This window comes from Hyperolius riggenbachi, chromosome 8, assembly GCF_040937935.1.
Source record: "Hyperolius riggenbachi isolate aHypRig1 chromosome 8, aHypRig1.pri, whole genome shotgun sequence".
In the NCBI taxonomy this organism is placed as follows: Eukaryota; Metazoa; Chordata; class Amphibia; order Anura; family Hyperoliidae; genus Hyperolius; species Hyperolius riggenbachi.
In genome coordinates this window covers 100090653-100212548 of record NC_090653.1, presented here as the reverse complement: position 1 = coordinate 100212548, position 121896 = coordinate 100090653, and the positions used below count along the sequence as shown (strand labels likewise).

The 121896-nt window shown below is 45.2% G+C and overlaps 1 protein-coding gene across 3 annotated transcripts; it reads right to left on the bottom strand.

Annotated features, from left to right (window-relative positions):
• Nucleotides 1-271: 271 nt before the first annotated feature.
• Nucleotides 272-109257, bottom strand: LOC137528279 (interleukin-13 receptor subunit alpha-1-like). 3 transcript variants are annotated; one of them, XM_068249573.1, is made up of 11 exons: nucleotides 109179-109257; nucleotides 70684-70829; nucleotides 65336-65480; nucleotides 50227-50347; nucleotides 38233-38286; nucleotides 37220-37404; nucleotides 33523-33668; nucleotides 23321-23471; nucleotides 22564-22660; nucleotides 17657-17720; nucleotides 272-682 (listed from the first exon to the last, which is right to left on the bottom strand). In XM_068249573.1, exons 2-11 carry the CDS (start codon nucleotides 70792-70794, stop codon nucleotides 578-580), a joined length of 1179 nt encoding a protein of 392 aa, XP_068105674.1. In that variant the 5' UTR covers nucleotides 70795-70829; nucleotides 109179-109257; the 3' UTR covers nucleotides 272-577. The 3 variants fall into 3 exon arrangements, with proteins under 3 accessions (XP_068105674.1, XP_068105671.1, XP_068105672.1); XM_068249570.1 differs by lacking the exon at nucleotides 109179-109257 and adding an exon at nucleotides 104058-104220; XM_068249571.1 differs by lacking the exon at nucleotides 109179-109257 and adding an exon at nucleotides 74206-74270.
• Between the last annotated feature and the right edge of the window lie 12639 nt (nucleotides 109258-121896).

Sequence of the window (121896 nt, the reverse complement as noted above, 5' to 3'; positions counted from 1 at the left end):
AGTCCTATAAAATGTAACCTAGTGTAGGGTTATCAGTGGTTTCGCCATTCTCTAGAATGGGGCGGGGGGCAAATTCCCTACCTGCCACTACAGTAATTACCTGGTGGTAACCCAGTTTTATGAGTCCTTTGTCTCATCCATTGGTGTTTGGAAAGATTACACCATATTGGCTCCAACCTTTGTCTCTTTCATTTTGAGGTCTACTCATTAGTCTTCTATTACACACATGGTTAGAGGTAGCCAAGCTCAGTTCACTGAGTACATGCAGACATTCATTATTATATTTACTACTGCAGCACCATCAGCTGTAATTTGAGCTCAGCAGGCTATGCCAGGATATTACTTAGCAGGAAATGCTCCCCTCTCTTCCATAGCTTGCCAGGAGCCATTATCCCTCATTAACAGCTGTATAAATAAAGCTTGGCGACATGTTCTTCACCTGAGTTCCAAGGGTTAAACGCTGTAGCAATAATTTGTCACAGGCTTGTGTTTAACATTCTTTTGTCACAAATTGTAAACCGAAGGACTGGAATAGAAATCCTCTTCAGATTTTCCACCTCAGTGGAAGAACTTTGGGCTAATCCACATGAGTGAGCGTTAGAGGTGTCTCAAGCAGAGATACTGGACATATCTCTTCCTTCTTGGGCTCGTTATATACCGTTCTTCCATTCTTTATCCACTGCTGTGAGGAGAAATAATTGTTTACAGTTACTGTTCTTTATTTCTTTATACAAGGGTATTTAGTTATATTGGACTGACTTAGCATTATTATGTTTATATTGAAGAAAAAATAAGAGATTAAGATGCATTTGTATGGTTTATTGTAAGAACTATTGAGTCCCACGCCGTCCTCTTGCAGTCTGCCGTTCAGCCGTGATCAGCCCCAGTACCTTGCTCAGTGACGTCAATCCGGGACTCCTGCGAATGCGCAGTAGGTCCGCACATGCGCAAAAGACCCAGACTGTACGCGACTCAGCAAGTTACCGGGGCTGATCGCGAATGAACGGCATACCGCAGGAGGACAGTGTGGGACTCATATGTTTATGGGGCGGGAGGAAGTCCAGATAAGTATCAATTCTTACTAACCCTTTTTTTTGGTACACTTCAATATGTTGGTGCTATATTAACCCAATAATGAATAATAATAATAATAATGATAACAATAATAATAATTGCAATGCACCTCCTATTGTTAAGACACTAAAGTTGGGTTCACGTTTTATCCAGGTGGTTTTGAAGTGTTACCGTGACTTAATGTGCATTTGTTTATGTGCAAACTAACACTGTTTTATAATGATGATTGAAAACAATGAGTTTTTTTCCACAAAAATTCTAGCACACTATCATTACCCTAATACCCAGACCTAGCCTAAAGGTAAATGTACACTTATCGATTTTTCCCATCGATATCTGGTCAGTTCGATCTGCTAGAAATCAATGCCAGGCAGTAGGAGGGTAAGGGTGTTAGTCATTAGGTGAGGGTGTTAGTAATAGGCACTAGGAGTGGAAGGTTAGTATTAGGCATTAGATGAGGGGGTTAGTAATAGGTACTAGGAGCGGAGGGTAAGTGTTAGGCATTTGGTGAGGGTGTTAGTAATAGGCACTAGGAGCGGAAGGTTAGTGTAAGCATTAGATGAGAGGGGTTAGTAATAGGCACTAGGAGCGGAGGGTAAGTGTTAGGTATTAGATAAGGGGGTTAGTAATAGGCACTAGGAGCTGAAGGTTAGTGTAAGCATTAGATGAGGGGGTTAGTAATAGGCACTAGGAGCGGAGGGTAAGTGTTAGGCATTAGATGAGGGGGTTAGTAATAGGCACTAGGAGCGGAGGCATTAGATGAGGGGTGTAACGATCGGTGTAACACAGAGAGAATCTGATTATCGGTGATCTGCAGTATCACCGAGAATGCAGACATATCCCTGATTATTGATGATCTGCAGTATCACTGATAATCAAATATATCTCTAACCTCTGGACACCTAAGTAATATGAGTGTTTGGTGCAACAGTAATACTTTGAGGAGAGCACCCGTGTAGAGGGTGCAAGGCAGTAGAGATACTGCCCAAAGAACAGGTTTTCTTCCAAAAGCCTGAGGCTACCCAAGGGGAGGAGGCTCAGGCTGAGACTGGGAAGGACCAGTGTGTGAGTGACACTAATGGTGGAGTGTCACTGACAGATCTGTGAACTATCTCTAAACAGAGGAGATAGTTCTCGAGGTCGGACAAGCCAGGTCGGCAATAGACAGACAGATTAGGTACAGAGGGAGGAGACAGACTCGGCATCCTAAGGCAAGCAAGGTTTTGGCAACGGAGTAACAGATATAGCGAAGTACCAAATCAGAAATCAGAAGAGAGGTCAGGAAAGCAGAAGGTCATAACAAATAATCAACAATGTCTAATCTATAGGTGTGAGCTCCTTGATCATCAACACCCTGGAACTAGACTGAAGTATAACAGGATGGTTAAGCTAATTCCTAGACTTGGGTGTGAGCTCCGTAGTCATCAACACCCTGGAACTAGTCTGAATAATAACACAGATAATACACAGTAATCCTAGTCTTGGGTGTGAGCTCCGTAGTCATCAACACCCTGGAACTAGTCTAAAGAATAACACGGATTCTGACAAACAGGTCTGAGTGCTACCACGTAGTGATCGCAACGGCAGACAACCAGAGAATGACCAGCACCCAGTATATATTGCAAGGCGTTCTCCAGCGCCTCCCCTAAGTGCTGGACCAATGGGAAGTGGTGGAATTGTCAGCTGACCGCCTTGGTCAGCTGACTCCCTTCTGGCTGTCATAAAGGTTCTGCCACTCCACGCGCGCGCGCATCCTTCTGAACCTGTGTGGACTATTAGTCCCAGCCACACCAGACGTGTTGCAAAGCACTCGCCGCGCTGGACGCGGAATCCGCCGCACCGCTATCACAGCATGCGGCAGTTTCTCCGCGTTCGGCCATACTACTAGATGTAGGCCTACGCGTGCAGACCGCCGCGTAGGACGCGGAATCAGCCGCCGTGTTCTGAGTACACGCGGCGGCTTTTCCGCGTTTTCTCACAGTACCCCCCCAGAGGAGTAGACTCCGGACAGCTCCTACCCGGTTTCTCAGGATGTAAGGCATGGAACTCTTTCTTTAATTCATCCGCATGCATGCGGCAATCAGGTACCCATGTTCTTTCCTCAATACCATAACCCTTCCAGTGCACTAAATACTGTACTGAGTTCTGTACAATACGTGAGTCTAAAATCTTCTCCACTTAATACTCAGGTTGGTCATCCACCATCACAGGGGGAGGAGGAGTACATGCACTGCTGGCTTAAGCAGGGGTACAAGGAACGATCTTACACCACGCATACTGGCAGGAAGATCAATGGCATAAGTAACATTGTTGATCTTCCTGGTTACTGGGAAAGGGCCCACAAATCTGGGTCCTAACTTGGGCGAAGGCTGTTTTAACATCAAATGACGAGTGGACACCCAGACCAAGTCTCCTGGCCGGAACTTCCACTCTATGGAACGTTTCTTGTCAGCTTGACCTTTCTGACTCTGAAAGGCCTTCTCTAGATTCTTTTTCACGATCACCCAAATGTTCTTAAATGACTTTTGCCAAGCCTCCAGGGCTGGAAACGGAGTGGAAGCTACTGGCAGTGGGGAGAACTTAGGCAACTTTCCAGTTAACACCTGAAATGGAGAGAATCCAAAGGAAGATCTTTTTAAATTATTGTGTGCAAATTCTGCAAACGGCAAGAACTTGACCCAATCATTCTGCGCATCCGCAACATAACACCTTAGAAACTGTTCCAGTGACTGATTAATTCTCTCGGTCTGACCATTGGTCTGTGGGTGGTAGCCCGACGAAAATGACAGTTCCATGCCCAATTGATGACAAAATGCCCTCCAAAATTTAGAAACAAATTGGACTCCCCGATCTGACACTATATTTTCCGGGATGCCATGTAGCCGAAAAATGTGCATGATAAAAAGATCGGCCAACTCCTGGGCCGAGGGGAGTCCTTTCAGGGGCACGAAATGGGCCATTTTACTGAATCTGTCGACTACCACCCAAATGACCGACATGCCTTCAGACCTCGGAAGCTCACCCACAAAATCCATGGACAAGTGGGTCCATGGTTCACTCGGGGTGGGCAAAGGCTGCAATGTTCCCACAGGTGCCAGACGGGAGGGTTTGCTTTTTGCACACACTGCACATTCTCTCACATACTCCTTGCAGACGGTTGCCAATGAAGGCCACCAAGCACACCTAGCAACAAGGTCCTGTGTTCAGGAGGCCCCAGGATGTCCAGCATTTTTGTGGGAGTGGAACATCTGCAATATCTGAGACGAAACGGCAATGGTACAAACATGACCCCTTCAGGTTTTCCCTCAGGAACATCCTGCTGGAAGGGACTTATAGTCTCCATCCAGTTCTTCCAGGTCTCTGTGGCTGCCAATACCACTTTCTGTGGGTTTCAGGGTCTGAGGGCTGTGCTGTCTCTGGCTCAAAGCATCTGGATAAAGCATCTGCTTTAATGTTTTTACTACCCGGAGTATACGTAATTACAAATCTGAATCTCGAGACAAACAGTGATCATCGAGCCTGACAAGGACTTAATCTCTTAGCCCCCTCAATGTGTTCCAAATTTTTGTGATCAGTATAAACTGTAATCGTATGTTCTGCTCCTTCTAGCCAATGACGCCATTCTTCAAAGGCCAATTTAATGGCTAGGAGCTCCCTGTTGCCTATATCGTAGTTTTTCTCTGCTGGTGAAAACCTACGAGAAAAATAGGCACACGGGTGTAATCTTCCCTGCAACCCAGAACGCTGAGACAGCACAGCCCCCACCCCGACCTCTGAGGCATCCACCTCTACGATGAAGGGATAGGATGTGTCGATGTGTCTCAAAATGGGTGCAGAACAAAACAGTTCTTTCAGAGTGGAGAAAGCAGCCAAAGCTTCGGGAGACCAGTGGTTGGTATCTGCCCCTTTCTTTGTGAGACTGGTGAGGGGTGCAATGACTGTGGAGTACCCCTTTATGAACCTTCTATAGTAATTAGCAAACCCTAAGAACCTCTGGAGGGCCTTTAATCCTACTGGCTGAGGCCACTCCAGGACAGCAGAGACTTTGGCAGGGTCCATAGAAAGGCCCAAGGTAGAAATTATGTACCCCAGAAAGGCGACAGATGTTACCTCAAAAATGCATTTCTCCAATTTAGCATAAAGCATGTTCTGTCTTAGCTTGTGCAGCACAAATCTGACATGAGCCCTGTGCTCTGAGAGGTTATCTGAGAAGATTAGTATATCATCCAGATATACCAGGACACATTTACCCAAAACCTCCCTGAACACCTCATTAATGAGTTCCTGAAAGATGGCCGGGGCGTTACACAACCCGAAGGGCATCACCAGGTACTCGTAGTGCCCATCGGGTGTGTTAAAGGCCGTCTTCCACTCATCGCCCTCTCTGATCCGTACCAGGTTGTATGCACCTCGCAAATCCAATTTTGAGAAAATCTTAGCATTGGTGATCTGAGTAAATAAATCGTCTATCAAAGGTAGAGGATATCGATCTTTTTACTGTGATTTTATTCAAACCCCGATAATCAATGCATGGCCGTAGGCCTCCGTCTTTTTTCTTTACAAAAAAGAAACCTGCTCCAGCAGGTGACCGGGAAGGGCGAATGAACCCTTTAGCTAAATTTTCACGGATGTACTCCTGCATGGTCAACTTTTCCGGCCCAGACAAATTGTAGAGATGACCTCTAGGGGGCATACAACCAGACCGGAGATCGATAGGACAATCGAAAGGGCGATGTGGAGGAAGTTTATCGGCTGATTTTGGACAAAACACGTCTGAAAATTCAGAATACTGATCCGGCACTCCCTCCATGTGAATCTTGGTCTGGCCCAAGGCTACCTTTGCTAAACAATGATGAAAGCAATGGGACGACCAGCTAGTTAGCTGACCAGTGGCCCAATTCCTCTGAGGGGAGTGAAGTTTTAACCAGGGCAAGCCAAGAATGATCGTGGAGGTTGTCATGTGTAACACAAAAAAATGCAAACTCTCTCTACAGTATGTAGCACCCCTATAGTGACTCCCACCTCTGGAGTCTGCGACAAAGGATTGTTAGTCTGCAGAGGAGAATCATCCACTGCCGTAACTTGAATAGGTGGTTTTACCGGGGTGAGCGGAATACCCAATCTTTTTGCAAATTCGTAATCCATAAAATCAGTTAGTCAGAGTCAGCAAAGGCTTCAGTGACTACAGATTTATCCTCCCATGAAATACTACAAGGAAGAAGCAATCGTTCATCATCTAGGGGTAAAAATTGTACGCCTGGGGTATTACCCCCAACTACTCCTAGGCAGTAGCATTTCCCGATTTCTTAGGGCAATTCTGTACTCTATGACCCCCCTCTGCACAATAAAGACATAGCTGCTCTGCTATTCTGCGTTTCCGCTCCACTTGAGACAACTTAGACCGACCAATCTGCATCGGTTCAGGTGGAGGCGAAACAAGAGGAGGTGGAGTCGAAACGGGAGGAGGTGGAGGCGAAGCAGGGGGCGCAGCGTGGGACACCATTCTCACATAGTTTCTACCCCGGGTCTGTCTCTGATAGCGCAGCCGGCGATCTATTCTGATGGCCGATGAAATGGCCTCATCGATGGACTTAGGTTCAGGCTGACTCAACATAAGATCAGAGACCTCATCTGACAACCCTGATAGGAAACAATCTAATAGGGCAAAAGTATCCCACCTGGCTGATACTGACCACCTCCTAAATTCAGCAGCATACTCCTCAACTAGACTCTTGCCTTGACGTAACAGTTTGAGCTTCCGCTCAGAAGTCGAGGCAATGTCTGGATCATCGTAAATTATAGCCATGGCTTTAAAAAATTCCTCCACAGAGGTCAGGGCTAAGTCTCCGGCGGGCAGACTGTACGCCCAGGTCTGGGAATCACCTGATAACAAAGTTTTGATAAATGTGACCCTTTGGGCCATAGTTCCTGAGGATCTAGGTCTCAACTCAAAGTATGATAACACTCTACTCCTAAAATTTCGGAAGTCAGATCTGTGACCAGAAAACTTTTCAGGTACAGGCATACATATGTCTGTGCTATGAGGAGATCGCACTTCATCCACAGCCGTCTGGAGGGTTTGTATAGACCCGGACAAAGCGTCAATTAACGCCCGGTGACTACCCAGCCCTTGGTTGATGTTATCCACCGAAGTGGTAAGTGTGCCCAGACGGCCGGTGAGTGCGTCCATTTGTATTTGGTCTGCCGTTCTGTAACGATCGGTGTAACACAGAGAGAATCTGATTATCGGTGATCTGCAGTATCACCGAGAATGCAGATATATACCTGATTATTGATGATCTGCAGTATCACCGATAATCAAATATATCTCTAACCTCTGGACACCTGAGTAATATGAGTGTTTGGTGCAACAGTAATACTTTGAGGAGAGCACCCGTATAGAGGGTGCAAGGCAGTAGATATACTGCCCAAAGAACAGGTTTCCTTCCAAAAGCCTGAGGCTCCCCAAGGGGAGGAGTCAGGCTGAGACTGGGAAGGACCAGAGTGTGAGTGACACTAATGGTGGAGTGTCACTGACAGATCTGTGAACTATCTCTAAACAGAGGAGATAGTTCTCGAGGTCGGACCAGCCAGGTCAGCAACAGACAGACAGATTAGGTACAGAGGGAGGAGACAGACTCGACATCCTAAGGCAAGCAAGGTTTTGGCAACGGAGTAACAGATATAGCGAAGTACCAAATCAGAAATCAGAAGAGAGGTCAGGAAAGCAGAAGGTCATAACAAATAATCAACAATGTCTAATCTATAGGTGTGAGCTCCTTGATCATCAACACCCTGGAACTAGACTGAAGTATAACAGGATGGTTAAGCTAATTCCTAGACTTGGGTGTGAGCTCCGTAGTCATCAACACCCTGGAACTAGTCTAAAGAATAACACGGATTCTGACAAACAGGTCTGAGTGCTACCACGTAGTGATCGCACGGCAGACAACCAGAGAATGACCAGCACCCAGTATATATAGCAAGGCGTTCTCCAGCGCCTTCCCTAAGTGCTGGACCAATGGGAAGTGGTGGAATTGTCAGCTGACCGGCTTGGTCAGCTGACTCCCTTCTGGCTGTCATAAAGGCTCTGCCTCTCCACGCACGCGTGCGTCCTTCTGAACCTGTGTGGACTATTAGTCCCAGCCACACCAGACATGTGTTGCAAAGCACTCGCCGCGCTGGACGCGGAATCCGCCGCACAGCTATCACAGCATGCGGCGGTTTCTCCGCGTTCGGCCATACTACTAGATGTAGGCCTACGCGTGCAGACCGCCGCGTAGGACACAGAATCAGCCGCCTTGTTCTGAGTATACGCGGCGGCTTTTCCGCGATTTCTCACGAGGGGGTTAGTAATAGGCACTAGGAGTGGAGGGTAAGTGTTAGGCATTAGATGAGGGGGTTAGTAATAGGCACTAGGAGCGGAGGGTTAGTGTTAGGCATTAGATGAGGGGGTTAGTAATAGGCACTAGGAGCGGAGGGTAAGTGTTAGGCATTAGATGAGGGGGTTAGTAATAGGCACTAGGAGCGGAGGGTTAGTGTTAGGCATTAGATGAGGGGGTTAGTAATAGGCACTAGGAGCGGAGGGTTAGTGTTAGGCATTAGATGAGGGAGTTAGTAATAGGCACTAGGAGCGGAGGGTAAGTGTTAGACATTAGGTGAGGGTGTTAGTAATAGGCACTAGGAGCGGAAGGTTAGTGTAAGCATTAGATAAGGGGTTAGTAACAGGCACTAGGAGCGGAGGGTAAGTGTTAGGCATTAGATGAGGGGGTTAGTAATAGGCACTAGGAGCGGAGGGTTAGTGTTAGGCATTAGATGAGGGGGTTAGTAATAGGCACTAGGAGCGGAGGGTAAGTGTTAGGCATTAGATGAGGGGGTTAGTAATAGGCACTAGGAGCGGAAGGTTAGTGTTAGGCATTAGATTAGAGGGTTAGTAATAGGCACTAGGAGCGAAGGGTTGGGGTTAGTAGTAGGCAGTCGGAGCGGAGGGTAAGTGTTAGGCATTAGATGAGGGGGTTAGTAATAGGCACTAGGAGCGGAGGGTTAGTGTTAGGCATTAGATGAGGGGGTTAGTAATAGGCACTAGGAGTGGAGGGTAAGTGCTAGGCAATAGGCATTAGATGAAGGGGTTAGTAATAGGCACTAGGAGCGGAAGGTAAGTGTTAGGCATTAGATGAGGGGGTTAGTAATAGGCACTAGGAGCGGAGGGTTAGTGTTAGGCATTAGATTAGAGGGTTAGTAATAGGCACTAGGAGCGGAGGGTTGGGGTTAGTAGTAGGCACTCGGAGCGGAGGGTAAGTGTTAGGCATTAGATGAGGGGGTTAGTAAAAGGCACTAGGAGCGGAAGGTTAGTGTAAGCATTAGATGAGGGGGTTAGTAATAGGCACTAGGAGCGGAAGGTTAGTGTTAGGCATTAGATTAGAGGGTTAGTAATAGGCACTAGGAGCGGAAGGTTAGTGTTAGGCATTAGATGAGGGGGTTAGTAATAGACATTAGGAGCGGAAGGTTAGTGTTGGGCATTAGTTGAGGGGGTGTAACGGTTGGGTGCTGCAACTCAGACGTCTGATTATAGGTGATCTGCAGTATCACCAACAATACAGACACTATACCTTATTATGTGGTGATCTGCAGAATCACCAATAATGCAAGTATAGATGGAAGAGATACTGACAGAGTTGTGTATTAGTGCAACCGTAACTTTAATAGTAGAGAGGAACTTTACCAGATGAGCTGGTAAAGTACTATCAGTACACTGACTGTATATACTAGCACAGACCTTTCCAAAGGGCTGGAATAGGTACAAACAGTGAGAGAATAGGAAAATACAGACTAGTTCTTCACCAGAGGGGCTGGCCAAGTACTAGTAGTGAAAGTGACTGTATAGACTTGATCAGACCTTTACAGAGGAGCTGGAAAGGTGCTATCAGTCACTAATGGAGCAATAAGAACTATCTCCCCAGAGAAGCTGGTGAGACAATAGTACCTCACCAGTGGCGAGGGCCCACTGGTGAGTAGAGAGGTCAGACAGGCTAGGTTCGGCAGAGAGATAAGTATCAGTACAGAATCGTGAGGCAGAAGAGTAATCAGTAATCAGGCAGAGTTCAGCAACTAATCAGATAGGCAAAAGTACAGAAGTGTTTAAGCAGGAAGCAAGGTCAGAGGTATAGCCAGAATCATACACAGGTAATCAAATACAATATAACATCAATCCTAGTCTTGGTGTGAAGTCCTTGGTTTTTAACACCTGGCACTAGTCTAAGGTCTGAGCGCTCACACAAAGTATTCACGACAGCAGACAGGGAACGAATGAAGACTGGAGGCTTAAGAAACGGAGGCACGTTTCCAGCCACTCCCACCATGGAATCTGCCAATCGGCGCGGCGAGAGTCATCAGTGACGCCAGTCGACCGGCAGGTCAGCTGACGCGCCTTCTGCCCGCATAAACGTCCTGTCCCCGCGCACGCCCGCGCGAGACAGAAACCCTATGTGCTGGAGACAACATTGTTCCCGGCATGCTAGATGCCAAGGGAACGGATAACGCTTGAGAGCCAGGGAGAGAGGCGGCTGCAGACCCCCCGTGCGAGTCAGCAGCCGCCAGATCCATGCTTGTTACAGGGGGTTAGTAATAGGCACTAGGAGCGGAGGGTTAGTGTTAGGCATTAGATGAGGAGGTTAGTAATAGGCAGTAGCACTAGGAGTGGAGGGTTAGTGTTAGGCATTAGATGATGGGGTTAGTATTAGGCACTAGAAGCGGAGGGTTAGTATGAGAATGGGAGCTGGATTAGTCTACAGTAAAATATCTGTAATGTAAATTACTTTTTTTTTTTGAAAGAATATTTTTTATTGAATTTTTTCACCGCTATTTTTACTATCGGCACCACCCGGCCCCCAGCTCACATGGTGGCACTGCTAAAAGTGCCCCTCTGAGAACCGCCAGAATAGCATCACATGTGTAGGCAGGCCATCTGGGATCTTTTTATAGATCTTTACCAGGAAGAGCATTTTTGAAGTAAAGGAAAAGTTGTAATAGTCCAAAACCTGTTGGTAAGAGGTCATTTATTATTAATATTATTATTATTTAGTATATATATATATATATATATATATATATATATATATATATATATATATATATATATATATATACATATATATATATATATATATATATATATATATATATATATATATATATATAGCACCAACATCTTCCACAACGCTGTACAGAGTATATAGACTTGTCACTAACTGTCCCTCAGAGGGGCTCACAATCTGATCCCTACCATAGTCCTATGTCTATGTATGTATTGTTCAGTGTATGAAATGTAGTCTAGGGCCAATTTAGGGGTAAGCCAGTTAACTTATCTGTATGATGTTTTTGGAATGTGGAAGGAAACCAGAGTGCCCGGAGGAAGCCCACACAGACACAGGGAGACATTAGAAACTCCTTGCAGATGTTTTCCTGGCTGGGGTTTGAACCAGGGACCCAGCGCTGCAAGACAAGAGCAGTAACCACTACACCACCATGTCATTTAAGTATCTTTAACCCAGGTCCATTTTACAGATGGATATTGTAAGGATTAGACAATACTGCTGGGTCTTTTTCCCCTTTCATGATTTACACTGGAAGACGGAATTGCTGCACTGGTATGTGGAGAGGAAATGTTTTGCCCCATGAAACAATAAGCAGTGCCAATATACTGATGCACTACAACTGAAAGGAGGAAGCCATAAAACAAGGTTGGTCTAGTCAGCTGCTCTGGGCCACAGCCAGGCAAGCATTCTTCCTAACAAGAAGTCGGATGACTTAGCTTGGACTGCAGCTGTCCTTTTTTATGTGTGTTTACATAACTTTTGCAATTAATGGCATTTGGTTTAATGAAAAGTTTACAAATACCAGTTCTGTATTCTTCTGTCAAGTGTTTAGAATAAACAGCTGTTCTTAGTCATGAAAACATTTAGGGCTTGATTCAGTAAACGGTGCTAACCCAGTTAGCACGCCTAAAGACTTTGGGCGTGATAACTAGGGTGCTAACTGGGTTAGCACCATTTACTAAATTCACATCGCGTACAAAGTCCCGCGCGCAAAACTTTGCACACGCACAGCGCAGTGCATGCGAAACGTCGCATCGACTTTAATGGCGCACTATGCAACGTTAAAGTCGCAACCAATGCGACCTTATAGGCGCATTGGGTGCGCCGTTTTCGTCGCACCGCGATGCGACGTTTCGCGCGCACCGCGCTGTGCTTTGCGCGTGGGACTTTGCGCGTGATGTGAATTTATCACTCCTAAACTAACTTTAGGCATGATATAGGACTTTCCACAGGCGTGCTAACACTTAGCACGGTTTACTGAATCAAGCCCTCAGTCTTCATTTCAATTAGTAGGCTAAAAAGTGTCATTCATTTTAAAAGGACACTTTGAAAAAAAAAACACTGATAATCAAAATATTCATGATTGTATCATGCTATTTATTTGGTCATTTGTAGATGGTCTTAAGGTGGCCATTCATGGGTCAATTTATTTACAGCATTTTTGATCACTTTGATCCAGTGTATCAGCTGCCCCAATATACTCAGCTGATAAACTTCCAATTGAATTCAAACAGGTTACCATATGATTATTGGACATGGCCGTACATGTCTATCAAGTGGGCAGGGGAAGATGCAGTGGAGATCGGTGGCTGCATAGAGTAGTACTGCATGATTGGTACAGTGCTAGTGGTTTGATCAATTCTAGATTACATTTCTGCTGAGATCTAATTCACAAGTGTTACATCAATTTTCCACCGGGAAGTGATGAATAGCTCACCAGATTTGGCAGCTGATTGCCTGTACATGGTTGCCTCATTTATACTTACCCGGGGCTTCCTCCAGTCCTATGAGGAGCTTGGTTTTCCTTGCTGTATTCTCCGACCGCTCCGTTCTCTCCTTATCCCCCGATAATCTCGACCAGTGACACTCTTCTGCGCATGTGTGGCCTGACAACCCCTACTGTGCAGGCGCAGAATGCTCCTGGCTGCGGGAGTGCAACAGGGGACGTGTGCTTGGCTAGCCTGTGCATGTTCAGAAGAGCTCAACTGGCCAGATTAGGGGTGGGGATAAGGAGAAACCGGAACAGATGGAAAGGACAGTGAGGGAGCCCACATACCTCATGGGGCTGGAGAAAGCCCCAGGTAAGTATAAATACACCCATTTAAAACATCTCAGTGCAGGGACATACAGTGGTTTGCAAAAGTATTCGGCCCCATTGAAGTTTTCCACATTTTGTCACATTACTGCCACAAACATGAATCAATTTTATTGGAATTCCACGTGAAAGACCAATACAAAGTGTAGTACACGTGAGAAGTGGAACGAAAATCATACATGATTCCAAACATTTTTTACAAATAAAAAAATGCAAAGTGGGGTGTGCGTAATTATTCAGCCCCCTTTGATCTAAGCGCAGTCAGTTACCCATAGACATTGCCTGATGAGTTCTAATGACTACGTAGAGTGCACTTGTGTGTAATCTAATGTCAGTACAAATACAGCTGCTCTGTGACGGCCTCAGAGGTTGTCTAAGAGAATATTGGGAGCAACAACACCATAAAGTCCAAAGAACACACCAGACAGGTCAGGGTTAAAGTTATTGAGAAATTTAAAGCAGGCTTAGGCTACAAAAAGATTTCCAAAGCCTTGAACATCTTACGGAGCACTGTTCAAGCGATCATTCAGAAATGGAAGGAGTATGGCACAACTGTAACCCTGCCAAGACAAGGCCATCCACCTAAACTCACAGGCCGAACAAGGAGAGCGCTGATCAGAAATGCAGTCAAGAGGCCCATGGTGACTCTGGACGAGCTGCAGAGATGTACAGCTCAGGTGGGGGAATCGGTCCATAGGACAACTATTTGTTGTGCACTGCACAAAGTTGGCCTTTATGGAAGAGTGGCAAGAAGAAAGCCATTGTTAACAGAAAAGCATCAGTGTTGCTTGCGAATTTTCGCCAAAGCCATTTTCGCATCGAAAATCCCATTTTCGATTTCGCCAAATTTTCGCGAAAATAAGTACTATTTTCGCTTCAAAGGGCGAAATTTCGCATTAATATTTTCGCATTAATTTTCGCCTAAAGTCCATTTTTTTCGCGTTGAATATCTAAGCCCCCTTAAAAGCTAGAATCACCAAATTTTCAGGGTATATTAAAGAGATATGTGGGTATAAGAGGAAAAAGAAATTTTTCAACAAGACCTTATAGTTTTTGAGAAAATCGATTTTAAAGTTTCAAAGGAAAAAAGTATACATTTAAATGCAGTAAATGACAGTTACTTAAAGGGATACTGTAGGGGGGTCGGGGTAAAATGAGTTGAAGTTACCCGGGGGTTCTAATGGTCCCCCACAGACATCCTGTGCCCACGCAGCCACTCCCCAATGCTCCGGCCCCGCCTCTGGTTCACTTCTGGAATTTCAGACTTTAAAGTCTGAAAACCACTGCGCCTGCGTTGCCGTGTCCTCACTCCCGCTGATGGTACCAGGAGCATACTGCGCAGGCCCAGTATGGTCTGTGCTTGCGCCGTGTGCTCCTGGTGACATCAGGGGAAGCGAGGACATGGCAACGCAGGCGCAGTGGTTTTCAGACTTTAAAGTCTGAAATTCCAGAAGTGATTCGGAGGCGGGGCCGGAGCATTGGGGAGTGGCTGCGCGGGCACAGGATGCCTGTGGGGGACCATTAGAAGCCCCAGGTAACTTCAACTCATTTTCCCCCGACCCCCCCCCCCCCCCCCTACAGTATCCCTTTAAGCAAACCTAGAGGTAGTGTAAAATTACTAATATCAAAAGAAAGGGCCAAGTGCCAAGTGCAAACTGCCAAGTGCAAAGGGCCAAGTGCAAAGGGCAAAGGGCCAAGTGCAAAGGACCAAGGGCCAAGTGCAAAGGGCCAAGTGCAAAGGGCCAAGTGCAAAGGGCCAAGTGCATAGGCAAAGGCCCAAGTGCAAAGGGCCAAGTGCAAAGGCCCAAGTGCAAAGGGCCAATTGCACGTGCAAAGGGCCAAGTGCAAAGGGCCAAGTGCAAAGGGCCAAGTGCAAAGGCAAAGGGCCAATTGCAAGTGCAAAGGGCCAAGTGCAAAGGCAAAGTGCAAAGGCAAAGGGCCAAGTGCAAAGGGCCAAGTGCAAGTGCAAAGGGCCAAGTGTCAAATGAAAAGGGCCAAGTGCAAAGGCAAAGGGCCAAGAGCCAAGGGCTCTTTGCACTTGGCCCTTTGCACTTGGCCCTTTTCATTTGACCCTTGGCCCTTTGCACTTGCACTTGGCCGTTTGCACTTTGCACTTGGCACTTGTTCTTGGCACTTGGCCCTTTGCACTTGGCATTTCGCCCTTTGCACTTTGCAGTTAGCACTTGGCACTTGCTCTTGGCACTTGACCCTTTGCACTTGGCACTCGGCCCTTTGCACTTGGCAGTTTGCACTTGGCACTTAGCCCATGGCACTTACACTTGGCCCTTTCTTTTGATATTAGTACATTTACACTACTGCTAGGTTTGCTACAGTAACTGTCATTTACTGCATTTAAATGTATACTTTTTTCCTTTGAAACTTTAAAGTCGATTTTCTCAAAAACTATAAGGTCTTTTTGAAAAATTTCTTTTTCCTCTTGTACCCACATATCTCCTTAATATACCCTGCAAATTGGTGATTCTAGCTTGTAAGGGGGCTTAGAAATTCAACGCGAAAAAAACGGACTTTAGGCGAAAATTAATGCGAAAATATTCGGCGAATTTTCGCCTTTCGAAACGAAAATAGTACTTATTTTCACGAAAATTCGGCGAAAAGAATATTTGCATTTTCGCTCATCACTGAAAAGCATAAGAAGTTCCATTTGCAGTTTGCCACAAGCCATGTGGGGGACACAGCAAACATGTGGAAGAAGGTGCTCTGGTCAGATGAGACCAAAATGGAACTTTTTGGCCAAAATGCAAAACGCTATGTGTGGCAGAAAACTAACACTGCACATCACTCTGAACACACCATCCCCACTGTCAAATATGGTGGTGACAGCATCATGCTCTGGGGGTGCTTCTCTTCAGCAGGGACAGGGAAGCTGGTCAGAGTTGATGGGAAGATGGATGGAGCCAAATACAGGGCAATCTTGGAAAAAAACCTCTTGGAGTCTGCAAAAGACTTGAGACTGGGGCGGAGGTTCACCTTCCAGCAAGACAACGACCCTAAACATAAAGCCAGGGCAACAATGAAATGGTTTAAAACAAAACATATCCATGTGTTAGAATGGCCCAGTCAAAGACCAGATCTAAATCCAATCAAAAATCTGTGGCAAGATCTAAAACTGCTGTTCACAAACGCTGTCCATCTAATCTGACTGAACTGGAGCTGTTTTGCAAAGAAGAATGGACAAGGATTTCAGTCTCTAGATGTACAAAGCTGGTAGAGACATACCATAAAAGACTGACAGCTGTAATTGCAACAAAAGGTGGTTTTACAAAGTATTGACTCAGGGGGGCTAAATAATTACGCACACCCTACTTTGCAGTTATTTATTTGTAGAAAATGTTTGGAATCATGTATGATTTTCGTTCCACTTCTCACGTGTGCACCACTTTGTGTTGGTCTTTCACATGGAATTCCAATAAAATTGATTCATGTTTGTGGCAGTAACGTGACAAAATGTGGAAAACTTCAAGGGGGCCTAATACTTTTGCAAGCCACTGTATATTAAAATGAGGCAGGAGGGGGTGAGCACAGAGCACTAGAGCACAGAGACTGCTGCCAGGTCCTTAGAGGGAAAAATCCATACATTTAAAGAGAGAAAGATAAGAGTGCAAGGTTAGATAAGAACAAATGCAGGGCTCAGGTCATTAACAGTAACTGACCGGCAATAAACTGACAGCTGGAGGCGAGAGGGAGAGTGAACTAGTAGAGCTGATATTCCCTGTTCATGAATGTGTGCATGAAAACTCACAAATCAGGATTTCTGCTCTCTACTGTACAACCCCTGGCACTTCACAGCAGCTTGTACGACCCACTTATACAGAGGATGGGAGCCTCATGTGATAGCAGATGCAGCAGAGTACTCTGTGACTTTCATCATGCCACACTCCCAGGAAGTGAGGGAGATGCAGGGAATGCTGGAATTCAGGTTACATACTATGTGCAGAGCAACTCAGGGTGGCAGCAGACCTGGAGAGATAATTTACTTTCACATGTGACATTTTATTACGGTGCTTGTTGTACGCAGGGAGAAAACCGCTATAAGAATACTATTATAATTATTATTTCTTTTTTCCAGAGTCCTGCCGCCCTTTTTCTCTTTCTGTCCAAGGCCATGCCTGTCTGGCCTTTCCAGAAATTCAGCTCTGACCACTCTTCACAACACCACATCTGTACAAACAAGCATCGATGTTCTCACTGCATGTGTTCATCAGTAACATAACAAATCTCAAATGATTTTTGCTCTTAAAAAACATATTTTTCAAAGAATGAGCCTACATGTTGTCTCATCAAGTGAGACTGATATGCAGACATTCTGTATAGTTGCTCTACTTTTTACTGTGTCATATGAGTTCTTTAGTAAAGTACAATGTTTTGAATTTACCTGCAAGTCTGTAGATATCACTCTTCCAGGGTCAGGAATTTTGGGGAAAATTAGAATCCTTAACCTGTAGAATATAAAAAGTAATTAACAAAGATGACATAAACCTCTGTACAGCTATTCTACCTGATCTGGATAACTCTGAGTACCCATGTAAAACCCCTAAAGGCCCTTTCACATGAGCAGTCAATAGGCACTGAAAAGACTGTCGAACTCTCACAACTGTTTGCTGCTCCTTTGAAACTGCTTGCTGCTGCCTGGTAACTGCTTGCTGCCCATCTGCCCACGTGAAAGTGCCATTTTTGGTGTAAGTAAAAAAAAATAGCCTTACATGAGATATCTTCCAAAAGTGACCATTAACGAAAGTATAATCTTACCACATCTATGTATTATGAGGGATTACCTAAAGCAGAGATGCCCAAACGTTTTCAGCTTGTGAGCTACTTAGAAAATTACAAAGTGAAAATGATCTACCAGATAGAATCTACATACAGATAGCAACCACAACTACAGCACATGTACAGTGGCTGTCCATCAGTAATTACAACAAGCTGCCAGTCAATTAGATGCAGATTATAGAGTCCTCCTTAGTAAGCCAAGTAGAAGAGTGCTTGACCAAATAGTCGCCATATCATGTTTACAATATCATGCTCAGCAGAGATGGTGGCTAGGGGGCCCCTTGACGCCCGCTTGGCCCCAGGCACCTACTTAGGTTGCCTGGTAGGAAAATCCTGCTCTGATACTCAGTGTTCGACAAATTAGTTATTAGCAGCAGCACATAATTCTTCTAAATGTATGGCTCCTCATCATGCAACATTTTAATCCATTATGCTGTGCAAAACTTCAGGACACCATATCGCACTAATCTCATCCAAGCCAAAGACACAGAGTACAATGCGTACCTCACTCAGGAGGGCGGCGTGGCATCTACCCAGATGTCTTTTGGGATCTACCTAATGGTGGCCCTTGACCTAAAGTATCCATTCAGACTTTATTTGCTCAGTGAAATGGCACTGCAGTACAACTTCTGTGAATCTACAGTATTCATTTCCCAGCGGCAGTTGAAACTTTACAACTTCCAGTGTAAAATAGAGAGGTAGGGTTAATCACCCAGGGTTAATAGAGAAGTAGGGTTAATCACCCAGGGTTAATAGAGAGGTAGGGTTAATCACCCAGGGTTAATAGAGAGGTAGGGTTAATCACCCAGGGTTAATAGAGAGGTAGGGTTAATCACCCAGGGTTAATAGCAAGGCAGGGCTAATCACCCAGGTCAGGTCACCAATCACTCATTAATGACAGAAACTCCGCCCCCCTCCATCTCTAATGGCCCATACTCACGGGCTACAAATGTCGCCGCAACACGCGGGGCGCGCGTGTTGCGGCGACAGGTCGCCCGTGAGTATGGGCCGTTGAACGGGCGCGCACCCCGAACTGTCGCCTGTCGCTGATGTCGCCAGGCGATTGAAAGTTTCAATCGCCTGGCGACAGTCGCCGCCGCAACTTCGCCGCAGCTGTCGCTAGTCCGCGTGAGTACGCGGACTAGCGACAGCAACCTCCATTGAGGTATGCAGAGCTTCCGGCGGGGGGAGGAGGAACGTCGGTGACAGCTTCCGTCGAGCCGCTGGTCCCTCTTCCGCGTGTGTACGCGGAGGGACCTGGCGAGGAGCTGTCGCCCGCACGCTCACGTGTGCTGGCGACCGGCCACTTTTGATGCCCGTGAGTATGGGCCATTAGATAGCAGTGACCATGTTGCCAAAACTCTTCTAAAGCTCTGTGGCCACTCCCATCTGCTTGCTTTGGCTGTCCCAAGCTTGGCAGCCACCAAATTAGGTTGCAGCTGCTGAGCTGAGGCAGACCATGGCAAGCAAGTAGGGGTGACCACACAGTTTCAGAAGACTTAAGGAAGAATAAAAACGCCACAGCGGCTTTGCTGAGGAGGGGGTGGAGTTTCTGTCATTAAAGGAAACCTGAGATGTTTAATAGTGTTGTATTTATACTTACCTGGGACTTCCTCCAGCCCCATGAGGAGCGTGGGCTCCCGGGCCGTCCTCCCAGGCTTCTCCATTCTCCCATTATCTTGTCCACTAATCTGGATGGTCGCGCTCTTCTGCGCACAGTCTCCTGGGCTGCGCATGCATAGAAGGGCATGACTGGCTATGACTGGCCAGATTACCAGTGGTGATAATGAGAGAACAGAGCGGCCAGAGAGGATGGTGAGGGAGCCCACAGACCACATGGGACTGGAGAAAGTATAAATACACCACTATTAAACATCTCAGGTACACTTTAATGAATTATGGGCCAGCAGGTAGGTCTAGGGTTAGGTTTAACCCTATCACCACCAATCTTTGCAGCAATAATAGAGAGCCTTAAGGTGCGTACACACATGCGACTATAGTCGTTTGAAATGATCGTTCCCCGATCCTTTCAAACGACGATCGTTTGAAAAAAAGCAGCCAACGACCATGAAGTCTAACGATGGATGAGCTAGATCGTTCAAAACGAATGATCTAGCTTGGCGGATTTTTCCCAACGACGATCGTTTGCAAAAGTAGTACATCGTTGGAAACGATCGTTCGTACTAGGCTTGACATGCGCATTTCACTATTTCTCCATGGAACTTTTCATTTTTATGCGCAGGCGCAATAGTTACTTTTACGTGATGTAATGTTCGTTCTAACTATCTGATCGTTACACACCTTTTAAAACTAACTTTACTTAGGTCGTTCTTTCATCAATTAAAAGTTTGTTCGTCGTTGACAACGAACGATCGTTGTCGCATGTGTGTACGTAGCTTAAAGCCTGGAGGGGGGCATGGCGGAGTGAGAAACATGCCTAAAGTCCCGGGGAAAAATCTGGATTTGACGCAAAGCAGCGTTTTAAGGGCAGAAATCACATTGAATGCTAAATTGCAGGCCTAAAGTGCTTTCAAACATCTTGCATGTGTATACATCAATCAGAGAGTGTAATTAGAGTTCTGCTTCACACTGACACACCAAACTCAATGTGTAACGCACCGCAAACAGCTGTTTGCGTAGTGACGGCCGTGCTGGACTGGTGCGCAACATGGCCAGAGTGCAGGCCGTGGCAGTTTTCCAGCCCATATGGTCGTCGGGCTGTGGTAGCTCAATGATAGAACAGTGACTGTCAAGCTGATCAAATTTGGTCTGTCCACAATGAAGCAACAACCTTCTTATCTTCTTGTATGTAGGTAGGCATAGGTAGGAGTCCCAGTATAGGTAGGTAGGTAGGCATAGGTTCCAGTATAGGAAGGGAGGCATAGGTAGGTGCCTCAGTGGTTAGCTAGGCATAGGTAGGAGACCCAGTATAGGTAGGTAGACATAGGTAGGAGTCCCAGTATAGGTAGGTAGGCATAGGTAGGTGCCTCAGTAGTTAGCTAGGCATAGGTAGGAGACCCAGTATAGGTAGGTAGGCATAGGTAGGAGTCCCAGTATAGGTAGGTAGGCATAGGTTGGTGCCTCAGTAGTTAGCTAGGCATAGGTAGGAGACCCAGTATAGGTAGGTAGGCATAGGTAAGTGTCCCAGTAGTTAGCTAGGCATAGGTAGGAGACCAAGTATAGGTAGGTAGGCATAGGTAGGCGTCCCAGTATAGGTAGGTAGGCATAGGTAGATGCCTCAGTAGTTAGCTAGGCATAGGTAGGAGACCCAGTATAGGTAGGTAGGCATAGGTAGGTGTCCCAGTAGTTAGCTAGGCAAAGGTAGGAGACCCAGTATAGGTAGGTAGGCATAGGTAGGTGTCCCAGTAGTTAGCTAGGCATAGGTAGGAGACCCAGTATAGGTAGGTAGGCATAAGTAGGAGTCCCAGTATAGGTAGGTAGGCATAGGTAGGTGTCCCAGTAGTTAGCTAGGCATAGGTAGGAGACCCAGTATAGGTAGGTAAGCATAGGTAGGAGTCCCAGTATAGGTAGGTAGGTGCCTCAGTAGTTAGCTAGGCATAGGTAGGAGACCTTGTATAGGTAGGTAGGTGCCTTAGTAGTTAGCTAGGCATAGGTAGGCATAGGTAGGTGTCCCAGTAGTTAGCTAGGCATAGGTAGGAGACCCAGTATAGGTAGGTAAGCATAGGTATGTGTCCCAGTAGTTAGCTAGGCATAGGTAGGAGTCGAAGTATAGGTAGGTCCCCTAGTATAGGTAGGTGTCCCCGTATAGGTAAGTAGGTGCCCCAGTAGTTAGATAGGCATAGGTAGGTGTCCCAGTATAGATAGTTAGGCAGGGCCTGGCTGGCACAGTAATAACAATTACCAAGGTCCAGCTGCAACAGATAGGGCTGTATAATGTCAGTGTCAGTGAGCAACACACACAAAAAAACACATCAGGAACACATTAGAGCTCTCAAAAGAGCTGTTGAGGGGTGCTATTTTAGCAATAACAATCATCCAGGAGCAAGCCAAGAGCCTAACTAATCTTTCCCTAGGAGAAAAAATCTGCAGCAGCTCTCCCTAGTCTGTCTATTTGCAGCAGGCACACGAGTGAGTGTCATGGCCAGCGAGCCTGCCTTATATAAGGGGGGGTGGGGCTCCAGGGCTTAGTGTAGCCTGAATGGCTACAATGTGCCTGCTGACTGTGATGCAGAGGGTCAAAGTTGACCCTCATAGTGCATTACGGGGCGAATCAAAATTCCGCAAAAGTTCGCATGGTCCAGGCAAACGCGAACCAACAAAGTTGACCCTCATAGTGCATTATGGGGCGAATCGAACTTCCGCAAAAGTTCGCATGGTCCAGGCGAACGCGAACCACCAAATGTCGCCTGGAACCAATCGCAGGCGACATCTCTAATCATTAGGAAGGGGATGGCCAACTGAAGTCATGCTAAGGTCCTTGAACACTAATATGTTATTATAATGGTAATACATATAGTAGTTTCTCATAGCATGCACAAGGTAATTTGTTACCTTCTCATGTAAATAAGCAAGATGACTGCCGACACAATTATTACTCCAGGGATTAATATAAGAAGCAAAACAGACAGAGTTCTCCCATTGTCTTCACCTACACAGAAAAAGAAAACAAAACAAAAAAACAAAAAAGCACATCAGCACTCAGCAATACTTGGGGAAAAAAAAAACTCTTGTCGGGTAGTTAAAGGACAACTGAAGTGAGAGGGATACCAGTTGCCTGCTGATCCTCAGCCTCTTATACTTTTAGCCATAGACCTTGATCAAGCATATGCAGATCAGGTGTTTCTGACATTCTGAATTTGACATGCTTAGCTGCATGCTTGTTTATGGTGCAATTCAGACACTACTGCAAGCAAATTGATCAACAGGGCTGCAAGGTAACTGGTATTGTTTAAAAGGGAATAAATGTGGCAGCCTCCATATTCTTCTCACTTCAGTTGTCCTTAACTAGTCAACAAGACATTTTGCAAGTTGTTTTCGTTTTTTTAAAAAATGCTTCCATTGACTTGCATTAAAATTGGGGTTAAAATTGTGGCAAAATTGCCACAATTGCAATTTTTTTAAAGATCACAATCACACCAATTTTGCCATGATTTTAATGCAAGTCAATGGAACAGTTTAAAAAAAAAAGGGACCAGCTAAACACTCTCTGGTGTGTCAGGGCCCTTAACTGAACCCAGAATCCCCTCAGCCAGAAGACCAGGCATGGAAAATAGACAAAGGATAAATAGTTACATTTTATTAGATTCACCTTGCAATATTATCTTGTCACTCCAGTCACTCCAGAGGGCCTCTCTGCCGTTTAATCCTGCAGCATGTTTTGGAAGCCTCACTCGCACTCTCACAATGTACGTGACATCAGGGAGAGCACTGGGGATTTCTTTGCTTGTAACTGTAACAACCTACAACATTCAAAAAGTTTAAAGCGTAAGTAAACTACTGTAGAGAAAAAAAATCTAAAATAGATACAGTGATGAGAAAGAGTAAGGGCCCTTTCCCACTTTCCCTTTCGCAAGTTGGGTTGTGATACAATTGTAACGCTGCTGAAAAGTTACACCGCGTATTGGAGAAAAGCGCTTTACAAATGTTATTTGTTGTTCTTGTTGTAGATGTGTGTTGTGAATATACAGCAGAGCTGGATCATCCACAAGGCAATTCTAGACAGTTGCCTACGGCATGGAGAGAGTTTAGGGGGCTGGGGGATGCTGGAACCTCAAATCTTACCAAAAAAAGCCAGGAGACCATCAGCGGTGTGCAAAAACTGCTATCTTGCCTAGAGACCAATTTCATAATAATCTATTTCTGCTATACGGTACAATGGTAAACCAAATTTCTGCTATACAGTACAAAGGTAAACCAAATTATGACCAATATGCCAATAACTGACCAACTGTATCACCTCCATGTAATATGAGGGTCAACAGATATTGAATACTATGAGCAGACCGTGTGGGTAAACCATCATACTATATGGAGGTTGTAAAATTGGTCAGTGATTGGCCAATCATAATTGAAAGTGTGTACCAGGCTATAGTATGCTTCACTGCCACTGTAAAAATATGCATTGCCAATTAACACACAGTGCACTGTGCATTACTACATTGAAACCCGCTGCACTGCACTTGATGTAAAAGCCCATTAGGAATATCATTGCAACACAACGGACTTGGGGCTTGATTCGCTAAACCGTGATAACGCCAATATCACACCTTATCAAAGATATCACACCTTATCAAAGTTAACACGCCTTCAGAGTAGCATAGCGAGCGCTACGAACCCGCTGGGGCTCAGGGCAGGACGAGTGCCATTGCCAATTAGCAGGCATAAGTTCGTAGCGCTCGCTACGCTACTCTGATAAGGCGTATTAACTTTGATAAGGTGTAATATCTTTCATAAGGTGTGCCAATTTCAGTTATCACGGTTTAGTGAAACAAGCCCTAGGTGTGAAAGGGCCATGAGTACAACTTATACAATTTTCCTGACACATACCGTATTTAATGAAGTGACAGTGATATTTTATAACAAATACTATATGATGCAGTATTTGCATTTAGGAGACCTATGTGTAAAGTAAATAAAGATACATTTATCAAGTGAAAAAAAATAGGCTTTATCTCAAATATCTAAAGCTAGAATGAGGTGCACCAGATCAGGCACAAATAACTCAGGGCCGGCCCTAGACTTTTGCCGCCTGAGGCAAACTTAGAAAAAATTGACGCCCCCCCCCTCCCCCAAGCCGTGGGTGGGGGGGCCGCCGAGCTGGAGGGGTAGCGGCAGGAAGGGGGTATTGGGCCAAGCGGTGGGGAGGGGGGTCGGACCCCCCCCTCCCTCGCCTAAGTCCCCCGATCTGCGCTTCCCCTCCAGCTTTAAATTTTTACGCAGCTGCCGATAGTAAGAGGGACGGGCGGGGCTCACTCACCTCTTCTTGTTCCAACGTGCACTCCACTGACGTCACTTCCTGCAACGCCGGCCACTTACAATACAGTGCGCGGCGTTGCAGGAGGTGATATCAGTGGAGCGCACGCTGGAACGTGGAAGAGGTGAGTGATCATCGCCCGTCCCTCTTACTATCGGCAGCTGCGTAACAATTTAAAGCTAGAGGGGAAGCGCAGATCGGGGGACCCAGGCGAGGGAGGGGGGGGAGCCCCCCTCCCCACCGCTAGGCCCAATACCCCCTTCCTTCTTGCTACCCCTCCAGCTCAGCGGCCAGCCCCCCCGCACCCACGGACAGGCGGTTGCCGCCCCCCAAGAAGTGCCGCTTGAGGCAAAAGTTTCACCCCGCCTCATGAGTGGGCTGGCCCTGAAATAACTACAGCTTTGTACATTTACTAGATTGAACTCATGCAAGGCAGCTGTACGGGGGCGGGGCTATCTTGGCTAAGAATCTAGCATGTTTACAGGTGTCTCCCAAAGTTGCTTAACTACCTGCGGACCGACGCAGTTGAAATCTACGGCGGGCAGGGGGCGCTGCGGTTCTAACCGGACGTAAACTCTACGTCCCATTCACCGCGCGCCCCCGCCCATCCCCGCCGCTCTAACCGCTCTGTCCCCGCTGCAATGTGCTGCCCTGCCGCATCTATGAGCCGGGCAGGAGCCGTTTTCATTGGCTCCTGGCCCTGTCATTCATTGGCTTACATTGAGTGACAGGGTCAGGAGCCAATGAAAGCGGCTCCTGACCGGCACACAGCGCTCTGCCGTCATAGCGACGGCAGAGAGCGGTGCGCTGTGCTTCATCACAGCAGCACCATGACCCTCTGCGGGTTCCCAACGAACCCACACAGGGTTAAATGTGGGAGTAGGCGTGGTTGGTGGAGGAGCAGGGTTTGAGCTGATTGGGCAGCGGGGGGAGGGCGCCAGGAAGCTTAGGGGGAGGGCAGAGGCTAACGGCAGTTAGCTTCCAGCGTAGCAGCGAGAGGAACGTCTGTTCACCTCTGCTGCTCTTAGATAGGCCCCAGGGGACAGGATGGCAGACCGGGAGACGCAGCAACTGGCCAGAGTCCTCAGCGAGGAAGCTGCCAGGAGAGGAGAGGGATGGCTGCAGCAGCTGCTTGCAGCTGTCCCGGCGGCCGGAGGTTCAGGGGACCCAGGGCAGGCTCAGGAGGGGCGGCCTAAGCGGACGAGGAGACCCACGGACAGGCTCTCTCCCTCTCCCCCAACAGCCAGAGCACGGACGGCCGGTGCGGAGGAGACATCCGGCCAGGCCGGCCCAAGCAACGGTGGGGTAAGTGTTGCCCCGGGGGGGAGGGGAGGTGCCGGGTCTCTCCCAGGGCCTGAGGCAGGAGGAAAGGGGGGGACACAGAAAGCGGCAGCTAAGAAGAAGAAGGGGGGGGGGGTAAGAAGGGGGGAGGCAAGGGAGCAGCGAAAAAGGGGGCCCCGATGCAGGTCACGGCAGCGACCAGGCCGCGGGAGGACGTGGCGGGGAGCGTGCAGGCCTTGCTGGATCAGGTCAGGGCCAGCACAGCAGCAGGTGGGGGGCAGGAGGAGAGGGGGGGAGCCCCCAGCACGCAGTGGCAGAGCAGCAGTTCAGGAGATCAGGGCCTAGGTTCCCCTGGAGGACTGATTCCCACACCCCCCTCAGGGGGCTGGCAAATGGCGTCCGCGCCGCTGGCTGGCAGTGGCGGAGCTGGGTGGGTGGGGGGGGAGGGTTGCAGCACTCACAGGGAGACATGGTGGGGATGAGACAGGGCGCGGGCACAGCGGCGGGGGGCCCGATGTTTTCGGGTCCCGCACAGCAGTGGCCAGCAGTGGGGGGCGGTGGGTTCGGGGCAGGATGGCAGGTAGGCCCGGCAGCTGGAGCATGGGGTCCATCACATGATACTCGGGCCCATGTCTTTCCCTTGCAGGCGAACACGGTCGGAGCGGGAACGGAAGGAGCTTCTACCTCTTCTATACCCCCGTCTGGGCCATGGCAGCGAGGAGATCCAGAGGCAGCCAACGCGCTGGGAAGTCGACCTCCGGATGGCGGACGTGATACCCCCGCGCATCCTTCAGGTGAGACAATTACAAATGTACCACAAGCTGTTAATTTGTCCGGGCTGGGGACGAGTGGGGCTTCTTTAAGGGGTTTCATAGAGGGGGTGCGGGCACTATTGGATCGTTTAGAGCCCACACTAGCGGCAACGGATGGGGGTGAGCAGGCAGTAGATGTGAGCAGGGTTTGGGGCAATGCCCCCCCGGGGGATTTAATTTCAAGGGGTTCGAGCTCTGAGCCTGATGCGGGACCCTCCGCTGACTTAGTACTATCAGTACAGCCGGTGGCTGAGGGGAGCGCGGATAAGGAAAAGAGAGTTCCTATTTCAGATTTCGCGAAGGGTCATTCGTATACTTGTTTTGAGGGGCCTTTGGGGGCTCACCTCAAAGGAGAAGTCAAGGAAAAGATTTGGAAGAGGGAGTACGTGGACATTTTCACGTTGCTCCCTTTGGAAAGATTTAACATAGATCGGTGGGTCAAGGGAAAGGAGCACAGGAAGGAGGAGGAAGAGGACAGGCGGCGTTTTCGGCTGATTCCCCGCACGTTCGGGAATTGGTTGCAAGCGTTTGCAATCTTGGGCAGTGTAGTGGGGGAGAAGGCTCCGGAAAAATGTACCCCCTTGTTTTGCTATTTGGACGCGATCTGGGAGGCGCATCGCACGTATGGGGGCATGGCATGGCTAAGATATGACGAGCAGTTTCGTCAGAGGATGTCGGTCCAGCCGGAGCTGGACTGGCATCATAAAGACATAGCCATTTGGCTAAGAGTCATGAATTCAAAAGGGGGAGTGTATAGCAACACGGGTCCTCAGTCGTCGTTTCTGAGCAGCGCAGCCCCTTCAAGTGGGGGGCAGCTGGAGGGGGAGGCAGAAAGGGGACCTGCTGGGCCTTCAATGACTCTTTCTGCAAGTTTGGAGCATCCTGCAAGTTTAAGCACGAGTGCACCGCTTGTGGAGGGAGTCACGCAGCATCAAGGTGCTACAAGAAAGGAAAAGGGGGTAGTTTCAGAAAGCAGGGAGATGGCCCTGGAAAAAGGGACGACTCCAGTGAATTTAGAGGCGATGCTCCCGTGGCTCGAACGTTATGAGAACGTACGAGCTGCTCAATTGTTGAGGGAGGGGTTCAGGGAAGGTTTTCGGATACCGTCCACGACTAAATTCAGGTCGGCATCCAAAAAGAATTTGAAGTCAGCAAGGGAACATCCTGGGGTGGTGCGGGAAAAACTTGCGAAGGAGGTGCAGTTGGGGAGAATGTCAGGCCCCTTTCCCTCAGAGCCCTGGCCAGACCTGATACTTTCGCCTTTGGGCGTAGTCCCAAAGAAGGAAGTTGGCAAATTTCGGCTCATTCATCACTTGTCATTCCCGAAAGGGGGGTCGGTGAATGACGGGATAGCTAAGGAACTGTCATCCGTACATTATGCATCTTTCGATAAGGCGTTAGGGATGGTCAGGGAGGCAGGAACGGGGGCCCTGATGGCAAAAACTGACATAGAGTCCGCCTTTCGACTGCTTCCGGTACATCCGGAGAGTATGAGGTTACTGGGCTGCTATTTTGAAGGGGGGTTTTACGTAGATAGGGCATTACCCATGGGTTGTTCGATCTCATGTGCCTTTTTCGAGACTTTTAGCTCCTTTCTGGAATGGGTGGTGCGGGAGAGCATGGGTTACCAGGCAGTCACGCACTACCTGGATGATTTTTTCTGGGTCTCGCCAGCTCAATCGCGGTGGTGCGAATTGCTGTTAGTGGAAGTCGGCAGGATCTTTCGTGAATTCGGAGTGCCCATCGCGGCTGAAAAGACGGAGGGGCCGGACACGGTCCTGAAGTTTTTGGGCATCGAAATTGACTCAGTTCAGCGAGTATGTCGGCTGCCTGAGGACAAGCTTTGGGACTTGCAGCAGTGTGTCAGGATGGTGGGGAAGTCTAAAAAAGTTACGCTGGTGCAGATGCAGTCACTACTGGGCAAATTGAATTTTGCTTGTAGGGTGATACCCATGGGCCGAGTTTTTTCGCGTCGATTGTCATTGGCCACTGCGGGGGTGCTGGTACCGCACCACCACATTCGAATCACAGCAGAACTTAGGGCTGATCTGGCGGTTTGGGAAAAATTTTTGATGGAATTTAATGGTCTCGCTTACTGGATGGACATGCCGGCTGAAGGTGAGTTCTTGCAATTGTTCACAGATGCGTCAGGGTCCCTGGGATTCGGGGCTTATTTTGAGGGCAGATGGTGTGCTGAGGCCTGGTCTGAGGATTGGGTGGGTAGAGAGTTTATGGGTAATCTGGCCTTCCTGGAATTATTCCCGGTGGTTGTAGCAGTGGAACTTTGGGGTACGCGGCTAAGGGATCGATCGGTTCTGTTTAGATCAGATAACATGTCGGTGGTGGCTGCGATCAATTCGTTGTCCTCCTCATCGTTGCCCGTGCTGAAGTTACTGCGGCATTTTGTTTTGTTGTGCCTACGTTTGAATATTAATTTCCGTTCAGTGCACATTCCGGGAAGGTATAACGAGATAGCGGATGCTTTATCTCGTTTCCAGTGGATCCGCTTCAGGGAACTTGCGCCGGGAGCCAGGGCGGAGGGAGAGACGTGCCCAGGACATCTGTGGAAGATGCATTAGGTGGGTTATGGACATGGATCCAGAGGTCGGTGGCACCTGCGACTTGGCGGAGCTACAATAAGGTATGGCGGGCATGGTTCCAGTGGAGGGCAGATCTGGGTTTTCAGGATTCAGTCGAGGGCAGACACGACCTCCTAGTGTGGATAGTGGGACAGTGCTTTGAGAACCAGGAATCCCCTTCGATGATTGACAAAAAAATGGCAGCATTATCCTTTTTGGCTAAATTAATGGGATGGGAGGACTTCACAAAAAATTTTGCAGTGAGACAGGCACTGAAGGGGTGGAGGAGGGGACTTAAGAAGCAGGATGTAAGGCGCCCGATAACGTGGGAACTGCTAAAAGGTTTGTTTGGGGCCTTGGGTGGAGTGTGCAATTCGGATTTTGAGGTTTTGCTGTTTCGGTTAGCCTTTTCATTAGCATTCTACGCAGCCCTGCGTGTTGGAGAGCTGGTAAGTAAAAGCAAGGAAGGGGTTGGGGGCCTCAATGTTGGGGATGTTTTCCTACAGGATGGGGCCTTGGCGGTGATAGTACGATCGTCAAAAACGGATCAGCAGGGTAAGGGGGCAGCGTTGGAATTGTTCCCGCTTTCAGGTTGTATGACTTGTCCGGTGCAGGCTTGGCAGGTGTTTGCCAAGGTTCGCCCGACCGGGGGGAGTAAATTGCTGGTGCATAAGAATGGTTCGCCGCTAACTCGATTCCAATTCCAAGCAGTATTGAGGAAGTGTTTGGTGCGGATGGGGTTTCAGCAGAACGAGTACGGATCGCACTCATTCAGGATTGGAGCGGCGACCGAGGCGGTGCGCCTTGGTCTGTCAAAAACAATGGTGCAGAGGATTGGGCGATGGAGGTCTAATCGGTTCATGCTATATGTGAGGCCGCATAGGGTACAGAGGCTGGTGGCGTAGAGGGTTTCAGTGCAGGAGTTTTAAAAGATGTTGGTGGTTTGTATTGATGCAGATGTGGTTATGTAAAAAAAAAATAAAAAAAAAAAAAATACTTTTGTTACATAGAGGGGGTGTTGCTGTGTTTAATATGGTGTAATTGTTTCATTTCAGCCACTTCCCAGCAATGTGTCGTATGGTTATTGGGCCATTCCTTTCTATACTGGGCGGAAAGGAGGGCCGAGGTCAGGCGCAGCGGTGTCCAATTAGGCTTCAACACGAGTCAGGTGAAGCTATTTTGGGCAGGTGTGCGTGGATTGCAATGGGAGGAGATGCTGACATTATTCTATCGCAAGTTGCAAAGCGACCCGGCACCGGGGGTGATCGTAATTCATGCGGGTGGAAATGATCTGGGGGACACGCCGTTGAGATTGCTCATCAAGTCGATGACTTCGGTCATTGCTGCGATGAGAGCCGCGGTTCCGGACGTACGCATAGTATGGTCGGAAATAGTCCCAAGATTTCATTGGAGATATGCGCGGGATCAGCGGGCAATCAATAAGGTGCGGATAAAGGTCAATAGAGCGGTTTCAAAATTTGTACGATCGCAAGGGGGCCTGGTGGCGCGGCACGCAATTCTGGAAGGGAAGCGCATGTATTTCAGGAGCGACGGGGTCCATCTGAATGGTGTCGGGATCGACCTATTCAACCTGCTACTGCAGGAAAAGATCGAATTTGCGGTGGAGCTGTGGCGGACAGGCCTGCAGTAAGGTGTCACGGCAGGCCTGTTTGTGGCGGTTGTCCCCTTGCTAGCGGAAGTGGTTAGTAATGGATTGAGGGGTAAACGGAGGTTTTTGGAGGCCATAAGCTGGCGGAAGGCTTGGAAAAAGTGAGGCATGTAAGCCCGGAGGACCCCCGAGCCCATGGCGCGGCTGGGGGTTATTGGTTTCATGCAGGGAGTTGTTGGTTGGGGACCCCTCGATCCAGATGCTAGCAAGGGGATGAAGTTTACTGAGGTTATGAAGATGTTGTTTTACTTTATAAGTTGTGTTATTTATATATGGTTATGTAAATGTGTTATGGAAATGTTATAAATGATTATGTATGCTTTATTACAATTTTTTGTTGTCCTTGGGGAATAAAAAAGCTGTGGCCGGTACAATAAAGTATCATTCCAACAAGAAGTAGTTAGCGTCGTGCTTATGTAGAGTTATGTTAAGGTTGTTGGAATGTGAGGGTTGGCCATAGCTATGATGAGAGTGGGGGAGGGAGGAGCTGGTAGATAGGGGTTGATAGGAGTAGGTGAACGCTGCAGGGTCAAGCGGTGCGCTGTGCTTCATCACAGCAGCACCATGACCCTCTGCGGGTTCCCAACGAACCCACACAGGGTTAAATGTGGGAGTAGGCGTGGTTGGTGGAGGAGCAGGGTTTGAGCTGATTGGGCAGCGGGGGGAGGGCGCCAGGAAGCTTAGGGGGAGGGCAGAGGCTAACGGCAGTTAGCCTCCAGCGTAGCAGCGAGAGGAACGTCCCACCCGCACACCCTTAGGAGTGAGGGGGGGGGGAGGGTTTTTTTGTTTTCAGTCAGTTGCCGCTATCCATGGCGTTTTTCCGGCAGGTGGGTACACGCGTTATCGGTTAGGCAGTTAGAATATGTGGGGTTTCCTTGGGGGGTATTTATATTCAGTGAAGAAAATAAATAAATAAAGGAGGAGGAGGAGAAGGTGCGGTCTATGGTTATATGCGTATGGTTAATGCTCTGTTTCTGTTGCAGGCTCCTTGTCACAGCTTGGCGGTTGTCCCCTTGCTAGCGGAAGTGGTTAGTGAAGGATTGAGGGGTAAACGGAGGTTTTTGGAGGCCATAAGCTGGCGGAAGGCTTGGAAAAAGTGAGGCATGTAAGCCCGGAGGACCCCCGAGCCCATGGCGCGGCTGGGGGTTATTGGTTTCATGCAGGGAGTTGTTGGTTGGGGACCCCTCGATCCAGGTGCTAGCAAGGGGATGAAGTTTACTGAGGTTATGAAGATGTTGTTTTACTTTATAAGTTGTGTTATTTATATATGGTTATGTAAATGTGTTATGGAAATGTTATAAATGATTATGTATGCTTTATTACAATTTTTTGTTGTCCTTGGGGAATAAAAAAGCTGTGGCCGGTACAATAAAGTATCATTCCAACAAGAAGTAGTTAGCGTCGTGCTTATGTAGAGTTATGTTAAGGTTGTTGGAATGTGAGGGTTGGCCATAGCTATGATGAGAGTGGGGGAGGGAGGAGCTGGTAGATAGGGGTTGATAGGAGTAGGTGAACGCTGCAGGGTCAAGAGCAGCCTGTGGTCAGGACAGAGCGACGTGACCGGCGGGAGCGGCAGATTATAGCGGCGATTCGTCGGGAAGCGGTTTACTGTACCAGCACCCTCTGGTCTTTAAGGGGGCAGAGGGTGCTGGTACTGAAGTGGTTAAAGGACTACTGAACTGAGAGGTTAGTGGGGGTTGCCATATTTATTTCCTTTTAAACAATACCAGTTGTCTGGCAGGCCTGCTGATCTATTTGGCGGCAGTAGTGTGTATATCACATCAGAAACAAGCATGCAGCTAATTTTCAGAAACACCTGATCTGCTGCATGCTTGTTCAGGGTCTATGGCGAAAAGTATTAGTGACAGATATTCAGCAGCAGGATAGCCAGGCAACTGGCATTGCTTAAAAGGAAATGGATATAGCAGCCTCCATATCACTCTCACGTCATTTATCCTATTAAGTTGCCAGATGATTAAGGTTTTTTTTTAATATGCACTGGTGTGCTGTCTTAAACTGCATTAGACAACTGAAGCAAAAGGGACATGCATAACGTGCCCATGCTTTCCTATAGTTGCAATTTGTATGCAGATTTAATTGGATCTAAATCAGAGGCCATTACATTTGCTTTTGACTTTTATACAAATTTGTAAAAATGTGTTTTGAAGGGGCAGTACGAAAATGTGTCTTACTTACCTCAAAATTTTCTGTTTCCTGGCTATTAGACATTTCAAGCTGGACATGGTATAAAAATCCTTCATGCACATCTAAATCATTCCAGGCAATGTTTATACTCCGGTTTGGGGTCCGGTAGGCTGTTATGACTGGAGGCTTTAGTTTTGCTAGATAAAATATAAGGATTTTGACAAAACAATGGTCAGAGCGTCATCATAAATTATGCAAAACATTTTAAAAATGCAGCAATACAATCCATTTAAAGTCTAACTGTACTGTTCCGTTGGTGCTCTGATGTCCCCCGTTGCTGAGCATAGCCCCCTGGAAGATTAGCGACAAGGCATTGTCGCTAGTCATATTGGGGCTGCTCTGCCCCTCTTCCTGCAGCGTAGCTGTGTGATCCTGCCTGTGTGCCTACTGCGCAGGGGCCAAGCTCAGTGGCGGAGAACATCGGACCACTGAGGGAATCCTCAATAGGATCCTGAGGCTTCCCTCTCTTCAGGTTAATATCTTATATTGAACCTAAGCTTCAGCTCGAGATTGCTTTAATCAATGGGCTAATTCACACTTGAATGCGTTTTTTACATGCAGAAAAACAATTGATCGCAATGCCGCTCTATCAGACAACTCGTCCTTAGGAAAATTCTGCTCGTCTCCGTTTGTTGTCGTGGACAGCGCATCTAGGTTTCTGGTTTAGACACTCTGCACCCTAGATTGTGGTCTTCTAACCTTGTGTTTATCCTGATATCTAAACAATTGTGTGCCTCTGAGGAAGCGGCTTCTGGCCGTAAAACACGTGTCAGGCAACTATTGGTTCTGTTATGTGGATCTTTGTATGAATTGTCTACATTTCATGACTGCAATCGAAAAGATTTTTATACCACTGAAGAATAAAGACTTTTTTCTGTTCCTACTAAAAACCCCTATAGTCTTGAGACAGTTTTCATATATCTTTACTGTATAGTGTTAGAGTGGAACTATACTGGAGTATTTTATCTGAAGATATTTCGACTAAAGCTCCAAAGCCAGAACATATGAATAAATGCACCAAACCGAAGGGGGGAAACTAGTCCATCTGCGAAAAAAAGTACCAGAGAGACCCTTCAATAGGGCCCACAGACAAATCTATACAAATATATTTAAACAGGTTCGGGATTGCTTTAGTCAATGGGCCAGTTCAACTTGAATGCATTTTTCACATGCAGAAAAACACTTGACAGCAATGCAGCCTGATAGACAAGTGTAGATCCAGCCTAATTTTAGAAAGGGTTTCTGATGCTGAAATGTAGTATCTTCTGCTATATATGTTATTGCAGTGCCCAGGGGCGTAGGAATAGACCCTGCAGCCCCTGCAGTTGCAGGGGGGCCCCTAGCAAGTCAGGGGCCCGGAGGAGGAAAGGCTGTCACCACCGGCGTACCTACCGGGGATGCGACTCTCTCAGCCGCAGGGGGGCCCGGCCGCCCGGGGCTGCTCTGGGGCCCGCTCACTGTGCGTGGGGGGAGCGCTGCTCTGGACCCCCCAGCAAGGTGCTCAACTGGCCGCAGCGTCTAATAGACGCTGCGCCAGTTCATTCCCCGCAGCCCCGCTCCAGCAGCCTGCATAGTCTCCGGCAGGCAGAGCAGGGCTACGGCAAGATGGCCGCCGAAGAAGCCCTACACTGGAGACTATTTGTGTCTCTAGTACAGGGCTTCGGCAGCCATCTTGCCGTAGCCCTGCACTCTGCCTGCCAGCGCGGGAGATGTGCTGCAGCAGGACTCGGGGAGCTGCGAGCCAGATGCCGGGAGAGGAGAAGACTTCTGTCAGGTAAGTGAATTGGTTTTTTTTCACAGGTGCATTTTTTTTTCTAGTGTCTGCTGCCTACATTGTGATTTTCTGGTCACTGCTGCCCACATTGTGATTTTTAGGTGACTGCTGCCCACATTATGATTTTCTGGTCACTGCTGCCCACATTGTGATGTTCAGGTGTCTGCTGCCCACATTATGATTTTCTGGTCACTGCTGCCCACATTGTGATTTTCAGGTGTCTGCTGCCCACATTGCGATTTTCTGGTGTCTGCTGCCCACATTAGGATTTTCTGGTGTCTGCTGCCCACATTACGATTTTCTGGTCACTGCTGCCCACATTGCGATTTTCTGGTGTCTGCTGCCCACATTGCGATTTTCTGGTGTCTGCTGCCCACATTACGATTTTCTGGTCACTGCTGCCCACATTGCGATTTTCTGGTCACTGCTGCCCACATTGCGATTTTCTGGTGTCTGCTGCCCACATTGCGATTTTCTGGTGTCTGCTGCCCACATTACGATTTTCTGGTCACTGCTGCCCACATTGCGATTTTCTGGTCACTGCTGCCCACATTGCGATTTTCTGGTGTCTGCTGCCCACATTATGATTTTCTGGTGTCTGCTGCCCACATTACGATTTTCAGGTGTCTGCTGCCCACATTGTGATTTTCAGGTGTCTGCTGCCCACATTACGATTTTCTGGTCACTGCTGCCCACATTGCGATTTTCTGGTCACTGCTGCCCACATTGCGATTTTCAGGTGTCTGCTGCCCTCATTACGATTTTCAGGTGTCTGCTGCCCACATTACGATTTTCAGGTGTCTGCTGCCCACATTACGATTTTCAGGTGTCTGCTGCCCACATTGCGATTTTCAGGTGTCTGCTGCCCACATTGCGATTTTCTGGTGTCTGCTGCCCACATTACGATTTTCTGGTGTATGCTGCCCACATTAGGATTTTCTGGTGACTGCTGCCCACATTGCGATTTTCTGGTGACTGCTGCCCACATTGCGATTTTTCTGGTGACTGCTGCCCACATAAGGATTTTCTGGTGACTGCTGCCCACATTAGGATTTTCTGGTGTCTGCTGCCCACATTACGACATTCTGGTGACTGACTGCTGCCCACATTAGGATTTTCTGGTGACTGCTGCCCACATTACGATATTCTGGTGACTGCTGCCCACATTAGGATTTTCTGGTGACTGATGCCCACATTGCAATTTTCTGGTGACTGCTGCCCACATTGCGATTTTCTGGTGAACTCTGCCCACATTACGATTTTCTGGCCCACATTACGATTTTCTGGTGAACACTGCCCACGTTACGATTGTCTGGTGAATGCTGTCCACGTTACGATTTTCTGGTGAACGCTGCCCACATTACGATTTTCTGGCCCACATTACGAATTTCTGGTGAACACTGCCCAAGTTACGATTGTCTGGTGAATGCTGTCCATGTTACAATTTTCTGGTGAACTCTGCCCACATTACGATTTTCTGTCCCACATTACGATATTCTGGTGAACGCTGCCCACATTACGATTGTCTGGAGAATGCTGCCCACGTTACAATTTTCTGGTGACTGGTGCCCACATTACGATTTTCTGGTGAACTCTGCCCACATTACGATTTTCTGGCCCACATTACGATTGTCTGGTAAAATGCTGCCCACTTTACAATTAATTTACAGTGAAACGCTGCCCCATTACGATTATTTGGCACCTATGGGGGGGGCCCCATCCAAATATTCGCAGGGGGGCCCAGTGATTTCTAGTTACGCCCCTGGCAGTGCCTCTTTAATGAAAATTGCAACTCAGCTGAGAGTGAGAGCACTCCGCTTTCTTGTAAAAACTTGTTGTGCAAGGCTTTACGTCAGTAAATTCCTTTATGCAGTACTAAGTTTAGAATCACAAGAATCCCACAGCGATACATACCTATATCATTAGCTTTCACATTCAGAAAGTATGGCCTAACTTGCTTTGACCAGTCTGATACTGCTATCACCAGATTGTCAAAGGTGTTATACGTTTTCTTAAACCTAAACTGGCATCCATTAGGAATTCCATCGCTAGAGGTATATTCCTGGCAAAGCCTCCCGGTGTCTACCAAGTTTGGTAACCTAAAATCAAGTGTAGAAAAATGACATTGTATTGGAGTAAACATTTCATTATTCAGTACATTTTACTTTCAAAGAAGCTTTTTTTTTGCAGAAAAAAATTATAAACTATACAACAGTGCGGTGGCATAGCAATAGGGGGATGCAGAGGTTGCAACTGCACCGGGGCCCCTGTATCAGAGAGGCCCAATATGGGCCCTCCATCATCCATCTTATTAGCTTGCATTAGTGCTATGCTGGTAATGCCTGGCTATGCTGGCAATGAACGCCTATATATGTGCATTGCATAGTGGTAATCCATAAACTGTTTATTTACTCCTAAATACACCTCTGACACAGCAGCTACCCTTAGTAGGTTTCCATCTGATGGTGTAAAAGCATCAAACTTGGGTTAACAGTTAAAGTGGAACTGAACTCTTGCACAGGAAAGAAGGAAAACAGAGAGAATGTGCCCTGTATTCACTTAAAGAGTTTAGCTTGTCTAATTCCCCTTCATTTGTGTCTAATCACAAATTGTAATTTGATCTCTCCCTTGTGTCACATGACTGCCATGGCAGAGGTGGAAGATAAGCTCATTTGAAAGCACAGGATGTTAACAATATATCTGCTTCTATGAAAGCAGGAAGTCGAAAGAGTGCAGATTTATTTCAGGATTTGTATCAGCTGTAACAAAGAAATGTTTGTGTTTAAAGGCTATTATGCTGTTGCTTATCTTTTAGAGCAGAGAGGACGTTCTGAGTTCTAAGGGAAAACTGTCAGTAGAACCTTGTACAACAAAATAGATCACAGTGATTGCAATCATTATATTGTCAATTGTCAGTTTCCACTTACATTTTGAATTCCCTCAAGTATTTATATGCGCATGAGTCTGTAGTTTCTCTTGTCCTAGAATAAACAGAAAAAGCAAAGTCAAACAACATTACTTTTATTGTATACAGAATATATTGCTATCCCATAGAGATCAACTACTTCATGAAATGTTAGAATGTTTATATCCTTTCAACACCGGATACCTAATGGATTCCTTAGGACTACATCACAGTTCCCACAACCTCAAATCAACAAGAACTAATAACTTGAACACCCCCAGAGTCCAACTCAAATCGTTTGGAACCAGAATCTTCTGTTACGCTGCCCCTACCCTTTGGAATGCCTTGCTACACTCAATCGAGACCGCTCCAACCCTGGAGGCATTTAGATAAAAACTGAAAAGCCACCTGTTTAGCCTAGCATTTATGATCACATAACTTTCCCCTGTAACACATTCCAAACCGAAACTATGTACTGATCTGAGACAAGTCTTATGCCCTTTGGGTACTATGGAAGAAAAATGCTTTACAAAGGTTTTGTAGTTGTTGACATTGTTCTAAAAATATAATCTAGAGTAGAGGCCTGCATCGGGTTGGGTACCTGTGGGTTACCCGAAATGCGGGTCGGGTTCAGGTACCTGTTTTGATTTTTATCGGGTTGTGAGTCAGGTGCGGGTAGTGGGTCTGTGCTTGCAGGTCAGGTGCAGGTACCAGATTCAACAGAAAGCGGGTTGCGGGTCGGGTGCGGGTAGCGTAGCTGCAGGCACAGATCTGAAAAATTAGACCCGCACAGGGCATCAGGCCAGGTATCTGAAATGCGGTTTGGGTACCCATTTTGATTTAATCGGGTTGTGGGTCAGGTGCGGGTAGCGAGTCTGCAGGTGCGGGTAGGGTGTGGGTACCAGATTCACCAGAAAGCGGGTTGGGGGGCGGGTGTGGGTAGCGAGGCTGCAGGTGCAAGTCGGGTGCGGGTCTGAAAAATTTGATCCACACAGGCCTCTAAATTCTAGAGCAGGGATGTTGAACTCCAGTCCTCAAGGGCTGAGGGCCTTGCATAATTTAGCACAGCTCAAATTAATTGATGGGTCTGAATCAGGAAAGGTGTGGTTCATCAAGTAGCACACATTTCTCAGTTTCTCAATCCATCCTAAACACTGGCGTGGATATGGCCCTCAAGGACTGGAGTTTCACACCTGTGATCTAGGACTAGGAGCAATGAACAACAACTTTATAAAACAGTGTCTATTATTTCCATCTACAAAATACACCACCAGCTAATTTAGATACCTTTACTGTGATGTTCATACTTCTGGTCTGTAGACAGCACTCTGATACTACTGTGATACTGCATGATTGTATGGGATCTATCTATGCTGTGGGAAAAGCTTGCTATCGATATAGTAGGTCCTTTTGCAGATTCACCCGTGGATCATCACTCTGCTATAATATGAATGGATTACTACAGTAAATGGCAAGAAATTGCTTTTGTGTCAAATATCACCTTTGCTACTGTCATTACATTTCTCTCCACAGTTTTCAGCAGGGGAAGGGAATCCAAAGGAACTGGTGTCAGACAATAGACCATAATTTGTATCATTTGAGTTTGAATCTTTTCTGCTAGAGAAAATATTGTGCATATGAAAGTGCTTGTTTATTGCTCCCAATGGAGAGATTGAGAGATTCGACAGAAGTCTTAATGAAGCTCTTCAGACTGCAAATCTTACAGGTAAATCTTGGAAAGTTTTTACTACAGAGTTTTTACATGTTTACAGAGCAACTCAACATGCAACTACGCAAGCATTGCCAGCAAAGTTGTTACATGGTGGTAGACCTATGCGCATAAACTTCTTGTGGGCAACACACAACTTCCACAATGTCCAATGCCTCCAAGATCTTCAGTTACTAAGACTGTACAACAAGATAAAAGTAAGGTGTATACTGATCTGAAACCCAGTGCTAAAAAAGTCCACTTTTAGCCTAGATCTCTAGAGTTAAGAGACCTGGGCCCATATGCAATTAACTTTTTCACCTGAGTTTTCTCCTAGGTGAAATTTTCAAACTTGTCAATAAAATGTCTTTTAAACCACCAGAAAACAAAAAAATACTCAAAATAATTTTGATAGTACTTTTTCACCTACTTTTTGCTACTTTTTCCATTGCAAAGTGCTAAAAAGTTATTCTAAATCAAAGATAAAAAATATCTCCTGGGAGAAAACTCGGGAGAAAAAGTGAATTGCATATAGGCCCTGGAATGTTGAAACAGGGGCAATACAAATCTTCTAACCCGCTTAGAGCGTCAAGGCAATGAGGGCCTTACAGCTATGAACTGCCTGATTGACGTATATGGAATGCCAGGCAACTTGCACCTGTTAGGCAGGACATATTAGATGTATTATTTGATGAAGGACGTGATCATAGTGACTTATCATGACAAAGTTGGAGAACAAGAAACAAAACTAACCAGATCTACTCAAAGAGTCAGAAGACCACCTGTGTGGACAAAGGATTATGGGTTGTAGTTAACTTGCATAGTATTGCTCTGTGCTATAATTTGAGATTAGTACACTTTACATTCATTTAAAGAAGCTTTTTGTAACAAGAGGAAAAATGTGGTGTTCATACATCTGGCCTGTAGATCAGGGTAAGTTCAAGGGGCCCCAGGGCAAACTTAAAGGGAACCTGAACTGAGTCAAATTATTTAAAATAAACACCTCATGTACCTGTAAATGAATGTTATTGTCAGTTCCTCTCAGAGGCTTGCCATTTTCTTCTAACAATTATTCCTTTCAGTTCTGACAAGATCTTCTGACAAGTTTTAACTGAAAGGACAACTGATGTGCAATGTAATGTACATGCTTCCCTACGGCTCAAGTTGATGATATTACAGCTTAACAGTCTACTGACCTAGAAGCTGTTACAGGTTCACCGCCATGTTTAAATTTATTATGACTTTCAATTCTCAGTTCAGGCTTTCTTTAAGCTTTCAGGCCCCTTTCCTCTCCCCCCCAAAGTTAGTCCCAAGCCTCCCGCCCCATGGCAACCATACCAGTGTGAAATCAGGTAAATGCCCCCCCCCCTCCCCCGCCACTACAAGTCACAATACCCAGCAGCCCTTGGACCACAAATTTAAAGGGGAGGCAGACACTTGGGGGGCCCCTATGGACTCAGGGGCCTGGAAGCAATTGGCCCCTTTGCCTTAATGGAAGTGCCAGCCCTGTTGTAGATGGCACTGTGATACTACTGTGGCATTGCATGACTGCATGGGATCTATCTATGCTGTTCTAGACATGTTGATTTCTGTCCTTCCTCCCTGTGCGTGCTGGAGATAGGAAACAAAGCATGGCTTGATGTACAGTGATGCTGAAACCTGCAGATAAAGCAGTTATTCTGCATCTGTGATTACTGAACACATCAATAGGTCATACCCATATTCCAGGTTTCCAAAATGGCATAGTAAAAGTCATCAATAGTAAACATCAGAAAACTCCATAGTGAATCTGCATGCTCACCAGGCACTACACAGCACCACCAAATCTGTCTTTCAATAAATGTTGCAGCTTATTCACAGCCAGGAGCGTGTCTGGGTAATATAGAGCCTATGACAAACACTGAAATTGAACACCCCCCCCGGGCCAGAGAATGTAAATCAGGGAGAGGAAAGATTTTACAATGGGCTAAATCTTTTATACATACTTATTGTAAAAATCATGCACTTTTTTATTATATTATTTTCAATGGAGTTCCTCTTTAAAGAGGCACTGTAGTGACATATAGTAGAATGCAGTAATTTATTCAGGGTACCAACTTTTTTTGTAATTTTCCTTGTTTCAGCATCAGAAACACTTCCTCTAGCTATATATTGATGTAGCTTGGTATGTAGCCTTGCCCACCCAGTGACACTTAGCCTAAGCTGTTTAGCTATGCAAAAGTCTCCTCCCAGAGCATTCTGGGAGAGCAGGCATTATTTTCACTGGCTGTGGAATTCTCAGAAACAAACCTTACGCAGGGCTGCAACTGACACGACTAAAGATGTCACCACCTGTGATAAATTTCAGAGTGTAAATAAGGGAAGATTTTTAAATGGGCAAATACTGAGTAAATAATTTATAAATGAATATTGTAAAAAGAAGCACATTTTATTCATCATGTTATTTTCACTACCATTCCTCTTTAAGGGTGGCAATTTGTAACGCCTCTGCTTAGCAAGTGTTATGATCACGTCTGCAGCATGTACTGTTGGCTGCAGTTTTATTGAAGCCAAGCAGTTTTTGATGTCATTACATGCATTTGCTTGCATAGTTTGATTTGCACTCAAACTAGTTGCTGATTCCATCTGCAGTGGCTCTGCAGCTCTGGCCAGCTCAGGATTGAATAATTACCATTCACCTGTGTGGGAATCTGCACGTCTGCTCCCATTGGATGACCTCAGTATAAACATCTGCTTCCTGCAGGGCTACACGGGCTATCATAGTTTCAGCATAAGCCTGTCTTGCTGCTGCTGCTTTGGCCCCAGATCGTGTTTCTAGTTCTAATGTTACTTTGCTGGTCTTGCATCATATATTGGTTCATCGCCGATATATACGCATACTAGCACGTTTGTTATTTTCCTTGTATTCGTGTTACGTTAATACATCAGTGTCGCTGATATATACGTACTCGAACTGTTTATTTCTTGTGTTCAGTCAGTCAGCTTCCAGCACGTTTTGGTAGGTTGCGCATATCGTGATCACCCGTGCTGAGCTAGTCAGTCCTGTTCCTGTTGCCTTGCGTGGATTGCGCTCGCTTCTGCGTAGAAGTAGCGAATCCTTCCTAGTCCTGCTCCAGTTCTTAGTTAGTGTTCCTTGCTTATGTCATATATCGGTTTATCGCCGATATATACATATGTCAGTAAGTTGTTTGTAGTTCATTGATAGCTGTAACCGTAATACGCTAGGAAAGCATACCTATTGTATATTTGTGTGTATTACGTCTGCCTTCTTTGACTTCCCGACTATTCTGTCCTGTCCTTGTGAGGCACGCCACCGCTGCAATCGCATTGGCTGCCTCATTTCAGTCTGTCTTGTTATGGACGCTTGCTGTCACTTAAGCAGTGACTAGTTAAGCAAGCGTTCATTCTGTTACCTGTCCTGATCTTCTGAGTTCTGGTTTATGCGCTCAGCGCTACCTTGCGCTGAGCCGCTATAGTAAAAGGATTGTTTGTGGCTGTTCGGATCTACGCCTGCTCTGTGCGCCACATCTCCTGTTGGAGTCAGCCCTCTCCTCCACTAAACTGGGGATATCCTGGTTCCTTGTGCTAGCGTGTGTACCTCCTTCACGTCAGGTTATGCAGGTCGTGCTGACTGTGGAGAATATACCACCAAGCGTAACAGCAAGTCTGGCTCTCTGTCTTTCCGTGCTGAGCTAGTCAGTCCTGTTCCTGTTGCCTTGCGTGGATTGCGCTCGCTTCTGCGTAAAAGTAGCGAATCCTTCCTAGTCCTGCTCCAGTTCTTAGTTAGTGTTCCTTGCTTATGTCATATATCGGTTTATCGCCGATATATACATATGTCAGTAAGTTGTTTGTAGTTCATTGATAGCTGTAACCGTAATACGCTAGGAAAGCATACCTATTGTATATTTGTGTGTATTACGTCTGCCTTCTTTGACTTCCCGACTATTCTGTCCTGTCCTTGTGAGGCACGCCACCGCTGCAATCGCATTGGCTGCCTCATTCCAGTCTGTCTTGTTATGGACGCTTGCTGTCACTTAAGCAGTGACTAGTTAAGCAAGCGTTCATTCTGTTACCTGTCCTGATCTTCTGAGTTCTGGTTTATGCGCTCAGCGCTACCTTGCGCTGAGCCGCTATAGTAAAAGGATTGTTTGTGGCTGTTCGGATCTACGCCTGCTCTGTGCGCCACATCTCCTGTTGGAGTCAGCCCTCTCCTCCACTAAACTGGGGATATCCTGGTTCCTTGTGCTAGCGTGTGTACCTCCTTCACGTCAGGTTATGCAGGTCGTGCTGACTGTGGAGAATATACCACCAAGCGTAACAGCAAGTCTGGCTCTCTGTCTTTCTCTTAAGTCAGGGGTGTCAAACTCAAATGGACAAAGGGCCAAAATGTAAAACTTAGAGCAGGTCGAGGCCGACAAGTATATTTATCCCCCCCCCCCCACTTGTAATTATCGCCCCACACCCCACAATTTGCACCACACGTTATAGCCACGGTGCGACAAAAACAAAAAACAGCCTCAGTATAGGTAGGTAGCCGGGTATAGGTGACCCCTGTATAGGAAGCCAGGTATAGTTGCCCGCCCCCCTGTATAGGTAGCCAAGAATAGGTGCCTCCAGTATAGCTAGCTAGGCATAGGTGCCCCTAGTACAGGTAGCCAGGCATAGGAGCCAAGAATAGGTAGCCAGGCATAGCAGGTGCCCCAGTATAGGTAGCCAGGCATAGCAGGTGCTCCAGTATAGGTAGCCAGGCATAGCAGGTGCCCCAGTATAGGCAGCCAGGCATAGCAGGTGCTCCAGTATAAGTAGCCAGGCATAGCAGGTGCCCCAGTATAGGTAGCCAGGCATAGCAGGTGCCCCAGTTTAGATAGCCAGGCATAGCAGGTGCCCCATTTTAGGTAGCCAGGCATAGCAGGTGCTCCAGTATAGGTAGCCACAAATAGGTAGGTACCCCAGTACAGGTAGCCAGGCATAGCAGGTGCTCCAGTTTAGGTAGCCAGGCATAGCAGATGCTCCAGTATAGGTAGCCAGGCATAGCAGCTGCTCCAGTTTAGGTAGCCAGGCATAGCAGGTGCCCCAGTATAGGTAATCAAGCATAGCAGGTGCCCCAGTTTAGGTAGCCAGGCATAGCAGGTCCCCCAGTTTAGGTAGCCAAGCATAGCTGGTGCCCCAGTTTAAGTAGCCAGGCATAGCAGGTGCCCCAGTTTAGGTACCCAAGCATAGCTGGTGCCCCAGTTTATGTAGCCAAACATAGCAGGAGCCCCAGTTTAGGTAGCCAAGCATAGCTGGTGCCCCAGTTTATGTAGCCAAGCATAGCAGGTGCCCCAGTTTAGGTAGCCAAGCATAGCTGGCGCCCCAGTTTAAGTAGCCAGGCATAGCAGGTGCCCCAGTTTAGGTAGCCAAGCATAGCTAGTGCCCCAGTTTAAGTAGCCAGGCATAGCAGGTGCCCCAGTTTAGGTACCCAAGCATAGCTGGTGCCCCAGTTTATGTAGCCAAACATAGCAGGAGCCCTAGTTTAGGTAGCCAGGCATAGCAGGTGCCCCATTTTAGGTAGCCAGGCATAGCAGGTGCTCCAGTATAGGTAGCCAGAAATAGGTAGGTACCCCAGTACAGGTAGCCAGGCATAGCAGGTCCTCCAGTTTAGGTAGCCAGGCATAGCAGATGCTCCAGTATAGGTAGCCAGGCATAGCAGGTGCTCCAGTTTAGGTAGCCAGGCATAGCAGGTGACCCAGTATAGGTGATCAAGCATAGCAGGTGCCCCAGTTTAAGTAGCCAGGCAAAGCAGGTGCCCCAGTTTAGGTAGCCAAGCATAGCTGGTGCCCCAGTTTAAGTAGCCAGGCATAGCAGGTGCCCCAGTTTAGGTAGCCAAGCATAGCTGGTGCCCCAGTTTAAGTAGCCAGGCATAGCGGGTGCCCCAGTTTAAGTAGCCAAGCATAGCTGGTGTCCCAGTTTAAGTAGCCAGGCATAGCGGGTGCCCCAGTTTAGGTAGCCAAGCATAGCTGGTGTCCCAGTTTAAGTAGCCAGGCATAGCAGGTGCCCTAGTTGAAGTAGCCAAGCATAGCTGGTGCCCCGGTTTAAGTAGCCAGGCATAGCAGGTGCCCCAGTTTAAGTAGCCAGGCATAGCAGGTGCCCTAGTATAGGTACAACACAGGGGCGTAACTAGAAATCACTGGGCCCCCCTGCGAATATTTGGATGGGGCCCCCCCCCATAGGTGCCAAATAATCGTAATGGGGCAGCGTTTCACTGTAAATTAATTGTAAAGTGGGCAGCATTTTACCAGACAATCGTAATGTGGGCCAGAAAATCGTAATGTGGGCAGAGTTCACCAGAAAATCGTAATGTGGGCCAGAAAATCGTAATGTGGGCAGAGTTCACCAGAAAATCGTAATGTGGGCAGAGTTCACCAGAAAATCGTAATGTGGGCACCAGTCACCAGAAAATAGTAACGTGAGCAGCAGTCACCAGACAATCGTAATGTGGGCAGCGTTCACCAGAATATCGTAATGTGGGACAGAAAATCGTAATGTGGGCAGAGTTCACCAGAAAATTGTAACATGGACAGCATTCACCAGACAATCGTAACTTGGGCAGTGTTCACCAGAAAATCGTAGTGTGGGCCAGAAAATCGTAATGTGGGCAGAGTTCACCAGAAAATCGCAATGTGGGCAGCAGTCACCAGAAAATCGCCATGTGGGCAGCAGTCACCAGAAAATTGCAATGTGGGCATCAGTCACCAGAAAATCCTAATGTGGGCAGCAGTCACCAGAATATCGTAATGTGGGCAGCAGTCACCAGAATATCGTAATGTGGGCAGCAGTCACCAGAATATCGTAATGTGGGCAGCAGTCACCAGAAAATCCTAATGTGGGCAGCAGTCAGTCACCAGAATGTCGTAATGTGGGCAGCAGACACCAGAAAATCCTAATGTGGGCAGCAGTCACCAGAAAATCCTTATGTGGGCAGCAGTCACCAGAAAAATCGCAATGTGGGCAGCAGTCACCAGAAAAATCGCAATGTGGGCAGCAGTCACCAGAAAATCGCAATGTGGGCAGCAGTCACCAGAAAATCCTAATGTGGGCAGCATACACCAGAAAATCGTAATGTGGGCAGCAGACACCAGAAAATTGCAATGTGGGCAGCAGACACCTGAAAATCGCAATGTGGGCAGCAGACACCTGAAAATCGTAATGTGGGCAGCAGACACCTGAAAATCGTAATGTGGGCAGCAGACACCTGAAAATCGTAATGAGGGCAGCAGACACCTGAAAATCGCAATGTGGGCAGCAGTGACCAGAAAATCGTAATGTGGGCAGCAGACACCTGAAAATCACAATGTGGGCAGCAGACACCAGAAAATCGCAATGTGGGCAGCAGACACCAGAAAATCGCAATGTGGGCAGCAGACACCAGAAAATCATAATGTGGGCAGCAGACACCTGAAAATCACAATGTGGGCAGCAGTGACCAGAAAATCGCAATGTGGGCAGCAGACACCAGAAAATCGCAATGTGGGCAGCAGACACCAGAAAATCATAATGTGGGCAGCAGACACCTGAAAATCACAATGTGGGCAGCAGTGACCAGAAAATCGCAATGTGGGCAGCAGACACCAGAAAATCGCAATGTGGGCAGCAGACACCAGAAAATCATAATGTGGGCAGCAGACACCTGAAAATCACAATGTGGGCAGCAGTGACCAGAAAATCGTAATGTGGGCAGCAGACACCTGAAAATCACAATGTGGGCAGCAGTCACCAGAAAATCATAATGTGGGCAGCAGACACCTGAAAATCACAATGTGGGCAGCAGACACTAGAAAAAAAATGCACCTGTGAAAAAAAACCCAATTCACTTACCTGACAGAAGTCTTCTCCTCTCCCGGCATCTGGCTCGCAGCTCCCCGAGTCCTCCTGCAGCACATCTCCCGCGCTGACAGGCAGAGTGCAGGGCTACGGCAAGATGGCTGCCGAAGCCCTGTACTAGAGACACAAATAGTCTCCAGTGTAGGGCTTCTTCGGCGGCCATCTTGCCGTAGCCCTGCTCTGCCTGCCGGAGACTATGCAGGCTGCTGGAGCGGGGCTGCGGGGAATGAACTGGCGCAGCGTCTATTAGACGCTGCGGCCAGTTGAGCACCTTGCTGGGGGGTCCAGAGCAGCGCTCCCCCCACGCACAGTGAGCGGCCCCAGAGCAGCCCCGGGCGGCCGGGCCCCCCTGCGGCTGAGAGAGTCGCATCCCCGGTAGGTACGCCGGTGGTGACAGCCTTTCCTCCTCCGGGCCCCTGACTTGCTAGGGGCCCCCCTGCAACTGCAGGGGCTGCAGGGTCTATTCCTACGCCCCTGGTACAACAATAGTATTAAGCGCTCCGATCTACTGTTCAATTGTGTGTACCCTCGAATAGGGGAGCCTCATATGGTTAAACAATACTCCAAACAACCACAAACTACCATCAAGTCTTCATATCACACTATACTTTATTGGAATAGCAATACAAAACCCCCCAATATCCCCCATAAAACCGTGAGCCTACAGTGATTCCCAGCCTAAACATACACAGCCGGCTGTGTTAATCATGCTTCTCAATCATCCTGTGTCCACACACACCAATGTCTTTGTACTCCCGGGAGTGTCTCTCCTGTTAGCTCAGACTAATGGTATAAAGTGTGTCCATACAGGAATTCTTTGGTCCAGATTGCTTAGCTTCCAGTATAAGTCCTTATCTTGATAACCACAGCTCCAAGGAAATGCTTCACTTCTGCTGTATAATTAGTCAGGCAGTTCTTATGGTATTACAAGGTATTAGGCTGCGGGGGGAGTGGGTAACTAGCATGCGGTATAACTAGCGGTGCCCGGAGGGCTCTCACCACCTCCTAAGGACAGTCTTCCGCTGTTAGGTCCTCGTGATGACCAGGTACTTCTGCCGCCCGCTGTCTCCTCTCATACCCTCTCAAGCTGTGTTGCCGCTGGCGCTCCATGCCATCCAGTTCCAATCACGGAGAAGCCTGTGACGTCACCTGCGGCTCACTTCCGTTACCAGTATCGCCCGCCTCTCGGGCTTCGTCAGACGGTCATCTTTTATGGGGGATATTGGGGGGTTTTGTATTGCTATTCCAATAAAGTATAGTGTGATATGAAGACTTGATGGTAGTTTGTGGTTGTTTGGCCCTAGTATAGGTAATAGCAGGCACAGGTGCCCACTGTAGAAAGCCAGCCAGCCTGCACCCCCTTTTCACTTCCTCACCCCTCCTGGTTACAGAGATTGCATCCACACTCTCCGGCAAGGCGGCAGTTCTTCAGTCTGCACACCAGCGTGACCACCGCACTGAAGAATGACACAGAAGAGCGGTGTGTCCCTGCCTGCTGGCGCGCATATACAGGAACTTCCTGTATACACGCGCCAGCAGGCAGGGACACACACCACTCTCCTGTATTCAGTACGGGGGTCACACTGGTGTGCAGACTGCAGAACGGCCACCACCCACCATGCCAGAGAGTAAGGAGGCGAGGGTGACAATGGGAAAGGGGCCAAAGGAGGTGACCACAGATGTCGGGAGGCGGAGCAAGAGAGTAATAGAGCATAGCAACGCTCTATCACTCTTGCAAGAAGGTGGGGGGCCGGCTACCAATGAGGGTGGGAGGGGGCCGAGAAGAGCGGGCCCGTGAGCTTGGTTGGTGGCCAACTTTCAAAGCGCCGCGGGCCTCTAGTAATGTTAATTAAAAAAGCAGCAGCTGGCCACGTTTTCTGGCGCTGCAGGCCAAATTTGGCCCACGGGCAAGAGTTTGACACATGCGTCTTAAGCAGATTTATGGTTAAAAAAAAATAAAGACACTGAAAGATATGAAGGTCTTGTCACAAAATATTAAGCTTAGCAGAAAATAAATCTGACTAATGCTAAGTACACACCATACAATTTTCTGGCAGATTTTACTGCCAGATCGATTATTTCCAACATGTCCGATCTGAATTTTGATTGATTTTTCAGTCTTCTTTTAATCTTTTTTTTTTTTTTCATAAAACTTAAGGGAAATCGATTGAAAAAAATGAATGAAAAACAATTAAAAAAAAAAACGGAAAATTGAAAATTCAATCGAAATTCAGATTGGAGATGTTGAAAATAATCGATCTGGCAGGTAAATCTGCCAGAAAATTGTATGGTGTGTACCTAGCATTAGATTCAGCATTATTACACATGCTTAGCACATTCGTCACAATCATGGAGGCAAAATTACTGTTCATCAAAACTGTACATTTAGGTTATTACACTTATTAGAATAAATACATTAACCATAATCACAGATTACATCAGACCAACCAGTAAAGCAAGCTGTAGTTAACATTCGGTGTGGCATCTTGTCCTGGTTGCCACGTGCAGTTGACATAGTCAGAGTAGTGCCAAACACAGGTTAAGTTTCGTACTGAGGTGTTTGGATTGCCTGTAATACAAAACAACAAAAGTTTATTGAATAAACAGAAAGAATAAGTCATAAAAAAACCCTCAAGATTAGCACAAGGAAATCATAGTTAACGAGTAACTGTAGTAAAAATAATGAACTAATGAATTTGCTTTTTTTTTTCTCTTTTTTTTTACAATAGTCAATTATTAATTATTTAGCCCCTGTTGAGTCCTATTGGACAAAATGGCGAAAGGCGGAGCGTGTAGTTTGTATGCTTCTGGGAAAGTTCACGGGCAGGACGCCACAGTGTTTAAACTTACAGTGCCCCGGAGATCTAACGTGCTGTGCACCTTATCTTTATGGATCCTTGTGGATGCTTGCTGGAATAAACTTTTATCTGTGGAACTGTTCCTGGGTTATCCTTACTGGCTGGATGACAGCCAGGGCCGGATTTGTACTTTCCAGGGCACTAGGCCTGCTGTCACCAAGTGCCCCCCCCCCCCCCCCCCCTCAAAAAAAAAAATATCACAGAGGCGCTCACTTCTGCATCTAGACCCATTGAGTTATACTCCTGTTTGCCAGATGAAGCAGGACCACACCTGCGAAACGCGTTGCACTAAGTGGAGTTCAATAAACATTTTTGTATTGATATATTGTGACTCAATTGAGTTTTATATTTTTGAGGGAGGTAAGTCCACCTGAACATCCCCCTCTTTTAGACGGTTTTTAAACGTTTTTATTCTACTCTGGCGCCTCTATACACAAAGCCTAGCTGAAATGTAGCATCATGTTTTTTTAATGATGTGGGGACTTAAAAATCCCTCCTCAAAAAAAAATATCTCTCTCAGATGGGAAATCCGAGTTTGCTCGGATAGTGCTATTCGGATTTTAAAAAATATCCGAACTGCTATTCAAAGTTCGAATAGTGGAAAAAGTTCGGAATATCTGGGTAGTTCGGATACCCGAACATTGGATGAGCACCACTGCTCAGGTGTCCTTTAAAATGACAGTTTAGCAATGAAAGGGAAGAAAACAGCATTTTTATTCCTGCAGTTCTCATAGATGGTAGGAGCTTGAGGACCGAAAATGAGTCAGGAAAGAGTTAACTAAGGAAGAGAAGAGACCACTGCTAGCTAAGAAAAACAGTCATAAATTAGGATTAGATAAATTAATTAACAACTGCTGGGGTCAGTGTCAAAGCTGTAAAAGAATCTAGCAGAGCTCACTGATGTTTGTGAATGCCTGCATTAAAACTCAGCGGAACTTAGTTCTATCTACTTTGTAATGTAAATCTCTGGTATTTCTCACATCGATCTGTATGTCCTTCACACAGAGGAATGGATTATCAGTGACAGTTATGATTGATCCTGATTGTTTTAACACATCAGGAAGTGAGAGAGAGATGCAGTGATTGGGGAACTCTGGAATTCAGCTATTAGTGCAGAACAGGGCACTGGATGGCTGTGCTGCGGGACCAGAAGAGATGATTTACTTTGACATATGACCTCTTCTCTCTCCAAGTCATGCTGCCCTTCTTATCTTATCTAATTTATCGACCCTAGGCCGTAGCCTTTCTGGCCTTCCCAGAAATCCGGCCCTGATGACAGCCTAAGCGCTAGATCCCCTGGTGTATGAGGTGGCATCTATCTGGTGAGCCACTGTCTGATTGATTGAGGATTTTGATGTTATGGTCAACGTGTGCTGCTGACCTTTTATCAGTTACAGTATTACGCTATGGGAGCTTTGTGCTTTCTTTTCAGATATTGACCACTGTGGAGTACGCACTGGTATTTGTTATAGGCTGTATTTTATCCTGGAATCTTATCTACATGTGAACCCACTATCAGTTGCTGATACTGAACTTTTTATGCAGTTGGCGCAGTATATCTGAATGTCTGATTCATTATTCAGTGTTTGCCCATTGTAAGATATTTCCTCTACAAAAATGACTGAACCAATCTCAATCGCTCACTCCTAGGCAGGAGAGCTGGTGCCGGTGCACTCCTCCACGCAGGTACACCACCCCTGCCACACACTGTGATACTAGTATTTCTGGAAGAAGGAGGCACTCCACAGGCTTGAACTTGCGTTCAGTTTATTGCATGTCGTTACACTACATGTTTCGGGCTCCGCCCTTCATCAGGTGTAACCACCCACTTCCTCCACCTTCATTATATGCCCCTGACTCCTCCCATAAAGGGTGGGTCAGGTTCACCATTAATGTACAATTCACAGGTTCTATATATGCATACATATAAACACTAATGTGTAAACCCACCTATTTTACATACAGACAAGTAACTGTATGTAAAATAGAGTATACCTATGGAAGTAGTGAACTAACATGCCAAGAGCGTAGCCTTACATCAGATTATCCAGGGTAGACCCCTAGGGGTAGTGCCCTGTGCAAGTGACTCTGTATGATATATATATATTCTTGGATATATTTTTGTATTTATTTGTTTAATTTTTTAGTTAGGTTTGTTGTGAAATGTACACTGGGTTTACACATTAGTGTTTATATGTATGCATATATAGAACCTGTGAAGTAACAGGGGACATTGAATTGTACATTAATGGTGAACCTGACCCACCCTTTATGGGAGGAGTCAGGGGCATATAATGAAGGTGGAGGAAGTGGGTGGTTACACCTGATGAAGGGCGGAGCCCGAAACATGTAGTGTAACGACATGCAATAAACTGAACGCAAGTTCAAGCCTTTGGAGTGCCTCCTTCTTCCAGAAATACTAAGATATTTCCTCTCCCCGATTTACATTTTGGAATTCGCAGGTGGTGACATCTTTAGTCCTGCCAGGTGAACTCTGCAGAATGTTCATTTACTTACAGTTCTATGCACAGAGGGAGATACTGCTTGCTTGACAGTTGGCCACAACCATTATTTCCCACAATGCTATGAGGTTTACAGAGAGTAAATGGTCGTCACTGTGGGAGGGGTTTCAGTATCAGTCATACAGTTGTCCCTGATGATCTATTCGAGAAAAGGTAAAGTTTTGTCGTGGGAAAGGGGGTATCGGCTTCTGACTTGAAGTTCAATCCTGGGTTAAACTTCCTCTAAAACTACATCATATGTTTTAAATACTAACAGAAATAATTTATAGAAAATATATAGAATGCCTTTGAATTTCCAAACATTTCCCATAAATATCCACCTCTCTAGAGACCCACTAATCATATTTATTTCAGTTTCTCTTTCAATAATGACCCAAATACTGCTTTTCTCAAAAGCGAGCAACGTACAGTGAAGATCATGTGCTGTGCTTGTATAGTCTGGGAAATAGTTTTTAACTTGAGATGAGCTAAAATGCTCCATTTTGTTTTCTAGTGGGCTTCAGCAAAAAAAACAAAAAAACAAAAAAAACAATTTATTTATTTATTTTTTTACTTTGAATCACAATTACAAATATAGCAAGGCTTGTAAAAAGCCAAAAGGGAAAAACTGAGAGCCCAATGTAGTGTGTGTAATGACTAGGGATGCTCGGATACCCCCGATCATGGGTACAAGTGATCACGTTCACAACTCCACCCACTTCCAAATTGGTCATGATCGTGATCACGGATAGAAACTAAATATCGATTCGAATTCGGTTTCAAGTCGGATTACTGCATGGAATTCGGAATCACGATTCCCAAATGGCCTTTAATAATTACCAGTACTGGTAAGGAATATCTTATAATGAACTACGGGCTGGTTCACGTAGGTGTCTGCCTGGCTTTGCATTTGGGCTTTCAGCAGCTTTCAGTTGCGGTCAGCGTTTTTTCCCCCCATGGGGGACATTTGCTTTGGCGGTTAACCGCAACAGGACGCTACATGTAGCGTCCAGGGTCGACTCGAACGCCAGGGAAAATTGGGATCCGGACGCTGCGTTTGCATGAACGCCGGTAAAAGCCTGGTACAAGCACTCCCATTCACTTGAATGGGAGAGTTTAACGCCAAGTCCCGAATGCTGGCGGTAAACGTGGGGCAGACGTCCGTGTGAACCAGCCCTAATACTCACAAGTGTGGGTTGCTGCTAGGGCAACTTCTGTAAAGGCAAATGGCGAGAATAAACAAGTTTCTCTCTGTAGATGTGGAAGTAAGGGGTTAAGGATGGACAAAAATTGCAGAAAAAACAAAGGCACCAAGAAGAATAAAATACACAAAAATCATCAGTTTCAAAATGGGAGGTTGTGGTGGACTTACCTCCCAATCAAAGATACAAATTGTCTGATTCAGGTAAACAGAAGCTTTTCATTTTTAACCTGATCTTAGTCTATTTTATTCTTCTTGGCTTCCTCTGTTTTTCAAATAACTACAAATATATCCGAAAATGGCTATTTAGCCGCACAATGAAATGGACCCGCCGGTTTATCCTAGTGTATCTTCCATACCATTATGATCTACATTACAAATCGGCTGGATGACAGCCAGGGCCGGATTTGTACTTTCCAGTGCACTAGGCCTGCTGTCACCAAGTGCCCCCCCCCCCCAAAAAAAAATATCTTTTTTCCAACACCCTGACTAGCGATCAATGGTTTGAATCGGCTCATTTCAGTTGTGCTGCTCTGCCCCCCATTCAACAAATAATTCCTGTAATTTGCGCTCCTGCCCAAATGTGCACAGCAGCCGATAGTGTTCTGGGCATGCATACTTGAGAAATGACGCTGATGTATGACCGGTACTTGTCAAGAATGCATAACACTGTATCGGCCATGGGCAGGAGCGAGAAATTACAGGGAGAGACTGCTTCTTTGTTCCCTGTGCGACTGGCTGCAGTCAGAGCCACAAACAGGTGGCAGGGCAGCGCAATAGAGAGAAGCTAATCCAAAACAGAGAACAGGTAAGTAGCAAACATCCTGTCAAGACCAACTTTGGATGTTCTGTTGTAATTATAGTGGACCTGAACTCAGAACTTCCTCTCTGCTCTAAAAGATCTATATATATAATAGACTAAGTGCCTCAACCTTCAAACAAGAAGAAGAAGTACTTTGCATGAGAAAATTTATGCGTGCTCAAACACCAAGTTTAAGGCCTCTTTTCCACGGACTGTTGAGCTGTGTGCTCAGCAAGCAGTTACCAGGCAGCAGTGAGCAGATACCAGGCAGCAGCAAGCAGTTACCAGGCAGCAGCAAGCAGTTACCAGGCAGCAGCAAGCAGTTACCAGGCAGCAACAAGCAGTTACCAGGCAGCAACAAGCAGTTACCAGGCAGCAGTGAGCAGATACCAGGCAGCAGCAAGCAGTTACCAGGCAGCAGCAAGCAGTTACCAGGCAGCAGTGAGCAGTTACCAGGCAGCAGTGAGCAGTTGTGAGAGTTTGAGAGCCATTTCACTGCCTATTCACAGTCCAAGGAAAAGAGGCCTTACCCTAGCAAGTCTGACATTGCAAATCTGGCCTAATTGGCTATTCATGAGGCAATGCTCATGCAAATGCATGCACAAACCAATACCACAAAGCAGTCACCCTGCTACATGCTACATTAGCACTATCCGGCTTAGTGCACACCAGAGCGGTTCAGCAGCGTTTTGCGATCCACTTGCGGCTGCGGATACGCTTGGGTAATGTATTTCAATGGGCTGGTGCACACCAGAGCGGGAGGCGGTTTGCTAAAACGCATACTTCCGAGGTGAGGCATTTTTTGGATTGCGGAGGCGTTTCTGCCTCCAATGTAAAGTATAGGAAAAACGCGAACCGCTCTGAAAAATGGCAGTTCAGAGCGGTTTTGCAGGCGTTTTTGTTACAGAAGCTGTTCAGTAACAGCTTTACTGTAACAATATATGAAATCTACTACACCAAAAACGCTTTACAAAACCGCAAAATGCTAGGTGAAATGCTACAGAAAAATAAGAAAAAGCGTTTCAAAATCTGCTAGCATTTTGCGGATCTGCTAGCAGTTTTTGGTGTGCTCCAGGCCTCCAGGAGCGCCACGGGGAGGATTCCCAATGCCCCTTTTTTATACAACTGGGGGGACCGCAGGGTCCCAGGCTCTCTCACTGCCTGGAAACCACAGCGGCACCCCGGAGGGGGAGGCTGGGTGGCGTGGACGACCCCCCCCAAGTGTGGCCAGCGCCGGGGAGAGCCGTCTGCACCCACTTCCCAATATTAAAAACAGGCACTTACCTTAACGTCCATTGCGTTCTGCTACATGCGCATTAATTTGGGGGCACCACATGAGAAAGGAGAGAAGCATGGGTCACCCCGAGCTTTAGAGCTCAGGGCTGGCTCACATACAGCACTCCAGAGGGGGGGGGGAGGACAGGCGCACTCACTCCAGGGTTCACACCACCGGAGCAAGCCATCCACCACCTGCCTCCAAAGGATACAAACTGCACAAAATGCTTTCCATGAGAAAATTAATGCGCATGTAGCAGAACCCAATGGACGTTAAGGTAAGTGGCTGTTTTTAATATTAGGAGGTGGGTGCGGACGGCTCTCCCCAGCGCTGGCCACGCTTGGGGGGGGGGGGGGCGGCTGCGCCACCCAGCCTCCCACTCCGGGGTGCCGCTGTGGTTCCCAGGCAGCGAGAGAGCACTTTGCAGTATTGGTTTTTTGACCCTGCATAGTTTGGCATGCGAAAGCAAATGCATATTTGCATGAGCATTGCCTCATGAATAGCCAATTAGGCCGGATTTGCAAAGCCAGACTTGCTATGGTTAAATTTGGTGTTTGAGCACGCATACATTTTCTCATGGAAAGCCTACTTCTTCTTGCTTCAAGGTTGAGGCACGCACTCTATTAGATAGATAGATGCGGCGTATGCTACGACGCGGGACGCGGGTTGGCTAGTATGCAATAACCTTTAAATAAAAACATTTCTTTGTTACAGCTAATACAAATCCTGCAATAAATCTGCAGTGTGTCTACTTCCTGCTTTTATGGAAGCAAATATATGTTTAACATCCTGTGCTTTCAAATGAGCTTAGATGTTATGGCAGTCAGGTGACACAGTGTAGAGATCAAATTACAACTTGTGACACAGAGGAGGGGGAATTAGACAGGCTCTCGAAATACATACATGGTACATTTCTCTGTTTTCCTTCTGTCCTGTGCAAGAGTTCAGCTCCACTTTAAAGCATCTGAATGACATTTATTTATATTTGCTGAAAAATATATGCATCTCTTTTGAAAGTTGAATATACATGGTGTGCTCTAACATATTGACAGTATACGGGAACAAAGTCTGAAGAAGGCTTATTAGCAGAACGCTTACTCTTTTTCTTTTAAGCCAATAAATGGTATCATCCTGATTCAAAACTCTCTACTTTCGCTGATGGCTAAGATGGTACAATGCTCTACTACTACATGAAAGTAGAAGAATACCAAACCATACACACTAACTAGCATAGAGGTAGTAACAGTTCAGGTGCAGTGCTGCTCGGATACCCCTTTTCAAAATCCGGATTGAATTCGGATCCAGATACCTAGATATCCGATCCGAATCGGATATCTGAGTTTGAAATTTTGGAACCTGAATCCGAATCGGATATCCGAACCCAGTATGCCAGATATCCGCCCGGATTCGGATATCCGGGTAGAAAAAAAAGTGGGTTTTAAATTGCCTTTAAAACGTTTTTTAGGGTAAATGAGGCATGTAGCATCATGTTTTTTTAATGATGTGGGGGCTTAAAATCCCTCCTCAAAACAAAAATATCTCTCTCAGATGGGAAATCCGAGTTTGCTCGGATAGTGCTATTCGGATTTTAAAAAATATCCGAACTGCTATTCAAAGTTCGGATAGTGGAAAAAGTTCGGATTATCTGGGTAATTCGGATACCCGAACATTGGATGAGCACCACTGCTCAGGTGTCCTTTAAAATGACAGTTTAGCAATGAAAGGGAAGAAAACAGCATTTTTATTCCTGCAGTTCTCATAGATGGTAGGAGCTTGAGGACCGAAAATGAGTCAGGAAAGAGTTAACTAAGGAAGAGAAGAGACCACTGCTAGCTAAGAAAAACAGTCATAAATTAGGATTAGATAAATTAACAACTGCTGGGGTCAGTGTCAAAGCTGTAAAAGAAACTAGCAGAGCTCACTGATGTTTGTGAACGCCTGCATTAAAACTCAGCTGAACTTAGTTCTATCTGCTTTGTAATGTAAATCTCTGGTATTTCTCACATCGATCTGTATGTCCTTCACACAGAGGAATGGATTATCAGTGACAGTTATGATTGATCCTGATTGTTTTAACACATCAGGAAGCGAGAGAGAGATGCAGTGATTGGGGAACTCTGGAATTCAGCTATTAGTGCAGAACAGGGCACTGGATGGCTGTGCTGCGGGACCAGAAGAGATGATTTACTTAGACATATGACCTCTTTCTCTCTCCAAGTCATGCTGCCCTTCTTATCTTATCTAATTTTATTGACCTTAGGCCGTGGCCTTTCTGGCCTTCCCAGAAATCAGGCCCTGATGATAGCCTAAGCACTAGATCCCCCTGGTGTATGAGGTGGCATCTATCTGGTGAGCCCCTGTCTGATTGATTGAGGATTTTGATGTTATGGTCAACGTGTGCTGCTGACCTTTTATCAGTTACAGTATTACGCTATGGGAGCTTTGTGCTTTCTTTTCAGATATTGACCACTGTGGAGTACGCACTGGTATTTGTTATAGGCTGTATTTTATCCTGGAATCTTATCTACGTGTGAACCCACTATCTGTTGCTGATACTGAACTTTTTATGCAGTTGGCGCAGTATATCTGATTGTCTGATTCATTATTCAGTGTTTGCCCATTGTAAAATATTTCCTCTCCCCGATTTACATTTTGGAATTCGCAGGTGGTGACATCTTTAGTCCTGCCAGGTGAACTCTGCAGAATGTTCATTTACTTACAGTTCTATGCACAGAGGGAGATACTGATTGCTTGACAGTTGGTCACAACCATTATTTACCACAATGCTATGAGGTTTACAGAGAGTAAACTGTCAGGGCCATGGTCGTCACTGTGGGAGAGGTTTCACCACAATATCAGTCATACAGTTGTCCCTGATGATCTATTCGAGAAAAGGTAAAGTTTTGTCGTGGGAAAGGGGGTATCGGCTTCTGACTTGAAGTTCAATCCTGGGTTAAACTTCCTCTAAAACTACATCATATGTTTTAAATACTAACAGAAATAATTTATAGAAAATATATAGAATGCCTTTGAATTTCCAAACATTTCCCATAAATATCCACCTCTCTAGAGACCCACTAATCATATTTATTTCAGTTTCTCTTTCAATAATGACCCAAATACCGCTTTTCTCAAAAGCGAGCAACGTACAGTGAAGATCATGTGCTGTGCGTGTATAGTCTGGGAAATAGTTTTTAACTTGAGATGAGCTAAAATGCTCCATTTTGTTTTCTAGTGGGCTTCAGCAAAAAAAAATAAAAAATAAAAAAAAAACCAACTATTTATTTATTGTTTTACTTTTTGAATCACAATTACAAATATAGCAAGGCTTGTAAAAAGCCAAAAGGGAAAAACTGAGAGCCCAATGTAGTGTGTGTAATGACTAGGGATGCTCGGATACCCCCGAACATGGGTACAAGTGATCACGTTCACAACTCCACCCACTTCCAAATTGGTCATGATCGTGATCACGGATAGAAACTAAATATCGATTCGAATTCGGTTTCAAGTCGGATTACTGCATGGAATTCGGAATCACGATTCCCAAATGGCCTTTAATAATTACCAGTACTGGTAAGGAATATCTTATAATGAACTACGGGCTGGTTCACGTAGGTGTCTGCCTGGCTTTGCATTTGGGCTTTCAGCAGCTTTCAGTTGCGGTCAGCGTTTTTCCCCCCCATGGGGGACATTAGCTTTGGCGGTTAACCGCAACAGGACGCTACATGTAGCGTCCAGGGTCGACTCGAACGCCAGGGAAAATTGGGATCCGAACGCCGCGTTTGCATGAACGCTGGTAAAAGCCTGGTACAAGCACTCCCATTCACTTGAATGGGAGCGTTTAACGCCAAGTCCCGAATGCTGGCGGTAAACGTGGGGAAGACGTCCGTGTGAACCAGCCCTAATACTCACAAGTGTGGGTTGCTGCTAGGGCAACTTCTGTAAAGGCAAATGGCGAGAATAAACAAGTTTCTCTCTGTAGATGTGGAAGTAAGGGGTTAAGGATGGACAAAAATTGCAGAAAAAACAAAGGCACCAAGAAGAATAAAATACACAAAAATCATCAGTTTCAAAATGGGAGGTTGTGGTGGACTTACCTCCCAATCAAAGATACAAATTGTCTGATTCAGGTAAACAGAAGCTTTTCATTTTTAAACTGATCTTAGTCTATTTTATTCTTCTTGGCTTCCTCTGTTTTTCAAATAACTACAAATATATCCGAAAACGGCTATTTAGCCGCACAATGAAATGGACGCGCCGGTTCATCCTAGTGTATCTTCCATACCGTTATGATCCACATTAGAAATCGGCGCCGTATCGTTTTTGCTATGGCGCCGTATCGGTTTTGATAACGGCGCGGCCAATATTCTCGTACCGGATATCGCGCACTGTATCAGACACTTGCCACTTCCCGGTGGATGCGAGGTGACCCGGCCGGGGTTGCACTGGGGATGGGCGGACGGCAGAGCAGCAACCCGGCCTTGGATGGTCGGACACTGGCGTACTCAGGTTCGGACATCCCCTCCAGCACGGGCCGGGGAGCCATCAGGGGCCCAGCTGGGGTAAATGCCTCCTCCTCCCCGCTGAGCAGGTACCTCCAGGCAGGGGCAGCTGGCCCCGGGGTGTCGGAGCACACGCCGCCTGCTCTCAGCTCCCGGAGCCGCTCTGTAGGAGGGATTCGCAGCCAGGCCCTGAATATCCCGGGAGCAGCTCGGGACTCTGGCAGCAGCACACCCGAAGAGGGAGGCAGAGAGCGCCCACTGGGGGGAGGCGGTGGCTGTAGACTGCTCATTGGATCGCTCCCCTCTCACCTCTCCCCGCACCTCTTTGGAGGTGAGTACTGGAATGTCACGTTACGGTTAGCGTAAGAAAATATGGAAGAAATGGACGCGTGTGTTGCCGCAAAGCTCATGTCTAACGGCAACCTTCAATGTTTCATAGCCGGTTGATAGCCGTATATTAAAAAGTAAAATATACGGTTATCAACCGGCTATGAAACATTGAAGTTTGCCGTTAGACATGAGCTTTGCGGCAACACACGCGTCCATTTCTAACCGTGGCTAATATTCTCGTACCGAATATATCAGGGTAAGCTTCTTCTTACTAAACAATGGAGAAAATAACCTGTTTTGATTGTAAAGCAAAAATAATCACACAGTGTGATGGTAGTAAACTGATTAATGCAGTAAAGAAAAATCTATAAATCAAAAGTATCGAAAAAAAATGATGTTAAAAGAGTACCAAAAGACATTAGTCAGACAATGGGCATGCATATCCCTAAAAAAATATAAATAGTTAAAAATATCTTGATTAAGGCACAGCTAAGACTTAGTGAGTGCACTCAAACCACCCACATTGAGTTGAGTTCAGCTAGTGCTAATTCTATCTTGATTATTAACAGTCCGTTTGATAGTTTGCTGCATTTCGAGGATCAGAGCCAGCTTCTTTGGACAGTCTACAAACTACTGGAAGTTTCCAAAATAACACAATACTGAGCCAAATACTTGATTCCAAAACATTCCAAAATAGGAGAAATATAAATCATAAATAAATGATTCACCAAAGGGACTAGGACAGCATGTCCAGTGATAGCATGTCTGCAAGTGTTGCAGTCTGTGAACTCAGGTGGAAGTGGCAATAAAACGGAATACATCCCTTTATAGTATAATGAACTTTGTTTGCCATAAAAGGTATTGGCTGAGTCAGTTGTCACAAAGGCACCTAAAGCATACTTAAAGCATAAATAATTGGATACTTAACTCAGCAGTGCAATAGTCCAGAGGCTTACCTTAAAAACAAATTGCCTCACTCTTCTATGTCCTATGGCACAGCAGCTAGTGTTGTTGAATGCCTGGTGATACTTATGTTTCTGCTGTTGCAGTTGTGTCTTGTGTGCATAAATTCACAATTGTGCCCATATGCAAGTCACTTTTTTTCACCTGAGTTTTCTCCTAGGAGATCATTTTTCAACATCTTTTTAAAATCGATTTTCAGCATTTTGTAATTGAAAAAGTACTAAAAAGTAGGTGGAAAAGTACTATCAAAATAATTTTGAGTATTTTCTTGCCTGCTGGTGGCTCAATAGGCATTTTATTGACAAGCTTAAAAATATCACCTACTGTAGATGAAAACTCAGGAGAAAAAGTTAATTGCATATGGCCCCTGAAATCATCAAAAAATTAACCGAGCATAGCAAAGGGGTATGCACATGTAATTGAAATATCACAATGACTCCCACCTATCTCAGAACTCATTGGAACATATATTGGTAGGTGAACAGAGGCGCCAGAAGGAAAAAAGTACATAAAATGTTTTAAAAAATTGCTGGGAGGAAGTGGTGGACTCGCCTCTGCTTGCTATAACTGAATTGCTGTTGTTTATCCCCTGCTTATTGCCTGAGGAAGTGGGCTGTGCCCGCGAAACGCGTTGCATCTTTGGGGTATTTTCAATAAATGTATATATCAATATATTTACAGTCCTTGGTGTCTGCTTTAACGGAGGCGAGTCCACCACTTCCTCCCAGGAATTTTTTAAAAAAATGTATGTACTTTTATCCTTCTGGCGCCTCTGTTCACCTACCAATATATTTGAGTTCACCCCAGGTGGAGGGGTGATCTACCACCTCTCTTCCTATCTACAGAGAGCGACTTCTTAATCCTGAGTGAGGACAGGTCCAATCTCCTCACCTGCCTAATGAGTGGTTACCTAGGTGGTAACCTGTGTTTGTGAGTATTACCATCTCACTGTTTCATTTATCCAATCAATTTTGACATACTACACCATATTGGGCTCTCGATTTCTTTTCAACTTCATTGGAACATATGTAGACTGGTAGCCACATTTACTATGCATGGAAAGAGAAAACCCACAGAGTAAGATCCACATTGATGTGTACTGGAAAGAAACACATCAAGAATAGCTTCTACATACTATGGGCCATATGCAATTCACTTTTTCTCCTGAGTTTTCTCCTAGGTGATATTTTCACAACTTGTTATAAAATACCTTTTAAGCCAAAAACAAGCAAGAAAATACTCAAAATAAATGTAATAGTACTTTTTCAACAGTTTTTGGGTACATTTCCAATTGTAAAATGCTGAAAAGTTAGCTTAAAGAGAGGATGAAAATTATCTCCTAGGAGATAACTCAGGTGAAAAAGCTAATTGCATATGGCCCCATATGTGGCAACTAAGATCACAGCTGACAAGGCTCATCAGAATCACTTAATGTGTACCCCAGGTGACATGTGAGACAACGCAATAAACATGTGTATGTAAAGTGCTGAACATATTAATAACTAGGCTGTGCTCCTTTATTTCATTTACTGCCTGAAAGAGTTAACCTTCAGGCATGCAAGTGACATTTTCTCTCTTGTCAGACCCTTGTAGGATCATAGTGTAATCTCCACTGATAAGCTTTTCCCGGCAGAGAACAACTTCTGAGAGCAGGGAATAGATAAAAAATGGTCAATAGTTCATATATTTGAGCTCTGGGACTCTTCAGAGACTGCCATTGAGAAGAGACAATAAAACATTAAATACACTTTTTAAATGTTTAAACATGAAATAAAACCAGAGGATATCTTAAAAAGTCATTGTTAGGAGTAGGAGCTTAGAAAAAATTGTTTATCTCATCTGTTTATTTTAACCTCGGTTTCACTTTCAATCCTTATTGTCCACTGATCATCAGTTTAGGAAAAATAAGTAAATAGGCTCAAGTGTGTTTTAGTTCTGGCAACCATTGCCAACCTATGGGCCCTTACAGCAGGGACACTGGCGTAACAATAGGCCCTGCAGCCCCTGCCCCCTCTGGGCCGTTTTGGGGGGCTAGAGGGGTCGCAGCATGAGGGGAAAGCTAAGCTGCAGTTCAGCGGGGAGGGGGGATGCCCCCCGCCCCTCCCTCACCTCGGGCTCTCCCCTCTGAGCTCCCCTCCAGCTTCAATAAGTGTCCGTGAGCAGCGGCGGGCAGCGGCAGCAGATACATACCTTCCGTGCGCTCCAGCGTGGACGCTCCTCTCACTAGTCTCTGACGCGACTTCCTGTATAAACAGGAAGTCGCGTCAGAGACTAGAGGAAGAAACTTCCACGCTGGAGCGCATGGAAGGTATGTATCTGCCGCTGCCACCCGCTGCTCATGGACACTTATTGACGCTGGAGGGGAGAGCCGGAGGTGAGGGGGGGACCGTCCCCCCTCCCCGCTGAACTGCAGCATAGCTTTCCCCTCATGCTGCGACCCCTCCGGCCCCCCAAAACGGCCGCTCAGAATTTTTGCAGGGGGGCCCGGTGGGATCTAGTTACGCCCCTGAGCAGGGGATTAGTTGCACTCAGAACCTGTATGGAATTCTCAATGTGCCAGTGTCAGCATCTGGAGAATGAAGAGATGGGCTTAGCAGTTGGGGCCCTTTTAGGTGCAAGCTGATATCCAGGGAACCCTGCATTTTTGCCAGAGGAAGCTGATTAGCCCGGGAAACGTGTCGGTGTAGAGTTTTTTTCCTTTTATTTTCCTTGTGTTGAATATGATCAATAAAATCCTGTTTTTTAATAATTGACGTTGAATGTTTGACTACTTGGGGATAAGTCCACCACAACCTCCCTTTTAAAGGAAATCTTAAGTCTTCCTACCTGGATGTTTACCTTGGGGTAACCCTTGCTTGTGAGTACTACTCCTATTGCATTAATTTACTTTATAACCTTTCATTGTGACATACAACACAATATTGGGCTTTTCTCTTATTTTGTTTTACCTGCAGAGTCAGAAGGCTGCAGTATAGCCAATAAACGGTAAGGCTGCATACCATATTTATTCAAGTACACAACACTACTGGTTAATATTAAGTAGCAGTGAAGGTGTACACATGCTTAGAACCCAGACAGGTTCACTTTAAAGAATTCCACAAATACACATTTAAATATATTTTACCTGCTGCCAAGTGTGTAGCCAGAGACGTGCTTGTGCTAGTGATGTTTGTATTGTTACATTCAGCATGAACCTCAAAGACAATTTCCTTGTTTATATCAATCCGTTCAACATCATCGGCAACAAAGTATGACCCTTTTCCTTGTGTCTGAAAACAAAATATTCAAGTTACATAAACTCTTCCACTATCCTTGCCATAATCATTTGACTATATAACAAGTTAGCTTGTTTTATCAATGTATAAATTCCTTGATTAGCTGATGTCAAATACATTACAGTGAAAGTACAAAATTCTGGCATTCTATAAAATGGCTAAATCATTTTAGGCACATTACAAAATGAGTCAATGGGCTTTGATAGATAAAAACAATAATCAGTGTGCAACTGGTTAAAAAATATATCTGTCCAACAGTAGGCATGGATCTCTCATGCTTTTGTGTCTTGAAATTTGGCACATTGGGGGCAGAGGAGAGGAGGACACATGGGGGGGGGGGGAGAGTAGGACACATGGGGGGCATAGGAGAACACATGGGGGGCAGAGGAGGACATATGGGGCACGGAGGACACATGGGGGACAGAGGAGGACACATGGGGGACAGAGGAGGACACTTGGGGGATAGAGGAGGACACATGGGGGGCACAGGAGGACACATGGGGGCACAGGAGGACACATGGGGGACAGAGGAGGACACATGGGTAAAGAGGAGGACACATGGGGGACAGAGGAGGACACATGGGGGACAGAGGAGGACACATGGGGGACACAGGAGGACATGAGTTTAGATTACTATATTTCTTCTCTCGTGTATCACACAATTCTTATGTACAGGATTCGTTGGATTTGAGATTCAAAAGGTTTGAGGTATTCGAGAACCTTTTTTGGATTCGGATTCAAAGTAATTTTGGATTCGTCCCATCCCTAGTGTATACCATTGTCTCTATTATTTTGTACCCCATGATTCTTACTTTGTACAGCACCACAGAATATATTGGCACTTTATAAACCAATAATAATGTAACATTTCCTAAGAATATCTATCCAGCAATTGGTAAAGATGTATTGATGCCCGAGGGTATTTTCCAGTGCAGCTCACCCACATTTAAGACCTTTCTTTTTGTTTTTTTCAAATAAGAAAAAAGAAAAGAAAGAGAGCACTCTATGGTGTAATACTCTCTTTAATAAAAGGCAATGTGCACCAGCATTAGCAACTTACAAAACTAATGTAAAATACACGTAGCATAGCTCACTTAACCGGGCCAACCACCAAGCTGCACCGATCGGCATTCCAAATGCTGTCAGGAGTGGGGAGTACCCTTGATAAGCCAGATCCGTATATCAATGAGACAACGCGTTCTGAGACGCAGTGTCTTTGCCAGGTCAGCTAACCGCGTGTGAAGTCTTCTTATCAAGGCATGCTACATCCCCATCTGCAAATGTGCAGTAGTGTCCTGCTGATATCCCTCTGCTGGCATCCCATGCAGGTATCCCATGGGAGTAGTTTTATGGGCAGGTTGGTGTTAGGAGAATGGAGGTTAGTGTTAGCAGTGTGGAGGTTAGTTTTAGGAGTGAAGAAGGGGGAGGAGAGGTTAGCGTCAGGCAGATGTCGGGGGTAAGTTAGTAAAGGTGAGACCACTGGACCACCAAGGTATACCCCTCACTTTATCTAATCAGTAGTACTACATTAGTACACTAGTACTAGTATTCCCGGGTACTACTTGACAAAGTATAACTATTTTACACATTAACGGCACTGGAGCATGCGGCTTACATACAGCTGGCTCATGCATATTAATGTGAGGTGATGAATACTCGTGCATAGCAAGGAGAAAACAGCACACTCCATTATGTATGAGTGAGTTTGCTAAAAATAATACACTGGTGGTCAATGTAAAAAAAATAGAAAAGTTTTATCTAATAACCACAAGTTATTACTGTAAATCACCATTGAAAACAATACCCTCACCAGGGCTAGTGCTGCCATTGAGGCTCCGTTCCTTTCCTTTTTTGTTTCTTTTTTAATAGCTAATTGTTCTCATGATTTTGAGATCTAATTCCACTTTTAATTGTTTTCAATCCATTATATGGACATGAGGGAGCCATTATGAATGTTATAAACATTTATGTATTGTGAATTATTGTGCAGATCCCTCCCTTGTGAGGGCATAGTTTGTAATGGTGTTTTAATTCCTTGTTGTCAATAAATAGAACTTTTCTGCTTTTGCTTACGTTGGCCAGTGCATAATTTTTCAGAAAATGTACACATATTTACACATATGGCCCTTGTTGGTTTATTTTCTCCTTGCTAAACTAATTGCTAAACTAATTATTTTGGTGACCAGTATGAGGAATGTCTTCATCCACTTTTCTTGCATATCATGCATATTGACTTGAAGTAATGAATACACATCAGCCAACTGGAATATCCTCAATCGAGCATGGAGGTCAAAGCATCCCCCTCAAGCAACACTGGTGCAAGGCAAATATTGAAAAGGAAAAGAATGGGAGGATGGAAAGGTGAGAAGAGGGAGGCGTAAAAAAGGGGGGAGAGGAAGGGGATATTTTGGTGAAATAAATGATGGTACAATGGAGAATTCCCTAGTGGATAACCCACCTATAACTATGTACCCACTTCCAGCTCCTTTTTTAACCCATGAGGTAAAAATGCATTTAATTTTAAAATCCAGGAAATCTCTCTATCATATGTCACTTGAACCTTAACCCAGGTGGCAAATCCCTGGAAACAGCCTCTAACCCCTCTAGTTGTATGTTACATTAATCTTGTAAGTTGCTAATGCTGGTGCACATTGCCTTTTATTAGAGGTTATAATACCATAGGATGCTCCCTTTCCTTTTGTTGATTGTTTGATACATACCTAAGTAGAGGAAATGCTCTGCATACCGTAGAGCCTTCGTAGTCCTCGGTCAGTCCCATTGTTCCTACGCCATCCCTGATTGGAGTTACTCACCCTTCTAGGTCTTCAGCACTCCTTGATGTCACAAATAGTTCCAAAGACAAGCGCATAAGTACTGCGCATGAGTAAGCTTGGAATCGTGCATGCACAGTACGGTTGAGCTTTGTCTTGGGAACTACTTGGGGACTAACCAGGAAGGGTTCAGAAAGGGTGGTACAGACCGAAGGCCAGGAAGGCTCTATGGTATCCAAAGCCTTCCCTGTACTTAGGTATGTATCTAACCTGGAGTAAGACTCCTCCTTAGTTTAGTATCCCTTTAACAAAGAAACTTAGTTAGAAACTGGGGCTTTTAAATGTGGTGATTAATGCGATTGGTCATATGTCTGGCCGTGTTTGGGTGGACAAGTAGAGAGGAGCAGGTGATAATTGATACGTTTTTCTGCTCGATTTTCCCCCTGATCCTTTTTTCCGCTCGATTCTGCGCTCAATTCTCTTATCTTCTGCTCGTTTTTCTTATCTTTTTCCATTCACTTCTATGAGAAATAGAGCCAAAAAACAATCTGAAGGAATATCGGACATGTCGGGGGTAAAACGTATGGTGTATTCCCAGCATTAGGTCTTCTATTGAATGCCTTGGCTAATTACATTAAGAAAGTTAAAAAAAGGTATTGCATTCCTAGCCTGAAGTCATTTAGGCATTCTATAAAATGCCTGGATTTCATACTTTGCCTGTAACATACAAACTCAAAAATGAACTAATATATTTAGCTCTCAAATGATTTTAGCAATATGGACAAGATAGTGACATTTGTAATTACTGTTTTGCTAACTTTGGTTTATATTCAAGTCAAGCCATTTTACTGCTTTCCCACGTACAATATAAGTACCTTGGTTTAGGTTTATGATTGAGTTAATATGATAAATTACTTTTAAAACACCTCAGGATCAGCCGTATCTTCCAGCTTACTTAGGCAAGTCTACTGACTGTTAATTCTAACGGTCCACTTGAGAAAAGCACCAAGCCCCAAACATCATGCCTGATTCTATCGCTGTAATACTTTATTGTGTATACAGTGTGTACTAAGACTGGTAATAGGAGACAGAAGGAAAAGAAGCCAGGAAAGAGATCGATGGAAAAGAAGCCAGGGAAGGGACAGAAGGAAAAGCCAACAGGGAAGGGACAGAAGGAAAGGAAACCAAGAAAGATAAAGACTGAAAGGCAGGAAATAGAGAGGTGGAAAAGAAGGCAGGGAAGGGTCAGAAGGAAAGAAAACCAGGAAAGATAAAGACTGAAAGGCAGGGAATAGAGAGGTGGAAAAGAAGGCAGGGAAGTGTCAGAAGGAAAGAAAGCCATGCAAGAGACAAAAGGAAAGCAGGCACGGAAGGGAAAAAAGGCAGGGGAGGGACAGAAGGTAGCAAAGAAGTGGGAAGAAAGGAAGGCAGGGAAGAGATGGACGGAAAGGAAGGCTGGTAAGGGACAAAAGGAAAGGAAGGCTGGTAAGGGACAGAAGGAAAGGAAGCCTGATAAGGAACAGAAGGAAAGAAAGGCAGGGAAGGAACAGAAGGAAAGGATGGCAGGGAAGAAAAAGAAGGAAAGGAAGGTAGGGAAAAGGCAGAAAAAAATAAAGGCAGAGTAGGGTCAGAAGCAGAGGAAGCCAGGAAATGGGGAAGAGGCAAAAGGAAAGGAAGGCAGGGAAGGGGCACAAGGAAAGGTAGGCTGGTAAGGGACAACAGGAAGAGAAGGCAGGAAATAGACAGGAGGAAAGGAAGACCATAAGGAGCAAAAGGAAAGGAAGGCTGAGAAGAGACAGGAGGAAAGGAAGGCTGGTAGGGGACAGAAGGAAAGGAAGACAGGAAAGGAACAAAAGGAAAGGAAGGCTGGGGGAGGGGGGACAAAAGGAAAGGAAGACAGGGAAGAGGCAGGAGGAAAGGAAGGCAGGAAGGGGACAAAAGGAAAAAAAGAAAGGGAAGAGGCAGAGGGGAAGGAAGGAAGGAAGGAAGGAAGGAAGGAAGGAAGGAAGGAAGGAAGGAAGGAAGGAAGGAAGGAAAGGGAGAAAAGGAAATGAAGACAGTGAAGTGAGAGAAAAAAAGAAAGACGGAAGCCATGGAAGAAAAGGAAGCCAGGAAATGGACGAAACGAACAGAAGCCATGGAAGAGGAAGAAGAAAAGAAAGGCAGGGAAGGGACTGAAGGAAAGAAAACAGGGAAGACATAAATGTAAGGGAAGGCAGGAAAGAAACAGGAGGAAAGGAAGCCAGGGAAGGGACATGAGCAAAATAAAGCAAGGAAGAGTTAAAAGCAAAGACAGGTAGGGAAAGGATGGAAAATAGATTCAGAACAAGGAAGTCAGGAAGGGAAATAGAAAAACAAGAGGTCTTGGAGCAAGGCAAACAATTACTGTAATAAGTGAAGAAAAAATATTAAAACACAAGAATTACCAACATTATCTGTCCATTTCTTAAAAACAGCTTCCTTTCATATGTCAGGGTGCAGTTTGCTGTGTTTTCAGAGGGATTCCACTGCCATAGAAGACAAAACATCGAATCCATTCCAAAAGTGATGTTGGTTGGTGGAGGAAGTTGTTCTAAATAGAAATAGAAAAGATATGTTTTCACTGTCATAGTTATGACCACATATACTGTAAGTGTTCAAATGGCACTGATGGTACTGATGGCACTAATATGTGAGAGCATGGATTATAAACGCAAAGAAAAGGGCACCCCCCTGTATAGTGATAATGGATGTAAACAAATAACTGGTGTATGAGACCAAAAAGTATATGCAAAAAGGACTCACTTTATTAGACCAATGCCAAACAATAAAAACAATTTAAAAACAAGGCAATCCCATACCCCAGCCCAGTTGCCCCTGATAATGATTAATAATTGCCATAAGCCCGCCAATAGGATAATAAAAGCTGCACAACAATATTGTTAGTAATAGCTATGTAAAGAGTATTGTGCCAGCCCACTATGGAAAACTGTGAGGGATTAAACATCCAAAGTGTAATATCTAATCGTAAATTAGTGTAGTGCTATCACAGTTCCATATAGGCAAAGCACAGTACAATAAATGGTGCAGTTAGTAATGAATATTGCCTCCTAAACTAAGCATCCATAACAGTGAAACAACTACTGATACTAAAAATGTGACAATAAGACCTCATAGAGGATAATGAAAATATGTGAGAGCACACATTTGCGTAAAGCATGATTCGGTAACCTCACAGGCATAGCTGCTGATGGCTACCCAGATCTATAAAGGAGGAAATGGAGAAACTTGAACAGCCATCCGCAATGTTTTAGACAAGTTTTTGGACTGTAAGTGGAACAGAAGACGAGAAGGGGTACAAACGGGTCCAATTTTAACCGATGGATCTGTTCACATTGGCCCATTCGAATAGATCCGTTCGGTTGCATTGACTGCATGCTAACGGAATGGAGAGTCACAGATGGAAAGGTGAACCTTTTAAAAACTGATTTATTCCACGGCTCAGTTTCTTACTTGGATCAGTTTTCCACCCGTGCCAGTTTCCCTTAGGCCTCTTTTACACAGCCAGCTGAACCATGTGAATGTGGGCATGTGCACATCAGATCATACTGGCAACATTATTTTGCTCTGTCTGGTGCTACCATAATTAAATTGCCATGCTGGTCGTGTTATAAGGTAACATTAAAGAGAATCTGTGTTGTTAAAATCACACAAAAGTAAACATACCAGTGCGTTAGGGGACATCTCCTATTACCCTCTGTCACAATTTCGCCGCTCCCCGCCGCATTAAAAGTGGTTAAAAACAGTTTTAAAAAGTTTGTTTATAAACAAACAAAATGGCCACCAAAACAGGAAGTAGGTTGATGTACAGTATGTCCACACATAGAAAATACATCCATACACAAGCAGGCTGTATACAGCCTTCCTTTTGAATCTCAAGAGATCATTTGTGTTTCTTTCCCCCTGCATCTCTCATGCACTGAAGTTTCAGGCTGCTCTTTTCTTCCTGCAAACAGCTTTGCCCTTGTCTGTAATTCCTCACTAGGTGAAAGCCCAGCCAGCTCAGAGGACCATTTATCCAGCTTGTAAAAGATAAGAGAGAAGAGAGAAGCTGCTCTAATCTAAATAACACACAGGCAGTGTGCATAGAGGGGCCTGGAAGGGGGAGTTCATAGCAGAACCACAACACTGAAGAACTTGGCAGCCTTCCAGACACAGGCTGACAAGTCTGACAAGAGAGAGATAAGTTGATTTATTACAGAGACTGTGATAGTACAAACTGCTGCAGTAAGCCAGAACACATTAGAATAGCGTTTGGAACTTGTAGGATGATAAAAAACAGGATGTAATTTTTGTTACGGAGTCTCTTTAAGGAAACGAATCGTATTATCACTTACTTTACACCCTCTACTATTACAAAAGTAGCGTTGCTATCAGGGACAATGGACTTCCCTGATATATGTGTTAGGCCATGTTCACAGTGTGGTACAGCTTAATGGCATCCTGTAGCATGGCTTGCCGCAGTGCAATACACCACCTATGCAACTTCCACACTGTGGAGAGTGCATTACTGGAATGCAGAGCAGGATCATCCACCAGGCAACCTAGGCAGGTGTTTTGGGCCTAGTGGGTGTCAAGGGGCCCACCTGTCACCTTCTCTGACCTCTCTCCACTTCAGCAAAAGACCACAAGGGGGCCCATTTACTACCTTGCCATTACATTTAAATACATCTCTGCCGGAACGAAGTGTAGCATGGTAAAGCACAGCATGCAATGCGTTACTGCAAAATGTGCGTTAATGGATACAGTGAAGCATTCATTTAATTGCCTGTATGCTTCACTGTATGTGACGCAACACACAGATAACGTGCAATGCCACTTCACCGACCCCTTGCGTTCCTGCTGTCCCAATGGTCACTGTGACCGAAGCCTTAACCATTCTCTCAGACAAAAATAACCAACATAATTCTGTTAGGACTTTATAATGTTTATACTGTATATGAACCATGTGTGATTGTTGCTATTGGAAACCATTGTTTAGTAGTAATGAAAAAAATATAGATATCACATCCACCGATCCTTTTCACATAAATGTTTTAATATGTTAGCTTATTGTTTTACACACTGTTCCTATTAAAAAACACATTCCTTATCAGATATAAGAACAGGAAAAGACAAGAACAGTCGCAAATTATAAACAAGGAACAAAACATAAGTATTCTAAATTCCGGAATATTCCTGAGTCTTGGAAAGGTCTTACATGACTTGCAGTTTCTACATTCTACTCCTACCTAGACCCTGCTGATAACTTGCATAGTATAGATTTGCCAAGCCACCCAGGGCCAGCTCTAGCTAAAATGGGGCCCTCGGGCAAAAGTAACCCCCTGATGCCCCCCTTACAACCAAACCACCCCCCAGGGTCCCTGAGGTGGCTGGCAGGCCTGATCCACCCCCCATCACACAATGGGCTTGATTCACTAAACCGTGATAACTCAAATATCACACCTTATCAAAGATATCACACCTTCTCAAACTTAACACGCCTTATCAGAGTAGCATAGCGAGCGCTACGAACCCGCAGGGGCTCAGGGCAGGACGAGTACCATTGCCAATTAGCAAGCATAAGTTTGTAACGCTCGCTATGCTACTCTGTTAAGGCGTGTTAACTTTGATAAGGTGTGATATCTTTGATAAGGTGTGATATTTGAGTTATCACGGTTTAGTGAATCAAGTCCAATATCATTAGGTGCCCATCATATGTCCACTAAGAAGCATTTTTGGGGTTCCCATTATACCCCTCCTCCTTTTCCTATACAGAGTAGACACACAGCATCCCCGCACTCATGGGTCACCATGGCTGGAGGGGAGGAGGGGCACCTTGGGGGGCCCCACAGGTTCTGGGGCCCCAAGGCAATTGCCCCCTTTGCCTCTATGGTAGTGCCAGCCCTGAAGCCACCTCGCTTGCTTACATCTACTACTAGGCTTGGTTCAAACGAGGTTTCCAGTCCTGCCCTGTCAGTTTTTGACAGTTGGCATCAGTTTTACATGTGTTTCTATGGCTGAGTTCACTCATACATCTGTACATTTCTGGTCCTGTCATATTGTATCAGTTTTGTATGTGTTTATATGGCTGTGTTCACACATAAAACATGTATATTTCCTGTCCAGTAAAACTGATTGAAAACTGATGCAAAACTGACATGACGGGACAGGACTGGATTGGACTGGAAATGTGCAGATTTATGTGTGAACCAGATCTTAAAGGCCCTTTAACACCGGCGCAGTGTGATGGGGCATTTTACCACAGCCTAACGCTAGGGCAATGAAAGTCTATGGGTCATATCACACTACACTGGTGCGGCGGAAGTAGCTAATCTAATGCGAACACAAACCTACGTTACCATGTGACCTCTGCGGCGACTTGCAGCGATGGGCTATGGACTGGAAGTGGTACTTATCCGTTAGCCGGGCGCATCCGGCAGGTGGCGCTAATTACTATTCCCCCTCCAGGCCGCCATGAATAGTAGGGGAAGATGTAACTCTGGTGGAGTTTTGTCACCACCTAGAGGATGCGCCCGGCTAACGGATAAGTAGCCTGGAAGTAATATGTCTATGGTGATGCGCATGTTTGAAAATGACCGCCGCAAGTATTACACACCACCCATGTGCGGAAGCATTTTTTAGCAGTACACTTCTGTGCACGTCATTGATTCGCCACATGAAGTGAGTGTCACTTCCTGCTTGGCCTGCTGCCAGACAGGGATTACCGTTACTAACACGGTAATCCCTGAAGGCTGTTTTCGACAGTGCGGTGCGTCCCCCTGGCTGAACTGCAACCGCAGAAATTCAGTGTGAAACTGGCCTAATACTAATGGGAACCGAAAAAAAAAAGAACAGATACTTGCCTAAGGAGAGGGAAGGTTCTGAGTGCTAAAGAGCCTTCCCATTCCTCTCATAGTCCCCTTGTTCCCCTGCTGGCTCCTTCCTCCATTCAAATCTCCCACTGGGGGAGGCTTTGGAACTCTTTGGGAGCCAGAGTTCTCCTGAAGACGGGCTGCTCTGTACTGCCCATGCGTGAGCATGCAAGAGAGAGAGCGTGCCAGCACGCGTGCAGTACGGAGCCACCAGACTTCCAAAGCCTCCTGCAGCAGCAGAGAGTAGTATTTGACTGCTACTGCAACCGGGGGGTGACAGTGCTGGAAGAAGGGGGCTATGAGAGGAGCGTGAAGGCTCTATAGGACCCAGAGCCTTCCCCTTCCATAAGTAAGTATCTGTTTGGGTTTTTTTTGTCAGTTCCCATTAAAGAGAAACTCCAACCAAGAATTTAACTTTATCCCAATCAGTAGCTGATACCCCCTTTTATATAAGAAATCTATTGCTTTTCACAAACAGACCATCAGGGGGTGCTGTATGACTGATATTGTGGTGAAACCCCTCCCACAAGAAGCTCTGAGGACCGCACAGTACTTTTGACACAATGTAACAAGGTTCGCAGACAGGAAATAGCTGTTTACAGCTGCCTCCAAAGGCCAAAACAGCTAGGAGCAGCTACATAACCTGCCCACAGTAAAAATGTCACCATGTAATAAATGTCAGAATGTAAATCGGGGAGAGGAAATATTTTACAATGGGCAAACACTGACTAAATCATTTATACATAAATATTGTAAAAATGAAGCACTTTTTTTATTACACTATTTTCACTGGAGTTCCTCTTTAACTTTAACCCAAAGTCAAACAGAAGGTGAATGCTCTCATAGAGTGTTGAACCCTTTTTACATTCCTTTGATGCACACCCTCTAACAGTCGTACGACGGTTACACACATGCAGTGAATTTCGCCTGAGAGAGATTGTTAATGGATCCCTCATATGACAGTTTGGGCTGAGTTCTGTAGGCTAGCGATACACTCTGTTGTAATAGAAGGGGGAGGACTGACAGAGAGGTGAAAGACAAAGCGGCTCTGCAGAGGGAGAGAACAATGCCCTCAACCAGCGCTCAGCCAACTCAGTCCACCACAGCTGATGGACCACCAATGCATTGACAAGTGTTTGGGGGCCACTGTACCCACACTAGTTTCTCTGAGGAGGTGGCCCTCACCACCTCCTCCGTCAAATAGGTCATGTGTGTTGGAAGCTTAAAGGGAACCCAAGGTGAGAGGGATTTGGAGGCTGCCATATTTATTTCCTTGTAAACAATGTCTGTTACCTGGCAGCCCCTTTGACCTGGCATAAGTAGTGTCTGAGTCAAAACCCTGGAACAAACATATGACTAATGCAGTAAAACCTGAGTCAGGTAAGTCAGAGTACCTGATCTGCTACATGCTTGTTCAGGGTCCATGGCTAAAAATATTAGAGACACAGGTTCAGGAGGACTGCCAGGCAACTGGTATTGTTTAAAAGGAAATAAATATGGCAGCCTCCATATCCCTCTCACCTCGGGTCCCCTTTAAAGAGAAGGTAAAAGGTGATATTAAGGTGATATTAAGGTTGCCATATTTGTTTCATTTTAAACAATACTAGTCTATTAGCAGTCTTGCTGATCTCTTTGGCCGCAGCAGTGTGTTAATCACACCTGAACCAAGCATGCAGCTAATCCAGTACACTTGTGTCAGAGGCAGAACTCCTGATCTGCATCCTCGTTCAAGTTCTATGGATAAAAGTATTAGATCAGGAGGACAGCCACACAACTTGCATTGTTTAAAAGAAAACAAATATGTCAGCCTTCATATCCCTCTCAGTTCAGGTTTATTTTGAGGAAGAAAAAGCAATTGATTTCAGGCTAACGCAAACCTTTTCTCCGTGTTATATTATTAACAGCTGCTTGGTGTCCACATTCAAACAGAAGTTTTAGTTTCACTTTTTTTTCTCTTCTCTGCCTTCTTTTCCTTCAGTTCTGCTTCCAATTCTGAATTCTAGCTCATTTCATGCACAAGTGAATCATGTTCTGCCATGTGTTAAAGTTTGGTTATTTTCCAGTGACATCTGGTTCATTTTCTCTTGCTTCTGATCTCTAGTAATTTCACTCTCTAGTAATGTCAGGGCTAGCATCCATGCTAGTTGCCAGTTACAGACACATCAGCTCTATACACCCTTACTCAAGTAAAGAGACCAACCCCTTGTAGTATGGTAGTACATCTCTGACTTTCAATATTGGGCGGTATACACACAATTAAACAAGGCAGTTTTAAAGCACCAATTTTGTTTGGGGTTTTGGGAACTCAAGCATGAATTAGCCTGAGTAGAAATGCCTGAGGCTCTGAAAGACCTGAATCAAATCTTCCTCTAGATCAGAACCCTTCAGCCAAGGTGATTTCCTCTTGGCCCTTTTACCACTACCATATATTCTGACAATGAAAAACTTGATCCGCCTGAGGATACATGAGAACTTTTGAAGCAATAATTTGCCAGACCAGCCTGTTTCCAAAAACATCTCCGCCAACATCAAGCCAACTTATGTTTATACTGTGGTAGTCCAAACACTTGCTCAATACCTGTTTGGTACAGACGAGCTTCAAATTTGACTTCAAATGCAAATTAGAATGGATTTGAAACTGAGCTAATCAAGCCTAGCAGCTGGTAACTAGCTAACAGCTGGTTAACTAAACATCAGCCACTGGGTGTGATTGGCCCAGTAGCAAATTCATAGAAATATACATGGAAAGTCAAACATTCATTTAATCATTTACACTTGTGTGTTTCTTGAAACATCCAGACATAACTTTCCCTTTGTCCTCAATTCTGATGGTTCAAAAATTGCATACTGTCTCAATACACTGGACCCAAAGTCATTTTACATCTAGTATTCATTTTTCTAGGAAACAGAGCAATCTAAAAGAAATGATGACATTGAGACAGGGAGTTACTTGCCCTCAAATTAGCTTGGTAGATGGAAAGCAACAATCATCCCTCAGATGGGTCATGAACTCTCATGGTGCTAATTCTAGCAAGCCAACACCTGAGGCTACATAGAGACCATGGAGGGTTATGTAGCAATACCTTTGGTGGCTGTGGGTTTTCTGCCTTTGAGAGACTAGTTGTGCTTTGCCTCCTGCCTCGACCTTCTTAAAGCCTCCCACTACGCATTCCTGAAACTTGTCTGACCTCTAGCCTGCCAATGACTACACAACATTATCTCAAACACGACTAGTTTCTGCCAATCACCTGTTCTGTCCCTCAGCTGGCCTCCTGCCTCAACCTTCTGAAAGCCTCCCACTATGCAGTCCTGGTTCCAGCAACTATTCTGACCTCTAGCCTGCCAATAACTACCCAACATTATCTCAGACATGACTAGTTTCTGCCACTCAGCTGGCATCATCCCTTGAAGCATACTCTGGGAGCTCCCTGGGCTCAGAGGTGAATCTACAGGCATGGCATGGATGCCTTGTACTAGGGGCACTGCTCCATAGCATCCTTGGCATTCTTCATATATGTTCTACTTTTTATCTGAGGGATTCTGCTGCCTGGTTACATTATCTGGGGAGACAAGCTGCCTAATTTTTATTTGGATATATGTACAGAACAGGCTGACCTATTGCTATAATTCATTCTTAGAGGCCACACTGCACTTGAACCTAAATACAACCAAATCAAGTGAAACTAGACCATACATTTTTTTAGATAGTGCCCCGGGGCAGATTTCAGTGTTAGCCATAGGCATGGTTTTCCCTCGATACACCTCTGCTTGGGCTCTATGCCCTGGGTGAACCTATGTTACCTCTCTGTGGTGGTCAAAACTGACTTCAGCAATTATTAATACTGTGACTTTTGCTAAAATCTGACCGTTAAAAATATGTAAAATAGATGATTAGGGGGGATAATGTATTTGAAAAAATTATGTAAACCAAACAAAAGAAGTGGAAGGCACTCAGACAAAGCTGTGATAAAGATTGACAATCCAAAACTTGCTGCAGCAGTACTATACCCCCAGCAACAAGCTATGTGCTCAAGACAACAGAAGCCAGTCCATGTAAAAAAAAATTTAAAGATGGGAAAATGTCTGACACTATAGCTTTAAATTCAAATTGCATACAAACAAACTAAAGCGCATATCTAATGCATGAGCAAAAAGTAACAGTTGTGGTACAAGGAGCATGTAGACATACTTATCATATGAGTGAGAGCTGGGTGTGGAGGAGGCAGCCGCGGGCGCCAGGAGGTGCATTTGGCGTCCACAGCTGCCTCCTCCACACCCAGCTCTCACTCATACAATTAGTATATCTACATGCTCCTTGTATCGAGATTGTTACTTTTTGCTAATGCACTGGATATGCACTTTACTTTGTTCATATGCAATTTGAAATTAAAGCTATAGTGCTAGACATGTTTTCCCATCTCTGGATTTTTTTTATTGAAAAGTGAATTTAATAGGGTAAAACGGATATTTCAAACAAGGAATTTTTCTTTCACTTTTAATGGATTACTGATTAAAGCGTGTTTTTCACTGGACACGTCTATATTTATGGTTTAATGTTTTACTTTTATGGTCTAACAGTATAAGTAATAAAGGCTAAGACACAGCTTGAAACTACCATTGAGACATAATCAATGACTCATGCAAACTGAATTCCTTCTTTCAAATTTGTATTTTGCTAATAGTTTAGCTTTTTATTAGATTTCACCTAAAAATACTAAAATAAAAATACAACAAAAAGTAAACAAACATCTAGCCTATTTGTAGGCCTATTTCCCACCGTAGGACAAACTTTGCGCTGGTTGGGCAGCTCAGTGTCCCAAATGTCAGTCACCGCTAACAGCTTTTGGTTGCCATGTAATGGAGCCAAATGGCAGCAATTGCAACGCTGTGTGTGTCAGCGCTTGACATGCGATGCGATTACCCGGCAGGATGAAAACGCCTTATGACATTTCTGAATTTGGGGATGCTCAGATTTGTCTCCATGAGATGGATGCTTCTCAGCTGCCAATACCAAAGGCTCTCCAGCACCAGGCAGATGCACAAGAGACGCCCTCACATGTCCCAAATCATCCAGAGGAAGATCTCACTCTCTATGGCCTGGGGACACAACTCTCCACCATGGGTGAATGTACCATCTAAACAAGAAGAATACAGAGGCACCAAAGGATACAATTAATTAAAAACGAAATAGGGAGTGGTGGACCTGGACTATGACTAATTCTTTTATTCTTAAACTCCTCCTCCTTCCCACCCCTATCCTTCCCCATTCTCTCGCCACCCAGCCACCCCACAAACACACACATCACCACCACCACCTTTACCATCCCTTCCTCTCCTGCTTGCCTGCCGGTCCTCGTTGGTTCTTGCTGGTTTCCAGAAGTCGAAATGTATATGCAATTTTGTGTTATTTTAGGAAGTAATGTTTAATAATCAAGAGCTGAATAACTCCTGAGGAAGTGAAGTAGAGTCTTCAAAAAAAGTGTCGAGCTAAAAAGTGTCGGCCTTGATATCCAACCTGTATTAACGATCTTGTAAATACATGATCTGGTGCTTGTGGGGGGCAGGGATGAGCAGAAACTACGCCCGTGCGAATGTACGCATCGTAGTTCGCATCTACGCATCGTAGTTTGTAGGTGAAGTTTCAAAACTACGCTTACGAATTTATGCGTAGCTTATGCCCACTATGCGTTGTTAACATGTGTATTGCGTAGTGAACTACGAATGTGTTACTCGTGTCTAATATTCTGCGTGCGATTGTATGCTTACAAATTTACGCATTGGAAAGGGGAATATACGCATAGAAGAGTTCCCGGTATAAGTAATTAAAGAGGAATTAATGCGTAAAATTTTCTGCATAGGGGCATAAGCATCCGCATACACTACGCTTTGCACTACGCGTAATTGCGTAATTTAACACGTAGTCTACGAAATGCATAGAAACTGAATATTTGATTTCGAAGCCGTAGTTTGGTGAAGCTCAGTAGTTCCAGCGTAGCGAAATTGGCTGACTACGACCATCCCTGGTAGGGGGCAGCTGTACTCCAATCTCTCAGATATTTGTATCTAGTCGGATTGGCTAGTAGTATATCAATGTATTTATAATCTATTGTCACAGTGTAACTTTTTGGAACCAAAGTAATATGGTCCCATTTTAAGATTATATGTTCATTATATGTATATCTGTTATGTCCTTTTTTTAAATGTTAAATAAATATAAAGTTTTATTGCTAAATAATGCCATGTGACTTTCATTCTGAAGTATTATAAAGCAAGCTGACACTCTGGCTTTGCGTGCACTGGGGAAGCCGGAAAGCCGATCTGAACCCGCGGGGAGATAGAGAGAGACTGCCAGATATCACTGGAGCCGCGGTAAGTATTTCAGAGGGGAGTTTGGCACTATTTCGGGCCGGTTACTCAAGCAACCGGCAATCACATGTATCAGGCCTCAGGCGATCCCTGCTGGTGCCGGATACCAGGGACTTTGCTGTTATATGGTGTCCCCATGAAACTCCCATAGACCTACAACCTACCTTTGTCACAAAAAAGGAGGAGGGGCGTTTGATTTTTTTAATCTCTATATTTCAATTACTTATATTTATTCACCAATTGGTCTAAATTTTGCTAAAAGTCATACCTTAAGAATCATACAAGTTGTATGGAAAAAAAATGTGTTGTACAAATGAGCAAATGTTGTGGCAGTATTGTGCTAGCATCCTAAGTGTTTATTTATCTTTCTATGCATCCCAAAAACGTATTTCCTTTAGCTGCTGCTGCTTGCCATTGAATACTCCAAGATGATCACTGTTATGTTCAGTGCTTCTAACATATCCTGTTTATAATAACTTGGTAGGGATTAGGGAACATAAGAAATGAGTCTCAATGATACCTATTATCAATGGCAACTTGATAATACAACACTGCAAACTATGGATTTCTTTGACTATACATTTCTAATAACACGCTGTAATGATTGGTGTCAGCAACACAGATTTTTCTGATTATTGGTGATCTGCAGTATCACCAATAATACAGATGCTATACTTGATTATGTGGTGATCTGCAGAATCACCAATAATACTAGTGTATAGCTAGACACAGGACACCCAATGTGGTATAGTGTTTGGTGCAACAGTAATCGGAGAGATTATCTCCTGAGAAGCGGGAGATACAGACACTACTGCAGCCAAGGATTCCCTGTGGAGCAGGGAATCAGACTGCACTGCAGCCAGTGGACCTCTGAGGGGCAGAGTCCCACTGACTGTGCTTCCAGGTAATGATATGTAATGGAATGAGTGATTCAGATAGACCTGCAGCCGAGGATTTCCTGAGGAGCAGGAAATCAGACTGTACTGCAGCCAGTGGATACCTGAGGAGCAGGGATCACTGACTGAAGTAATGTGATGAGGATTGGTCGGCAGCTAGGGATTCCCTGAGGAGCAGGGAATCAGACTGTACTGCAGCCAGTGGACCTTAGAGAGGTAGAGACCCACTGACTGTGATGCAAGATGGTCTCCAGAGGAGCCGGTGACCATAGGCCTGATCTTGCAGCTAGTAACCACCTGAAGAGCAAGTGTCACAGATGTACAGTAAGGCTGATCACCCAAGGGCTAGGTGACAGCCAGAAAGGTCAGACAAGCCAGGTCGGCAACACACGGACAGATAAAGTACAGAGGCGGAAGCCTGATTCGGTATCCAGGTACAGGCAATGTTGGCAACAGATAATCAGATGGGCGGAAGTACCGAATCAGAGAGCAGGAGAGTAGTCAAGAAAGCCAAATATCATAACAGGTAACAGTAATATATGTCAATCCTAGTCTTAGGTGTGAGGTCCTTGGTCTCAACACCTGGGAACTAGTCTAACGGATAAACAGTAGCAACGTAGCAATCTCCTAGTCTTGGTGTGAGGTCCTTGATCTCAACACCTGGGAACTAGTCTAATAGATAAACAGTAGCAATGTAGCAATCTCCTAGTCTTAGGTGTGAGGTCCTTGGTCTCAACACCTGGGAACTAGTCTAACACATAAACAGTAGCAATGTAGCAATCTCCTAGTCTTAGGTGTGAGGTCCTTGGTCTCAACACCTGGGAACTAGTCTAACACATAAACAGTAGCAATGTAATAGTACTTTAAAGCTATCAACAAAATCTGACTCAGTGTGAATTCCCAGCTCCGGCTGGTTCTAACACACTGTAGAATCTGACTCAGGTCTGAGCACTCACACGTAAATGTTCGCAACAGCAGACAACTAGCAACTGACAGGCAAGTCCTATATATACCAAAAGCGCTCCACAGCGCCGCCCCAGTCACTCAGCCAATCCAGGGCATAGCTGGAGTCAGCTGATTGGCATGATCAGCTGACTCCCCTTCTGCTAGCATAAAGGTCCTGTCGCCTGGCTCTCACCCTGTGTGCACTAGAAGGACCAGGCGAACCAGCAGCATGAAGCCGCCGGCTGGAACGCGGAGATGGCCGCCCTGCCGCTTGCCCATGCGGCGGCATCTCCACTATTCATTACACAAGCAAGCTAACTGCGGAGGCCAATGAGAACCTAGTTAATTTTTTGAGTGCACAGTGCCTTGCACAGTTGAACTAAAGTTTAATTACCAGGCACAGATCTAAACAGACCTAAACATATCATCTGACAGCTTAATGAGCAGAAAACGTTACCATTAACACATTAGGAACCTTCTGCAGTGAAAGTCCTGATTTTAAACTGTGGTCTTGCTGAAAAAATTGCATATAACTGCAGGAGGCCACAAATTCCCCCCATATCCAAACAACCATACAAATAACCAACTCTATGACCATAAGGGTAATTACTGTAGAATGTGTAAAAATTAAACAATGATACCCCTGTAGTAGTGATTTAAAATGGCCACAGTGTTCTATTGGGGTTAAAAAAATGTGTAATAGATAATTACATTTGTTAACCAGAAATAAATACCAACATTAGCAAAAAGTTAAACTGTTTAACCACTTCACCTCCAAGGGTTTTTCCGCTTAAAAAATCAGAGCAATTTTCACCTGTCAGCGCTCCTTCCATTTATTCTCCTATAACTTTATTACTACTTATCACAACGAAACAATCTATATCTTGTTTTTTATTTTTGCCTCCAATTAGGCTTTGTTTGGGGGGGGGGTACTTTTTTGCTAAGAATTATTTTATTTGAAAAGTGTTTTAACTGGAAAAATATGAAAAACATTGAAAAAATTCATTGTTTCTCAGTTTTTGGCCATTATAGTTTTAAAATAATACATGCTACCTAAATTAAAACCCACACATTTTATTTACCCATTTGTCCCATTTATTGCAACATTTAACATTTTCTCGCTAGTACAATTAATGGCACCAATATTTGGAATTAAAGGTGCATTTTTTTCAGTTTTGCATCCATCCCTAATTACAACTTTACAAGCCCATAATTTATAAAGTAATAGCAATATACCCTCTTGACATACATATTAAAAAAGTTCAGTCCCTAAGGTAACTATTTATGTATTTTTTTTTTATTTGTAAACTTTTTTTTTATTTCTATTTTTTTTTTAAATGGGAGGTGAAGGGGTTAATTTAAAATGTAAAAATAATGTCAAAATAGGTATTTTATTGAAAAAAAATGTAGATGTAATTTTACTATTTGGACGCAAGATGTCCTCGTGCCTGACTTCCTTATGCATAGTATTACTACAGAAATAGGAAGTGATGCGTGGACAGTCTTTGTAAATAGCGGCGCCATTTTATGGATCGCTGCTTTCATTCACACAGAAACTTACATCAATGAATGGGAACTGTGTTCCCATTCATTGATCTAGCATCTAACGATCGTCGGTGGTAACGAGCGCGTGGGGGGGGGGGGGGGGGTCGAGCGGGAACCTGAGGTGGGGAGGGACGTAGTAGCTATGCCTCTGCAAGCAGTTATGGCATTTTGCAGGGATGTACAGTAGTTACTCTTCCCGGGGGAGGAGAAGTGGTTAAAGCTCAACACAGGAACTGTTAAAAGCTCAACACAGGTGGATGAATCCTATTGTTAAAAATGGGATCAGCTACCACTTGTAAAAAAAAAAAAAAACGGATCCGACCTGCCTTATTTTTCTGGAATGGAATGCAAAACAAAGTGTGCAGGGACACATTAAAGCCTATGAAAATGACATTGTCTGTACTCATGTGTCCCCCAGTTTTGCTGCTGCTGACTCCTCCACTCAATCCCCGAGCCAGTAACAAGATCTGTGCCCAGCAGAAGCATGGGGCTCCCCATTGGATTGAAAAAGACCAATGGGAATCCTCAGCAGCAGGATGAATTTTCATTGGTCTACCATGAACAAATGAGAATCCTCCCTGTTGCGGAGCCCAAAGAAAATTCTCTTGCTAGGGAGAATTGGACTATTGTAATCTAATGGGGAGGCTGATGCTCCTGCCAGCCTCCAGTCTGTGAACTTCAGGACCGAGTAGAATTGTCAGCAGCAGTGTGTGAGTATCGTAGCTATAATTACTAGACAGGTAATCAGGGAATGACCACCATTTGCAGAGTTACTGACACTGACACTAGTATGCAATAGTATTTATTGTGTGTGTATACAAATATAAATGCAAATTAAGTGCAAAAACTCCGATACAAGATATATACAAAGGATCACCCCCACATACCTGGAAATACAGTGTGCACACATAAATCCAATACCCTATCTAATCTAACTATTTACAAGAAATATACATGTAGTATATACAAACATATACAACATGCAGATATATACAAGCATACACGGTATCACGGAGCAGGCAGTAGCAGAGTCAAACAGGAAGGCGGGGTCAGCAACAGGCTTAGCAGATCAATGCTTAGTACAAAGAAACAGGCAAGAGTCAGAGTCAAAAACAAGCTTAATAGGTTTGGCAACAAGTAAGCAGGTAAGGATCAAGGAACAGATTTACAGGAATCAAGGAACAGGTACAGGAGCGTCCAGATACTCAGGCATGGAAGCAACAACAAAGTTCTGGCAACTAACAGGAGGAACAGGCAGTTCTTCAATAGTCCATGTAATTGGTAACAGGAAGCAGCTGGTGGTGTGCTTCTGCAGACATTGCTCCTGAATCACCCGCAGGCCAGAAAGGGAACTGCGAGTCCTTCTTAAGGTAGCCATACACTGGTCGATTTGCCATCAGATCGACCAACAGATAGATTCCTCTCTGATCGAATCTGATCAGAGAGGGATCGTATGGCTGCCTTTACTGCAAACAGATTGTGAATCGATTTCTGCATGAAACCGATCACAATCTGTGGAGCTGCCGCTGCCGCCTGCCCGCCAGCTATACATTACCTGATCTGGCCGGTGCGACTCCCCCGGTCTCCGCTGTCTTCTTCTCTGTGCTGGGTTCTAGACCGGCTGGCTTCACTGAACTTCCTGTCCAGGGAAAGTTTAAACAGTAGAAGGCGCTCTTCTGTTTAAACTTCCTGCCGGGACAGGAAGTTCAGTGAAGCTGCAGTCCTGGAGCCCAGAGCGGAGAAGAGGACAGCGGAGACCGGGGGAGTCGCGCCGGCCGGAACAGGTAATGCATTGCCGCTGTATTGCGTCGGTCGTCGGGCATTCGAACACCGCTATCAACGCACTCCCGACCAGCCGGCGATCGAGAAAAATCTTCCGCACGGACGGATCGACAGGAATGATTGATTTCAGTCAGAAATTGATAGTTCTGTCAGCGTTTACGCAACGATTTCACAGCAGATTCGATCACAGTGATCTAATCTGCTGTATATCGGCGGGAAAATCGTTAGGTGTATGGGCCCCTTTACAGTCACTGAAAGGATGGTGGTTGGTGGAAGTCCAGGGTTGCCAGGATCAAGAAATAGCCACCTGCTGGTGGATAGTGGAAGTCCATGGCAATACTGCCTCCAGCAGGCAGGAAATAACAGTGCATGATTACTAACAATTGGCAATCAAACACGTTGATCGAGGCGGGTGAATGGAGGGAGCGGATGCAAAACGAATGGCGCAAATGTGCAGTGGAGTGCAGTGCACTGTGAGGTTTTGCATTCAAGTGGGAACCAAGCCTAAACTTCTGTTTAAACCTGTTCATGTGCTGAACGTTACAGGGGAGTGGAGACAACTAGGTCCCAATTCAATTAACTTTTCTCCTGAGTTTTCTCACAGTTATAGTTTTCTTATCTGTAAGATACATTTTTAGCAACCAGCAAGTGAAAAAGTAAAAAAAAAAATTGTTATAAAAACAATATTAAACTTAAACAAATATTATTAAACTTAAACAATACATCTGGGAAATTGAGGAGCAAAACAAATTTACTTATCTGGGACTTCCTCCAGCCCCTGGAAGCTTATGTGTCCCTCGGCGCAGCTCCGCTCCAAGCTGGTCTCCTTGGGTCCCATCAGTAGCAGTGGCCAACCCGGCCAGGTCAGTAGCCACTGCGCAAGCATGAACACGCCACACCCCTTGCTGTCATCTTCCTGTGGCCAGGAGCATTCTGCGCCTGCGTTGTGCAACCCACGTTACCTAGTTACCACCACAGTACTGCATTACCTAAATGTCGGCACCATCGGTATCTCTCTGTGGATGCCAGTTTTGTTTTCGTGAATGTACCCCTTAATAGTCAGGTAGCTCGTGATGGACAATAAGCATCAATAAAATAAAATTTTAGCCCCCCGCAAGCAAAAAAAAAAAAAAATATATACTTAAGACAAGTTTGCTAGAATTAACTAGTTTGATGTTACTTTTCATTTTAGTACATTTTCACTTGTTAGATGTTGAAAGGGTTATTTGTAGACAGGAGGACATGAAAAGATGTTGTAGGCTTTATTTCAAGTATATTTATGGTGGTTCGATTCGCTTCCTATACTACATAATTAGGGTCAACTTTGACCCTCTGCATCACAGTCAGCAGGCACATTGTAGCCAATCAGGCTACACTCCCTCCTGGAGGCCCTCCCACCTTTATAAAAGGCAGGCAGGGTCAGGCTTTTCACTCACTCGTGAGCCTGCAGTAATTAAAAAAGGGAGAGCTGCTGCAGACTCTCATTGGGAAAGATTAGTTAGGCTCTTGTAGGCTTCTTAGCTTGCTCCTTGCTGATTCTTATTGCTAAAAAAAACACCTCTCAACAGCTCTTTTGAGAGCTAATCTTGTTCTTGTGATCTATTTTTTTTTTGTGTGTGTCCCACTGACACTTGTGTTGCATAGACAGCCTTGGTAATTCCTACTGTGTGTGCCACTGCCAGGCCCAGCACATTCAGTGACTACCTGTGTGTGTGTACCAGGTGAACATTGTAATACCCATCACTGCATATACCTACCTACCTGTTGTTCACAGTGCACCCACCCACCTACATGAGCGCACGCAGTGTCACTGTGCCTGTCCGGTACCTGTCTGTGTGTGACAGGTGCACATTGTAATACATTCTGCATATACCTACCTGTTGTTCACAGTGCACCCACCTACCTACGTGAGCTGAGCGCATGCATTGTCACTGTGCCTGTCTGGTACCTGTGTGTGTGTGACAGGTGCACATTGTAATACCCATCACTGCATATACCTACTACCTGTTGTTCCCTTCAGTGCACCTACCTACCTACGTAAGCACACGCAGTGTGATAATTAATACCACCAGTCACTGTACCTGTTCACGGTACGTATGTGTGAGACAGGTGCACATTTGCATATACCTCCCTGTTGTGTTCAGTACACCCACCTACCTACGTGAGCGCACACAGTGTGATACTTAATACCACCAGTCACTGTACCTGTTCACGGTACGTGTGTGTGTGTGTGTGTGTGTGTGTGTGTGTGTGTGTGTGTCCGCTGCACATTGTATTGATACCAGTCACTGCATACCTGTTCACTGCACCTGTGTGACATTGTATTAGTCAAGTCAGTGCATACCTTTCACATCATCCCCCCCAATATGGGCAAAACAGGCAGAGCTAGAGCCAGAGGCAGGCCACCCGGCAGGTCTGTTCGAGGTTGTGCTGTCGTGATTTTGTGCGGTCCTGGACCAAAGTACAGTGTTTAGAAGGAGCATTTCATCAACCCCCAAGATTGTCAGGACGTAGTTGACTATTTAACACAGAACACCTCATCTTCCTCAGCTTCCGCACGGAAGCGTGACATATCTTCCTCCTCCTGCTCTGATTCTGGCACCCCACTTAACACTGAGTTGGCTTCCAACTCCAAAGTGCCATCACCCCAGGGCTCAGGGGTGTGGACATTTTTTGTGTGTCTGCCTCAGATGAGAGCAATGCCATCTGTACTCTCTGCCACCAAAAATTGAGCCGTGGAAAGACCAAGACCCACGTAGGGACAACTACCTTACGAAGGCACGTGATTACAAAGCACAAACTGCAATGGGATGACCACCTGAGGAAATGCAGCACACAAAAACAAAGCCACACACCGCAGTGGAAGATGCCAGGCCGCAATTTTTTCTCAAAAAAGGCGATACATAAACTGTACCATGTTGTTGAAAGGCAAGTGGCGACCATATGGGCTTGAAAACCGCCACAGTCTGCACTCTCGCCATGTTTCGCACCGGTCCAGCGCAGCCGTCACTACACAAACAGCTGTTTGCGGTGTGTTACACAGTGAGTTTGGTGTGTCCGTGTGAAGCAGGTACTCTAATTACACTCCCTGATTGATGTATACTCACGCAAGATGTTTTAACCACCTTGGCGGTAATGACGAGCTCAGCTCGTCCATGACCGCCACGGTGAATTGCTCAGGCCCTGGTGGGTGATCATAGCCCATGGTGGGCAGAAAAGGGGGGGAGGGGATCACTTGTGTGCTGAATTGTACGGCCCTGCAGCGAGACCTTAAAGCTGCAGTGGCCTAATTAGCAAAAAATGTCCTGGTCACTAGGGGGAGTTTAAAGCCGCGGTCCTCAAGAGGTTAAAAGACAACTGAAGTGAGAAGACTATGGAGGCTGCCATATGTATTTCGCTTTAAGCAATAATAGTTTTATGGCTTTCCTACTGTTCCTCTGCCTCTATTACATTTAAACAAAACTGTGAGATAGAAAAAGGAGGGGTGTGACCTGACTGAATACAAACAAATTATTTATTCAAAAAATACAAAACTTTATTAGCTGTTTATCAAAAATATATTAAAACATAAAACCATTCCCACCAAGGCAACCCACCACCCACATCAACCCGGCCCGTTCCTCCCTGGACTTCCCCAACCTCCTAATACCGATCACTCTTATAGATCATGTGCACAAGATCAAATTATATGACTGCGCAGTCTCTGCCGGAGCTCAAAAAGGAGAGGGAGAGTATTGTTGTAAATCTCTGAATAACTCTAAAAGAGCCACCAAGGAAAACTATTGTCAGTCTGTGAAGTTCCACTAGAGAAATCCACTTAATTTATTGCCTGCAGGCAAACTCCACAGTGTCAAACAAGCACTTACTCCACATGACAGAGAGTCCCACGTTCAGCATAGCCCACATGCACAGCTCCCAACTGTCCCTTTTTCGGAGGGACAGTCCCTTTTTGGGAGCCCTGTCCCTCTGTCCCTCTTTCACCCTCATTTGTCCCTCTTTCAGGACTTTGTCCCTCTTTCTATGTAAATGTATATATATTTCTATACTAAAAATGTGTTTGATTGACTCTAAACTTTATTCCCAACCTTTAAATTGATATATTACTAATTTTAGAATGTTACTATGAAGGAAAATGAACCAGGATAGAAAGGACCAATGTGGTCTGAATTATAAAACAACATATTTTTCTTATGAAATCTTTATGGTATGCGTGACTAGAGGTGTGGTGAGGGCGTGGCCAGGGGTGTGGCAGGGGTGTGGCTTAAGTGTCCCTTTTTCTCATCTCAAAAAGTTGGGAGGTATGCCCACATGTATGTGCCAACCTGGCAGGGCAGAGTGAAGTCTTCATATCTCCATATGCTTGAAAACCACCACAATAGTGTAGCATGACAAGATCCGTTATGATGAGCACAGTATATACAGAGCAGCCAACCTGGCAGGATGGCACAGAGCCTAGAGCAGCAATTTGGCGTGTATCAATGCAACATGTCACATGCAGATAATGTCTATAGCAAGATGCATAGAGCAGAGGTTCAAGCATGGAATGGCAAGCATAATGACTCTTGTGTAGCAAACACAGTGCATGCAGATCAGCCAGTGAGACACTTTAAGAGGACACACAAAGCAGCAGCTCAGCATCTAGCCGTGCAGCATAGCATCTGGAAATCACATCACATAGCACAAAGTTCATGCATGGGCAGCATAAGTGTGTCTCAGTATAGCCAAGCAGAGATGGTTCAGTTGGAAAGCTGCACCTGTGCCCATTGGGCTCTTACTGTGTCCTTAGATTGGAAGATTCCCATAGCTTGTGGTGTTGTATCATCCATTCAACCCAGCGAGGAGGAGCAGTGCCGGGAAAAGGAGGCCAGGGGTCCACTAGGATGGCATGGGAGAGTGAGGTGGCATGCTCTTGGCGGAGGACGGCGTCCTCAATCGATTTCACCGGCTCTCCTGGCTTCTTCAGGATAATACATTTAGCTATAATCCTTGAACAAGCATGCGGCAGATCAGGTGTTTCTTCCATTATTGTCAGATCTGACAAGATTAGTTATATGCATGTTTCTGGTGTGATTCAGACACTACTACTGCTTAATAGATCAGAAGGATTGCCAGGCAACTGGTATTGTGCTTAAAAGGAAATAAACATGGCAGCCTTCAGTTGTCTTTTAAACAATACCAGTTGCTTGGCAGTCCTGCTGATCTAATTGGCTGCAGTAGTGTGTGAATCACGCCAGAAACAAGCATGCAGCTAATCTTGTCAGATCTGACAGATCTGACAGATCTGACAATAATGTCAGAAACACCTGATCTGCTGCATGCTTGTTCAGGGTCTATGGCTAAAAGTATTAGAAGCAGGGGATCAGCAGGATAACCAGACAACTGGTATTGCTTAAAATGATGTAAAAATGGCAGCTTCCATATCCCTCTTGCTTAAGTTGTCCTTTAAAGCAGTGTTCCCCAACCCTGTCCTCAAGGCCCACCAACAGTGCATGTTTTGTGGAAATCCACTCTGCTCCGCTCTGCTGAGACACTAATTACCTCACCTGTGCATGGTTGTGGTTTTCTGCAAAACATGAAAACATGTACTGTTGGTGGGCCTTGAGGACAGGGTTGGGGAACTGTGCTTTAAAGGACCACTATTGCGAAAAAAGTAAGCAGTTAAAATCTGGCAGAATCAACAGGTTTTAGACTATATGCAGAGCTTCTGTTTGGGTTCAAGGTGCGTTTGTAGTTCCTGGGGGGGCTCAGTGCACCTCTGATTGTAGGCCATTCGGAGGCGGCCTGGTGATGCGCTGATCCACTTTTTGCGCAACTTTAAATTTTTCAATTTCACTTGGTAGCGCACTCAGGCTATGCATATGCATAGGTTAGGATTTAGTTAGTGTTAGGTCCCCTACCATGGAGGATTGACTTCTTCGCAGTGGCAGGGACAAGTACTTAATAGGTTGCATGCAAGCTGTTACAGGAAACCAACATCCTCCAGTGGTAGACAGGTCATGTGTATGCTAGGTGTGTATTTTATCCCACAAGTGGGGCTTGCACTCTTTTGCAGGTAGGCACTTGTCTGTTTTTAAGTAGCGCTGCTCATTTCCTTGCCATGTACTAATTTAATTCGTTTTTGGTCAGCTGCTCCCACTTAACAGCCGTGTTTTTGGTGTATATGCAGAGCTTCCGTTTGGGTTCAAGGTGCGTTTGTAGTTCCAGGGGGGGGGGGTGGGGGCTCAGCGCACCTCTGATTGTAGGCCATTCGGAGGCGGCCTGGTGATGCGCTGATCCACCTTTTGCACAATTTTTCAGGTTTTAGACTAGTCCATCTTCTCGGAGTTTTTTTTGTTTTCACCAGCATTTCCTGAACAGCAGTTTAACTGCCAAAACAGTAAAATACCAGCCAGCCTCCTTACTCCCTTTTACACACTATTTTGTCAGTTAGACTTTGCAAATGCTGTTCAGGAAATGCTGTTGAAAACAAAGAAAACATGAAAACATGTACTGTTGGTGGGCCTTGAGGACAGGGTTGGGGGAACTGTGCTTTAAAGGACCACTATTGCGAAAAAAGTAAGCAGTTAAAATCTGACAGAATCAACAGGTTTTAGACTATATGCAGAGCTTCTGTTTGGGTTCAAGGTGCGTTTGTAGTTCCTGGGGGGGCTCAGCGCACCTCTGATTGTAGGCCATTCGGAGGCGGCCTGGTGATGCGCTGATCCACCTTTTGCGCAATTTTAAATTTTTAAATTTTACTTGGTAGCGCACCCAGGCTATGCATATGCATAGGTTAGGATTTAGTTAGTGTTCGGTCCCCTCCCATGGAGGATTGACTTCTTCGCAGTGGGAGGGACGAGTACTTAATAGGTTGCATGCAAGCTGTTACAGGAAACCAACATCCTCCAGTGGTAGACAGGTCATGTGTATGCTAGGTAGAGATGGGCGAACACCTGGATGTTCGGGTTCGCAAACGTTCGCCGAACATGGCCGCGATGTTCGGGTGTTCGCGCCGAACTCCGAACATAATGGAAGTCAATGGGGACCCGAACTTTCGTGCTTTGTAAAGCTTCCTTACATGCTACATACCCCAAATTTGCAGGGTATGTGCACCTTGGGAGTGGGTACAAGAGGAAAAAAAATATTTGAAAAAGAGCTTATAGTTTTTGAGAAAATTGATTGTAAAGTTTCAAAGGAAAAGATGTCTTTTAAATGCGGAAAATGTAATTTTTCTTTGCACAGGTAACATGCTTTTTGTCGCCATGCAGTCATAAATGTAATACAGATAAGAGGTTCCGTAAAAAGGGACCGGCAACGCTAACCCAGCAGCAGCACACGTGATGGAACAGGAGGAGGCGCAGGAGGAGAAGGCCACGCTTTGAGGCGCAACCCAGGCCTTGCATGAGGACAAGAAGCGTGCAGATAGCAATGCATTTTGTCGCCATGCAGTCATAAATGTAATACAGATAAGAGGTTCAATAAACAGGGACCGGAAACGCTAACCCATCACAGATGTTCATTGTTCATGTTACTTGGTTGGGGTCCGGGAGTGTTGCGTAGTCGTTTCCAATCCAGGATTGATTCATTTTAATTTGAGTCAGACGGTCTGCATTTTCTGTGGAGAGGCGGATACGCCGATTCCCAGCAGCGACACAGAGCACAATGCTATACAGTGGTGGGTGAGCGGTGTACTACTGTTCCCAGCAGCGACACAGAGCACAATGCTATACAGTGGTGGGTGAGCGGTGTACTACTATTCCCACCTGCGACACAGAGCACAATGCTATACAGTGGCGGGTGAGCAGTGTAATACTGTTCCCAGCAGAGACACAGAGTGGCAGTAAACACAATGCTATACAGTGGTGGGTGAGCGGTGTACTACTGTTCCCAGCAGCGACACAATGACTGGGGGGACCCTGGCTAGCCTGGCTGGAGAGAGAACTACCCTGCCTGCCTACCCAAAGCTAAACCCACAGACAAATGGCGGAGAAATGACGTGGATCGGGTATTTATTTAACCGAACCACGTGACCCGTTCGGCCAATCAGAGCGCGTTCGGGTCCGAACCACGTGACCCGTTCAGCCAATCACAGCGCTAGCCGAACGTTCGGCCATGCGCTCTTAGTTCGGCCACATGGCCGAACGGTTTGGCAGAACACCATCAGGTGTTCGGTCGAACTCGAACATCACCCGAACAGGGTGATGTTCTGCAGAACCCGAACAGTGGCGAACACTGTTCGCCCAACACTAATACTAGGTGTGTATTTTATCCCACAAGTGGGGCTTGCACTCTTTTGCAGGTAGGCACTTGTCTGTTTTTAAGTAGCGCTGCTCATTTCCTTGCCATGTACTAATTTAATTCGTTTTTGGTCAGCTGCTCCCACTTAACAGCCGTGTTTTTGGTGTATATGCAGAGCTTCTGTTTGGGTTCAAGGTACGTTTGTAGTTCCTGGGGGGGCTCAGCGCACCTCTGATTGTAGGCCATTCGGAGGCGGCCTGGTGATGCGCTGATCCACCTTTTGCGCAATTTTCAGGTTTTAGACTAGTCCATCTTCTCATGGGGGATTCTCAGGGTTTTCTTTGTTTTCACCAGCATTTCCTAAACAGCAGTTTAACTGCCAAAATAGTAAAATACCAGCCAGCCTCCTTACTCCCTTTTACACACTATTTTGTCAGTTAGACTTTGCAAATGCTGTTCAGGAAATGCTGTTGAAAACAAAAAAAAACCTGAGAATCCCCCACGAGGAGATGGACTGGCCCAAAACCTGTTGGTTTTGTCAGATTGTATCTGCCTATTTTTTTTTTGCTATAGCGGTCCTTTAAAAACTTGTTCAACTGGCCAAGTTACAATGGTATGTTTACTACATTACAATCCTCAAGTAGAACATCAGAGGGCTAGGTGAATTACTTAACTTCCCGGAAATGCATGTATTCCAGGAAAATATAGATAGGCTATATCCCAAACCAATTCATTTGGGCGCGATTGCGGGTTAGGAATTTTAGGTAATTAAAAAATGTGGTTTGTATTAGGAGGCCACCAGTGTGAATGTGTGTGCATGGTCAGATGCATGGATGGGAGGTCAACCCCCAGCCAGTCCAGTCCTTTTGCATGTCTTGAAATGTTAATTGCTTTTATAATGTATATGTGAAGCAACTCCTGTTTATATTCCAATAAAGTTTATTTAGTTTTTTTGCATTCCAAGAGGCCTTGTGCACTTTCTTTTGGAAATTTGACCTAATGTTTGAGTGAAGTGTCCTGGTGATGCCAGGGCCCACCCACGCTATAGAGTGGGAAGGATGAATATGCACGATGCTAGCATTATTGTTAATCACCAATGCGTTTTTTTGTATGCTCTTGAGAGCTATTTCTTTAGATTAATATGTTCCAATTAAGCAATTACCGGCAGCAGTGGTTGCTGGAGGTGCCTAGAGGAAAATAGCAACAGTGCAAGAAGGGGATAGGGAACAGTTTGTTAATGATTACCATAATTCAAAGTATCTATAGAAGTGATTATTTTGAGCACAGGACCAATAGAGAGCTAATACTGTAGTTGAGGGAGGGCCCTTTGGGGCCCCTCTGGCCCTAGGGCCCCGATGCGGTTGCTACCTCTGCACCCCCTATTGCTACGCCCCTGCTTATAGGTTGCATTCAATAACTCTTTTTCTTGCTGAAATATGATGGTGAAAAGAATATTAGCTGATGCAGATGCAGTGTGTCCACACGTTGCTCCCCATATTCAGCCTCCCCTTTTTTATGTAGCAACTCCTCTTTTATGTTCAGGTGCCTTTCCAGAAATCCATCCCTGCTAACACCTCTAACCCCCCCCCCCCCCCCCCCCCCCATCTTCTCCTATCACTAACCTCCCTCCATCTACTCCTAACACTAAGCCCAAAAAATCTCTTCCTGCAAAAGATCTGTTCCTGCAAAATGCATTCATAGGGCTCGATTCACAAAGCGGTGCTAACCCAGTTAGCACACCTAAAAGACTTTAGGCATGATAACCATTGCACCATGCTGGTGAAAAGCCAGTTTAGGCGTGATAAGTTTAGGCGTGATAAGTTTAGGTGTGATAAGTTTAGGCATGCTAAGTTTAGATAAGTTTAGATCGCTTGCAAAGTCCCGCACGCAAAGCAGCGCCATTAAACTTTATACAAAGCGCACCAGTCTTTGCTAGCGTAAAACTTTTGATCAGCTGTGCACTGTGGTGCTAACGCAGTTGGCGCTTAAACTTATCATGCCTAAACTTATCACACCTAAACTTATCATGCCTAAACTTATCACACCTAAACTTATCACACCTAAACTTATCATGCCTAAACTGAGTTTAGGCATGATAAAGGGCTTTTCACCAGCGTGCTAACTGTTTGCACCGCTTTGTGAATCAGGCCCATAGTCTATGAGATCTGCAGATCCTCATACACACCTTGTTTAACAGACTTCATCTGCATATCTCGCAATCATCTGCAGATCTGAAAATCCAGCCTGGTGGATCTGATCTGCAGATGATCTGCAGATGATTGCCTGTTAAACAAGGTGTGTATGATGATCTGCATATCTCATAGACTATGAATGCATTTTGCAGGAATGGATCTTTTGCCGGAACAGATCTTTTGCAGATAATGATCTTTTGAATGTGTACGGGCATCTTTGTGTGCAGCATATTGCAAAGATTTTATCTGATGGGGAGTGCAGCTCCATAGAATAGACTGTGTAGAGTATGGCTCTCATACTACATGGAATGGGGTAAAATTGGTCTGTGATCTTGCCTTTTCCAAAGACTTTTATCTCAAGTGTGTATGCAGCATTAGTTAAGGTGAGATCTCTAACGTTATCGTTTCAATCCTTAAAATAACTCTAGAATTCTTAAAATAACTACAGAGGAGGTAACTAGACTACAGAGAAGGTAACTTAACTATGTAGGAGGTAACTTAACTACGTAGGAGGTAACTTAACTACGTAGGAGGTAACTTAACTACAGAGGAGGTAACTTAACTACAGAGGAGGTTACTTAACTACAGAGGAGGTAACTTAAGGAATGAAGAGATAAGATAACTCTCTCACTGTGTGGAGGTAAGTTTTCTCTTGCCTTATCATCTCCAGCATGATCTTAGTGAATTGAGGCCAATGTGCATGTGTGTGTGGAGGGGGACAACTGGCGCTGACTGCCGTTTCCCTGTAGGGGCCCCTGGGGAGCACTGTTTATGAGGAGGAGTCCTACCCAGTAGGGGCCCCTGGGGACCATTGTTTAGGATGGGAAGACCTACCCTGTAGGGGCCTCTGGGAAGCACTGTTTAGGAGGGGGAGACCTACACTGCAGTGGCCCCTGGGGAGCACTGTTTAGGAGGAGAAGAACTACTCTGTAGGACTCCTAGGGTGCACTGTTTATGAAGGGGAGACAGCTTGGGGGAGACCGTACACCTTCACACACACACACCCTCCTACCCGGTTTTTGTCCTCTAAACCTAGGTGCGTCTTATGGCCCACTTTACTGAAGCACCAACGGCACCCAAAGTACTGTACCTGCTTTGACTTTTCATTCCGTGCTAGCTACGCAGGAAACTGGGAAACTTGGAATGTTCTATGCAGCTAAAATTACACTTTTACCTCCTGGCAATGTTAAAAAATCCTAGACAGCTGCAAATACAATAGTAAAAGCAAATATGAATTGTGAAAAAACTTGTACAGCGCTGACATTGTGTCAGTTTAATTACTGAATTTAATCTTAGTTCAGTATACAGTGTGTATAAATTGTAATATATTCACTAGTTTATAGCATGCTCGCTTTGCACACCCCGATTCAAATCCCAGCCAGGGCACTATCTGCATGGAGTGTGTATCTCCCAGTGTCTGCATGGGTTTCCTCCGGGCATTTGGGCTAGTTGGCTTCCACCTAAAGTTGGTTCTAGACTACAATGGTCACATGACTATGGTAGGGTTTAAATTGTGAGCTCCTATGAGGGACAAGACTGCGTACTCTGTAAAAGCACTGTGGCAGATGGCAGCGCTATATAAATACTGAATAATAATTATAATAATAATTGATTACATTTAGTACTAACGGTACATTTATTTATTTTGTGGTTTATATTTATTTATTTTTAATCAAATAATATATAGTACACAATTGCAATTTATACAGCTCCCCCTGCTGCTTTGATTGGCACGATTAGAAGGGAGCACTTATGTGACTTGTGCATGTTTTTCTGCACCACGGCACTGGCTATTGATGGTAATGGACCGCTCGGGAGTAATCATAAATGAGCACAAAAAAAATCACACACCAAAAACGTAAAAAAAAATGCAAAAAGAAAAAAAATCTCTAAAGCCTTATATATACTCTGGAGGCTTCTTAGGTGAGGCAGCTATCGGAGTTATCTAGCGCGTGTATGGCGGCTAGGATACATTGTGGAGTGCAGATTATTTTGTCTGAGTACATTGTTTACCTCCTTAACACTTCCGCTGGTACCCACACCTTTGTGTATCACTCTGTCATCCCACTCCCATCTCCATAGCAACAGAACTCATCGCAAGGCTGTAGCCTGTAACGCATCTGTACAGCACTCAATCCCAAATCGCTTCCTGATTCCTGTGGCTGATATTCATCGTGTGTATACACACCAAACATTTACCCCCCCCACACACACACACACAAAATACATTTTTCCTAGATACAAGACAAGATGGCACAGCTATAGCGATTCGACTGCAGCTTCACAGCACATGTGCCACGTCCGATTTGGAAACGGACATAGGGCTGACATTAAGCTGCACTTCTAAAGCAGCGCAGCTTAATGTGAAGGAGCAGCCACTCTGCACGCCTTACATAGTTTGCTGCTATAGTTACTATGTATAGAAAGGCACGCTCCTAAGGAAGGCACGCTCCAATCTAAGGAAGGCACGCTCCTAAGGTAGGCACGCTCCTTGCATAGCGAGTGCTGCTATGTAAGGCGTGCATAGTTGCCGCTCCTTCACGTTAAGGTGCGCTGCTTTAGCTGTGCAGCTTAACTGCTTGCCGACCGCGTTACGCCGACAGGCGTGGCCGCGGTGGCAGCCCCAGGACCGCCTAACGCCGATTGGCATAAAGTCCTGGGGCAGCAGTTTGCAGGAGATCGCGTGCAGGCTGCTCGGGGGCGGAGCTCCGCCACGCCTTCAGCCCCTGAGCAGCTATTGCCGCTCTGGAGACTGTTAGACGGTGAAACCGCCATCTGTTTACATGTACAGCTCTGCGATCTGCAGCAGTGCTGTACTGGGGACAGCCGTGTGACATCGCTGTCCCCCTGGGGGACAAGAGAGCGATCGGCTCTCATAGGCAGAAGCCTATGGCAGCCGATCGCCAGGATAGCGTATAAATAACGTAAATTTTTGTAAAACAATAAAATACAGTAAATAAACACTGTGGGGGGGGGGGGATCAGACTCCACGAACAGGAAGCTCTGTTGCCTCCCCTTCACACCCTTTCCCTTGCCTCCCCTTCACACCCTTCCCTTGCCTCCCCTTCACACCCTTCCCTTGCCTCCCCTTCACACCCTTTCCATTGCCTCCCCTTCACACCCTTCCCTTGCCTCCCCTTCACACCCTTCCCTTGCCTCCCCTTCACACCCTTCCCTTGCCTCCCCTTCACATCCTTCCCTATCCTCCCCTTCACACCCTTCCCTAGCCTCCCCTTCACACCCTTCCCTAGCCTGCCCTTCACACCCTTTCCCTTGCCTCCCCCTTCACACCCTTTCCCTTGCCTCCCCCTTCACACCCTTCCCTTGCCTCCCCTTCACACCCTTCCCTAGCCTCCCCTTCACACCCTTTCCCTTGCCTCCCCCTTCACACCCTTCCCTTGCCTCCCCTTCACACCCTTCCCTTATCTCCCCTTCACACCCTTCCCTTATCTCCCCTTCACACCCTTCCCTTGCCTCCCCTTCACACCCTTCCCTTGCCTCCCCTTCACACCCTTCCCTAGCCTCCCCTTCACACCCTTCCCTTGCCTCCCCTTCACACCCTTCCCTTGCCTCCCCTTCACACTCTTCCCTTGCCTCCCCTTCACACTCTTCCCTTGCCTCCCCTTCACACTCTTCCCTTGCCTCCCCTTCACACCCTTCCCTTGCCTCCCCTTCACACCCTTCCCTTGCCTCACCTTCACACCCTTCCCTTGCCCCCCCTTGGTACCCTTCACAGCCTTGGTGCCCATCTCACAAGGGTCATGAAACAAGTGTGGCCATCATGATCTTCACACCCATAACAAGTGTAGCCACAAAAACACCTGATCTGAAGTATAAAGTCCCCTGTATGGGAGGAAGGGAAGGTTAGCAGTTGATGCCCCTTTACAGCTCTGGGGCCCCCAAGGGCTGCTCCCATCTAGTTACGCCCCTGATTGTATCATTAGTGGGATCTTTTACGTATCTGAGCCTCACTTTTATCTATAACATAAATACATTTTACAAACTACTATGCAAAGGCTTATATCGTTAGATCAGCAAATATGCAGCAAACCGTGCCTTTGACTTTTATAGCTTTAGACAAGATTTAACATATACAGTGGGACGCGAAAGTTTGGGCAACGTTGTTAATCATTATGATTTTCCTGTATAAATCGTTCCTTGTTACGATAAAAAATGTCAGTTAAATATATCATATAGGAGACACGCACAGTGATATTTGAGAAGTGAAATTAACTTTATTGGATTTACAGAAAGTGTGCAATAATTGTTTAAACAGAATTAGGCAGGTGCAAACATCTGGGCACCACAAAAGAGAAATTAAATCGATATTTAGTAGATCTTCCTTTTACAGAAATTACAGCCTCTAAATGCTTCCTGTAGGTTCCAATGAGAGTCTGGATTCTGGTTGAAGGTATTTTGGACCACTCCTTTACAAAACATCTCTAGTACATTCAGGTTTGATGGCTTCCAAGCATGGACAGCTCTCTTTAACTCACACCACAAATTTTCAATTATACTCAGGTCTGGGGACTGAAATGGCCATTCCAGAACGTTGTACTTGTTCCTCTGCATGAATGCCTTAGTAGATTGCAGTGTTTAAGGTCGTTGCCTTGTTGAAAGATCCAGCCCCGGTGCAGCTTCAGCTTTGTTACTTATTCCTGGACATTGTTCTCCAGAATCTGTTGAAACTAAGTGGAATCCATGCGTCCCTCAACTTTGACAAGATTCCCAGTCCCTGCACTGGCCACACAGCCCACAGCATGATGGAACCACCACCATATTTCACTGTAGGTAGCAGGTGTTTTTCTTGGATTCTGTGTTGTTTTTCCTCCATGCATAACGCCCCTTGTTATGCCCAAATAACTAAATTTCATCAGTCCACAGCACCTTATTCCAAAATGAGGCTGGCTTGTCCAAATGTGCTTTAGCATACCTCAAGCAGCTCTGTTTGTGCTGTGGGCGGAGAAAAGGCTTCCTCTGCATCACTCTCGCATACAGCCTCTCTTTGAGTAAAGTGCACTGAATGGTTGGTTGAACGATGCACAGTGACTCCATGTCACTCCATAGGTGTTTGGTGCTGGTCTGTGGGTTGACTCTGACCGTTCTTAGCATTCAATGCTTCTGTTTATCCGAGATTTTTCTTGATCTGCCACTTTGAGCCTTAACTTGAACGGAGCCTGTGGTCTTCCATTTCCTCAATATGTTCCTAACTGTGGAAATAGACAGCTGAAATCTCTGAGACAGCTTTCTGTATCCTTCCCTTAAACCATGATGGTGAACAATCTTTGTCTCCAGGTCATTTGAGAGTTGTTTTGAGACCCCTATGTTGCTGCTCTTCAGAGAAAATTAAAAGAGATGGAAAACTTACAATTGACCCCCTTGAATACTCTTTCTCATAATTGGATTCACGTGTGTATGTAGGTCAGGGGTCACTGAGTTTACCAAGCCAAATTGAGTTCCAATAATTCTAATGGTTTTGGAATCAATAACATTAAAACAGTGCCCAAATGTATGCACCTGCCTAATTTTAGTTAAACAATTGTTGCACACTCTGTAAATCCAATAAACTTAATTTCACTTTTCAAATATCACTGTGTGTGTCTCCTATATGATATATTTGACTGACATTTTTTATTGTAACAACCAACGATTTATACAGGAAAATCATGACAATTAACTAGGTTGCCCAAACATTCGCATCCCACTGTAGCTTTAGAGCAGTCTAAAGAATGAAGCACAAATAGAGATACTTTCTCCTACAAACACCCGTCCCAGGTATACAGGGCACACACACTGGGAGTCAGATCACCAGAACACTAAAAGCAAACATAAGTAATGCATGCTGTTAATCATACACTAAGAAGACATGCCGTCAATTTTTTTCCTAGAAACCAACTGCATGTTTGAAGTTTGTGGTCATTGCCCCTTTGCTTGAGTCGGTTCCTCAATATATCTTGAGTCTATCTGAAGCTGCCACTAACGATCCAGTGCTACCTTCCTGTCGATTGGATTGAATCAGATTGGATACTGTTGATGGTGCCAATCAAAAACAAACGTTCAGATTATCAATTTTTTGGATCGATTTTATCTGAAAAGATCGGATTGGCTATAGGTTTAGTCCCATTTCTGGAAGCAATCGAGGACTTACGATCGTTTCCTTCTAATTGCAATTAAGGTTGATCGTTGAGTAAACTTGGATCGTTAAGCTGCCCATTAACAGTACAATATTTTCCTCAGATGTGATCATCAAATATTACAGAAAACTACGCAGTATGTGGAGAAAATCAAGGTTAAATGATTCTATGGTTCATAAAAATGTTATTGATAGGAATGTTCTATTTTATGATCATATCTGAAGAGAGAAAGTGCCCTAATAGACCTGTTTATGGAAACAATCATTAGGTACCGTCTGATTACTTGCAATCCTGCAAATCTGAGGAAAATATTGTACCATTAATGTGCTGGACCTGAACTCTTGCACAGGACAGGAGGAAAACAGAGAGAAATGCACCCTGTGTGTATTTAGAAAGTTCAGCCTGTCTAATTCCCCCTCATCTGGGACTAATCACAAGTGTAATTTGATCTCTCAACTGTGTCAGCTGGCTGCCTCAGCAGAGCAGCTAATTTGCAAACATGTTAACCCTATGTCTGCTCTCGTGAAAGCAGGAAATAGACACACTTCATATTTATTGCAGGATTGTTATCAACTGTAACAAAATGTTTTTAGTTTTAAGTTATTATGCTGTTGCTTATCTTTTAGCGCAGAGAGGTTCCGAGTTTAGATCCGCTTTAAGTGGGCACCTTTACAAAAGCCTGATCTGCCAGGTCAGTTTGCTAGTGTCCCCAGCCTTAATTCTACAACCTTAACTCTACAGGTACAGAACAGTGAAACACAATCCTAATAGCTGGATTTAATATAATAAGAATGTTACTGTGCACGTCAGCATGTTGCTGTGACACTTACTCAGTTGTGTAGCCAGAGATCCAAGGTGAAACTGTATCGCCAGCCATAAGTTCAGCAGTATAGTAGAGCAGTGATCAGACCTCATAATGCCCCGATGAGACCCAGTGGTTAATTATATTCCTGGTAGTTTATTATTATGTTCAGAAAAATTACTCCATTAATAGCTTACTCCAAATAGCAGACAATCCTTCCAAATGGCTCCTTTTCTCAGAATACCAAACACTCCCTGTGACTCTTGAACGTCTACTGATAGCCTCCCGCCCACAGTCATCCCCGTCCCCTCCCATTCTGGAATAGGCAATGTAAATAATTACACATGTCAAGCTGAGTAACATGCCCTGTCTACGATGTCTGCTCTAAGCTGGCTGCAAATCACAGGCTTCCAGGAAGTATGACTTAATGCACTTGAGTGCTGCAGCCGCTAAGGGCACTCTCATTTGGCCACCCTGGAACATTAAGGAGTCTTGCCCAAGAACTCTTAATTGAACTGTTAACTGGCTGCAGCCAGGATTCAAACCCAACAGCAAAGGAGATGTTGTTAAAGCAAACCCTGTCCCTGAAGCGAAAATAAATGTATGAGATAATGGTCCATATGCAATTAACTTTTTCTCCTGAGTTTTCTCCAAGGTGATAATTTTAAACTTGTCAATAAAATTCTTTTTAAACCACCAGAAAGCAAGAAAATACTCAAAATTATATTGATAGTACTTTTTTACCTGAAAAGTGCTGGAAAGTTATTTTAAATAAAAAATGAAGAATTATCTCCTAGGAGAAAACTTGGGAGAAAAAGTTAACTGAATTATTATTATTATTATTATTTTTTATTTATATAGCGCCAACATCTTCCGTAGCGCTGTACATAGTACAAACAAATAATGGGGAACAAATATACATAAGAAATACAAGACACTGTACAGTCATGACATTGAATAGAATAAATACAGATACATACATAGTTGATATGTAGTTGGTACATGTACATATGTTAAAATAACAGCAGTATGAGAAACACTAGGAGGAGGTCCCTGCCCTTGCGGGCTTACAATCTAGAGGGTAGTGGGGAGGAAACAAAAGGGAAGGAAACACAAGGATTAGTGGGTGAGCCAGTGTGCCTTCAGTGCTGCCTATAGCAAATTATAGGCTTGTCTGAACAAGTGTGTTTTCAGAGTACGTTTGAAGGTTTCCAGACTCGTGGCATGACGAACCGGCTGAGGGAGGGAGTTCCAAAGGAGAGGGACAGCCCGTGAGAAGTCTTGGATGCGAGAGTGAGAGGAGGTGACTAGGCTGGAGGACAAAAGGGTCTCCTGTGAGGAACGGAGGGTCCGGGCGGGGAGGTATCTGGAGATTAAAGAGGAAATGTATGGAGGCGATAGCTTGTGTAGGGCTTTGTATGCGAGTGTGAGAAGTTTAAACTGGATCCTTTGGGCAACTGGTAGCCAATGGAGGGATTGGCAGAGAGGGGCTGCCTCAGAGGATCTAGAAGAGAGGTGTATGAGATGGGCCACAGAGTTTAGTAGGGATTGGAGAGGTGCCAGTCTACTTTTTGGTAGACCACAGAGTAGTGTGTTGCAGTAGTCAAGACGGGAGATGATTAGGGCATGCACAAGCATTTTAGTTGCTTCTTGTGAAAGGAAGGGACGGATTCTGGAAATGTTTTTGAGATGGAAGTAGCAGGAGGTAGTTAAAGTGTTAATATGTGGTTTAAAGGAGAGCTCAGAGTCCAGAGTTACCCCTAGGCAACGACCTTTGGGGGTTGATGCTATTGGGGTGTTATCTACATTGATTGTGACAATGGGAGGTGGAACAGAGAGCGAAGGTGGAAATATCACAATCTCCGTTTTGCTTATATTGAGTTTAAGGAAGCGGGATGACATAAATGTAGATACAGCAGATAGACATTCGGGGACTTTTGATAGTAGTGTGGAGAGGTCTGGGGCAGAACAATAAATTTGGGTGTCATCAGCATAGAGGTGATATTGAAACCCAAAAGAGCTTATTATCTGAATATGGGCAAATGACATGTATGTGTAGTACAGCAAAGAAATAGAACATAAGTAGCAAAGAAAAGAATCTCATATTGTTTTCCAGCACAGTTGTTATCTATGCAAAGAGCTTCTCTAACCCACTGGGTCAAATACAGTCCTGTTTTCTGAAACACTTAAAGAGACTCTGAAGCCTTATTAAAAATGGCTTTTTTCCATATATATAGCAGAGGCATGTGTGCCCCTGCAAAAACGCCGCTATCCCGCGGCTGAACGAGGGTCCTTTCCCCTCCAAACCCCCCCTGCCAAATCAACGACCAACTTGGTCGTAGATTTTGCTGCCCCTGTGCGCTTCCGTGTGAGGCAGGGCTATGAGCTGCAGCCCTGCCTCACACGCGTCTATCAGCGGCGGATCTCTGCCTCTCCCCTGCCCCTCTCAGCGAAGGCAGACTGAGAGGGGCGGGGGAGAAGCGGAGATCCACCGCTGATAGACGCGTGTGAGGCAGGGCTGCAGCTCATAGCCCTGCCTCACACGGAAGCGCTCCCCGGGCAGCACAGGGGGGATTTGGAGGGGAAAGGACCCTCGTTCAGCCGCGGGATAGCGGCGTTTTAGCAGGGGTACACATGCCCCTGCTATATATAAGGAAAAAGGCCACTTTAATTATGGCTTCAGACTCTCTTTAAACAGCCAAGAAACAGTGCGTGACAACTTGAGACAACGTTTTACTACAGGGAAAGTTTAATGGGGCATTGTTACTGCTTTGCTTTCTAGCTTAAAAGGCAGAGTGTGGCATTAAAACAGCAACTGTGACAATGTGATGCAGTAACAAAAAAAAAAACCTATATGACTGAAAATGAAAACATGAGACGTGCTGCATGGGGGGAGGGGGGGGCACACTTTTAGCCAACAAACACAATTGAGGGTGACAGTGGATGCACTAAGGGACATATTCTGCATGGGGGGAGGGAGGGCACACTTTTAGCCCACTGACACTAATGAGTGGGAAATGAACTGCATTGGGGGAACATATGCTGCATGGGAGCAATTTCATATGTGGGTGTGATAGCTGTATTTCTTTTCTATGGTTGACTGCTGTGTTTTATATGTGTTGGTAACTGCTGCATTTCAAGTGTGGGGTGATTTCTTTATTTTAAATTAAGTGTAATTGCTGTATTTCAGTTGTGGGATCTGTTACTGCATTTGTAATGTGGGGGTACTTATTGCTGAATTTGTACTATGGCGAAAATGAGAGGTGTATAATAGTTAGAATGGAAAACTCATAAAAAGAAGTATAGTAGGTTAATAATATCCTCCAAAATAAACATATTTATAGCAACAATTCTATTTGTATTGTAGGTATAGAATACAAACATTGTTAAAGGGGTTCTTTCACGAATGAGGAAAAAAATATGCATAAACTATTAAACATCCTTGTAAAATAGTGTAAAAAGTTTTTTAAAAAAATGAATGGTTTCATCAATATAATGTATTGTAAATAGTGACGGATGACGGCTGGGAGGCTAATCCATTTGTTAGGGGTGGGTTTTTTTTAACTTTCTTTTACAACCATAACTGCTGCCTACATAGTTTTCAGAGGTATAACCCACTTCTAGCACGAATCGCTGTTATAACCCTAATAGCTGAGCTCCGCTGAGCTGCTGAATATGTGTTTACATTGTTGCTAGGCAACCAGACCCTGGTGCAGAGACTCCTTTTGTGAAAAAAGTCATAAGCTGCAGGGAGAATCAGTCCCATCTACACCACATGATTCTTTGTCAGATTCGATTCAATTTGATTCGATTCATTGATATGATTTGATTCAATCGGACATGTCTGATTCATGATTCAATTCAATTTGATTCAAATTGAATCGAATCATGAATCGGACATGTCAGATTGAATCAAATAAAAAAAAACACCCCTAACAAATGGATTAGCCTCCCAGTCCTTCATATGTCACTATTTACAATACATGTTATATTGATGAAACCATTCATTTTTAAAAAAAAAACTTTTTACACTATCTTAGAAGGATGTTTAATAGTTTATGCATAAACCACTTTTTATTTTTTTCCTCATTCGCGGAAGAAACCCTTTAAGGTATTTCAACCTGTCTGTCAATCAAAGTGGCGCGATTTGAATTTGTAAATTTTTATGGTGGATTCCCTGAGATCAAATAAAAAATTTGTAGGGGTTCCTCGACTCTAAATAGGTTGAGAAACTCTGAGTTATTACCTACCCATCCTTTTTTTCCCTCAAGCTACCTCTATTGCCTTTTGGGCTGTCAATCATGCATTTGAATATAAGCTATTATGCACTATGGAAGTTTTTTTTACTAGGTTAGACATTCAATTCCATTAAACACATCAGGTTGAAAGAAAATCTACTATAAACCGGGGCCCCCTTTATTGATGTTTCGTCTTTTGTCAGATTGATGGAGGTGAGCAGAAGCAGGGATGGATTAAGATGTATTGGGGCCCAAGGCAAGGTGTACATTTGGGGCCCCCTTGTGGCCCTTTTGGTAATATGAAGTAAAAGAGAGAGGTCAAAGAAGGTGGCAGGTGGGTCCCTTGACACCCACTAGGCCCCAAGCACCTGCCTAGGTTGCCCGGTGGATGATCCTGCTCTGGGCAGGAGTCTTGACAGCTGGCATTTACATAGCTTTGTACTGAATTGAGAAATACAAGTCAGCGGTGGCAGGAGTACGATCAATAGTCAGCAAAAATGTGGCAAAATATTTAGGAGTATTCACTGACCTAAAGTACAGGTTAGCAAGTATATAGGGGCCACAGTACAGTATAGCCAGTGTATAGGGACCACAGCACAGGTTAACCATTGAATAGGGGCCACAGTACAAGTTAGCCAGTGTATAGGGACAACAGTACAGTATAGCCAGTGTATAGGGACCACAGTACAGGTTAACCAGCGAATAGGGGCCACAGTACATGTTAACATGTGGATAGGGGCCACAGTACAGGTTAGCCAGTGGATAGGGGCCACAGTACAGGTTAGGCAGTAGATAGGGGCCACAGTACAGGTTAACCAGTAGATAAGGGCCACAGTGCAGGTTAGCCAGTGTATAGGGGCCACAGTGTAGGTTAGTGTATAGGGGCCACAGTGCAGGTTAGCCAGTAGTACCTGCTTGTTGCCACTCCTAACTGCTGCTCCAATCCAGGCCCCCTCCGCCTCTCCCGGTTCCCTCCTCCAGTAAGGTAGTTTAGCTCCCATTCGGCTTCAGCATATTGTATTGCCGTGCAGTGAGCCTCGGTGAAGAAACAGCGAGTGTTGCCTAGCAACAGTGGCTGCCAGGAAGTGATGTCACACTTCCTGGTACAGGCTCCGATCACTCACTGCCTCACTGCGGCTCACCGTGCAGCAATGCAATGCGGTGAAGCCGAATGGGAGCAAAACTAACTTACTGGAGGAGGGGGCCCGAAGCTGAGCAGAGGAAATACCGGCGGTGGCGAAAACCACTGCTTAAAGGGACACTTAAGTCAAACAAAAAAAATGAGTTTTACTCACCTAGGGCTTCCAATAGCCCCCTGCAGCTGTCCGGTGCCCTCGCCGTCTCGCTCCGATCCTCCTGGCCCCGCCGGCAGCCACTTCCTGTTTCGGTGACAGGAGCTGACAGGCAGGGGACGCGAGTGATTCTTCGCGTTCCTGGCCACAATAGCGCCATCTATGCTGCTATAGCATATATCATATACCACATAGCAGCATAGAGGGTGCTAATGTGTCTGGGAACGCGAAGAATCATTCGCGTCCCCAGCCTGTCAGCTCCTGTCATCTAAACAGGAAGTGGCTGCCGGCGGGGCCAGGAGGATCGGAGGGAGACGGCGAGGGCACCGGACAGCTGCAGGGGGCTATTGGAAGCCCTAGGTGAGTAAAACTCATTTTTTTTGTTTGACTTAAGTGTCCCTTTAAACCAGCCCTACTGGGCAGGCCCTAGAGGAGCCCCGGGCCCCCCGTGCCTGCAGGGGCTACAGCCCCTATTGTTACGCCCTTGATTACCATGCTCAAAGGGTGCATTGTTATTTTCCCACTCTTTCCTACAATTAAAGAGACACTGAAACGAAAAAAAAAAATTATGATATAATGATTTGTATGTGTAGTTCAGCTAAGAAATAAAACATTAGGAGCAGAGACATAAGTCTAATATTGTTTCCAGTACAGGAAGAGTTAAGAAACTCCAGTTGTTATGTATGCAAAAAAGCCAATAAGCTCCAAGACTTTCAAAGTCTCAGAGAGCTCTGTCTTCTGAAGCTTGTTATCTCAACTGTATTGTTTTTTCTTCAGCAGAGGACAGATCAAACATTTACTGGCCTGCTCTGTAAAATCATTTAGAATGCTGAGTAGTGTGTAAACTGCAAATATTAGATAATGATGCAATGTTATAAAAAACACTATATAACATGGTACACGCCTTACCGTGTACCATGCTTCTTGTCAGTTTTACCATAGATTCGTGATTACACCCCACTGTAACATTTTTTGCAGTTGAAAAATGTTAAAGAGATATAAATTATATATATAATGCATTGACATACCTGAAGCATCCTCTGTAGTGGGCAAAATGACAGCAGTTCTGCTCTCTGTCTGTGCAGCATTGAATGGATGCATATGAGTCCTGGAATCCAAGAGTTTATCTTGGCTTTGTAACAGATAATCATCCATCATGTAATAAAAAAGCCCCGTGGGCGGGGCGAAACGCGTCAGTGGGCGGGGCTCGGCAGACGCATGTGAGCGCTCACTACCCGGGACGCCGGGCAGCACTACCACTACGGCGGGGAAACGTTACGAGACCTAAGCAGGAAGCAAGGAGGTGATGCGACCCGAGTGTCGGGCGGCTACTGACCAGGAGAAGCCCTGAGCATAGCTCCCTCTAAAGTCCGCCATATCTGCAGGAAGGTCGTGAGTAACAAGCCAACCCATGGCAATCACTACACTTGAAAGTACACAGTGCTGTTGTGTATACCGCTGCACGGTGTGAGAAGCAATTGGACTGTTATCTAATGCTGGCCAGTATATGACACTTACATTGAAGAAAACCTGATCTGTGGCAATACGGAGATGAGATAGAAAGAAGGTGGATGTGTGTTTTTAGTGGCTATATCCCCATGTTATGTAGGATTAATAGGACTTCCCTTTCACTTAAACTAGAGGAAAGCCAAGGACTGGCCGGGGGTAACAGAAGATAAAAACAAGCTTCATCTTAAAGCAACAGTGCACAATTGTTCGAGTGTGAATGAGGAGGCCTTGGGTGTGCGCCTGGTGGAGGGCCCACAATTGTCCAGACATGATTGGATTCACCGGTTGGTCTGCATAGGCGCGAGCTGGGCGATCAACACGGTGATTTACCATGATGGGGACAGTGGGTAATTAGAATCACATGCTGCAGCTTTGGTTTTAGAAATTTTAGATGTAGTGTGAACCATGTTTTGTAAAAGTTTTGCAGGCTGTAAATTAAATATTGTTGAAGCACATGAAGACACTCTGGTTTGAAGTTTGTGGTTGAATATTGTTCTAAGGTACTTGAGTGTCTCCCCATAAGGGTGGTGCGCAAATTATATTGAGGCTGCCAAATTGTTTGTTAACTAATGGACTATGCAAATATTAGATAATGATGCAATGTTATAAAAAACACTATATAACATGGTACACGCCTTACCGTGTACCATGCTTCTTGTCAGTTTTACCATAGATTCGTGATTACACCCCACTGTAACATTTTTTTGCAGTTGAAAAATGTTAAAGAGATATAAATTATATATATAATGCATTGACATACCTGAAGCATCCTCTGTAGTGGGCAAAATGACAGCAGTTCTGCTCTCTGTCTGTGCAGCATTGAATGGATGCATATGAGTCCTGGAATCCAAGAGTTTATCTTGGCTTTGTAACAGATAATCATCCATCATGTAATAAACATAGGAGCCAGAAATAGAGACAAAAGAAAGTTGTAATTGACGCCTATTCCATTGAAATACAGCCCAGTGCATCAGACTCCCCCCCCCCCCATGGGCCTGCATTGTATTCAGGATGCCCAATAGCTGGAAATATCCATATAAATACAAACTCTGCACAGTTACACATCACAATTCGAAACTGTATTGTGAGAGCTCCATCATAATAACTAGAGATGTCGCGAACCTCCGATTTTCAGTTCGCAAAGCTCAGCGAAAGGTTCGGTTCGCGAAAAAGTTCGCGAACCGCAATAGACTTCAATGGGGAGGCGAACTTTGAAAATTTTAAAAAATTCTCCTGGCTAGAAAAATGATAGAAAACATGTTTCAAGAGCTCTAATACCTGGAGGCACACCTGACTGAGTGAAATACACATCACTGCTGCAGGACCCACCCTCCCTCCTCCAAGCAATGTCCTTATATAATTTGTCTGCCTACACTAATTAGTTATGGGACAGCTGCTACACACTCTGCTAAGGAGATTTTAATTAGCCTCTTGTGGGTCTCCCTTCTCCCCTTCTACCTATTCCCTCCTACCGGAGGGAGGAGGGTCTCTTCTGCCAGGGAATTATACTATTTTAAAAACCAGTATACATCATACCATGGCTGGGAATCAAACCCAGCTCTCACTGTGTGGTGGGCAAGTCACCCTAACCACTGTACCACTACAGTAGTAAGTGAAGCTGGCCTAAATATTACCATTTATGCTCAATGCAATAGAAACAGGTTGCTTACAGGGAACCTTAACTGAGAGTGATATGGATGTTTCCTGTAAACAATACCAGTTGCCTGGCAGTCCAGTTGATCTTTGTGACTGCAATAGTGGCTGAATCACACCCTGAAACAAGCATGCAGCTAATCCAGTCTGACTTCAGTCAGAGCACCTGATCTGCATGCTTGTTCAGGGGCTGTGGCTAAAAGTATTAGAGACACAGGATCAGCAGGCGATTCAGGCAACTGGTATTATTTTAAAAGGAAAAATCCATATCCTTCTCCGTTCAGGTTCCCTTTAAGGATTTGTAGCATAAAAGCCAACTCACATTGGCTGGGATTTGAACCTGGGTCTCACTTTGTGGTGGGCATGCACCCTAACCACTGTACCAACTGAAGCTGGCCTAAAAATTACCATTTATGCTCAATGCAAGAGAAACAGGTTGCTTACAGGGAACCTTAACTGAGAGTGATGTGGATGTTTCCTGTAAACAATACCAGTTGCCTGGCAGTCCAGCTGATCTTTGTGACTGCAATAGTGGCTGAATCACACCCTGAAACAAGCATGCAGCTAATCCAGTCTGACTTTAGTCAGAGCACCTGATCTGCATGCTTGTTCAGGGGCTGTGGCTAAAAGTATTAGAGACACAGGATCAGCAGGCGATTCAGGCAACTGGTATTATTTTAAAAGGAAAAATCCATATCCTTCTCCATTTAGGTTCCCTTTAAGGATTTGTAGCATAAAAGCCAACTCACGCCCAATTGGCTGGGATTTGAACCTGGGTCTCACTGTGTGGTGGGCATGCACCCTAACCACTGTACCAACTGAAGCTGGCCTAAAAATTACAATTTATGCTCAATACAAGAGAAAAAGTAGACAAGACAAATAACATTTATATCACACTTTTCTCCTGGCGGACTCAAAGCACCAGAGCTGCAGCCACTAGGGCATGCTCTATAGGCAGTAGTAGGAGGGAGGAGGAAATAGGTAGAAGGGGAGGAGGGAGACCCACAAGAGGCTAATTAAAATCTCCCTAGCAGAGTGTGTAGCAGCTGTCCCATAACTAATTAGTGTAGGCAGACAACTGAGTAAAATGGTATAAGGACCTTGCTTGGAGGAGGGAGGGAGGGTGGATGGGTCTAGCAGTGAGAGAAGTGTGTTTGGCAATAATATGTCTGCTGACAGTGATATGGAGGGTCAAAGTTTTGCTCAATAGAGCATTATGGGGCGAATCGAACTTCCGCAAAAGTTCGCCTGATGCAGGCGAACGCGAACCCCCTAAGTTCGCCTGGAACCGTTCGCAGGCGAACCGTTCGCAACATCTCTAATTAACTAAATAACATCCGTACACTGCCTTTCCAGCCATAATATGACAGTATTTCTGGTTGAAACATTGTCAGTTTGGGCCAAGCTTCGGTGTAGCCAGGGTCGGATTTCTGGCAAGGCCACATAGGCCATGGCCTAGGGCACTAGAAATTTAGGGGCGGCTCAGGGAAGGGCAGTAAAGCTGTTCTATGAAGCCATCCCTATCTACAAGGACAGCTTTAACATTTGAACTCTCTGTCCTGTACTTATCATCCCTGCAAGACATGTAAGCTCTATCCTGAAGGTACTGTACACATCAGCCTAACTCACATGGTGACACAATAAATGGGTCCATCATTAACGAGATGGCAAACATAACTTAAAAGTTCTTAAAGAGACACTTAAGTCAGAAAAAAAAATGAGTTTTACTCACCTGGGGCTTCTACCAGCCCCCTGCAGCAGTCCTGTGCCCTCGCAGCCACTCACTAATCCTCTGGTCCCCCACTGCCAACTAGTTTAGTTTTTGCCGGCAGGCCCGTCAGGACTGGCCACCTGTAGCTTTTTCCGCATTCCCGACTGTAATTAGCGCTATTGCGGACTAAAATACGCGTTGCCGCATTACGAACGCATAGATATGCGGCAACGCGTATTTTTTTACGTGTTGCGGTCCGCAATAGCGTTAATTACAGTCGGGAATGCAGAAAAAGCTATGCGTGGCCAGTCCTGACGGGCCTGTCGGCAAAAATGAAACTAGCTGGCAGCAGGGGACCAGAGGATTAGTGAGTGGCTGCGAGGGCACAGGACTGCTGCAGGGGGCTGGTAGAAGCCCCAGGTGAGTAAAACTCATTTTTTTTTCCTGACTTAAGGTTCACTTTAAGGAAAACATAACCTATAATTTATACGCGTATTACTAAAATAGCTATTGTCTGTGAAACCAATGATGGAAAATAAGGAGAATTCTCATTGGGGCACACAGATATCAACCATACAGACGGTATAGTTGGCCTAGGGCGGTAAAAAGTACAAATCCGGCCCTGGGTGTAGCAACAACCCATGGTTACCCTGCGAAATTCTCCCATACACAAACGCACACCCTCTCCCCACATAGCATAGTAGCAGAGCAGAGCAGTGTAATATTTATCTGCTTCAGCTCTGCATTGTGTCTCTTTTGTTCTTCCTGGCAACCGCACACACTGTTCTTCTATCCCTTCTTCTCCCAATCACGTGACATATCAGGAGCCAGAGGTATGCAGCATTATTATTATTATTTAGTATTTATATAGCGCCGACATATTACGCAGCGCTGTACAGTGTATATATATATATATATCTTGTCACTAACTGTCCCTCAAAGGAGCTCACAATCTAATCCCTACCATTGCCATATGTCTATATTATGTAGTGTAAGTAAGTGGAATGTGGGAGGAAACCAGAGTGCCCGGAGGAAACCCATGCAGACACGGAGAGAACATACAAACTCTTTGCAGATAGTGCCCTGACTGGGATTCGAACCAGGGACCCAGCGCTGCAAGGCGAGAGAGCTAACCACTACGCCACCGTGCTGCCCGTGCTGCATAGAGCGTGTCTGTCAGGAAGATCAGAGAGGGGACCCGAAAGCAGCACTGGAGCAACTGAATATTAAACTGCTCCACTGCACTATTTTGGGGAAAGGGCGGGGATCCAGCTCCCCTCACGGTCACCATAGTTAGGCCACTTTAATTGAAACTGTTAAAGTGGATCCGAGATAAAAAACTAACTGAGTAAGTAACTTGTCTATATATCTTATCTAAAGTTTAGATAGTTTACACAGCAAATCTGGCTGCATACAGCTTCAACAGTTTAAGATGATTTATTCCTGTGAAACAATGAGAGCGGCCATGTTCTAATTGTCATCATTACACAGGTAATCTGCAACTGCATCTCCACCCCTCAGCCTGTGAAAAATTCACTCCCCCCTCCCCTCTGCCTCTGAAATCTCTGGCCAGTAACACCTCCTCCTCCTCCTGCCCAGACTGAGCTCCCATAAGCCCTTGCTACATGGGTCTGAGTGCCTTGGCGTTTTTGAGAAGCTGTGGGCGAGGCTTGTTTAGTTTATAGGGAATTAGAGTATTAAAACAAAAACAAACAAAGTATCTGGCTTGAGTAATGCCCTATAAACTATATGAAAGGAACACAATTATGCAATGTATAAAAGTTCATCTCGGATCCACTTTAAATAAATGTCAAATCTTTTTTTTACATTTTTATTTTTTACAGCATGGATAGCAGTATGGAAATTTTTTAAAGGCCAACTGTAACTAATAAAAACATAACATTTAGATACTGACTTAGGAGGGAAGGCTATACATCCTTTAACCTTCCCTAAGATGAGCAGCTCCATACTGTGTACGCGCAAGTCTGTGCTCCCGTGGGCACAGTATGGAGCTGCACGTCTTCGGAAGTACATAGAGAACTGCGTACTTCTGTGGCCTTCTGAGAAGTCCTGAAGGCCTCTTGTACATTAAAGTCAGATGCTGGAATGAGAGGCTTGGCGGAGGAACGAAGGGACACAATAATTAACAGGAAGCTTCTAAGGTATCCAGAGCTTTCCCTCTTCTTCAAGGGAACAAGAGGTGAGAATGATATGGAGGCTGCCATATTTAATTCCTTTTACACAATTCCAGTTGCCTGGCAGCTCTCCTGAGTCTCTAATACTTTTAGCCATAGACTCTGATAAAGCATATGCTGATCAGGCTGACTTGTTTTACTGGATTTGCTATATGCTTGTTGCAGGGTTTGGACTCAGACATTATGTATGCTAGAAGATCAACAGGACTGCCCAGCAACTGGCATTGTTTACAAGGAAATAAATATGGAAGCCTCCATATCACTCTGCCCTCTGGTTCCCTTTACGTAAGCATATAACTTTTTTATTCTTGTTACAGTTGTCTTTTAAAGGGAATCTAAAGTGAAAATAAACTTATGATATAATGAATTGTATGTGTAGTGCAGCTAAGACATAGGACATAAGTAGCACAGATATGAGTCTAATATTGTTTACAGTTATGAAACTTCAGTTATTATCTTTGCAAAAGAGCCTCTCTGAGCTCTCCAAACCTACTTGGGTCGCTGTTTTCTGGAGCACTTATACATCAAAGAAACAGACAGAGACAGATTTATATATTTACTGCAGTGAAGTTGAAAGGCTCTGCTTGTTTTATAGTTTAAAATACACTTGTAATTGCAACTTCGACAAGGTTATGCAATGTTATTTAAAAAAAAGCTATATATCTAAAAATTTTAATATGAGACTATTTTCTTTGCTACTAATATTCTATTCATTTTCAGTACTACACATACAAATCCTTATATCCTTTTACTTCAGTGTCACTTACGTAGTTATACAGCTGTTGCTTTAGCTACAGATCTGTACACTGTATTTTTATGACATGTTTGGTATCTGGTTAGCATCTAGGATTTCCAGGATCTGTCCCATCATGTTGTGTTTTGAAAGGCCACATTATCAGCTCATCGTGCCGTCGTTGCACTTCCTTCCTGAGCGGCAATACTTACCCTCTTGTCCAAGGTTTAAAATAGAAAGTCTTAGTAATAAACTGCAGCTTTTCTCATCCACGTATTCCTCAGAGATTTATGACTGTAAGCATTCATATGATTACCTGATGGTTATGTAGATATCATGTCAATCCTTGACCTGTTTTAATTAACCAGTAAAGTGTAAAACTATGCACATGCATCTTCTGCTGTTTTCTGTAATATTGATATATCTGATTAATTTAGTTGCCCGTCTTTGTACCCCTTCTAGAAGGTCAACGGCCTTTCTATAGTGTGGTACCCAAAATTGTATCCTATCCTCTAGATGTGGCCTCACGAGTGATTTATAAAGAAGGAGTAGTATACTAGCATCCACTTAAGGACCAGGGGTGGTTTGCCTGATCTTTGCTGCGTGGACTCTCCAGCCCGCAGCACAGATCAGGATAGAGCCAGGGCGATCAGACTTACCCCTTTTTTCCACACTAGGGGGATGTCCTCCTGGGGGGGTCTGATTGCCGCCGGCTTGCTGCGCTTTGCGGGGGGGGGGGGGGGGCTCTTCAAAGTCCCCCTCCGCAGCGTTTTCGGCGCTCCGTCCCTCTCCCTTCCTCTTCCTCCCCCTGTGAGCGGCGCAGGACGGATATCCATCCTGCGCATTGTAGGATAGGCTTCAGCCTATCATATGCAGGCGATCCCCGGCCAATCAGAGGCCGGGAATCGCCGATCTGCCTTACGGCGCTGCTGCGCAGCAGCGCCATATGATGTAAACAGCGGGGATTTCTGCCCCCGCGTGTTTACATTTTGCCGGCGAGCCGCGATCGGCGGCCCTCTGGCTGTTCACGGAGACACCCTCTGTGAACTGACATGGAAACGCCGCTCGATCGAGCGGCCGTTTCCATGGTAACCCACTTAAGGCCTGCTGACGCCTATGGGCGTTAGCTGGTCGTTAAGTGGTTTTAAGATATTATTTAGTTTTATGCATCCCAGAATTTTATTTGCTGTAGCTACAGCTGCTTGGCATTGTATACGCTTGCCTGACTTGTTATTAACCAGTATTCCTAAGTCCATCTCCAAGTCTGATGTTCCCAACTGTATGCCCTTTTATTTTATATGGTGATCTACCATTGGTACGTCCAAGGTGCATGACTTTGTATTAATCACCATTAAATGTCATCTGCCATGTGCCTGCCCATATGGACATGTTGTCAAGATCATGTTGTAATACGTCACTATCCATCTTAGTGTTGATAATTCTGCATAATTTTGTATCATCTGCCAAGATGGCTACTGTATTCTGACTATTAAATCATGAATAAATAAATTGAAAATAATTGGACCAAGTACTGATCCCTGCGGTCCCCACTGCTAACATTTTCCCATGTAATTATGTTTCGTTTACTACCACTCTTTGCCTTCTATCCCTTAGGGCCCGTTTCCACTTGTGCGTTGCGAATCGCCGCGGTAAAAATTTGCATGCGGATACGAATTTCGCATGCGGGTGTATGCGAATTTTCATGCCAATTCTCATGTATGCGAATTTAACCATGGCAGTGCCTGTGTGCTTTTCCATTGATTCCATGATTCCATTTTCGCATGAAAATTCGCATACCAAAACCGCATGCGAATTTCCTATTAAATACATTGTATGCGAATCGCATAGCGGTATGCGGTATGCGAATTCTGATGGCTCTGCCGTGCAGATTTTTTCTGCACAGAAAAACGCTCAGAAATCCTGACAAGTGGAAACAGTCCCATCCACTTGTATTGTCTATGCGAATCTGCATGCAGGAAACGCATGCAGATTTGCACAAGTGGAAACGGGCCCTTAACCAGGTCTCTATCCACATACACACATTTTCTCCTAGTCCCTGTATCCTCAGCTTCTGCACCTGGCTATTGTGAGGAACAGTGTCAAAAGCCTTTGCAAAGTCCAAGTACACTACATCTATAGCTTTCCCAAAATCTAAATTTTCATTCTTCTTCTTCATAAAAGCTGAGTATGGATAGGACCTGTTTTTAGTAAAACCATGCTGTCAAACTGAAATAAGATTATTCTGTGCTACATAATTTTGTATAGCTTCCCTTAAGATACCATCAAACAATTTAGACACAACTGATGTTAAGCTTACAGGGCTCTAGGTTCCTGGCTCTGATTTTTTCCCCTTCTTGAATAAGGAGAAAACATCAAAGGTACACCAGCTATAAGGAACTGCCCCACGTGAAAGAGAATCACAGAAAAAAGATAAAGTGGCTTATCGATAACTGAACTCAACTCCTTTAACCACTTTAGAACTACGTCAAGGAAGCAATGTGTGCGCTCCCGCAGCCGATCGCGCGCGTGCATGCGTCCGATCGGCCACGGATCGTTAGCCCAGGAATCAATGAATCGGGCCATGGTGCCCAATCACTGATTCCTCTCCCCCACAGAAAAAGCGACAGCTTCTCTCGGAAGCTTCGCTTTTTCTGCCTCCTATGTCCCTCTAAGCTTAGAGTGACGTCATGTAAACAAACTCAAGGTTGCCATCTTGTGGCCAAAAAGTAAAACTACATCTAAATGTAAAAAAAAAAAAATACACATATATTTACCTAAAACAAATACGATTTACATACCACCCTCCCAAAAGTACCCACATAAAATTTTTAATAATAAAAAAAAAAAACATTACAATTAAAAAAAACAACACATAAATATTTACCTAAGGGTCTAAACTTTTTAACCTTTTGGGGACCAGGTACGTTGAATCAACGTCCAGCAGGTGGTGCTACCATTCTGACCGGACATTGTTTCAACATCCGCGCTGACCAACCGTCCCGACACGATCGTGTGCACCGGAGAGGGGAGATTAAGCTGTCATATGGCTGCTGATCACGTGATCACTATGATCGCCGTCGGATCGTAGTGATCACTGTGACAGTTGCAGCGGTAGGGGGAAAGAAAAGGATCCACTCACCTCCCTGCCGTTCCCACGACGATCGGCGCCCCCACCGCTCTTACCGGCATCTCTGCTCCTTCTGACGTCAGCACCGGTTCCCGGCTTGATGATGTCATCAAGCCGCGACCCAGAATTGAGCAGCAGTAGGAGCTGAGATGCCGGCTGGAGCGGAGGGATCCGCTGCGGCTCATCGCTGGAGCCTGGAAGGTGAGTGAAGGCTGCTGCACACAGGGGGGACACCTGACCACCATGGGGGGACACTGCCCAGCCAGACCCTGCAGGGATTCGGCTGCCTGACCCCTCAAACGCGCCCCCCCCCCCTTCTGCAAAAATGCCTGGTCCTGAAGGGGGGGTTAGGCGGCCGCTCCCGAAAGGGTTAAATATCTATGTAAAGATGAAATATTACTATTTTTTTTTTTATAAGCTTGTAAATAGTGATGGATGCAAAATGGAAAAAATGCTCTTTTATTTCCAAATAAAATATTGTCGCCATACATTGTGATAGGGACATCCTTTAACCACTTGAGGACCACAGTCTTTCTACCCCTTAAGGACCAGAGCCTTTTTTTCCATTCAGACCACTGCAGATTTAACGGTTTATTGCTCGGTTATGCAACCTACTATCTAAAAGAATTTTACCTCCTTTTCTTGTCACTAATACAGCTTTCTTTTGGTGCTATTTGATTGCTGCTGCGATTTTTAGTTTTTATTATATTCATCAAAAAAGACATGAATTTTGTCAAAAAAATGATTTTTTTAACTTTCTGTGATAAAATTTGTCAAATAAAGTAAAATGTATGTATACATTTTTGTCCAAATTTATTGTGCTATATGTCTTTGATAAAAAAAAAAACCATTCAGTGTATATTTATTGCCTTGGGTAAAAGTTTACAAACTATGGTGCAAAAAGTGAATTTTTCCATTTTGAAGCATCTCTGACTTTTCTGAGCACCTGTCATGTTTCATGAGGTGCTAAAATTCCAGGATAGGATAAATACCCCCCAAATGACCCCATTTTGGAAAGAAGAATTCCCAAAGTATTCACTGAGAGGCATGGTGAGTTCATAGAAGATTTTATTTTCTGTCACAAGTTAGCAGAAAATGACACTGAGACAAAAAAAAAAAAAGTTTCAATTTCTGCTAACAAAAAAAAAAAAAATGAAATCTGCCACGGACTCACCATGCCCCTCTCTGAATACCTTGAAGTGTCTACTTTCCAAAATGGGGTCATTTGTGGAGTGTGTTTACTGTCCTGGCATTTTGGGGGGGTGCTAAATTGTAAGCACCCCTGTAAAGCCTAAGAGATTTCTCCCACCCAGCATGGGCATGTGTAAAAATACACCCCAAAACACAATTTACTACTTCTCCTGAGTACAGCGATACCACATGTGTGGCACTTTTTTGCACCCTAACTG

Bases quoted from the DNA above. Each gene is read 5' to 3' on its own strand.
- LOC137528279 (XM_068249570.1), bottom strand. From the start codon at position 104,142: ATGAGGTCTGATCACTGCTCTACTATACTGCTGAACTTATGGCTGGCG. The intron at 23,472-33,522 runs GTAAGTAAGACA...TGAATGTTGTAG, and splicing joins AGGAAACAGAAAATTTTGAG to GTTGTTACAGTTACAAGCAA. The intron at 683-17,656 runs GTAAATTCAAAA...TTCTCCTCACAG, and splicing joins TGATATCTACAGACTTGCAG to CAGTGGATAAAGAATGGAAG.